This window comes from Peromyscus maniculatus, chromosome 8, assembly GCF_049852395.1.
Source record: "Peromyscus maniculatus bairdii isolate BWxNUB_F1_BW_parent chromosome 8, HU_Pman_BW_mat_3.1, whole genome shotgun sequence".
Classification (NCBI taxonomy): domain Eukaryota; kingdom Metazoa; phylum Chordata; class Mammalia; order Rodentia; family Cricetidae; genus Peromyscus; species Peromyscus maniculatus.
This window is the reverse complement of record NC_134859.1, coordinates 24819523-24963701: the sequence shown is the minus strand read 5'-3', so window position 1 is coordinate 24963701 and position 144179 is coordinate 24819523. Positions and strand designations below refer to the sequence as shown.

The 144179-nt window shown below is 40.8% G+C and overlaps 4 protein-coding genes across 10 annotated transcripts; 3 read left to right on the top strand and 1 right to left on the bottom strand.

Annotated features, from left to right (window-relative positions):
* The first annotated feature begins 13218 nt into the window (after positions 1-13218).
* Ccng1 (cyclin G1) lies at positions 13219-18295 on the top strand. Its single transcript, XM_076578179.1, has 6 exons — positions 13219-13491; positions 14463-14723; positions 16444-16697; positions 17233-17311; positions 17392-17490; positions 17673-18295. Exons 2-6 carry the CDS (start codon positions 14463-14465, stop codon positions 17862-17864), a joined length of 885 nt encoding a protein of 294 aa, XP_076434294.1. The 5' UTR covers positions 13219-13491; the 3' UTR covers positions 17865-18295.
* Positions 18296-28526: 10231 nt separating this feature from the next.
* On the bottom strand, positions 28527-35770 carry Nudcd2 (NudC domain containing 2). The gene is made up of 4 exons (XM_006971625.4): positions 35582-35770; positions 33983-34031; positions 33414-33565; positions 28527-29152 (listed from the first exon to the last, which is right to left on the bottom strand). The coding sequence occupies exons 1-4, from the start codon at positions 35768-35770 to the stop codon at positions 29069-29071; spliced, it is 474 nt and encodes a 157-aa protein (XP_006971687.1). The 3' UTR covers positions 28527-29068.
* A 263-nt stretch (positions 35771-36033) lies between these two features.
* On the top strand, positions 36034-68655 carry Hmmr (hyaluronan mediated motility receptor). Of its 5 annotated transcripts, none has more exons than XR_013053219.1 (19): positions 36034-36405; positions 40740-40838; positions 41496-41575; positions 44725-44772; positions 46039-46227; positions 47390-47476; positions 47566-47666; positions 52877-52951; positions 53717-53892; positions 54301-54449; positions 55550-55764; positions 60320-60436; positions 61918-62064; positions 62517-62669; positions 62766-62865; positions 65485-65661; positions 66642-66804; positions 67706-68315; positions 68461-68655. XR_013053219.1 is itself a non-coding variant. In XM_006971626.4 (18 exons), the coding sequence occupies exons 1-18, from the start codon at positions 36360-36362 to the stop codon at positions 67723-67725; spliced, it is 2142 nt and encodes a 713-aa protein (XP_006971688.1). In that variant the 5' UTR covers positions 36043-36359; the 3' UTR covers positions 67726-68655. The 5 variants fall into 5 exon arrangements, 2 of the variants coding, with proteins under 2 accessions (XP_006971688.1, XP_076434293.1); XR_013053220.1 differs by having other exon boundaries at positions 36043-36405; positions 67706-68213; positions 68478-68655; XM_006971626.4 differs by having other exon boundaries at positions 36043-36405; positions 67706-68655.
* Positions 68656-74306: 5651 nt separating this feature from the next.
* On the top strand, positions 74307-91155 carry Mat2b (methionine adenosyltransferase 2 non-catalytic beta subunit). Of its 3 annotated transcripts, none has more exons than XM_006971628.4 (7): positions 74307-74750; positions 82333-82527; positions 84209-84323; positions 85005-85157; positions 87656-87849; positions 89410-89523; positions 90258-91155. In XM_006971628.4, the coding sequence occupies exons 1-7, from the start codon at positions 74721-74723 to the stop codon at positions 90426-90428; spliced, it is 972 nt and encodes a 323-aa protein (XP_006971690.1). In that variant the 5' UTR covers positions 74307-74720; the 3' UTR covers positions 90429-91155. The 3 variants fall into 3 exon arrangements, with proteins under 3 accessions (XP_006971690.1, XP_006971689.1, XP_076434292.1); XM_006971627.3 differs by lacking the exon at positions 74307-74750 and adding an exon at positions 76816-77050; XM_076578177.1 differs by lacking the exons at positions 74307-74750; positions 85005-85157 and adding an exon at positions 76871-77050.
* Positions 91156-144179: the final 53024 nt, after the last annotated feature.

The following is a 144179-nucleotide window of genomic DNA, read 5'->3' as shown; positions in this document are numbered from 1 at the left end:
ACTAAGCTGTCTCACTGCCTCATGAGTAGAGAACAGAAGACCATATGTTATATCCCAGACTAGTTCATAAAACACACTGTCACTTCTGATTGGTTCCGTTCAACCCTCGTCACATCAGTCTGAATGCTGGACCTTGTGACCCAGCCACTATGCTGAGAGGAAAGCCAAATGGCCACACGGAAAGGACACAGGTAACTAAGTACTCCAGCCAGTGTGGAAGTTCCACAGAAAGGCCAGGATCAATGACACACAGTGAGTGAGTGAGCTTTCTGAGGACTGTAACAATAATAATTAAAGAGGTCATGAACTAGAGAGAGCCAATGGGGCAGACCTGGGAGGAGTTGGAAGGAGTCAGGAGAGGTGGAAACTAGGTAATCCCCTACTCGTGTATGAAATTCTCAAAAAACATTTAATTTTAATTTAAAAAAAAAAAAGAAGGAGAAACTACAATCAAAGCAAGAAGACATTGGTGTTGGTGTCGGTAGGATGCGGAGGAAAGATGATCTGTACGTACAGGTCTCGTGGTCATCATTCTTCCTGTTGAGGATAGAACAAAACCGAAGGGGAGGATGTGGTACGCTGTGGAACAGGATTTTAAGAGAATGAAATACTGATATATACTACAGCATGAAGGAACCCTGCAAATACTATGCTTAGTAAAACAATCCAATAATAAAGGACTTTATATTATATGATCCCATTTATAGAAAAGTTCAGAACAGACAAATACACAAAGTCACCAAGTAAAGTTGTTGATAGCCTCCATCTAAGTTCTAGGGGAAGGTAATGGAGAACCCATGACAACTCATAGATACTAGATTTCTTTGAATGGTGTGAGATGCTCCAAACTTGGGCTACGGCAAGAATTGCATAATTCTGAGAATATACTAAAATCCACTGAATTGGACGATTAGATAAGTGAATTTTATACTATGTCAAATGAGCTCTTCTTAAAAGATGATTTGAAAAGCTAAAGATCAGTGTGATCATGGAGAGGAGTGATATATATGGTATTTATGGGAAGAACATTTGAGTGAGGAAATGCAAAGTCAGAAAGACACACATGCCCACAGAGTCATTAAATCCCTTTGAGTTTTGAACTCAATCTCAAGAGAGCAGAAGACAGGCAACTCCGCACAGGGTATAAGTGTTTCTCCACCCTTACCTCCCTCCCTCCCTCCCTCCCCTTCCTTTCTTTTTTTGGTTGCTGTTGTTGATTTGGTATTGGGGTGGGGTTTAAAGATAGAATGGTGCCCAGACTAGCTATGTAATCCAAGCTAAATTCATTCTTGCAATCTCCTGCCTCAATCTCCACTCTGGGATTACAGTCTTGCGCCACTCCTCCTGGTGCATGTGTATATATCTTTCTATATATTATCTTTCTGTTTATATAATCTATGTAATATCTATAATGTTATCTATATATTATATTTCTATATATATTCTATGTATTATCTATCTGTATATCTTCTTGGGAGAAAGAAGACTAAAATAATACAGGCTATGTAAATATCTTCTGTTTTAAGGTATACAGTGAATCAGGCTTCAGATAAGGCTCAGTGGTAGAACACTTGCTGGTCTTGCAGAGAACCTGAGTTTAGTGCCCAACACCCACATCAGGTGACTCACAGCCACCGGTAACTCCAGTTCCAGGTAATCTGACATCTTCTTCCAGTCTCCATGGGCACCGGTACACACATGCACATACCCACACATCTACCCACACGTACACAAGTAATTAAAAGTAAACTATTTTTTAAAAAAACTACAAAATGCACAGTAAATCAGAGAGAAGCTGGCATTAAACATCTTTTCACTTATTCAGTGGATCAAGGTTAAGAATGTAAGACAGAGTATACTTAATACCAGATTAGAAAAATGTTTTGAGTTGAAATACTACCAAGTTCTATCACTTGATGCAATAAAAGGTGTTCATTTGGGGCAGACAAATTTTTGTGTAGTCATGCAGACTTATATAAACTTCATTTTCTTTACATAACTTACTATAGTCACCATATTGTACATTAGGTTCCCAGAATAGTAGAATGTGGTTGCCAGGGGCTAGAGTGTGTGGGAAATGGGAGATGCTGATCACAGATCCAAACTTTCAATTATAAAATGAAAACTCTGACATTTTTCTGTGTTGTGTGAGGCAGGAATCAGTGCAGCCTGCGCCTGCTGAACTGCAAGGTGGTGAGAGGCAGAACCGAGACGCTGTGTTCCAAAGTGAACTCTGTGTTTGTTTTGATACACACAAGATGTCCTCATGAATTTCCCCATTCAAAGGGAAATTTTAGAGCCGGGCGTGGTGGCGCACGCCTTTAATCCCAGCACTCGGGAGGCAGAGCCAGGCGGATCTCTGTGAGTTCGAGGCCAGCCTGGGCTACCAAGTGAGCTCCAGGAAAGGCGCAAAGCTACACAGAGAAACCCTGTCTCGAAAAAACCAAAAAAAAAAAAAAAAAAAAAAAAAAAAAAGGGAAATTTTAGAACAGCAGCCATAATCTGACCCCAAAGGAGCTCCTATCATCCTCCTCACCAGGAATTACATAATTAGGACTACTCCTTCTTTAAATGTTTCCTGTTAAGGAGCTGTGTGCTAGGGAGTATCTGAATCAACTAGTTCTTGATATCTTACTGTGAAATGGCCATCTAGAGATAGGGACAACTCAGAGAGTGCGTTTAGTTGAATAGAAAAAAAACATGACCGAGTCACGATTTTGAGTGTGGATTTCCTATGTGGATAAATGATGTTCTTTCTCATCCATAAAGTTGAAATTATCTTGTGAACACAAGTCCTGGAGGAAGCAATTCCAGAAGGGAGGAAATAGGACTGCTAAAGTTTTGAATATTAGTCCCAACTTGTAATTCAAGAGACACATGACCCTGAATAAATCAATTCACATCTCTAGTCTTACTGTCTTCTCCCCACTGAATATGAACTTCAATCTGTTATCATCAGAATTGTAGGCTTCAAAAAATTTATATATTGAAGGGGCTTATTCTCTAATGTGGGGGAATTTGTCCTTATAAATTGATGGAGTGCTTTTCTAGCATGCATGTGTGATTCCAAATCCACATAAACCAGGCATCTGGTGTATACCTATAAAACTGACCCAGTGGGGCTGGAGAGATGGCTCAGTGGTTAAGAGTACTGACTGCTCTTCCAGAGGACCCGGGTTCAATTCCCAGGACCTACATGGCAGCTCACAACTGTCTGTAATTTCAGCTCCAAGGGACCTGACACCCATGGCAAAACATCAATGCACATAAAATAAAATTTTTTTTTTAAAAATTGACCCAGTGGAGGTGGGAGGACCAGTGGCTAAAAGTCATTCTCAGCTATATAGGTAGTTGAAGGCAATTCTGAACCATGTGAAACCCTGCCTCAAAAAGAAGTGGGTGCTGGAGAGATGACTCAATAGTTAAGAGCACCATCTGCTCTTCCAAAGGACCTGGGTTTGATTCCCAGCACTCATGAGGAGGTTAACACAGACTGTAACTCTATTCCAGGAGACCTGACACTCTTTAGTCCTTTGCAGGGACTGCATGCACATGGTACACAGACATACATGCAAGGCAAGGCACCAATATGCATTAAATAAAAATAAATAAATAAATACATAAATAAATAAATGTTTGAAAGAAGAAGGAGGAGGAGGAAGAGGATGCACAGAGATCATTTATGAAGACATATGCCAGCTAAAGAGAGGTCTCGGAAGAACTAAGTTTATTAAACACTGTATCTCAACCTTTCAGCCTCCAGAAATAAACCTCTAATTAAGCCATTTGGTCTAAAGGACTTTAGATTTAGTTATGGCAGTCCCAGAAAATGAATAATACACTATCTTAGTCCTAAAATTGTGTCCAGTATTCTAGGAATTTTGGATGGAAAGACATATACGAATGGACTTTTCAAGCTTTAAATTAATGAAAACAGTAAAAGGTCTAGCCTATATGGTTTTCTCCCAGGGTCCGTGGAAGAGTCTAACAACCAGCTGTGGATTCTAATCTGAGGGATATTCAATGAATCTAAGAACACTGAGTTTGTTAGTTCATTCACTTTATTCTTCTAAGTCAATTCTATCTCCATGGCTTCTTTTCTGTTTTCATACTTAGTTCCTCTCAGTCCCTCCTGCTCTTTTCTGTTCTCTCATCATTCTGCCTAGTTCTTTCCATCTCTGTCCTCATCTTTGTTTTTCTAAATCAATTCTCCTCTGCTGTTCTCTCCTATCTATCTAGTTCTTTTTATCTTCCTCCTCCTTTTCTGTTCCCCCAAGCACATATCCATTCATTAACAACTTGTTTGTAAAACTACAAAGTAAACTCTCAGGGACAAGTATTCTGATAAGAGTCACACTTGGCAAAGACTTGGTCAGCTTAATTGGTGACTAACAACAGCTGTGGGTTGTAAAAACTTCTGGCTATCTCTTAAAGGGATAGCTACAAGGGTTAAAAGGGAAGAAATTAAACCAATGAGAGATTTAAGGAAAAGGCAAAGAATATGTGTACTATTTTATGTGATTAATAATATCCAGATATGGTTAGTCAGTTAACAGCCTTTTTCTGCTAGTCACTTGACTCTCAGGACCTATGTATAATTAGTCTGCTGAGCCTAAAATCTTGCATTAAAAACTGGTGTTGAAATAAATACAAAGTGTTAGTTGTTTTTGAGTCAGAGTTGGGAGGAGCTGGTGGAGGAAGCTTAAGGCAGCATAGGTGCTATTGATCTCTTGAAGGACTGAGATACACCAAGGCCAGACACCTGCACTATCACTTCTAGTTTGCTGTAATTCTTCTGAAGAGTTTTGATCCAACAAGGCCAGGCACCTACAACTTCGCTTTGTGAAAGTTCTACAAGGACACTCTGTCTCGCCAATATTTACCTTGTCAGCAGCTAAGGATGGAGAACAAGACCTCTAAGTGTCTACAGTCCACATGGAATAGATCTAGCATGAAGTATATTTTAGTATGTTTCTATTCATAAAAATTGTACAGTTAAATAAGAAACCATCTTCTAGAATATCCACAATTACGTGTGCCCATAAGATTGAGATGCAATCATGAGATTACATGTACACATAACATGAGAATGCACGATAAATGGGGAGAATCATAGCTGTTATTGCACAAGAAGTTTACAACAAGAAACAGCCAATTCATTCAAAAGGCAGTAATTCCATAACGCCTTGCTTCTTGATTTCCTCTGACAGAACCCTTAGTTCTGATAGGTTGACCTTCTGAATTCTAGTTGTCACCTGCTGTATACTCCCATGGTCTTTTGCTACCAGCAGCTCTCAATATTAAATGTTACCAAAAATAGAAGACACAATCCTTGGTGAGGGTCATCATTCACTTTCCAGTATAAGGGAAATCCCTCCGCCCCTTTAAACCACTATTCTACTCTCATGATCTGTAAGATTAACGTTTTTCAGAGTCCTCGTGTGAATGAGCTAGCTAGTACTCATTTTTCTGTGCCTGGTTATGTCACTTAGTATAATGACCTACATTTCCAATGTTGTTACAAATCACAGGATTTAAGCCTTTCGTGGATGGACTCTGTGTGTGTGTGTGTGTGTGTGTGTGTGTCTGTCTGTCTGTCTGTCTGTCTATGTGTCTGTCTGTCTATGTGTCTGTGTATCTGTGTATCTGTGTGTATCTGTGAGTGTCTGTCTGTGTAGTGTATGTGTCTCTGTGTGTTTCTGTGTGTCTGTGTTCTGTGTCTGTGTATCTGTGTATGCCTGTGTGTGTGGGTCTGTGTATCTGTGTGTATCTGTGTGTGTGTCTGTATGTCTGTGGTCTGTGTATCTGTGTCTGTGTGTGTGTGTGTGTGTGTGTGTGTGTGTGTGTGTGTGTATACACACCATGTTTCTTTATCTACTCATCCACTGGTGGACAGTTAGAGATTCCATTATAATACTGCAATGAACATGGGTATACAGATGTTTCTTTGACACACTCATTTCACTGATTTTGGCTATAATATCATGCCATAGTTTAGTTTTAATTTTTTAAGAACTCTCCATACTGCTTTCCAAAAGGGACGTGCTAGTTTGCATCTCCTAGTAAACATATGTAGTAAGGGATTTTTCTTCAAATGAGGTTTTAGGACTTATTTCTCTTTCTATTTAATTACGTGTACATGTACTGGTGGGAGGTGGGTGCAGGCAGAAGGGGAGGGCAGGTATGTGCACAAGAAAGTGCAGGTGCCCATGGTATCCAGGAGGGGGCGCTAGAGTAGAGTTATGGGTAGTTGTGAGCTACCTAACACTGGTATTAGACTGAACTTGGATCCTCTACAAGAAGAATACATATTCTTAACTGATGAGCCATCTCTTTAGCCCCGGGTATAAAGATTTTAAATCAAAAGGGGTACTTTGAATAATTTTAAGATGGAAATTATAAATATAAAATAATTACAAGAAACAACACTTAGAAAGCAATTAGTGGTATTTTTTTTTAGTGTCTATCTAAGTAAAATTATTTTAGTTTTTATTTTATGTGATGGAAGCTTTGCCTGCATGTATGTCTGTGCACCACTTGCTTGCTGGTACTCAGCAAGTCCCAGAACTGTTGCCAAAACGCTGAGTTAGAGTAGCATTCCACATCGCAGTGTGCCTTTAAAATGAAACCAATCAACTGGCCATAGTGACTATGCCCACAATTCTAGCACTTGAGAGACTAAGGCAGTGGGATTACTGTGAGTTTGAGGCCATCCTGGGACACATAGGGAGCCCAGATTTGAAAAGAAAGCAGCAATAAGCAATGATGAAAATACATATATGTCTGAAGTTCTCAAAAAAAGTAAATACATTTTTTTAACATCAAGAAAACAGACCATGTAGTAAATGCTATGCAGAGCTATCCACATTATACTAAAGGGAAATGTGAGAAGACTTAGAATAAATCAGGAGGGAAGAGTCTCAGAAAGGAATCAGCTTTTGGGATCCAGAAAAAAAAAAAGTGTTTCAAGAAGGAAATGAACACAATATCTACTTCTGTGGTGAAAATAAAATGTAAGAAAAAGAGTGAAACAAACCAATGAAAATATGAATCGCTCTGCAGGGAACTTGACTGTAAGGAATAAGGCAAGAGCCAGAGAGTGGACATAAAATGAGAGAGTTTTCTTTTGAAAGATTGTCGTAGAATATTATTTCAAGGTGTGTTACTTTTGCGCTCTGGAACGTTTGTCTAATGATGCAAAAATGTGTTTGATTAAATAAAATTCACCTGCAGTCAGGAGGCTGAGTCAGCAACTAGTTGACAGGAAGTGGTAGGGAGAAGCCAGGTGAGAAAGGGTCTATAAGGAGAGGTGAGGAGAAGCATGAGGGCTTTTTGGAGGAGGAGAGCAGTGAGAGGAGGTGGGCTACTTGCTATTCAGCCTCCGAAGAGCAGAATTCTGCTTTAACCTTTGAATCCCAAGTTCTTTAGAGGGAGAGAGGTTTAGTTAAGTTCCCTTTGTAGCTTTGTGAGAGTTGGAGCCTGAGGGAACAGATTTCCCTCCAGCTATGGCCCTTGCAGGCCCAGTTGCAGTTGCTGATTCAGACAGCTGTGGCTTAAAAGGCAGCAACCATTTAAAAAAAAAGGACAGCAAAAGATAAGCAAGACTTGTTTAAATAACGTCAAGAAAGTCATCAGGAAAATAAATGAAGCACATAACTGCCACATCAATACAAGACACCTAATACAAGACAATGAATGGACACAAGTCTGCTCATCGTGTAAGCAGTACTATGACAGAAGCTTCTGGTCAAAACGCACAAACTGAGGTCGAAGCAAGAGGCTCAAAGGAACATCTTAGCATCTGTAGAACTTGGAGGACTGGAGAGATGGCTCAGTGGTTAAGAGCACTAGCTGCTCTTGCAGAGGACCCAGGTTCGAGTCCCAGCACCCACATCACAGCTCACAGCTGTCTGTGACTCCAGTTCTAGTGAAAGGAAACAATCCTGGGATTTGCTGAGTGTTGGGAAATTGGTGTGTGGGGAGAGAAAAGCAGCAAAGACAAAATAAAACAACTCAAACCAGACATCAACAACCAAAACCAGAGACAGGAGGAAGAGGGAAAACACTAAGGAGATAATGAAAGTGGTAACCTAACTCCAAAAAGTCTTCACCAATTTACTATCAACCTAGGGTACAAAGGTTCGGACCAATCAGGGTCCTTATCTGAGTACAATGCAAAGCGATAAGACAGTTAGATAAAAGAAAAAAAAATTAAGGGAGCCTGTGCCAGCCAGCTATCTGCTAGTGAATAAAACAGAACAGATTGACTAGAGGAAAACTGGGGTGTACGGGAGACTACGTGAGCCAGGAAGTAGAGGGAGGGGGCTCTTCTTGACCCTCACTTCCTTAGCCTTCATGGGACATGGACAAGCTTATATCCAGAAGTTTGGGCATTTATAAGGTTGAATAGAGAATAAGGTACTGGCATGTTGCATGTACAGGAGGAAGGAAGAGCTCCCTCTAGGGTGGAGGCAGACAAAAGCAATTAGAGATTTCCCTAGGGCTCAGGGCAACATTTGGCATTCTGTCTTGGTTTCTTCTCTTTTCTCCTTTCTTTCTCCCTTTCTTCCTTTCTTCCTTTCTTCCTTTCTTCCTTCCTTCCTTCCTTCCTTCCTTCCTTCCTTCCTTCCTTCCTTCCTTCCTTCCTTCCTTTCTTTCTTTCTTTCTTCCTTCCTTTCTTTCTTCCTTCCTCTCTTCCTTTTCATTTCTTTTTTGCTGTTGTTGTTATTGTTGCAGTTATGAAAATGCTCTGAAAAGGCAACTTAATGGAAAAGGGTTCTTTTTGGCTGACAGATCAAGGTACATCCCAAGGCAGGGAAGACAAGCAGCAGGGACTGGAAGCAGCTGCTCACATGGCATCCACAGTCCAGAAGCAGAGAGCAATGAGTGTCTGCTGAGGCTCAGCTCCCTCTCTCCACAGGATCCCAGCAGGGAATGGTGCTACCCACAGTGTGTGTATCTTTACACTTCTATTAACTTAAGGTACTACCTTGTAGGCAAGCCCAGAGACCCATCTCCCAGGAAACTGTAGATTTGGGGGCAAGATGGCAGCTAACACTACCCATGGCAGGAACCATCCCCATCAGACCTACTTGTTATAATTCCTGTTGTTCAAGGGCAAGTCTCTAGACTATAATAGACAATGTGATTAAATCTTCCTCTTGGTGACTGGATTCTTACCCTCCATCACAGTTATTATACTGACTTGTATTCAACTATTAATTGAGAAGAAAGTAGGAATATGGGAATTAAATATACCATTGAGCCAGGTGTGGTGGTACACACCTTTAATGCCTGTATCCTGGGGTGGGGGTGGGGGTGGGGGGAGGAGCATAGAGGCAAGTAGAAGAGAAGTAGAGCCTATCTCAAGTGTGTGTGTGTGTGTGTGTGTGTGTGTGTGTGTGTGTGTGTGTGTGTGTGAGAGAGAGAGAGAGAGAGAGAGAGAGAGAGAGAGAGAGAGAGAGAGAAGATAACATTCTAGAAGTCGGTCATTTGAAAACTTCCTGATAGGAACTCATGATAAATATAATCTCAAAAATAAAATCTTAAATGAAGGACTTGTTTTCCTTCTACAAGAACAGATAAATTGCTTATTTTAAATTCTGTAATTCTTTTAAAGCACTCAAATCATGGCGTGGTAGTTTGAATGTAATTGGCCCTCATAATCTCATAAGGAATGGCAGTATTAGGCGCGATGACTTTGTTGGGAGTGGGTATGGCCTTGCTGCAGGAAGTGTGTCACTGTGGGGACAAGCTTTGAGGTTTCCTATGCTCAGGATACTGCCCAGTGTCTCAGTCAACTTTCTGCTGTCTGCAAAATGTGAGACTCTTAGCTATTAAGCCAGCACCTGTTCTGCCTGCACACCACCATGTCCCCTGTCATGATGATAATGGGCTGACACTGTAAGCAAGACACCCCAGTTAAATATTTTCCTTATAAAAATTGCTATAGTCATCGTGTTTCTTCACAGCAACAGAAACCTTAATTAAGACAGAAATTGGTACCAGGGACTATGGTATTGCAGTGACAGGCCTGACCATGTGTTTGTTTGGAGTAATATGGACCTTGAGAGTCTGGGTTAGAAGAAAAGCAGTAAAATGTTTGTTTGTTTGTTTGTTTTTTAATATTTTTTAATGTTTATTTTATTCATTATGTATACAATGTTCTGCCTGCATGTTTGCCTGCAGGCCAGAAGAAGGCACCAGATTTCATTAAGGATGGTTGTGAGCCACCATATGGTTGCTGGGAATTGAACTCAAGACCTCTGAAGAACCAGCCAGTGCTATTAACCACTGAGCCATCTCTCCAGCCCCAAAGCAATAAAATGTTTTAAGTGATGCTTAGTGGGCCATACTAATAGGAGCATGGAAGACAGTGGCATTGAATGTGACTTGGTAAACTGTGGGGGGGGGGGGGTTGCTCAGAAGGATATAAAGCAGAAGAATTTTAGTATCTTGCCTAGAGATCGTTCTTGTGATATTTTGGTGAAGTGGCTGCTTTTTGACCTTGTCTGGAAAGTCTACCTGAGGCTAAAGTGAAGAACTTAGGACTAATTATGTTGTCAGAGGAAATCTCAAAACAGTCTAGGATAGACTCTGTTGTGTGGTTATTAGTGTTAACTCTGATGAAGATTTATAATGAAAAGGAGCAAGCTGAGCAAGGAAAAATATTTGAGTAGAAAAAGAGCACCAGAACATGAAATGGAGCTGAGTCCTGTGTTCAAGGAGAGAAATGGATTAAGAAATTGAGTGAAGGGAGTGGTGACCTCAGGGCAAGATCCCATCCAGCTGAATTTCCAACTTGTAAAAAGGAACTAAAGAAGAGCTTAGAGCAGTTTGTGGCGATGCACACCTTAGATCCCAGCACTGGGAAGGCAGAGGCTGGTAGAGCTTGAGTTTGAGGCCAGCCTGGTCTACAGAGCAAGTTTCAGGACAGTGAAGAAGACTATGGAAAACAGAAAGCTGGTGAAGATGTCATTTGAACGAGGGGGCCACTTTCCAGCCCCAGCAAGCAGCAGAACTTGGCAGCTTCAGCCACGTGGTTCTGGCTTTAGAGTCAAGGATAGAAAAAACAGGTTATAGAATTTGCCTCTGTGCCACAAGGTAAGGCATGTGTCAGGGGTGTCCATGAATGAAGGCCTAGAGAGGCCATTTTGTGATGCTGTGATATACTATATGTATATGAATTTGTCAGAACAAAATATTAAGATTTAAAAATTGCAACAGAGATCTGGAAAGATGTCTGCAAAGTTAAGAGCATCCATGTTGGGTAGCTCACAATCACCTGAACTCCAACCACAGGGCATACAATACCCTTTCCCCACTTCCTAGGGCACTGTACAAACCCACACATACACACACCTATGTACATAATTAAAAATGAAAATAGTGAGTTTTTTAATTGAAATAGGAAAGAAAAATAAGCAAAGAATATCTATTAGATTTTATTTATATGTTTCTTTAATGTCAGTGAAATAATTTTTATGTGAACAATTGAGAGTTCAACAAAAAGAAAAAACAGGGTCCTGAGAGAAAATATTTTTCAACATATGATAATATATTGCCAATAGGTCTCAATGGAAAATTTAAATATAAGATGTAGAAAGTAACAGTTGCAGTTTAGAAATTCTAATACTCGGATCTTTCTTCTAGATTGAGGTGACTGACAACAGAATAAACAGGGCCAAGTATTTATGTATTTAAAAATAAATCTATGTTAAGAATAAAGGCTACCACTTACCACATGCTTTCCATTATTTATTCCTCCCAGTTATCTATGATTAAGATACTTTTTACTGTCTATTTTTGAGAAACCAAAATAAAGGGACTGGTGAGACAGCTCAGGGGTTAGAGCACTCACTGCTTTTGTAGATTTACAGAACCAGGAATCCAAGTGAATTAGGTTCCCAGCACCCACATTGGACAACTCACAACGTCCTGAAACTCCAAATCCATCACCTCTGTGAGTATCCACACTCATGCACACATGCCCACACAAAGACATACACATATAGACACAATCTTAAAAAACAAAATAAACCTTTTTACTTTTAATGAAAGAAAAAGGCCAGGTGTGATGGTGTACATCTTAATCCCAGTACCACAGGAGGCAGAGGCAGGTAGATCCGAGTTCAAGACCAGCCTCGTCTACATAGAGAGTTCCAGGACAGTTAGGACTATGTAGAGACCCTGTCTCAAAAAAACAAAACAAGACTGGTAACTCGTTTATGACCTTTATGGGCGGCCAGCTGGCTGAGCTCTTTTCATGAAAACCAGTGAAGTCTTGCACCCGGGACCATCTCTGAGAGTCGAGAACTGACTCCCTCAGAGCTGCTCCTGAGGGCCTGCCCTTCTCAACCCGGGAGAAGGGAGTCCTGCGAGAGTTATAATCACGAGTTAAAAATATAAACAGGCGGGATAATTGTTTTCCCGTTAACCTGGGAGAGAAGAGGCCCAGAAAGATTAAGTTCACAAGAATAAAGAGAGTAATATTCCTCCACACCCTACTCTGGAGTCTGAGAGCCCAGTCCCTGCAGTTGAGTTTTCCACGTACTGCTCCTGCTATAGTCTGCTTAACACTTTTCATTTTAAGCCACTGGAGGTTGTAGGAGGGCGCTCCATCAGGCTTGTAAGTTAAATTTGTTTTAAAAAACAAATCCTGAAAATTAGTAGAGGACCAAGAAACTACATAGTCCAACTTTACTGTTATGTATTTCACAAAAAAAAAAAAAAAAAAAAAAAAAAAAAAGCAGAATAAGAAAAAGATCAACTGACTTCCAAAACCCAAAGAGAACCCTCTGGAATGTAATAAACCACACTATAGGGAAATCTACCGCCTCTATAAAGAGAATGAAAGCACGCCTTTTTTCTTCTTCTTTTTAACTTGTCATTGTGTTTTTAGAAAGAGGGGGCTGAACCACTACACAACTGCTGAACTGCAGAGAACACACAAACGAAAACCCTCCCAGCACATTCGGGAAAGCTCCCCAGGTCACTCTGGCTACTAGCTGCCTGACCTGCCCGGGCAAGCCCTGGCACCGTGTGTTCAGTTCCGCAGCTCGGGGAAGAACGGAAATGCTCCAATGAGAGAGGCTGAGAGATCCGGGCGTGGCACCGAGGGGGCGGAGAATTGGAGTCTGGACAATGGCAAGTGTGCGCTGATTGGCCGAGCTTTCTCGGAAGCCATCCATCAAAAGGATCACACCAATCAGCGGCTAAGACGCGCCCCCGCGAGCCAGCCCGGTCCCCGGCCTGTCTCCCAGCTGCCAGGCACCGCTCTTTCGCTGCGCGCTGACCCCCCGGGAACGCCGCGCCACTTTAGGGCGCTGCGGGACCCGCTACCCGGGACGCCCGTCCCTCCCCGGGCCTCTGCTCGCTTGCCCGCCCGCGAGTCCGTTCCCCTCGTCGGCCTCTCGGATCGGGGACGTAGGGCGAGCTGAGAGCAGGCCCGGGGAGGGTGGTGACCACCGCGGAGGAGCTGTGGCTGTCAAGGTGAGAGGGGACTAGGGGTGGACCTCGGGGACCCCCTGCGCTCCGGAGCGCAAGCCCGGGCTAGTCTGCTCCTGGAAAGGCGCAACCGGAGCCGTCGTCCTGGGATGTTCCTGTGTCATGCCTCCCAGTCCCAACTTGCACCCCTGAACTGAGTTAGCGGTTCCTCGCCAGGACGACTTTCACCTCCTCTGTTGTGTCTTTAAATTGACAAGAGAAGGGGTATCCTCTGTATCCAGGACTTAGCTTGCGACCGGGACTTAGGGGAAGTGTTATGCATACTTACACCAATGCGATTCCCAGCTTCAGCTAACTTTTTCTTTGGGTCTTTAAATGACGTTAAGCTATTAAGAGCACTGTGTGCTAAGCACCGCGCCACATTGAGTCATATCGTGTGTTATTCGCGGCCGTTCCAAGAAACAGATGTTGTTATCCTCATTTCAGAGATGTAGAAATAAGCTCATTATCTGGCAATAATTAAGCACCAATCTATGTGCTAAGCGGTTTGTGTGATTCCGTTTAACCCACACAATCTATGAACTTAGGTAATAATCTTATTTCTACTTCACAGATAAGGAACTAAGAAGGTTCACATTGTTAATATATACTTCAGAGTATGTGTGTACTGTCATTTTGACTTTTTGGTTTGGTTTGGGTGTCTTGTGTGGCAGCAGTAACTGTTTGTGGCTATGTACTGGCAATGAATAAGTCGTCCCTGAAGCTGGGAAAAGGTTTTTTTTTTTTTGTTTTGTTTTGTTTTAAATGCCATAGTTTATGTCCTGTACAAACTCACAATTTAAAAATGTGACCAACTGGGAGAAGGTAAAAATTAACTTACAGCCCTTTGTAGTGTCTTTGACTTAGTGGATGGAGGTGGGGGAATCATGTTTTATAAAGCACGTCTTGGCACAATACAAAGATGGCCAGGCAGGAAGGGGCTCTTACACTCTTTTCTGGGTTTGTTCTATATTTAGATGATAGAGGTACTGACAACTGACTCTCAGAAACTGCTACACCAGCTGAACACCCTGTTGGAACAGGAGTCTAGATGTCAGCCAAAGGTCTGCGGCTTGAAACTAATTGAGTCGGCACATGATAATGGCCTTAGAATGACTGCAAGACTCAGGGACTTTGAAGTGAAAGACCTACTCAGTCTAACCCAGTTCTTTGGCTTCGACACGGAGACATTTTCCCTAGCTGTGAATTTACTGGACAGATTCTTGTCTAAAATGAAGGTATGTTTAAGCTACAATATCCCATTTCTTAATTTTGCTCAGCGTGTGTTTAAGAGATCAAATTGCAGAGGGCCGGAGATGGCTCAGGGGTTAGAAGTGCTTGCTGGTCTTCCAGAGGACCTGAGTTCAGTTCCAAGCACCCAGGTGGGCCCCTGGTATCTGATGCCTCGTTCTGGTGCAAACACCACCCATATACACATGGATGCACATTAAAATCAATACTAATAAAAAAAAAGCTGCCAAATTGCTGGTTTAGAACTGGTATTCAAAAGCCATGTTCAAATGTTGTGGTAATACTTCTTTCTCATAATCAAGAGTAGTAATACATCACTTACTAGGAAAGAGAAACATTGTTTAACATCAAACAATTAATTGTCGTACTCCAGCAGGAAATCTGGCTGTATTTAAAAACCTTCCTTGAGCCAGCAAAACGGTTCACCAGGTAAAAGCACCTGCTGCACACACCTCAGATAGTCAAATCTGAGTCCTATCCCTGGAACACTCGGTGAAAAGAGGGAACCAACTCCCAAAAGTTGTTCTCTGACCTCACACGTGTGCCATGGCACACGCCTGTCCTCACATCCACCCCACCCCACCCCACCCCTCTCTCTCTCTCTCTCTCTCTCTCACACACACACACACACACACACACACACACACACACACACACACACACACACAGTAATAATAGCAAAAAAATGAAAGCCCTGGCATAATGGTGCACACCATTAATCCTAGCACTTGGGAGCCAGAGACAGGTAGATCTTTTTTAGTTTGAGGCCAGCCTGGTCTACATAGTGAGTTATAGGCCAGCCAAGTCTACACAGTGAGACCATTTCAAAAAATAAAATTAAAAAAAAAATTAGAAATCTTTCTAAAAACTCCTTTACATATTTTATATATTTGCGTGTGTATGGGCACACTCATGCTACATCCTGTGTGGAGGTGAGGACCACTGCAGGCATTAGGTCCTGGGGATTGAACTCAGGTCAGGGTTGGTGACCAGCATCCTTACTCACTGAACCATCTCACTAGCCCTAATCAAAACCTTTCTTGATGGACTGAATATTTCCATTCATCTACACATGTTCATAGATTTAAAGATGTTTGTTAAAGTCAGAATGTTAGGTTGTGGTTAAGAATGAGGATGTATTTTTTTAATATTTTTATTTATCATGTATACAGTATTCTGTCTGCATGAATGCTTACAGGCCAGAAGAGGGCACCAGATCGTATTATGGATGGTTGTGAGCTACCATGTGGATGCTGGGAACTGAACTCAGGACCTCTGGAAGAGCAGACAGTGCTCTTAACCATTGAGCCATCTCTCCAGCCCCAGGATGTATTTCTTAATCACTACCCATATCTAAAATTCTAATTCCTTTAGCCAATTGACATTTGCAGCTTCAGTTTGCATGCAATAGGAAAGGAAGCATTGTCTGAAGGAGGATTCCCAATAACTGACGAAATACTTGTGTGGCTTTCAAAGTTAAACTGTTAAAACTGAAGCTCTCTACCCTATCTACTAAGTCACTGATTTCAAGTAGGGCATATAAGACTGACAGGCTCCTCTCCAAGTAGGGTAGATGTTAAATCCCTTGTAGCTAAGGTATGTGTTGCAGATACACTTTCATAATGGTGGCTCTGAGTCCTAGATTCTCCTTTGGGTTCTATTTATTGAGTCATGGTAAAGACACACTGCTGATGTTTGTGTTTGTAGGTACAGGCGAAGCATCTTGGGTGTGTTGGACTGAGCTGCTTTTATTTGGCTGTCAAATCGATAGAAGAGGAAAGGAATGTCCCATTGGCTACTGATTTGATCCGAATAAGTCAGTATAGGTTCACGGTTTCTGACTTGATGAGAATGGAAAAGATTGTGTTGGAGAAAGTATGTTGGAAAGTCAAAGCTACTACTGCCTTTCAATTTCTGCAACTCTATTACTCACTCATTCAAGAGAACTTGCCATTTGAAAGGTATGTGAACTTGGTTTTGAACAAAACAGGTTTGGAAATCAAAAGGGTACTGTTCGGCTGTTGCATACAGTTGGTATCCTCATAGAATTCTTATCAAAATTATCAAAATAAGTGTATGGCACCTGTGGTCCCTTGGACTTTGCTGCCTAACAGAAGTGAAAAGACAGCTGTCAATAGTTTATTAAAGGCCCTTTCTTAAGATTAAAGGACACTTCAACTTCATAGAACCAGGAAATAAACATCTCACACAAATTTTAGAGAGAGATTCAGAAGATGCAGAAATTTTTATTGAAATATATAATCATATTTGTGGTATACTACTGTTCCCTTAATGATTTTTTTTACCAGAATAATTTAAAACTCGTGCTTAAGAAGTTTCGTTCACTAATAGAAGAGAAATTCCTTTTCTGCAAATAATTTTCTATAAGTGTATATGAGTTTCATTTTTAAAACTGACTTTAATACATTTCTAAAACTGTCTGCCAACTAGATATAATATTGTCTACATAAAATCAATCCCATTTTCTTTTTAAAGGAGGAACGATCTTAATTTTGAAAGATTAGAAGCCCAACTTAAGGCATGCCACTGCAGGATCATATTTTCTAAGGCAAAGGTAAATATTTTATAAGATTAAGTATAGTTACAGAGACCTATTTTTATGGTTGACATTTACTTTATATTTATCTTTTTCAGCCTTCTGTGCTGGCATTGTCTATCATTGCTTTGGAGATCCAAGCACTAAAGTATGTAGAGTTAACAGAAGGAATCGAATGTATTCAGAAACATTCCAAGGTATGTCAAGGTTGTAGCATCAAGCCACTGTACTCTTAAAGCAAAGTAAGATGCCATGTATTGATGGGAAGCTTAAGTGGTCCTCCCCTGGTTCTCTTTGGATGAGAAAACATGTTAATGGGTTTACATCTATTACTATAAATACAGTGGGACTCTTAATAATTCTTTTTATTTATGTACAGATAAATGGCCGAGATTTGACCTTTTGGCAAGAGCTTGTATCCAAGTGTTTAACTGAGTATTCATCAAACAAGTGTTCCAAGCCAAACGTTCAGAAGTTGAAGTGGATCGTGTCTGGACGCACTGCCCGGCAACTGAGGCACAGTTACTACAGAATAACTCACCTCCCAACAATCCCGGAAACAGCTTCTTAGCTGGCAAATCTGGTTGTTATCCTCTCTATACAGAAAATTTTCCAGTGTGATAATTTTCTTCTACAACTGAAGAACTGAAATACTATCTTCAATATAAACAATATGGGATTAAAATAGTAAAGGGAAAAATGACTGTTGATCTAGTTAGTGAATATTGGAAGGCATTTACCATGTACAATGCACAGCAGTCTCAAGAGAAAGGACTTAGCAAACCTCTATATGTTAACACTTCCGTCAAATTATTAGCTTAGGAAAGAGAATCCTCCAAACCTGAATTTATAAAAGTAGTTAATGAAATAATATTTTTTAAATTACATATCACCTCACTGTAGCTTATTTAAAGTTACTTAAACCCAAGCAGAAGGATGAAACAAAAAGTTTGACCCACATATGAACAAATTCAAGTCCTTTTGTTGATTAAGAAAACATAGTATGCACTTGGGTGATGTACTTACAAAGTGATATAGGGCAGAGAGTCTCCACATTAGGTTTCTGGAAATTGCTGAGGTGTCTCAATTCTATATTTAGTATTTTATCTCTAAGCAGTTGGTCCATTACAGGTAATTATATGCTTAAAAAATATAAACTTAGTCCCCGATACATATACATTTTTGCCATCTAAATTTCTTAATCATAGCAAAGATTTATCTTTTTTATGATTAAAGCTAAATGTTGCCAGGCGTTGTGGTGCACACCTTTAATCCCAGCACTCAGGAGGCAGGGGTAGGTGGAAGGTGGATCTCCGTGAGTTTGAGGCCAGCATGATCTACACAGTGAGTTCCAGGACAACTAGAGACCTATATAATAGAGAGACCCTGTCTCAAAAAACACCAAAAAAAGAAAAAAAAAAAGTAAATGTTGCTGGAAAGATGGTTCAGCAGGTAACGGTGCTTGCCCCCAAGCCTAACAACCTGACTTCATTCCCTAGGATCCACATGATGGAAGGAGAGAGCAAATTTCCATAAGTTCTTCTCTGACATATGCACATGCTCCCCCCTCCCCCTGCAATCGCAACACAATACATATATGATCATGCATTTTAGATAACATCAGTTCACCTTTAGTAGCTCCAAGTACGTAGGCAGATTTCTGTTCAATTGGGTTTGTTGTTTGCTTAGGCAGTAGGATTGCGGTAGCAGCAACAACAACAACAAAAACTTTTTCCTGAAGTCTATCTCTGCCACTCTGACCATGAGTATCCTATGGTACAGAATTTAAGCTATGAAACATCAGCACATCAGCACGTTAGCAGAATGGTCTCAGTGTTGGGAAAACTGAATCCAGGTTTGGTAGAGCTATGCTTAGATTTGAATTCACCCATGAAACATTCAAATCAAGGCTAAAGATATAAATGTGAAGTAAAACTGTGAACCTTCATTTTAACATTGATCTAACTTCCTAGGTTGGATCAATATATACTTAGGTGGTATTGAAAATGGTAAACTACTTAATTTAAATCTCAAAATTTAAATTACGAGGTTTACATCAAAACCAACATTTCACAAATGCACTTTTAAGGTATTATAAAGGGTTAATTTAAGCAGTAAATGGTTTCTTGGCACCCATAACCAAGTAATAGCTAATTTAGAGGTGGGATTTTTATTGCTATATGAGAATTACATTTAAACTTGTGGGTGTTTTATATAAAGCAGATCTCACAAGTTTTGAAAATTTAATATTTCTTTTAGAGAATAGGTTGTTTGTATCCATGATAAAAGAATAATTCTAGAGAATTGCTGCTTCAATCTAGTCCCATTTGAAAAAAATTGTTTCTACTGTATTAATAACTGGATGAATGATCACTCTGAAAATGTATTTATTGCACTGAAATTAGTTCAGTCTTGATAAAGCACTCCAGAAGTTGTTGTTTTTTTTTAACCACAGACAGTTTTTATAAAACTGCCTCTGCTTCTAATGTATTTTGTTTTAAAAGAAAGAGTAATTTGCAAAACTTCTACTGTGTCTTAAGGGAAATAAGGAGGCACTCCATAAGACTGCCGAAGTTGTGCTCAGATTCTCAGTGCTGGCCTTGATTGTATCATCTCCACTGTTAAACTGTAGGCTGCTCCTCAGTGCACTATGCAGCCTGAGTCCACCCAGAGTGGCTGTAACCGTTTTGACATGTAATGGATAATGACTACTGAAAAATAAACCAAAGAACAGGAGTATTTCATCGTTAACCTTTGTGAACCATGTTTCATGGATAACTTTTCAGTTCTTTCTGAAGGCTGATGTGCCTCCATTTGAAAAACAATGTTGATTTTGAGTGGACTGAAGTAAACTAACCAACTACCATTATGTTTTGACTAAGGAATATACCTTTCAATAAAGTTGTTGAAATGCAGCCCTTCCCTAGGTGTTTGTTTCTTTTTTGAGTACTTTAGCAATATTATACAATAAGCTTTCTTTATATTGTTTATTAATTTTACTAAAGTAAGATGCACAGAAGCAGAAAGAAGGGGTTGGGGATTTAGCTCTGGTAGAGGGCTTGCCTAGCAAGTGCAAGGCCCTGGGTTCGGTCCTCAGCTCTGGAAAAAGAAGAAAAAAAAAAAGAAGAAGCAGAAAGAAAATTTATTTTAAGAGTGTAGCTATCAAGCTGGGCATGGTGGCACATGCCTTTAATTCCAGCACTGGGAAGGCTGAGACTGGTGGATCTCCAGAAGTTCACTGCCAGCCAAGGCTACATGGCGAGACCCTATCTCAAAAAATACAGTTCCACTATCACCTGGTTTCTTTTTCTTTCTTTTTTCTTTTTCTTCTTGGTTTTTCAAGACAGAGTTTCTCTATGTAGCCTTGGCTGTCCTGGAACTCTGTAGACAGGCTGGTCTTGAACTCACAGAGATCCACCTGCCCCTGCTTCCTGAGAGCTCGGATTAAAGGATTAAAGGCTTGTGCTACCACGCCTGTCTAATTACTTTCTAATTTAAACACACACACACACACACACACACACACACACACACACACACAATGTTTGTTAAATGTATACTAAAAAGCTGTATTTATGCATTATTATTAATCATTGTTTTTAATTTAGATACACCACTGCTATGGATATTATTCACCATAAAAATTTACCATTAGATCCCACCCACCTGAGGTTTTAAACAAACCATTTTACCTAATTAAATAATATTCAAGCACGGTGGGTACTGCTGATGCTATTATGTTAACCTGCTCGGATCAAGTGGTAATTATTATTGAAGAGAAACTTTAATTTTGAACTCCATATTTGAAAATGTTTTATTCTTTGACAGTCATACATGTAATATAATGAATTTCAGTCACTTTCACACCATTCCCATTACATTCTTTGCATCCCCTCTTCCTGGTAAAATCCCTCCTACTCCTTTCTCTGTGTGTGTGTGTGCGTGTGTGTGTGTGTGTGTGTGTGTGTGTATACACCCACGCGCATTGCTTACAAGAGCATGTCTGAGAAGAGCATGCCCTGACTCCCTTCTATGATGGACTGTGATGTGGAAGTGTAAGCAAAATAAACCCTTTCCTCCACAATTTGCCTTTGGTCATGGTGTTTATCACAGCAATAGAAACCGTAAGACACACCCCTCCTCCTTGTCACCACTGTCAACAGTCCCTTAGGGATGGGTGGGGCCTCATGAACCCTTTCCTTTTCCAAGATAAAAAGTTAATGGACCCAGCACTTAGAATTATAAAGTGGGCATTGTGAGGAAATCATATTAGCTCCCCTTTCCAAGTATCTGAACTTTGTGTATTCCCAAATATAAGATAGTGCGTCTTTGGTATTACTATAACTCACCTCATGTAAGTCCTGAACTGAATGAAGATAATAGTTAACAAATGCATAAGAAACACAAGAAGTCAAGTGATTTGTACCCAGTACATACATGTATGGTGATATTTTATTTGTACTGAGATGTGATTTTATTTGTATGTTAATAAATAAAGTTGCCTGTGGGTCAAAGCTAATAGCAAGCCATAGCAGAAGCCAGGTGGTGGTTGCACACACCTTTAATCCAGATCACATGACAGACAGATCTCTGTGTGTTCAAAGATAACAGCCAGCATGGAGACACACGGCTTTAATCTCAATACCAACAATAGAAGACCTGGAGGTCTGTGACCAGGCAGTGACGAGGTCATGTGGTTGGGTTTACAACCAATGAGAAGACAGAACAGGAAGTCAATAAAAAGACGATGGACAATAGCTGCAGCGAAGGGTAAGAAAGGCGGTTTTCAGTCTCAACTCTCAGCTACTGCTCTGACCTCTTGGGCTTTTAACTCTGTATTGGCTCTGTGTTTCTTATTTAATAAGACAGATACATCTACATACATGGTTTTAGGGGGTTACATTAAAATTCAGGAGCTTCTGACTCCAGAGCCTTTTGCTCTCAGGATTCTCATATTCTGTCCCAAAGTGAAGAATTAACTTTTGTGAAACTGTATAATCCCCATAATCCAAATCATATTCTGTGCACTACCATGATAGAATAAATTCCCTCTTTTATAATAACAAAATGGTTTTTTATCAAATGTGCCATTACAAAACAACCTAGCAAAAATGTGCCAAGTTTTATACAGCCTTAAATGTGAAACTTATAATTTTCCTAATCCAAAACCAGATGAGATTTTTTTTTCCCCTTTAGTTCAACAGACTTGGGAGCAATCAAAACTGCTGAAGGAAGATAATTCACAACCAAAGAATCACTAAATATATCAAAACTATATGAAACAAATGCCCAGCAATGAGAGGAGAAATCTTCAACTATAGTTGGAAAACTAGATATTAATCTTGGAAATCCATGGAACCACTAGAAAATTAGTGGTGATATAAAGCTGAATACTAGTAAATGACTAATTGACTAAGCACTACATCCTAAAACAGCATGTGAACCTTCTCAGGTGAGTAAGGAACATTCCTCAAGACAGACTAGACTTTGTGCTGCAGGCCACCAGAAGATGAAATAGAGATTCAGCTGTATATGATAAAGCTATACCTTGAAGGATCAAGGAATCCTTCTAGAGGAGAAGTCAAATATCAATGAATATTTGATGTTATTCAGCTTTTAATATATCAGCTGTTTCCTGCTATCAATATTCTTATGTGCTCATCTGAACTAGGTAAGACCCCTACAGAGACAATGCCTGTCTCCTGCGGACAGACAGATGTATAAATGCATAGCTTTGTTTCTTGTGCAAATGAAACTCACACCATCCCTTTCCTTCAGGCCTATGGCATTGCAGAGCTACTGACTCAGGACAAAAGGGGTTTTTGCACAACCAGGTGAAGACTGGGGCAGAATTCCTGACTTGGCTGGCCGAGGAAAGAGCAGCAAGGAAAAGATTTGCAGATTGTAGGTAGATTTGAGTCAAGAGAGGAGGAGAGGAAGGAAAGATGGCGGATGAAGAAATGGAGGACAAGGATGAGGTCGAGAGCATAAGACCTTAGTTATTACTAAGACTATGAGGGAGCAGCAAAAGAAGGGACAGAGAGGAGCTGTGTGTGAGTACAGAACTGAGGCTGTGTAGACAGAATTTTGTCTTAGAGAAATAGAGTGAACAGATGGAAGAGCATGGTGTACAGATTCTTTTCCCTCCGATTACCCCCACGTCAGCCATAGTCTCTTCCCCAGGACTCTGGAAGAAATCTTCTCAGGGCAGGCCCCTGGGAAAATTTCAATATCCTGGGGTCTTAAAGACTAAAAAAACTGAAAGCATACAAAGCATGTGTGCCGAAAAAAAGTAGAGTAACAGGCAAAATTCTAAGAACTTAAAAATGAAACTGCAGACTTCCAAACAATTCGTGGTTCTAAGGATAAGCCTCAAAATAGAAAGCATTTTAAACGGAGTGAAAATGAAGTAGCACCACGTGTGGAATGCGCTAAATCAGTACTTGAACAGCGAATTATAGTCACTGCACTATTGACTATGACGGTCTTGAGAGCCAATAAAGCTTCTACTTTAAGAAACCGCAGTGGGAGGCTGAGTGAAACCCAAGAGAGCAGAAAGAAGCAAGTTATGGAAAAGAAGGGGTGATAAAATTAAAAACAAATTAACATAGAGAAAAATCAAAACCCAAAACTGGTTCTTTGAAAAGAGCAATAGCTGGTACTCTAGATTAACCCCGGTATTAGAGAGAAGAGATACTACTACAGACCCTGGAAGACATTAAAAGGGATCGAGGGCTGGTGAGGTGGCTCGGAGAGCAAAGGTGCTTGCCGACAAGCATCATGACCTGAGTTTAAGCCTCAGGACCCACGCAGGTGGAAGAGAGAACAGATGTCCTCTGATGTCCACAAGTGCTGGGAAACATGTCTGAATGCACATCCAAAATAAATGAGTTAAAAAGGGGGGGGGGGCATAAAGAAGATACAATGAATAACCCTACCTACAGAGTTATATTAAATAAGTTGTTGTGGAATATTTGATGACACTGTATGAAGATGTCTGTTTTACCTCACCTACCTCAGGCACCTTTGGATTAGTTTAATAAAGAGCTAAACAGCCAATAGCTAGGCCAGAGAGGATAGGCGGATCTTCCAGGGAAAGGGAAGAACTCAGGGAAAGAATCTGAGAGCAGGGAAATACGCCATCCAGATGCAGAGGCGATATATGGTATGAAGGAGAGGTAACAAGCCACTTGGCAGAACATGGATTTATATAAACGGGTTAATTTAAGTTTCAAGAGCTAGTTGGGAACAAGCTAAGCTAAAGGCTGAGCTTTCACACTTACTAAGAAGTCTTTGTGTCATTATTCGGGAGCTGGCGGTCCGTCCAGTATGGCTACAGTCAGTTCAAATTACACATGTCAAAAGACACAGAAGCCACCTGGGCTGCCAAAATTTATGGGGCTGGAGACATGGCTGAGTGAGTGGTTATAAGAACTTGCTGCTCTTGCAGAAGACTTGGGCTCGCTTTCCAGCACCCACACGGCAGCTTACAACTGTCTACAACTCTAGTTCCAGAGCATCCAATACCCTGTTACGGCCTCTACATATGTGGTACTCTATGTAGAATATATGTAGAGCACTATACAGATGTGGTACACATACACACAGACAAAATACTCGTACACATAAAATGAAAAAAATTGTTTTAAAAAAAAAGAACTGCCAAAATTTAACTGAAGTGAATTACATAATTTGAATAATTTCTGATATTTTAAAAACCAACTTTTTAAAGACTTTAAGGGAAAACTCATTAAGATTTTAAAAGGTTCACAAGACTTTAATAAAAGCTCTCTTCTAGACAGAACTGTTTCACAGTTCAGTTTTATCAGGCCAGAATTAGCACATTAAGCCAAGAGGAAGATAATATACTAGATGAAGAAAAATGATCAGTATCCCAAATGAACACAAATCTGAAGTGAATGTAAATATATAAACTGGGTGATACTCATGACGCAGGGTGGGCATGCACGTTACATAGAGTGCAAGGAGGTCAGTTTTCTGTTTTCACCATGTAGGTCTCAGGGATCAAACCTGGGTCACCCCTCTTGGTGACAAGTTCTTTTACCACTTAGTTATCTCATAGCCTCTTTGTGTTTTGGGTTTGCTTTTCTGTGAAGGCAAGTTACAGCTAGAATTCTTGTGTTTATTGAGCATTTGTGTATCATCCTTAAAGATAAAGAAATGTTTTCTTGCTGAGTGGTGGTGCCATGTCTTTAGTCCCAGCACTTGTGAGGCAAAGGCAGGCGGTTCTCTGAGAGTTTGGGGCCAGTCTGGTCTATGCAGCAAGTTCCAAAAGAAATGTTTATTCAAATCTGTGTAACGTGAGTACCCCAACTCCCCACTCACTCATCCCCCACATACAATGGACAAATGTACAACATAAATAACTACATATATATGTATATATACCCACAAAGATACCAGTCACTTATCACTAGAATGATTAGCAAATGATCAAAAAGCCAGCTAAGAACAGCTAAGTGTAGGCACCAGTGTGGAGAAACTGGCAACCTAAACAACACAGGTAAATGTGCAGCTGCTTTGGAAAACAGCCTGGCAGTTCTTCAAATGATTAAATTAAGGCACATGTGGTAGTTTGAAAGAAAATGGCCCCCAAAGGGAAAGGAACGATTAGGAGAGGTGGCCTTATTGGAGTAGATGAGATCTTATTGGAGGAAGTAACACTGTGAAGATGGGCTTCGAGGTCTCATACAGGCTCAAGCCACACCCAGTGTCTCAGACCACTATCTGTTGCCTACAGGTCAAGATGTGGGAATCTCAGCTCCTTCTCTAGCACCACGTCTGCCTGCATGCAGCCATGTTCCTCCATGATGATGGACTGAACCTGGGAACTGTAAACCACCCAATTACATGTTTTTCTTTCTAAGAGTTGCCATGGTCATGGTGTCTCTTCACAGCAATAGAAACCCTAAGACTGCATATAACATAAATGTTCTACTATGTAAGTGTCTTACGATTAATACTGTAATGACAAAACACCATGACCAAAAGCAACCTGGAAAGGAAAGGCTTATTTGACTGACATAACCTGAATCACAGTTCACTGAGGGGAGCCAGGGTAGGAACTCAGATCCAGCCGGAACCTGGAGGCAGAAGTTGATGCAGAGGCCATGGACAATGTTGTTTACTGGCTTGCTCCCCATGGCTTGCTAAGCCTGCTTTCTTATACACCCAGGACCATGACCCCGGGGATGGCACCACTCACAATGGGCTGGGCCTTCGCCCATTAATCACTAATTTAAAAAAAGCCTTAATGGCTTGACTACAGCCAGATCTTAAGAAGGCTTTTTTTTTTTTTTTTTTTCAATTAAGGTTCCCTCTTACAAGATGTTTCTAGCTCAAGTCAAGTTAAAACAGAAGTGGCCAGAACAGTAAAAAAAACACCTTAAGCACATAAAAACCAGCAGCACAAACATTTATAGCAGCATTATTCAGCGGAACCAAAACAGGGAAATACCTAAACATACATCTTAAAAATAGACTAACAGTATGATAAGGCCATATAAGGGGATAGTATTCAGACATAAAACAAGCATGGGTGAATTTTCCAAAGACCACAAATTCTATGGTGCCGTGTATATGAAACGTCTTGGACAACGAGATCTGTGTATTTGGGATGACGAAACTGCTTGAAAATTCACTAAGCCGATGGCTGTGTACTCTGGGCATGTTTAATTATATACTTAGTAAAGGTGAGCCTATAATATGTAAATTGTCTCAGCAAACACCTTTAAAAAGGTTGCATATGATTTTGTTTACATTGTTTATTCTAAAAGAAACAAAATTATAGAGAAGAGCTATAAACAGAGACAGTGGTTTCTAGAGATGAACGCCAATAGTGTGACTACAAAGAATAAATTTCAGTACTACTCAGGTAACTGCACTATTTTAGGGTCAATGCGGAGGTGTTTTCAAATCTATACATGAGCTAAAATCCATCCAATTATACATTAAAAATTGATAATTTTACCTGTAAGTTTATTCAAAGTATTATTTAAAAGTATTATATCAAAGAGAACAAATTAAAGAAAGCCTCTTCCTCCCAAGGATTCCTTCTTAAAGATAGTAAGGAATGTAAGCAAAATGGAAGGCATCATACAGTAGGCCAGCTGCTGAAGTTCAGTGCTGGGGCTCGGTCACTGAAGACAACTCTGCTCAGCACAGCCTCACATGTGGAGGCACTCACGTGGAGATGGCCTCCAGCAGGTTGTCAAGTACAGAAAGAGTGATGGAAACCAGACTACCAAAGTAAGTTCTAAATATACCAAGAGAGAACTAAAATAAATTCCATGGGATATTGTGAACCCATGGGTTCCAACATGCATATGCAGGTTTGACGTGTGTGTGGTAAACACACTCCAGCACGCACACCTTGTTTTTAAAAACATTTATTCCCTAAAGGGAACTGGATTCTTTGATTCTTAGACTGGGGCAGGAAGTGCCTAAGTCTGGTGAGTAAGAAATTGCTCAAATAATGATGGAAACATGTCAAAGGACACAGAAGCCACCTAGACTGCTTTTCACTAGCCAAATTACACAATTTTTAAGCATGAAAGTAATGAGAATACTTTTTACCCACTGCATAAAACAGTAAATAAATTAAAAGTCTGGTTAGAACACAAGAGGTGTTTTAAAACTACTCTCCCACAAAACACCTAAAAATAAGTATTACAGTGAAGAAACCTAGCAAATACTCCCTTATTCGCTGACCAGCACTCATCATCAGCAATAGGGTGGAATTCTTAATTCATGACAGGAGACAGTATTGGGGACCGTTCCAGACAAGCCTCATTCTGAAGAATCAACAAAGTCCCTGTGATTTTCGAAAGCACAGAAGCTAAGGCAGGCAGAGGTGCACGCCCACAGTCATGGTAGCTGGGGGACCGAGGCCGAAAGATCCCCATGAGTTACAGGCCAGGCTGCCTAGCCAGCTTCTCTCGTGGAAAAATGGCAAAGCAGTAAAAGACAGGGAAAAATTGGGATCTTGTTTCAGACTGCAGTGAGCTCCAGAGCCAACTGCCGGGCTTTGGTACTTAAAGGATACTGCTGATCAGTTCAACACAGACGGCGTCAGGTCTGAGGACTAGACAGCAGTGCCACGTCCAGGCTGATTTTTTTAACTTGAATGACCGCATTGTTGAGAAAACATACTTCTGGGAATCAAAACAAAACAAACGACCACCACCAACAACAACGAAAAACTAGTAAAAGATTGAGGTGACAGCATCATGTCGATTTATTAAAAAATAGTACAAGATTTTTAAACTGTTAATACTTGTAAGCTTTCTACACATTAACCACAGCTCTTCTGTGTACTTTTGTCCTTCCTTAAACTTTCTCCAGCACTGTACTTCCCTGTATGGACTAGCATATTTAGACAAAGGGGCGCATAATTCTTACTCAGAAGTTTACTGAACATCATTCCTGCATCACACCAAAAAAAGGAAAAAAAAAAAATCCCTGAAGGCACTTTTTCATTTCATATGATTTAGAATCCAATGCTTTTGTAGTAAAAATACAATTAAATATGAAATTAGTAAAATGTAGCATATAAAACTTAACGCAGAACCAGAAAAGTTACCATCTAGCCACAGGACACCTATGTAAATCATCTCTCAATGGAATCTTTTAGAACCATACTGAAATACATTGTGCAATATGTTAACTGTAGACATCCGTATTTCATTCTTCATATCACCTGCTGCATTAAGTTGTCAGCACCTGCTGGGATCCACAAGATGGAACAAAACTAAGTCATTTCTCAAGGTTTGAGAAATCTGGTCCACCCTTTGTGTAGTTCCCTGAGATTTCTGCTCCACTGAAGTCAAAACCAGGATTCTGAAAGAAAGAAAATAATAATAAGTTGTTGAATTCACAATTGACACAAAAAAGAAAAGACACCGAACTTCACTGTAAGCACCTAAGGGGAAATGAAAGCTAAGACATGTCTTTCAGCGTTCAGATCAGTAAATATTGACAAGAGTGGTGTGGACGTGACAATACCAGTGGCTGCACAGTGAAACATGGATTTCAATTTGCTATCTGCATAAAAAGATTCCAAAAGCTTTTTTTTCAGGGGGACAGGAGGTATTACAGATACCTTGAACACAGGCCCAGGCCTCCTTCAAGCTAGGCAAGTACTCTACACGGAAGTATACCCATTTTAAATTTAATTTTTTTTCTTCTTCTGAAACATGGTATAGCTATGTTGCCCAGGCTGACCTTGAACTTGCAGTTCTCTAGCCTCATCCTCCTAAGCAGCTGGAATTAGGGTGAATGTCACCAAACACAGCTAATAGCCAGCAAGTTTTTGAAGCTTACCATAAGGCATGGAGAGTTCTAAGAGTTATATGTATATTAGCATACTGATGCATGTTATATATTATGAAGTACTTCTTCAAGCTTTAGACTTCTCTGGGAACATTTGTTTAATGGACATTTACTGAGCCCCTACTACTGGGAAAATACCATTAAACACATGCGGATTTCAAAGGTAAACAAATTAAAGACCTCTGTTCCAGAGGAGCTTACACTGTAGCAGGAAAACACAAACAGCAAACCATAAATAACAAACAGAGCTCAGCAAGCTTGACTTGTACAGAAACAGGCAGTGGTCACTTTACACTATGCAGACTACATGACTCCTGTCATAAACACTTGATTATAAGCAACTGCTGGGTTTGGGGATTTAGCTCAGTGGTAGAGTGCTTGCCTAGCAAGCGCAAGGCCCTGGGTTCGGTCCTCAGGTCCGGAAAAAAAAAAAAAAAAAGAAAAAAGAAAGAAAAAGAAACTGCTATACAGCACTATTCGTAATAGCCAGAACCTGGAAACATCCTAGATGCCCGTCAACTGAAGAATGGATTAAGAAAATGTGGTACATATACACAATGGAGTGCTACTCAGCAGAGGAAAACAATGACAGCATGAAATTTGCAGGCAAATGGATGGAACTAGAAAAATATCATCCTGAGTGAGGTAACCCAAACCCAGAAGGACAAACATGGTATGTACTCACTCATAAGTGGATACTAGATATAAAGCAAAGAACAATCAGACTGCAACCCATAGAACTAGGGAGGCTACATAGCAGGGGGGACCCTAGGATGACTGTGGCTTATAATAAGTTTTGGTTTTACCCAATCACTGGGCAAGCCTCAGTGAAACATTTCACTATTAGGATAAGAATTTGTACTGTATCAAACTAATAGGAAAAAAAATAGTTACTGTAGCTAGGTGGTGGCAGTCTACACTTTTAATCCCAGCAGTGGAGGCAGAGGCAGGCAGATCTCTATGAGTTCAAAGCCAGTGCTGTTCTACAGAGCAAGTTCTAGAACAGCCAGGGCTACACAGAGAAACACCACCTCAAAACAAAACAAAAAAACCAACCAACGAAACAACAAAAAAGTTACTGTGGCTGAAAAGATGGCTCAACGGTTAAAAGCACTGGCTGCTCTTGCAGAGGACCCAGGTTCAATTCCCAGCAACCACATGGTGTCTACAATGCCAGTTCCAGGGAATTTATCAGCCTCTTTTGGCCTCCTCAGGCACCAAGAAGACTCATGGTACACACACACACACACACACACACACACACACACACACACACACACACACACGGGCAAAACACTCATACATATATAAACTAAATAAATCTAAATTTTAAATATTTAAATGAATTTTTAAAGTATGCTTCTCCTGTTAACTTAGTGGCAGGGAGAGAAACCATCCTGAATATGTAAGCTGCTTAGACCAGGGCTGTTGAGGGTGTCAATTAAGGCAAGGGTCCTGGACAGATGAATAGAGTGATACAACTGAAGACATTTGAAAGTATTTGGTAACTTGCAAGTTTGGGGCAAAGGACAAGAAGCAACTTCTAGTAGATGAGAGGGATCTACCAGCAAGTGGAGTATCTAAAAGGGAACAAATAGGTTTGGAAAGCAATATGGCATACAATGATTTAGAAACAAAATGAACTCGATGTATCCCTCTCTGAAGAAAGAAGGACTTAGAAATACTGGTGTGTGCAGCTCTCAACGTGGACTCGGAGGACAAGGATGGCGAGGGTAGAGGACCAAAGGGAGAGCTCTTTGTAGTGGTCAGCCTTTTACTACACCGTTTCCCTCTACACACCTTGTATGCCATCATCCTAATAATTAAATCTGAACCCAATATATCACACCTGAAAGGGGATAAAGGCTTAGATTAAAAGAGAAAGAAAGGAAGGAAGGAAGGAAGGGCTATATATAACATATTACTAAGTGAACAAAGGTATGCCTCTGTAAAAACTTTACCTGCAGAGACATACAGCAGACTGAATTTCCCCAGGCTACATTTTGCCAACCCTTGGCTTAGTGTGTTAAAGCTTGTGCTATAAAAAAGGCAAACAGGAAGTACGGCAGCAGAAAGAGTTAGAGAGAAGATTATAGACTTAAATGGGATAGTTAAAATGTGATGAGCTGAAAGCTACAAGAGAATAAACATGCCAGTCAGAGTCAGCAGAGCCAGGCATGTTGGTACACACCTTCAATCCCAGTAGTGAGGCGGCAGACCTCTGTTCAAGGCCAGCCTGATGAATACATAAAGTTCCAGCCTAGCCAGACCTACACAGGTAGACAATGTCTCAAGAAAATGAAACAAAATTACAATGAGAGAGAGAGAGAGAGAGAGAGAGAGAGAGAGAGAGAGAGAGAAACAAAAAAAAAAAAACAAAACAAAGGAGGGGTGCGTGAGAAAGTAACCGACCAATTATCCATTAAGAAAAGGAAGAACTTGGAGAATTCTGAGAAGAAAAACGCACTGGTCTGACTTTTACTATTCAAAGACTTCTTTAATGGCTACTTTAAGATGACTACTTGGGTAAGAGTCTAGGAGGCTAGTTGGCAATTTCCTGAAGTAACCCAGACCAAGTACTAGCAGATCCAGCGGTGTGAAGTGGTAAAACTCTGAATGGAAGCAGAAGACAATGCTAATAAGATTCCTCGGAGTTGTCAGTAACCTGCCTGGTGGGCGGGAGGGCCTGTGTGATGCACCTATGTGTGTCTGCGTAGGACTAAAGTCGGTATCAGGTGTTTTCTTCAACGGCTTCCCAATTCTAGATAGTCTAGAGGGCCAGCTTGCCCCAGGGATCCTTTGTCTCTGCCTCACGAGTGTTGGATCAATGGCAGCCCCCACACCTGCCTACCTTTTGCATGGATTCTGGGGATCCTCCAGTAGGTCTCTGGTCCTCATGTTTGCATCTCAAGTGCCATATCCACTGGGCCATCTCCAAGTCCCCCACCCTCACTCCCGCACCCTTTTAATCTTAAACAACTAATTTGCATTAACTAATATGAAAAGTAGAATAAGTTTGGGAGGGAAATTAGTTTGTTCACTTTGGACACGGAGTCTGACAGATAGCTAAATGGAGATGTTCAATAAGTAACTGGAAATGCAGGTTGAAAGTTTACAGGCAAAGTCTAGGTTATAGACATATACTTGGAAATGAGCATGATATAGATAGAAATTATCCACTAAACTTTTAAAAGTCCAGTGGTTAAGTAATTAGAAGTTCAGTAGTTAAGTAATTCCTCTCCCAAAATCTATCTTGGAACATTTAAGCAGTTTCAGAGATGTATATACACGTTTGTTTAAAACAGAAAAACAAAGATACAGTATCAAAGGGAAAGAGATAGTTTTATACATGCAAATGAGAGAAATAAAGCAGTTAGAGGGGATGAGTTTTAGCAGTATGTACAATTGGGGGAAGAGGTCAAAGTTACACTACTAAAGAAAAAAGCACCATGAAAACAAGCAAGGTAGGAACCCCCACCTTTGTTACAACGCAGGGATCTCTCATCTTTTTATACTATGTATACTACAGTGGTCCAGTTATTTAGATTTATTATTCATGAATTACTGATGTGCATTCAGCAATCTTAAGTCTCACAGCAATGAATATATTTGTGAAATTTAAACCCCACACACTAGGCTGTTTTCTTACCATTCACTTTAAACTTCACCCAGGAGGTTTTTTTTAAGTACTCTGTATACTACGTTATGAATGAAAACCTGTCATTTTGGATCATGTAACTGTACGTACTCACACCTGCATCTGACTTACTTCTTTCTGGAACCGCTCTAATGTAAGTTTTCTCTGCATTTGGTCTTGCACCCAAGGATCAGCTGCATATTCAGATTCTAGAAGAGAAGTCCAACAGTTTGCAGCGTCTCTCTTGGTCTTTGTCAGGACAATGCGGACCATTTTTCTATCCTCTTAAGATAAAAATGAGAAACAAGTTACAGAGTCATTACAGAAAGAGTTAATACTTGTATTTTCTAAAGACTGTTAGGTAATTCTGATACACAGTTGTTACCAACACTTTTCTCCATCTTTCACAGCTACAAGGACAAGAAGATTTAAAAAAAGAAAAAACGTTATCACAATCTAAATTTTTTAAATGACTTTTTTTTAATTTTATGAGCATTGGTTTTTGCCTGCAGTTATGTCTGTATGAGGGTATCAAATCACTTTGAGTTGGATAACAGACAGTTGTGAGCTGTCATGTAGGTGCTGGGAATTGAACCCGGGGCCTCTGGAAGTAGAGCCAGTGCTCTTAACCACGGAGCCATCTCTCCAGCCCCCACAATCTACTTTTGAAAAGTTAATGAATCATAATAGATTATTCTTACCCAAAGTCCATGTTCCTTCATCGGCGATTGTAGAATCAAACAATTTTCCCTGGAAAATAAATATAAGGTACTAAAGATACAACATTAAATTTTATACATTCTTACAATGAAGATTTAGCTCATTTCAAGCTAAGCCACATCTTGGACTAGTTCAGCTTAATTATAGGTACTCAACCTTGAACTTCCTCCCATTGAATGAAAGGGACTCCAGTTTACAAAATTTGACATATTTAGCATGCAAAAGAACACAGGACCCTCTAAACCAAACGGATGAAGACATATTATTCATTGCTAATAGAATACATGTGAAATTAATATATAAAATGTTTTACGAATCAAAATGAACTCCTGCTGAAACTAGAAGAAATGTTCTATTTTTGTTTTCCTTGAGGCAGGGTCTCTATGTCAGTGGTTCTCAACCTATGGGTTGTGACCCCCATCGGATATTTACATTATGATTCATAACAGTAGCAAAAACAAAAAACAAAACCCTATTATTTATGAAGTGGCAACAAAAACAATTTTATACTGGGGGTTATCCCAACATGAGGAACTGTATTAAAGGGTTGCAGCCTTGGGGAAGTTCAAGAGCCACTGTTCTATGCAGTCCTGGAGCTCGCTATGTAGACCTGACTGGCCTCAAACTCGGAGAAATCCACCTGCCTCTGAATCTCAAATGCTGAGATTAAAGGTGTGTGTGCCCCAATGCCTGTCTGGAAAATGCTATCCTTTAAAGTGAATGCTATTAAAAGCCAGTTCAATCTCTTTTGAGAAGCTATTACTAGAAAATGCCAGTTTCTTAAGGAGATTTAATCACATATTGCAGATTTGATGTCGAATTAGCTGTGACTAATTTTTCAACTTTTTCTGTCAAGATTACAAACATAGCACGTCTCCCTTCACCACTACACTATATGGCCAGCCAACAGGCTAGGCATCTAATCAAGGGGCAAAATATAATCTCAAATTGCTATGTGAAAATTCTTTTTTTTTTCCCCAGAGGCAGAGTTTCTCCGTGAAACAGGCCTTGGCTATCCTGGAACTTGCTCTGTAGAAGAGACTGGCCTCCAACTCACAAAAATCTGCCTGCCTCAGCCTCTCAGAGTGTTGGGATTAAAGGCGTAGCCAGATTCAAAAATATATTGATGAACCAAATAGAAGAGGCACTATTTTCTTCACACACCTCTTCATTATTTTTTGCCTACACATCACGAAGAGTTTAGAAACCTTTTGTCTACACTCTCCGGGACTTAGGTCAGTCAGTACCTAGAAGATGCATATTTGTTCTTTTTATCTAGTCAGCCTCCTGTCAGCAGAGGAACCCCAGAGGATTTAGAAGTAGCACAAATCTATTTTAGACACAAAGATGGACACCAAATCTTTACATTATCGCCCACGCAAGGTCTGCCCTGGGAGTGGGTGCTGCGATTAGTCCCCCCACCCTGCCCCCGCTCTCGCCACATCAGTTTACTGCTTTCTTTCTGCCAGCCAGAAACTGACCTTTCCACCCAGCAGTCATCCCTCTGAAACCGTGAATTTTAGGACTCGGGGTGCGGGGAGGCCAGAAGAAGGAACTCGGGACAAGCCCTGGCTTGCTACCTTGAGGATCTCACGGCCACCCACGGCCAGAGCCACGTGCCGGCTCTGCAGGCGGCACTGGATGTCCTGCGCGCGAGTGCCCGGGGGCACCTGGACTTCAATGAACACCTCCTCCAGGGTCTGGTACCACTGGCCCCACGGCGTGACGCACGGAACCACCCCACTACGCTCCTCAAACGGGGCAGACATCCTCCGGACGCCACGCAGGGACAGGGACAACGCTCCGAGAGAGCACTGCACACACGGGATGCGACTCAGGAGGCTGCCCTCCGCGCCTTGGGGTCACTGCACATGCGCAAGAGCCCAAGCCGGCGTGTCCGAGCGTGCAAATTTTTCCCTCTCAGGGCCCATTTAGCACACTCGCGAGACCTGGTGTGGACGAACCGAAGCCCAGAGAGGTTGGCATCCCAAGAACGATGACAACGGAACAAAGGAGACCGGCGCTCGCGAACTATTAACCTGTCTGACGCCAGAATACGGACGCGCCTACCGGCACCGGCAAAGTGCGCTTGCGCGAACCGTGAGGAAACTGGAGCAACACCAAACGTGATTGGATAGAGCAGCGGCGGCGGCGAACAGAAACAGTCTCTCATTGGCTACCAGCTTACAGTCTTCCCAATTGGACGCGGTACAAATCTAGTGCGCATGCTCCTCGGCCTATTTAGGATTGGTCAGTTCGGTTTAGGTTTTTCGGGTTGGCTGACGCGGGGAGGATTTGAATTCAGCGAGCAGACAGTTGCAGAGGCGTTCGGTGGCCGTCGTGGATCCAGCTGTCAGGATGTCTTTTCCTAAGGCGCCCCTGAAAAGATTCAATGACCCCTCGGGTGCGTACGGGTGCAGGAGCAGGGTGGGAAGGGGACGCGCCCTCGACCCCTCCTCCCTCAGTCGACCCGGAGCCAGATTAAGGGCTGGGATGGTATTTGTTTTTCTCAAAATACATGCAGTAAACACTCAGCAAGTGCGGTCTAGGATGGTAGGGACGTGTCTCCGAGTGAAATAGGGTCCTCCCCCGACACGGCGAGCCTTCAAGCCGGAAATTATACCAATAAGCCATCAACGCCGTAGTGAAACTAAAATTGGTTCAAGGGGTTTAGAATTGGCAGGCATTACGTTCCTTTAAAAAAAAAAAAGTTACTTTCGTTTGAATTTTCTTTAATTTTTTTTGACGATGCATTCAGGCATAGAAGCATGGAGCTTGAGAAATCAGTTAAGTAATAACAGCTGCTCCAAATTTTTTTTTCCACTCTCGAAACAATCCTGAAGTAATAGTCAGAGTTTTAGTGATTAAACACTGGAACTTGGTGTGTCAATGGCACAGTAAATTGAGTGTAGATGGTGGTAGTGTCCAAAAAGTTAGGGTAAAGGAATTTTTAATGTTTTCATCATTAATAAATAGATGCTTCCAGGTCTAGTGGCCTGAGCTACATAGAAAGATTGTCAGTGACTCACCCCTCCCAACACATAAAGTTTTAGGTAAAAGAAGAGAAAAAATGAGACTGAAATCTGCTCAGTGTTATAAAACTAAACTGACAAAACTGGGATGTGAACCCAGGCTTTCATTGATACATCCTGTGCTCTTAACCACAATAACTAGAGAGCCTTGGGTATGATTTGACAGGTGCTAACGGTACAACTGTACTGTCCTAAGGTCTGGAACTTATTCCCTTAAGCAGCCAGATGAGCAAAGTACTAAAGCTGTACTCTTTACAAATAAGAAATTTGAGGGAGTTTCTGACTATATTGAAAAGCCAGTGAGTCAGTGATAGAGCCCACCATCAAAGGCCATATCCACTATAACATACTATAATAGTCAGTACTACATCTCTGATTTCTGTCAACCCCACTCTATTTACAAGGTCAAGTGAGTGGTCAGATTAATCCAGCTCATGGGCCACACCATTTCCAAGATACTCAAACAATTTAGGTTCTAAAGATCAGAGCAGATTTTTTTTTTTTTTTTTTTTTTTTTTTTTTTTGTCCTTCGAGACAGAGTTTCTCTGTGTAGTTTGGGAGCCTGACCCAAAGTTCAGGGTTTATCTCAAGTCCTTATTCAAGGAGTCTTTGAGACTGGATCATCTCAGCTAGTCATCTCAAAATTGCTCTGAGCACCTTGTAGTTCAAAGCTGATCTGTGGATGATGTTTGTCAGCTTAATGATATTATTATTGTCCACGTGGAATTGTTGTTGTTGTGGGTGTGGTGGCACACACAGGGCTCTGTAGACCCCTAGCTGTCCTTGAACTCACAGAGATCCACCTGGCTCTGCCTCCTGAGTGCTGGGATTAAAGTCATGTGCCACTGCCGCCCAGTGATTTGTTTGTTTTTGTTTTGAGATAGAGTTTCATGTATCCCAGGCTAGCCTTGAACTCCTGCTGCTGTCTCCCATCTGTTCTGAAACTTACAAACCCACACCACCACATATGGCTCAGCTGCTGTTTGGTTTTAAGGAGTAGTAGTTCAGCCTTTACAGTTTCAAGAATAACATTTACCCAATATTTAATAGTTGTGAGTCAGTGGTAGTTTCTTTTAACTCAGTAATCTTCAAAACCAGAAGGTTTTTTTGTTTCATTTTGTTTTTTCCACCTCAAGAAAAATCATCCTGGGGAAAAGGAGGGAATCTAATGTTTTTATTCAGTGTGTTCTCTGTATGTGCACAAAGTACCTGGCACAGTATTTTCTGTAGCTTGTCAGATAGAGCTGGATATGAATCATCCATCACCTGGCTGATTACAAAAGCCGAGTCCATTCCCACACCCCAAACCAGTATGTTTTACATACCGCTCAACACAACCATGAGCTAAATACTAGAGCAGTAGACGTGCTGGCTCTCCCTGATTGCAAGCAGTTTTGTCTGATGTGGAGATGGAGCAAATAAGTCCTCAGGAAAGCATGGAAGTTCGTTGGAGGAAAGATAGAAGAGGCTGTGAGGATTTTCTAGCCTAATTTGGGACTCTGCAAAAGCTAGAAGCAATATCCAGATTGACATCTGGAAGGTAAAGGAGGATGGGCTGAACAAAATTGACAGTGGACAATGAATTCTAAATGGCTAACTAGAAAATACAGAAGTTTGGAAGCTTGAAGGCATTACTGTAATAAAAACCCCATACAGAAACCCATTACTTCATTAGCTGATTTGATTGTTTTAAGTCAGAAGATACCAACATGGGTAAGAAATACATGAAAAATAATAATAATCAAACCAGCAATTGGAGCCACTTTGTGATTAATAAATAACAGGGTTTACAAATGAATTGTACCTATAACAGCAGAGAAGGTTAACTTTGTGGAAATCCTCTGTTGTCTCTGTGACTTTTCTAGTAATGGTCTCATAGTCCTAATTCAGAACACACATTCAGAATTTTAAATAGAATAGTAAATAAAAACTTCTAAAATAATCGAGACACATAAGAGGTCTGCATTATAAGAAAAGTTGATAGAATAATAGATACTTAGTATGAAGAAGAAAAAAATCCATGATAATGAAATAGACATCTCTAAATACTTGAAGTCCATAATAGATAAAAAGTGATTATTTGGTGAGATTCTAGAGAGTTAGTGAAAACGTGTATATTAATTACAAGCAGGTACATTTCTAAGAGTAAATATCTACTGCTGTAATAAGCCTGCTTGGGGCTTTACAGATTTTTGTGTCTTAAGAGATTCAGACACATGTGGGACCAAAATAAACATAGACACCAAAGAGATGAAATGGACCTGCTTCAAAGTCCCTTCCATTACAGTTGTCCACATTAGCTGCAGCTGTGTTGTAACATGGCGCATTTTCAGTGCTCAAGGCTAGATCTGCATGCATAAGGAAGCCATGAACTCTGTTTCTTTAAAGCTCGTAGTTTCTTGTATTTATAAAATTATGAGCCGGGCGGTGGTGGCGCACGCCTTTAATCCCAGCACTCGGGAGGCAGAGCCAGGTGGATCTCTGTGAGTTCGAGGCCAGCCTGGACTACCAAGTGAGTCCCAGGAAAGGCGCAAAGCTACACAGAGAAACCCTGTCTCGAAAAACCAAAAAAAAAAAAAAAAAAAAAAAAAAAAATGAAGTCCGAAATTATATTTCCTCTGATGCTTTCCTTGTGGCTGACATGAAATGGGAGAGACTGTCTTGTGTAGCTTGGCTCTACTGCACTGACAAGCTCTTATTGACACTACAGTTTTCCACTCCGCATACAGAAAACAGGGCTCTTCTCCTTTGCTCTCTGCTTCTGAGAGATGCCTCTGTGGAAAAGCTTTTGATTTGGCATGCAGCCAGTGGAGGGGGCGGGGTTAAAAAACTCTTCAAGCGCCGGGCGGTGGTGGCACATGCCTTTAATCCCAGCACTCGGGAGGCAGAGACAGGCGGATCTCTGTGAGTTCGAGGCCAGCCTGGGCTACCAAGTGAGTTCCAGGAAAGGCGCAAAGCTACACAGAGAAACCCTGTCTCGGGAAAAAAAAAAAAAAAAAAAAAAAAAACTCTTCAAGCATGTTGAGTCCTAGTACCATAGGCTACCACCTGGCCCATACTTTCAGAGAGGACAAAGAGCTAGGTAAAGGAAGGTACACTGAAGCGAGCCATCATGCCACATGCGATCTAAGCACCCTGGAAGCTAAATTGAGAGACTGATGGATTCAAAATGAGCCTAGAGTATAGTGAGTTCTGGGTGAGCCTGACTTAAATAGTGGAACACTGGAGAGATCAAGACCAGGGAAGAAAGACTATTAAGCAAAAACATCATAGTATATTGGTATATCTTAGGAAATACAAGTTTTCTGAAACCATTTATATTAATTCATCAACAGACTGAAAACATCAACTGACTGAAAACAACTCAGCTAGATAATGCGTGTATGTGTGGGGAGCAGAGTGGGAAGGGTTTATTTGGTTTCCAGGTTACAGTCTATCCTTGGCAAACCAAGGCAGGAAGTGAAGCACAGGGGGATGACTTCTGCTTATTGGCTTGCTTTCATGGCATGCTTTGTTAACCCAGGACCACTTACCTAGGGGTAGAATATCACAGGAACTTCTGATGAAGTCAGTTCCTCGATTGAGATCGCCTCTTCCTGTGTGTTTAACATAAGATCATAGATACTTATAGGTATTGCTAACATGCTAATAGTAGTAATCAAATAATAACTTTAAATGATACATTGCTATTTTTTGTTTTCTGTAGGTTGTGCTCCATCTCCAGGTGCTTATGATGTTAAAACTTCAGAAGTATCTAAAGGACCAGTGTCTTTTCAGAAATCACAAAGATTTAAAAACCAAAGAGGTAATGGGTCCTTAAACAAACAGTGGTTATACAGCCTTATAACCTAATGTAAGCAATACTATTGAAATTTTAAAATGCTTTTGCACTTCTAGAGTTTCATGATCAGAAGTGTATTTAAATATCATTATTTGGTATATTTATTAAAGAATCAAGTACAGAATGATATTTTTTATAGTTACACAGTATGTAACAAGAGAAATTATGCAAGATCTTTGCAGATAGGTAGTTTCCCTTTTGATAATTGGTTTTCTTTTCTGTCAAAATATTGGGACTGCCAATAAGGAGTTGGAGAGCTAGCTAAGTGATTAAAAAGCACATACTGCTCTTGCAGAGGACCTCAGTTGGGTTACAAGCACTCAAGTACATATAGCCCCACACAGACATGAACAAATTTATTTTAAAAAAAAATAAAACTTTTTTATATGGTTTATATTTTCATCTAAAAATGAAAAAAGGTTTATTTAAAAAAAAAAAGAATATCAAGAAGGTTTTAGGTCTATAACAAATAATTGTGCAAGTAACTATTTGAAATATACAACCCAAAGGAAAGCTTATCTTGCTTCAATTACTGTCTTCAGTAAGAAGTTTGGAAATTTTATTGTATATGGTTAAAACATGCAAACATCAACCATGGTCATATTAATTTATTTTTTCCAGAATCTCAACAAAATCTTAATGTTGACAAAGATACTACCTTGCTTGCTTCATCTAAAAAGGCAAAGACTTTGGTGTCAAAGGTGAGAAACAGTTATAAGATAATTGGTATATTAATTATGTCATTGACTACATACCTGCAAGATACTGTATTTGATTAAAATGGCTAAGTGTATAAATTAAATTTATATGTAAGTTGGTGCTAGAGAGTTAGCTCAATAAGAACACTTACTGTTCTTCAGAGGACCTGAGTTCAGGTCCCTGCCCCTGGAATTGGAGTTACAGGGGATCTGATAACTTCGTAGGCCTCCGAGGGCGCTCATAGTCACAAGGTATACACACATATAGACATATACATAAATAAGAGTAAATCTTTTTTTTTTTTTTAATCTATTTGTAATGTAAGTATCATTAGAACTCTAGCAGGTTTTACATTCTGCCTAATTTATTAGTAAGTCTCTTTGAATGGGCTCTTAGTTTATAATTACAAAGCCATTTCCTTATAGAGATAAATCTGATAATTACCTTGTAAGCCTTTACAAATGTGTCATGCTTTGATTTGTTAGTATCATCTGAGTTGCTTTATTCTATTTACTTGTTTGTTTGCTTGTCTTCTTTTTTTGTGGAGAAGGATATGTATTGCTGAAGAAAAGAGAAAAATAAAAATTTCGATGACCAAAAGGAGGTTGTTACTCAAATTGCTGAACAGTAAATTAAATTCTTCCTAATAGAGCTGGCTATATAACGTGTGCCTTTGATGCTGGCACTTGAGTAGCAGAGTCAGGAGAATTAGGAGTTTAAGACTTCAGGCCCAACCTTGGCTACACAGAGAGCTCAAAGCTAGCCTGGGTTACATGATACCCTGTCTTGGAAAGTTTAAAAACAAAAACAAAAAACCTAAATAAACTCGTAAGAACTTTATAATATTGTTTAAGCAAGACCCTACTGTTTTTCATTAGTTCCTAAGAATGTCACTTTGTTTAGGAGTTGTGCAGATTAACAGATATTATTATGTGACTGATACATTTGATTTATTTGGTAGTTACTAAGGCCTCTTATTCTGTAATATAGAGCTGTACTGTCCATTGTGGGAGTAAATAACATATATGGCTACTGAGTACTTGAAATGCAACTAGTGCTAATGAAAAACTAAGTTTTGTTTTAAAAAGTGTATGTGGGGGGTCAAACCACAACCCCCCCTCCAGCTGACTGTGTTTTATGTAGCTTGATACAATCTAGAGTCATCTGAGAGGAGACAACCTCCATAAGACTGGCCTTTATGAAGACTGTAGGGCATTCTCTTAGTGATTGATGTAAGAGAGCTCAGCCCATTGTAGATGGTACCATCATCCCTGAGCTCGTTGGCCTGGTGTTATATGAAAGCAGTCTAAGTAAGCCATGAGGAGCAAGCCAGTAAGCAGCACTCCTCCATGGCCTCTGCATCACTTCCTGCTTCCAGAGTTCCTACCCTGATTTCCTTCAGTGATGGACTGTGATGTGGAAGTGTAAGCAAAATAGACCCTTTCCTTGCTTTTGGTCATGGTGTCTTATCACAGCAATACTAACCATAAGACAGTGTGTGTGAGCACATATATATGTATGCGATGCCTATGGAGTCCAGAAGACAGTGTCCAGTCCCAGGAAGTTGGAATAACAGGTAGTTGTGAGCCACTCAACATAGATTCTAAGAACCAAACTGGATCCTCTAGAAGATCACCAAGTACTTTTAACTGCTGAGCCATCTCTCGAGGCCCAGGAACAAAATTTTTAATTCCTCATTTTTTGTGTTTGGTACTGGGAATGAAGCCCAGAGCTTATACTTGGTAGGCAACTGATTGACCACTAAAAGCAATCCTGTTATTAGAAAATTCTAAATTTTTTAGAAAAGCAGGTGTCTGAATTTTTATAAAATGTGCATAAATGTCTGATAATATTTTTACATTTAATTTGATAATGTGTTATGGCTATGAAATATGGATACATATAAGAGTTTTTGTACTTTCTCATAAATAATATACTAATATTAAAAAATTTAAAGTACATATTTGACTTTTTATTGGATAGTGGGCATGCAAATGTTCTTTGTGGAGATTGATATAAATGACATGACTTGAATTTCTTGGTGAAACAATTTTAAAATTTTAAATTATAGAACTCACAAATTCCCATGGAGACTATACATATGACTATGCATAGATTTTCAAATAATAGACTTTTTCTAGTTTAAAGTGCGATCAGTTTTGAAATGAATAGAGTTATTAGGCCTTTCTCCCAACCTAGAAACACCTATAACAAATATATATATATATATATATATATATATATATATATATATATATATACACACACACACACACACACACACACACACACGTATGTATGTATAAATGTCAGTAAGGATGTTTATATTTTCTTCCATTGTGTCAGAATGGCTGCTATATACAACATTATGTGAAGATTATGTCTTATGTAAATTAAATGCCATGAAGAAAACCATAGTCACAAGTTTTAGTTACAGACCTCTAATTTTATTGTCAAGGAAAGGAAAAGCTATTTTTCTAATGGGTTGAAATTTAGAAAAGTGAAATCTTTTCAGGTTTTAAGAATGTTTTTAGCCAGGTGGTGGTAGCACATGCATTTAATCTCAGCACACAGGAGCCAGAGGCAGGCAGATCTCTGTGAGTTTGAAACCAGCCTGGTCTGGGAGTATGTTCCCATGGAGAAACCCTGTCTTGGAAAAACGGGGGTTGGGGGTAGGGTGGGTGGTATTTTATTTATCAGAGAAATTGCCAATAAAATATTTAATAGCTCTCTACAGTGTTTAAGATACACATGAAGATAGGTGTATTAGTATGTGATTTCAGTCCCAGCATTTTAAAGTTGGATTGTGAATTCAAGGCCAATGTGTACTAACTACATAGTGAGTTGTTGACTCAGGGGCTAGAGAAATGGTTCAGTGGCTGCACTTTGAGAGGACCCAAGTTCAATTCCCAACACCCACTTGGCAATTCACAACAGTTTATAACTCCAGTTCCCAAGGATTCAGTGCCACTTTCTGGCCTCTGCAGGCACCAGGCACACACATAGTTCACAAACATTTATGCAGGCAAAACACCCATACACATTAATTGCTTTTACTTTGGAAAAGACCAAAAATAATTAATTGAATATCAGATTGGGCTGTGGTGTTTGTGGCACGTAAGTTCATAATTGTTTTTTGATTTTTATACAGAAGGAGTCTCAGAAGAATGATAAAGATTTGAAGAGATTAGAAAAAGAGGTAAACCATATTCTTTCAACTTACGGGGGAATAAATACTATATAATAGAAAGAGAATTACATAGATTTGCAGGCCGAGATCCTATAACATTTTGAGTAATTCTGCAGTGAGGTAAACATGTCATTCATATCAGAACCTCTAGGGAACAGTTCCTTGGCTTAGTCACTGTTCTCATTTAATTTAATATTAACTGCTTTATTGAGCATCCATGACAATGAGGAGGAGGTTGTGGTTGACACACATGTAATGATTGAGTTGGTGACATTGCTGATGAGGAAGTGGCACTGCCAAGATTAGGACTGATTATTTGCATCAGATTTTAGATTGGCAAGCTTTTACCCAGACTTTTTTTTTTTTTTTTTTTTTGCATGGGTGTGTGGTATGCATACTTTATGTAAAAATGTTCACCTGTGCCTAGATGTGGAAAACAGTGTCTTCTTAAATTGCTCTCCACCTTCAGTATTGAGGCAGAGTTTCACAGAACCTGAACTCTCCATTTCAGCTAGTCTGCCCAGCCAGCTCACTCTAGAGATCTGTTTCTATCCTAAGTACTGGGATTACAAATGGGCTACAACACCTTCCTGGTATACATGGATCCTGGGGCTCCAAACTCCAATCCTCATGTTTGAGCAGCAAACCCTTTACCTACTGAGTCATCTCCCTGGTCCTCCCTAGACATTTTCAGTGTGTTGTTTCTTTGTTTACTATTGACAAATACTAGCTTCTTTGTTTTGCTCTTGTTTAGTTCACCAGTAGAGACGACAAAACTGATGGCTCACTGCAGCCTGTTGAATTCTACTGAGGACTCTGATTTCTTCAAATAGCAAACATACAGCCCTTCAAACTAATTTAAATTTGTGAAATTAGGGCCAGAGAAAGCAAGAGTTTTTACAACCTTTAAGGGAATAAATAGCTAGCTATCTTACACTTGTAAGTTTATGGCAAGTAAAAATCATTGTGTTTTGTTGTGTATGTGTGTGTTTGAGACAGGGTCTCAGTATGTAGCTCTAACTTGCCTAGAACTCTATGTAGACCAGCCTGGCTGAAAAAAATCACAAATCTGTCTGCTTCTGCGTCTCAAAACTAATCATTCTGTATTTATAATGCATATCGTTAACATGTGTCATAAGGTAAATATGATTATTCAAATAGCAAGTAAAATAAGAATGCCTGAACACCATATCAAATTATAAGTTTCTTAGAACATTTGAGGTTTCTGGTACCAATCGGATCAATCATGCGTTTATTCTCTCATTTTTTTTCCAGATTCGTGTGCTTTTGCAGGAGCGAGGTACTCAGGACAAACGAATCCAGGATATGGAATCTGAGTTGGAGAAGACAGAAGCAAAGCTAAGTGCAGCCGTCAGAGAGAAAACGTCTCTTTCTGCAAGTAATGCTTCACTGGAAAAAAGGCTTATTGAACTAACCAGAGCCAACGAGCTGCTAAAATCTAAGGTAGTTGAACCTCCTGAGAGCACACAGTGGAATGGTCCTTACCTTTAATTCAAGTTGTTTGGCAGTTTAAGCTTATGAAACTTAGAAGTGGGGTTGAGGCTCTTTATACACTTACACTACAGGGTAGGAGTTCTTGCTTTCACTGGTCCTAATCACACAAACTAGAGTGATGGTGGACATGCTAAGTACTGGTCTATTTCAAGAAGGCAAGCAAGGGTCTGAATAGAATGTAGTAGACATTGGCAAGCTGTTAGTCTTGCTGTGACTATTAACTACTTTAATATTAGCCTACTTCTGTAGGATTATTTTTATCTTTTTTTTTTAATTAAAGAGCTTAGAAATAATTAATGGAGTGAATATACTCAATACATACATTGTGTTTGTAAGTAAATAATGTACTAGTAGATTCTAATGAATGTAATATGATTCCATTAACCAATGGCAGAAATAGATGGAAGAGGCAAGTCACTGTTCAGTTGAATTCATCATTTATTCAGGGCCTGTGATAGGCTCTACTCTTTATGTAGGGAGTAAAAGGTATATTAGAACCTAAGGGAGATCCTGACCTAGAAGGCCTGGACTAGGCCCCACATCCTGTATACTTCAGGTGTCCCAGGCAGCTGAGACTAGTTTAGCAAATGTAGTTCCACAAGTTTTTTCTGGAGTTTGTCTTAAACCCTACAGTGGCCTTTCTAGCATGTACCAGTAAGTGACCACGTAGACCAGTGGTTCTCAACCTGTGTGTTGCAAGTCATTTGCCAAACCTCTGTCTCTAAAAATATTTACATTATGATGATTCATAACAGTAGCAAAAGTACAGTTATGAAGGAACAACAAAAATAATTTTATGATTGGGAGTCAGCACAGCACAAGGAACTTCATTAAAGGGTCATAGCATTAGGAAGGTTAAGAACCACTGACTTAGACTGTTTCAAAGTACATTGCACACAGTTAATAGCTCCGGTGACAGGCCCAGTGATCAGTATCTCAGTAAGTTTTTTTTTGTTGTTGTTGAGACAAGGTCTTAGGAAGCCCAGGCTGACCTTGACCTCTCCATCACCTTGCCTGTCTCAAGTGCTGAGATAATGGGCATCTGATGCCATACCAGACTTAAGTGTACATGCGACTTGGCAGAAAATATTTCTGAATTTTTATGTTACAGTTTTCTGAAGATGGCAACCAAAAGAATATGAGAATTTTAAGCCTGGAGTTGATGAAACTTAGAAATAAAAGAGAAACGAAGATGAGGGTGAGTGCTGCCTTTGGTGTGTACACGGCTCTTGACTCTGGGGACCTAAGAATTTCTCATTTCCTAAAATAGTTATCTCTGTTGTGCAGAGTATGATGGCTAAACAGGAAGGCATGGAGCTGAAGCTGCAGGCCACACAGAAGGACCTTGAAGAATCTCAGGGGAAAATAGTCCAACTGGAGGGAAAACTGTAAGTGGTAAAAGGAAAAAGGTTAAGAGTGACAATTTTTAATTTTTTTCTTTCACTTTAACTGCTCTGTTAAACTATACATAACTATACATTACCAGAATTCTGAATGTTTTAATGTACATATACATTGTTTAGTGAGGAATCAAATTATACATAAGAATCTTCTCACTTCCTTATAGTGAAAAATACGACACATTTCCTCTTGACCAACCATTCCCATGCTGGCCTTCCCCTGTTTTCCCAAGTTTCAGTAACCGTGTTCTATCCTCAGCATCTATGATAACCAATTTTTAATTCCACTCTTTTGGGAAATGTGGTATTTGTCTCTGTGCCTCTCTTGTTTCACTTGATATAACGAACTCTAGTTCCGTCCATGATGTAACAAGTGTAAGGATTTTGCTTTCTTTATATGCTTAAGTCCTGTTCCGCTGTATGTCTTTGCTACATTTTCCTTACCCACTCATCTCTTGACTAGGTGTCCGTGGCTTCTGTGTCGTGGCTGTGTGTGTAGTGCTGAGGCTAGCGTGGGAGTGTAGCTATTACTTCCATATAGTGTGGTTTTGTTTCCTTTGGCTGTGTACCCACAAATAGGATTGTTGATTTGATGCTAGTTCATTTCAGTGTTTTGTTTGTTTGTTTATGAAAAACCTACATTCTGTTTTCCATGATAATTCATGGCAAATTGCTTTCCTACCACCTGTGTACAAGAATTCCTTTTCCTCAGTATCCTTAGCAGTATCCTTACTAACTTCAGACTTTTTAAAAAGATTTATTTATCTTTATGAGTACTTTGCCCATATGTTTGTATTGGCACCGTATGCATGCCTAGTGTATAGGTCAAGAGAGGATATTGGATCCCCTGGAACTGTATTTATAGACGGTTGTAAGCCACCATGTGGGTGCTGGGAATCGAACCTAGGTCTTCTGCAAGAGCTATAAGAGCTCTTAACTGCTGAACCATCTCTCCAGCCTCCAGAATCAATCTTTTTCTCTCCCGCTATCTCCTCCCAGGTACCCTCCTTCCAACCCTTCCTATGGCCCTCCACTTTTAAGTTGATAGCCTCTTTTTCTTCATTATTGTTACCGGTTTGTGTGTATGTGCACAAATGTAAATACAACCTGCTAAGTCTGTTCTGTTATTTAATGAACATTCTTCCTAGGGTGAAGTAATACTTCACATTGGTTTTTATTTTCATTTTCCTAGTGATTAATAATATTAAGCATTTTTGTATATCTGTTGGCCATTTATATATTTTTGAAAAATGTCCATTTATATCTATTGCCCATTGTTTAATTGGGTTGAGTTTTTTACTATTAAATTTTCAAAGTTTGTTATATAATCTAAACATCAAAACTTTATTAGAGATATACTTTGCAAATATTTCCTCCAATTCTGTAGGTGGTCTCATCATAGATATTTACTGTCCAGAATGTTTTTAGTTTGATGTGGTTACATTTATTTTTAATTTTGCTTTCTCTGTTTTGAGGGTTTTGCCATATACACACACAAGCCAGTTGCCCATGCCACTTCAGTGTCCTGAAGCATTTCCCCTGGGTGTGTGCTAGTAATATTATTGCTTTGAGTGTTAAGTTCTTAGTCCATTTTGAGTTGACTTTGGAAGCTGATGGGGTGCTAAGGACCTACTACCATCTTTCTGCATGTGGATACACAGTGTTCCTAGCACCATTTGTGAGAATTCTCTTGTCTCAAGTGTGTGCTGTGGGCCTGTTTGTTGCCCCCTTGGCTCTAGGCTGTTGATTTATCCAGTTGTCTTAGTTTTACACTAACACAGTGTTTTCATTATAATAACTGTGTAGTATATAAAAGCGTGTAGTGTAATCACTCTTGCATTGTCTTTTTTGCTCAAGGTGTCTTGGTTATGTGGTCTTTCACTATTTCATACAAATTGTAGATTTATTTCTCAGTTTGCTATCTTGTTAGAGATTGCACTGAATCTGTAGGTTCCTTTGAGTATGAACATTATAACAATATTGATTCTTCTATCTATAAATATGAAGAATTACTTATAGCCTTTACATTTTTATATCAATATTTTATAATTTTTATTATAGAAATAATATCTCTGTTGTGGTTTGAATGTCACATGTCCCATCCAAGCTCATATTTTGAACCAGATTCCAGTTGGTCATGCCGTTGGGAGGCTATGGAACCTTGAGGAGGTTTGGCAGAGCTAGGGGAAGTAGACCTCTAGGGATGGGTCCTTGGAAAGTTTAAAGCAAAAAAAAAAAAAAATTGCAAGGGGTCAATGAAAAGAGCCAGGTGCATTTTTGAGGTAGAGGCAGGAACATCAGAAGGTCAAAGCTACAGAGTAAGCCTTTTTCAGTCCCCATTTTATTTATTTCTGCTCTGATTTTTATTGTTTCCTTTTATTAACTTAAGGCTACAGTAAGTTGTTAACCGATGTTTTTATTTGCCCTTCTCTGAAAGCTGTATTTACTATAACTGTTTCCTTATTACTTTCTTCATTGCCTTCCTTAACCTCTTTTTTGGGGGTGGGGCAGGAGGCAGGGGTGGTTTTGAGACAGGGATTCTCTGCATAACAGCTCTGGCCATCCTGGAACTCTTTTTGTGATCAGGCTGGCCTCAAATTCACAGAGATCTGCCTGCCTCACCTTCCGAGTGCTGGGATTAAAGGCGTGCACCACCGCCTCTCCCTGGCTCTTCCTTAACCTCTTAAGTGACAATTAAATCCTAATCATTCTCCAACATTCTGACAGTTGTTACCTTCATCTGCTTTTGTGCATCTTCAGTTCTGATGAACAGGGAAGATCTTGAAATCTTTCTTCTAGCATCATTGTGTTGAGATAGTTGTCTAACCCAAACTGAAACACAGGTATAGGAAGATAGGATTAATGTCAAATTATAGCTTTTTAAAAACATCACTGAGCTATAACTACCATGTAATATAGTACTATGTAGAGATCACAATTTTTCATTTTGATGACCTCAGAGCCATATACACCTGTGACACCTTTAACAAAACTGAAAACATTTCCACCCCTCAGAATGCTGCCTCTCTAATCTTTTAATGTTCCTCATCCCCCATACTGTTTTCTCTCTTTTATAAATTTGTATTTAGGGAAAGTTTATCATTATTCTGTTATTGGTTGTTTTTACTCTTTTGGCTCTTTACTCTTTTGGGGGGTCCGCCACCCAGCTCCCAAAGAAATCATAAGCGAGACTTATGAATGCCTGGCCTTAGCTTGGCTTGTTGTGAGCCAGCTTTTCTTTTTGGTTTTTGGTTTGTGGTTTTTTTGAGACAGGGTTTCTCTGTGTAGTTTTGGTGCCTATCCTGGATCTTGCCCTGTATACCAGGTTGGCCTCGAACTCACAGAGATCCGCCTGAGCCAGCTTTTCTTAAATTATCCCATCTACCTTTTGCCTTTGGGCTTTTTCCTTTTCTTCTTCTGTAATCTTGCTTTTACTCTTACTCCATGCCTGGCTGGCTGTGTGGCTGAGTGGCTGGCCCCTTTCATCCTCCTCTTCTTGTTCTCTTGTTCCTTGATCCTCTCAGATTTCTCCTCCCATTTGTTCTCCACCTATCCTTTCTACTGCCAAGCTATTGGCTGTTCAGCTCCTAATTAGTTAGACCAATCGGGTGTTTTAGACAGGCAAAGTAACACGGCTTCACAGAGGTAAATAAATGCAACATAAAAGAATGCAGCACATCTTTGTATCATTAAACAAATGTTCCACAGCATAAACGAACATAACAGATCTTAAAATAGTATTCTACAATACTATTCAGAGTAAAAGACTTGTTCATCACAATTCATATATACTGTCATGTGTAGTATAATTTTTTTCATTTTCATTACTTAGTTTAATTTCACTAAATGACTATTTCTCAGTTTATTACTGTTCTTGATCATTATTTGAGCTGTTTTTTAGTTTTTTGACTACTGAATAAGACAGCTATGCACATGTGTATGTCTTCATGAATGTGTTTTTATTTCTCTTTAATAAGCATATAGGAGTGGGAATCTCAGACCAGAATAATGTGTATTAAACATCTTTTCTAGCTCAGAGTTAAGGGCTGGGAGATGGCTCAGTGAACAAAGTGCCTGCTGCACAAACCAGAGGACCTGAGTGCCCACATAGAATCCCTAGGACCTGCATAAAATGTTGGGCCTGGGGGTTTGTGTATCATTTCAGCACTGGTGAATAGAGACAGGCAGATGCTGCCTGCCTGCTCGTCAGCCAGCCTAGCCAAACCAATGAGCTCCACATTGAGAGACCCTGCTTCTGAAAAATGAAGTCAAGTATAACAGGAGGCCACCTGATGACTTCCCAGCCTCCACAAGTACACACATCGTGTGTACCTGCATACATAAACATATCTCACACATGTCACAGACTCCCACATGCACACACGAAGCTGTTTGTTCATGAATTACCCATGTACAGAAACACATCTACACACACACCACATGCATGCATAGCTGTGCTGTTTTACAACCCTGCAGCCAGGTGTGGTCCTGGAGTCGTTCTATAATCATAGTGTTTGATATTGCTGGTCTGTTTCAGCCTTTCTAATGATGCCATATGCTAATTTCTCATTTGTCTTTGTTCCTGTTTGAAGCAAGGTCGTGTGTCTCAAGTAGCCCAGGAAGTCTTCAGAATCCAGATCCTCCAGCCTCAGCCTCTCAGGTTGCTAGGATTTACAAGCCTGCACCATATGACCTGGCAGTAATTTATTATTTTAATGTCTTATTAATGTTGAGTGCTGTTATGTGTGTTTATAGACTTTATGTATCTTCTATTATGATGTGTCTGTTTAAATCTCATTCATCCCTCAAACTACATCATCTTGAAGAACTTAAATCATATAAGTAATCAAATACTGTACAGCCTGGCATGGCAGCCTCTTAGCACACAAAATGTGATTTGGGTTGGTAAGAAAACTAGGAAAGCTGCAAAATAAGACCATTTCTAATTTATACTGTGGTTCTCATCGTACCGCTTTCATCAGAGCATGTTTGGAAAGCTTTATCATGTAAATAAAGTCTAGTCACCTGTGTTGATCTAAGTTGTTAACCTGAAAAATCACATGAAATTATAGGTAAGAATTTGACCTCTGGAGTTACCTTACCTGACATAATAGTATTTAGCATCTAGTAACTACTATCTATGTATGATTATTAAATAAATGAACCATATGTATATACTTCCTTGTGTTTCTTTTCAGAGTTTCTGTAGAGAAAGAAAAGATTGATGAAAAATCTGAAACAGAAAAACTCTTAGAATACATCGAAGAAATTAGGTAATATAAATAGTAGCTTTAAAATTATCTTCCAAGCTGGAGAAGTTGCTCAGTGGTTAAGAGCACTGGCTGCTCTTCTGTGGCAGACCAGCCACCACTTTTACATCCCAGGGTGCTCTTGAGTAGTGAGAAATACTAGCTAGAAAGAGATACCTAGACGATGACGACGACAACGAGAGGAAAGACACAGGATAGCCTCGGGAGGGCCTGGGTCTTCATCCACCAGCCCAGAACTTTATTCCAAAGGGCTTTTATGACAATGCCAAGGGGAGGAGCAAAGGACCTCCCCCTGCTAGATAGAGCCAAGTGTAGACCCTTCCAAGCACCTGGTCCTCAGGTCTGTGGTCCAGTCATCCTCTTTATGCAGACCTGCTGGGCAAAGCTAACAGGAAGTCCAGATGGGCTACCACACTCTTCCAGAAGGCCCAGTTCAATTCCCAGCACCCATAACCATACATAAGTCTAGCCCCAGGGAAATCTTAGCTGGTGGCCTCTGGGCATTGCACACTGTGTGGTGCACAGACATTCAGGCAGGTAAAACCCTCATACATGTTGAATAAGAAAATAATTGAAAAGTTAATAAGTAAAATGGACCTTACTGGCTGGGGATATAACTTTGTTGGTAGAGCACTTGCCTGGCATTTGGGAAGTCCTGGATTCAGTATCAAAATTGTTTTGCTCATACAAAACAAGAGCACCTTATTTTGTTGAACATGTTTTTTCAGTACCTAAAGAGGTATTCTCATCATAATATTTTTAATGCAGTTGTGCATCTGATCAAGTGGAAAAGTACAAACTTGATATTGCCCAGTTAGAAGAAGATTTGAAAGAGAAGGACCACAAAATTGTATGTCTTCAGCGATCTCTTGAGGAAACCCTCACATTTTCTAAGCAAATAGAAGACCTGACTGTTAAATGTCAGCTGCTTGAAACGGAAAGAGGTATTATGCTATTCATATGATTTCACTTCAGTAAAGCTTAGGTACTGTCTATAAAAAATGCATGGCTGTATGACAACAACATTTTTCATAATTATGTGAATACCAAAAAGCCCATGTGCTGTATTTGGGAAGTTTTATAATGCTATAGTGTTTGTTTTTATTTCAACACATTATATTCTTTGATTGGAAGTAGTTATAGTAGCTGATGACTTCTGCTGTGGGTGGCCATTTCATAATCAGTGCAAACTCAACACTAACGTATCTGTGTAGCTTATGTGATAAGGTAATGACTATAATCTTCCCCCCTCTCTGTGTAGTGTGCTAAAGCAATGGGGTGAAATATTCGGTGAACTGAATCCCTTAGCATTAGTATTTGGTTCTGGAATGTCTCGTGCTTTCCTTTTATAGACGATCTTGTCAACAAAGACAGAGAAAGGGCTGAAAGTCTCAGTGCTGAGATCCAGATTGTAACAGAGAAGCTTGTTCTGGAAAAACAAGAATGTGAAAAGCTGCAACAAAAAGAATTGGAAATTGAGTCACTTCTACAACAAGAGAAGGTAGTTAACTACATTTAATTTTGTTTTGTTTTTTTAAAAAGCTACTTATTTAAATATCATTTTTCCTTTATGTCAGAAAACCTCTGTGGGTATACTTTGAACATTTAGCCACAGATACTGGTACACATTTCTTTCAAGTAGACAGGATAGGTATTTATAATTATCTTAAAAAGGATATCTAACAATAGGAAAAAAGGAAAACAATTTGAACATGCAAGTTACACAAAGAACATTTTACATATCAGTGAGGGGGGAAAAGCCCACTAGAAAATACCAACAAACAAAAAACATGGTCAGGGGATAGAAGTAGATGATTCTAACACAACATTCCGATAATTTGTAAACCTGAAAAGAGGATTTCTCTGTAGTAATCAGTGGAATAGAAATCTTCATTAACAAGGTGTCCAGAAACTAAACCATTTCACTGTTAGACTTTGGTGAAGGTTGACTCAGTAGGAATGGACATGGCACTAATGTGATACTGTATTTTGGGGCAACAGGCAATGAAAGGGGTTCAGTAGGTTAATATATACTGACCCAGAAAGATCTCAACTGCTTCTATGATTTTAAAAATATTTTTACATTTACAGAAAATATAGCATAGACTCCTCCCCAATGTATACATGTATGAAAATATATGGGCAATATGTACTCTAACCTGAAAGTTATCTCTGGAAAGGAAAAACAGATTGGGATAGGCACTAGTGAAAACTAATACTCACTTCACTTAAATCTAGATTTTTTTTCCCCTCAATGATAATGTTTTATAAAACTTTGAAATGTGTATTTTATGTAACAGTGAGATCATAATATACTTTTATCATTTGAATAGAGTAGATTGAAGTATACATATAAGCCAATTGTAAAGCAGGTATAAAGAAAGTGGTGTGATGGTTTACACTAAAAAAGCTAGAGACTGCATTTTCCACAGAGTTCAATTATAAAATATGGAGAACGTGAATATGGAATGTATGTTTTTGTGTGTCCTTTAAGCTTTCTAGTTTAGTTGCCATACTTCATTATCTGTCTTGCACTTTTTGTCTCCGAGAGAGGTCCTGAGGCCACGTCTAATCATCTTGTGCTTGCCTGTCTGAATGCAGGAATTGTCTGCTCGTCTTCAGCAGCAGCTCTGCTCTTTTCAAGAGGAAATGGCTTCCGAGAAGAACATCCTTAGAGAAGAGTTAAAGCTTGCCCTGGAGGAGCTGGATGCGGTGCAGCAGAAGGAGGACCAGAGTGAAAGGCTGGTTAAACAGCTGGAAGAGGAGGCAAGGTCAACCACTGAGCAGCTAAAACGGCTGGACGAACTGCTGAGAGAGTGCGTATTAATAGGGTCTTGTTACGTGGGACTTGAACTATAAACTGTTTTCTTAGAATTCTCTTGTCACCTATGTATGTGCATGGAGGCTGGAATTATCTTACAAGGTAAGGAAGGATACAGAGGAAGGCATGGTAAGAGTATACATATGCTCACACTTAACACCACACACATACATATGTAAGCAGGTATGGCAGTCAAAGTAAGTGTTGCCTAGCACACTTTTACTTCCCAGGACCCAAGAGGTTAAGGCAGGAGGATGATGAGTTTGAAGTTCATCTGAATTGCACATTGAGTTCATGGTATTGGGCCATAATAGTGAAACTTTGCCTCAAAAAAAAAAAAAAAAAAAAAAGAACAAAAGGGAGCCCTTAGTTTGCATGCTTCTTTGCTACTCCATCTTCCAAGAGTCTTTGTACACCAGCAGTAAAATAGTGTTTTAGATCTGGAAACATCTAAGCCTTTTAATTTTTAAATAGCTTTTTTTGAGAGACTATAAACACTTCATTGATTTATGCATGTGTACACACATGGGCAGGCACACATGACTGTATGCATGTGGATGTCAGAGGACAACTTTCAGGAGTTGCTTCTCTTCCACCAAGTGGGGGTCCACAGGCTATAACTCAGATCACTAAGGTTGAAAAGTGCTTTTACCTCCTCGGACAGTCTTGCCTCGTAGAACAATCAGAAAACAAAATGGGGCCAAGTCATAGTGGCTCATGAGTGTAATCCCAGCACTACTGAGGCTGAGGCAAGAAGACAGCCCTGAGCTTGAGGCCAGCCAATGTTGTAGAATGGACCGCTCTCAAAAAAAAAAAAAAAAAAAGAACAATTATAGTTTGCTGGTCAACGTTCAAAAACAACATTCTTATTAAAAGAAAAACTAATATCCTAATATCTCAGTTTTATATCATTTCATATTACTTCTTACAACTTTATTTTTCAACACATGCATTTGAATTAAAATTTAACAATTTTATTCTTTTATTTTTAATTTTTATTATTTACTTTAAAAATATTTTTTAAATGTATTACTGTGGGCAGGTCCATGTGGTGTGTGTATGTGTGAGTCAGGCATGGATAGAGATCAGAGGATAAATCTCAGGAGTCAGTCTTCTCTACCATGGCTTTCAGGGACAGACACAAGTCATAAGGCTGCACAGCAGATTCTTTATCTGGTCCTGGTAATTTGGTTCTTGAATTTAAACTACAATACGTCTTATCAATTAAGTTCCTGAAATCCCATCAAAGTAGCAAGCTGCTATGGATGGGATATGAACCTGTATCTCACGCCTGCCCCTGTTGAGTACTCAGTAATCTCTTCTGGGTTTTTTTGTAATTCATGACGAAGAGGCACCCCAGGGTTTTGTGTACCCTCTTTCGGGGAGCAGTACAAAGGTGTTGTGGGGATTGTTCTAAATTGCAGCTGGTTTTGGAGAATGGGAACCTGGAAAAGTTGAGTAGATAACCCATTTTCTAAAGGGGGTTCTGATTTCACAAGAGCTTTATTTGCTAGCTTGACTAGTTAGCTGTGTAATTCCAAGAAAAATGGCTTTTACGAACGCCTTCATATTCTCTTCATTAGGTGCCCTGTGAGCTGCTGTCCTCTAAGGTCCTTCTTAGACTACACATTTTAGGCTTACATTAAAAAAAAACAAAAACTGAAAGTCAGTCTTCCCAGGGAAAAGGAAAAATATTTTTATAACAAACCACTTAGTAGCATTTGGTTGTTTGTGCTGTGATCCTCCTCACTGTGCAGTGACCTGCTCTGTCTTGCTTGACTGTGGTCCTCACTGTGCAGTGACCTGCTCTGTCTTGCTTGACTGTGGTCCTCACTGTGCAGTGACCTGCTCTGTCTTACTTGACTGTGGTTCTCCTCACTGTACAGTGACCTGCTCTGTCTTACTTGACTGTGATCCTCCTCACTGTGCAGTGACCTGCTCTGTCTTAATTGACTGTGGTCCTCACTGTGCAGTGACCTGCTCTGTCTTACTTGACTGTGGTCTCCTCACTGTGCAGTGACCTGCTCTGTCTTAATTGACTGTGGTCCTCACTGTGCAGTGACCTGCTCTGTCTTAACTTGACTGTGGTCTCCTCACTGGGCAGTGACCTGCTATGTCTTAATTGACTGTGGTCTCCTCACTGTGCAGTGACCTGTCTTATTTGACTGTTCCACTTAGAATTGAGCAGTGCTTACTTTTCCTTCACTCTATTTTAGAGATCCTTCATAAACTCATATCCTATCCAAACATGGTAGAGCGTTTTTTTTATTTAACTTCTTTATTGACTCTGGGAGTTTCATATCATGCACCCCAATTCTGCTCACCTCCCAGTTCCCCCCACATCCTCTCCTCATCCTTGCCATGCCCCCACAAAAGAAAACAAAACAAAGCAAGCAAGCAAACAAAAGCAAAAGCAAAAACAACCACAGAAAAACCTCTTTGCTTTTTCTTTCCTGCCTCTCCAACACCTCTTCATTTGTCCTAGTGGCATTAGAGGCTTTGGTGTATCACATCAGCTATATTGGCAAATGTTCATTGTAATGAGTCATTGGCCTGGTTCAAGGCCTCTGGCTTCTGGCACACCATCATCACTGGATCCTCACTGAAACTCTTCTGGGATATCCTGTGTCCACCCCGAGTCTTAGAGGTCTTACTGGTATCACAGGACTGGTCCCCTTTATGAATTCCAACAGGTCCTACATAGGGTAGATGCTAGGGTGGGACAACCCAAGGCCCAGTTGTGGGCCTGCATGGTAGCCAAACTGGTCAGTCCAGGCCATTGGGACCACCCACCTCCAGTGAGGGGGTGGAGTCAACTCCCCTACGTGTATACCCTCAGGGTAGGTCTACCCTTACCTGTGTTGAGGGGTTGGGCCATCTCTCCCGAGTGCAGGGTCCAGCTCTCTTGCTGTAGTGTCCAGTAAGAGGCAAGGCCAACTCTCCCAGGGTCAGTGAAAGGCAGGGCTGGCTCAGCATGGCCCTCTAACTTCATCTCACATGGGGCCACAGACATCAACATATACCCCAGCTGCAGCTGGACCATGGACCCAGACATGGCCCTGTGCAGCAGCTCGGGCCCGGAGGACATCCTGCCTCTGGGTAGAAGGAATAGCCACAAAGGTTGTGATGGTTCTGGCGGCCACATGGCTGCTGGACACCACCAAGGCCTCAGGTTGTGGCCCCAGCTCTGGGTCTCTTTGTGTCCTTTGGTGGCAATCAGAACCCAGATTTCAGCACAGACCCAAGCCATGGTAGAACCATGGACCCAGTCATGGTCCTCGGCAGCAGTGTGGGTCTGGTTGTCCCCATGGCCCCATGTGATGACAAAGGTTACCCAGATCGGTTCAGCCCCAGCAGCAACGTGGTTTGTGGAGGCAAACAGCACCAGGAAGGCCCAGACCACTAGAATTAGCATGGCACTTGATGGCCAGTCGGAGCCATGGACAGCAAAACAGAGCCTGGCTACTGTAGGACCAGGGACCCAGACATGGCCCTCGGCAGCTGCTCAGCCTGGACATGACCATGGCCCTAGCTAGCAAGCAGGCCTCCAGCATCTGCCCACTCCTCACCATCTTCATTTCTTCTTTCTGCATCTTTCCACAGGGCATGAACCACTCCACTTTTACCTCTCTCATTTCTCCACCACGTGTTTCTTTATCATATATAATAAGGCCCAAATGCCCCTTGAGAACCCCGGCTGGCTCGACCTTACAGAACTTTAATAATATGCAATATTTGAAAAAGATACTTGAAATTTGTAGTATGCATTCAGAAAAATGACTTAAAACCTATTTTGCTACTGTACAAAACTGAAGATTTTGTTAGTGTTGGGCATGTTCTATCTTTCCACTTGGTGGGCTGAGAGGATTGTGAGCTCAAGGCCAGCTTGGGCTAAATATAGCAAGATCTTATCTCAAACAAAATTGAATAATAATGGCAGTTATGGATTAATCATATCATCAAAAATACACATTAGTACTATAATTACTTTTCAAAAGATTTTTTAATGTGAAGTGTCTTTAACTTTGTATAGTATTTATTATCTCAATACAGGGAATTAAACTTCATTAAGTCTAGGTGCTTTTAGCTGGCATTGCATTCAGTCTTTATTTATTTTTTTATTTTATTTTATTTATTTTAATGTGAATTGGTGGTTTTGCCATGGGTGTCGGGTCCCCTGAAACTGGCATTAAAGACAGCTGCCATGTGGGTGCTGGGAATTGAACCCATGTCCTCTGGAAGAGTAGTCAGTGCTCTTAACCTCTCAGCCATCTCTCCAGCCACACATTCAGCCTTTAGACCTGACTATTCTGTAACATTGGTTTTTTTGTTCTTTCCTCTAAATTGCCTGCACAATGCAGGAGATATGAAAGGAAATACAGTAGAAAGTATATATAGAAGAAGTCAGTAAATAAGTTAGTAAAACCATCATGCTATGAGATTAAGTCATAAATGTATGTCTTTAAATTACATACCAGCTATTGTGAAGAATTGTATGAGATATATGGTGCACAATTTCTGATCTTTTGTCATTTTTTTCGTGTTCTTAGGAAAGAAGTTGAGCTGGAGAAAAGTAATGCTGCTCACATCCATGACACCTTGACTTTACAGGAGAGGTATAATGATACAGTGCAAGATCTTAGAGACATTACTGCTCAATTGGAAAGGTATCTTTCTTTGTAGTGTTCACTATGGAATATGTGAGTGGGGAGGAGTGTTTACCTACAGAAATCTAAGAACAAAGCAATCCATAGAGATGATTGCCATTACTTTAAATTCCATGATGACTGGCTGTAAATGGGCACTTGGTGTCATCTGGTAATCTTCCTGTACTTATATAAATGTTTCTTTTCCTACCATCCTGTTCAAACTAAAGGCAACCGTTAGCACCACTATCTTACTTTCCTGATAGTATCTTTTGAAAAAAACATCAAAGGCTCTTCTAGCTTCATCTGACTTAGGAGCACGTAAACTTATCGTATCTCCCTGACTATTTAATAATTTCTTAAGTTTCTTGGTTGCTTTTCTTTCCCTCTGCCACACCCATTACCCCTCTTCCTTAGATACTCTTGCTATAATAGCATTGGTTAGCCTGGTACTACCTTTATAGCCCAGGCTGGCCTCAAACACAAGTCCTGCCTTAACCTTTGAGTGTTGGTATTGCAGGAATGCTCCTCTGTGGGTGGAAGCTAATATTTTAGTCTTTTTAGCCTTCAGTGACCATATAGTATCATTTCTTCCTTGTCTCTTAATTTTTGTTGGCTAGGGTTGGTGACTCACACCTGTACTCTTTCCCTTGAAAATTTTAAAGCAGAATTACAGTAAGTTTGAGGCCAGACCAAGCTACACAGTGATTTCTAGTCCAATATAGTGTGATCCTATGTTGGAATGAAAAAGAGAAAATTAGAAATGTTTTCAGTCAATATGAATATATTTTGATGTGCAGTCATTTTTAAATGCAGAAGTTAAAAAGAAAACAATTCCATTGACCGTCACCTTTACCTCCCCAAGAGCACTCATTCCCAGCGCTTTTGTAGCACAACATTCTATTCTTCTCACAGTCTATCTTCTCGGAATCATCTTGGGATAATGTAATTTTCATATAGTTATTTCATATTGTACTCCTACCGCATCCTTCCTATTTTCCTTTTTTGGGTGACTGGGGCAGACTCTCTCTGTATAGTTCTGACTGTCCTGGAATTATCTATGTAGACCAAACTAGCCTTCAACTCACAGAGATCCACCTGCCTCTGCCTCCCAAGTGCTGGGATTGAAGGTGTGTGCCACCACATCCTAGCCCTATTTTCCTTTTTCAAAAAGGTCAAGGGCGCTAGAGAGTTGGCTCAGTGGTTAAGGGCACCAAGTGCTCCTCCAAAGGACCCAGGTTCAATTCCCAACATCACGTGGTGTCTCAGTCATATGTGTAGTTTAAGGGTATCAGATGTCATATTCTGGATCTTTGGACACTGCACATATGTCGAACAGAAAATATTATGTAAACTTTTACCTCAGAGTACTGAATTCTTACCTGTGTCAGTACATGAATATATTATAAAGTTTTTTCTTCTGCTAAGAAGTATATCAAATCTACACTTCGTTACGTATACAGTAGGAAGAAAAAGTGTTAACTTTTTTTTTTTCTGATAAGCTATAAAGCATCAACACTTAAAGAAATAGAAGATCTTAAGCTGGAGAAACTGACTCTACAAGAAAAAGTAGCCATGGCTGAAAAAGGTGTAGAAGATGTTCAACACCAGCTGTTGACAGCTGAGAGCACAAATCAAGAATATGCAAGGTGAGTAACACAAATGTTCTGTTAAAGAAAAAACTTACAGCTTTTTGTTTTGTTTTGAGACGGGGTCTCACTATGTAGACTTGGCTGGAACCTGCCATATAGTGCAGGCTGGCCTCTGCCTGACTCTGCCTCCCAAGTGCTGCAATTAAAGGCAAAGCCTGCCACATCTAGTCAGGATTACAATTTTTTTTTTTTTTTTGGTTTTTCGAGACAGGGTTTCTCTGCGTAGCTTTGCGCCTTTCCTGGAGCTCACTTGGTAGCCCAGGCTGGCCTCGAACTCACAGAGATCCGCCTGGCTCTGCCTCCCGAGTGCTGGGATTATCGCCCGGCTCAGGATTACAATTTTTAAGAATTTCTTCTACTGCTTTGTATTTTTTTCCCCCCGAAAAGAAAGGGATAAAAATTGAAATGTCTATCAGATGTTTAGTGGATTCTTTTTTCTCAAATCTAAGGATGCTTCTAGATCTGCAGAACAGATCAACATTGAAAGAAGCAGAAATTAAAGAAATCACATCTTCGTCTCTTAAGAAAATAACTGATCTGCAAAATCAACTCAGACAACAGGATGAAGATTTTAAGAAGCAACTCGAAGAGGAGGAAGCGAGGTAATTCTGGCTTAGACCTTGAGTGCCATATAATGCATTGGTTTTTCTCTAATAAATTGAAAAACATGATTTTTTTAACTTAATTTCCCCATACAGAAAAGCAGAGAAAGAAACTGCATTGACAGAATTAACTGTGGAGAGTAACAAGTGGCGTCTCCTTTATGAAGAGCTGTATAATAAGACTAAACCTTTTCAGGTTTGTTGCTTATAATTAAACCTTTGTTTTTAGAAGCATAAATACTTATTTGTAACAAAGGAGTTTGTGTATGGTGTTGAAAATCTACAACTTCTTGTTAAATTCACATTTGCACTTCCCCTTTTTAAACAAGCATTTATAATCATTACTTTATACAGATATAGATATGTAAATACAACATTGAGGTGGAGAGGTCTGTTATTTAGTTTATCATAAAGAGCCCAAAGATATGCCACGAAAATACTGACTAGAATGGATCGTTAGTAGAAAATGCCTATTTTGAACAAGTTACATACATGTGTGAAAACTGAAGCCTCTATTTTGTAACTCATAGCAGTGGTTGTTTTTTTGGAGGCAGTGTTGAGACAGAGTTTTTCTGTGTAACATCCCTGACTGTCCTAGAATTCACTCTGTAGCCCAGGTTGGCCTCAAACTCACAGACATCCACCTGCCTCTGCCTCCCGAGTGCTGGGACTAACGGTGTGTGCACGACTGCTCCTGGCAGAAGTGTAAGCTAAAGTCATCTCTACGGAACAGATATGTTTTGAAATGTCTTTTTTAGTGTGTGTGTGTGTGTGTGTGTGTGTGTGTGTATACATGATTATTATATTTGTGGAGGTCAGGGGACAAATGGCAGGAATTCATTCTCTCTGTCTACACTGTGGGTCCCAGTAAAGGAACTTGGGTCATCAGACTTGACAGTGAGCCTTTACCTCCTGAGCCATTTCTCTGCCCAGCTTAAAGGTTATAACTCATATCAGATACAGGGCACCAAATTTAAAGCTCAGAGGAAGCTCTTCCCAGGAAATTAGAGATCTGTTTCACACTAACATCTCTCTTTTCCTTTTCAATTTATTTATTTATTGACATTACTGGGCTTTGAGTCCAGGTCCTCATAGATACTATGTTCTTCCACTGAGCTACTTCTCTGCTCCCAGCCTATTCTTTAATTTTCTTTTTAAGAAAGTATAATTAAACTTTTTGCAGGCTGGAGAGATGTCTCAGTGGTTAAGAGTACTACCTGCTCTTCCAGAGGACCCAGGTTCAATTTTTAGCACCCACGTGGTAGTTCCCAACTGGCTGTAACTCCAGTTACAGGGTATCCGACACCTTCTTCGGTCTCCATGGGCATGATGGTGCAGAGACATACAGCAGACAAAATCCACATATACATAAAATAAAGTAAAAATAAAGAAATAAGCTTACTTGGATCTATTTTAAGAATGTATTTCTCCCCTGTTAGTCTTGGCTGTGACTTGGTGCTTCTGCAGTATCTCTTCACTATGTAGTCATGCTTACACCTTAACTGCATATTAACAGTTTTCAAATTTTATCTGGTACCCAGCACTTGAGAGGCAGAGGCAGGCAGATCTCTGAGTTAAGAGGCCAACCTGGTCTACAGATTTAGTTCCAGGACAGCCAGGACTACACAGAAAAATCCTGTCTTGAAATTTTAAAAAAAAAAAAAAAAAAAAAATTATCTGGGGATGAACTCAAGTAGAGTGTGCTTGGCACGTACAAGGTCCAGAGTTCAATTTCCAGCACTACATAAAAAGAATGAAACCGAAAGTAACGAGCTAAATATTTTGATTTATAATTTCTCTAGCTTTATTGAAATACAATTGACAATTTTAGTAGACATTCAATTTTAATGTAGTTATAAGAAGTGCTTTCTAATAAACAACTTGAAATTAGTGGTCCTGAAGGCTCTCCTGGTAGGAACATCAATCATTCACTTGTTACTCTGTGGTGTGTATTTTGATATGCTCTATCTCAGTATTTCTCAAGTTACTCTCCTGATTTTTGTACTATAGTTCATCCTTTGGTTTTCAGATGAAGTCTTGCTCTATAACCCAAACTGACCTGGTACTCAATGTGCCACACAGCCTGGCCTGGGATCTGAAGTGCTCCTCCAGTACCAGGTTCTAGCATTATGAGTATCAGCCTCATGTCTGACTATCTTTGTTTCCTTTAGACCCTAGGCTGGCCTGGAACTTTCTGTGTAGCTGGACATGGCCTTGAATTCCCGATCCTCCTGCTTCTGCCTTCTGAATGCTGAATTTATAGCGATAGACAATCATATTGGCAATACCCTCATCTTTTTATAAAGAAAAGGTGGTGGGCATGTGCTTTTTTAATCCCAGCACCCAGGAGGCAGAGGCAGATAGATAAAGTTCAAGGCCACCCTGATAGTGTGTTCCAGGATAGTCAGGACTACATAGTGAGACCTTATCTCAAAAACAGTAACAAAAAAGCCTACAAACAAAAAAGGAGTGGAAGCAGATATCGGTTATAAAGTTGATACTTTGCTGATAGATTAAGAAAGCTGCTGACTCTATTGCTTTTCTTTTGATGATACTTAAGATAAAAAAATGCAAAGCTTAAAAGATTTTCTTGAGTTTATAGAGCCTTCAAGAAAAGTGGGAGTTCTGCTTGTTATATTATTTTTATTTATGCTTTATATGAACTTAATAAGATTTAAAAGTTTTAGGCCAGACATGATTGCAAATGCTTTTAATTTCTGGTGTTGGTGTAGAAGCAGAAGGATGCACAAGTTCAACAATTTTAAGTCTTAGTTTCATTAAAAAAAATAAATATATACATATATATCTTTTCCAGCAACAACTGGATGCATTTGAAGCAGAGAAGCAGGCGTTGTTGAATGAACATGGTGCAACTCAGGAACAGCTAAATAAAATAAGAGACTCATATGCAGAGCTGCTGGGTCACCAGAATCTAAAGCAAAAAATCAAGCATGTTGTGAAATTGAAAGATGAAAATAGCCAACTCAAATCGGTTTGTAAAATAACACTTATATTCAGATATACTAACAACCAGAAACTTTAACAATTTATCGGGGAAAATTCACCTGAGAATGAATGGACTTACTCAGTGTTGACCAGATGGATGTTCAGTTTTACTTAGCTTTATAATTGCTGCTAGAGTTGGAAGACTGTATGAAGTTTTACATGTTTCTTCCTTTGTTATTGTACTTTCAGGAGGACAATTTCTAGATGAAGAACATAACTGGTTGCTTTTTTATACTCTTTAGTTTTACTAGGAAGCCTACTACAGCCTGTTACTCTGCCAAGCCGAAAGTTGATTTGGAGGCAAATTATTTTCAGTTCACTCTTGATCAGAAAAGTATACTCATAACTGTAGAAGAAAAGAAAATTTAAAATGCTTTGTTTACTTTGTGTGGGCTGTTCCAGATCACTTTGGAATTCAATCTTACTGAATATGTAATAGTTATTTTTGCCATTAGCTATGATACATAAGCAACTTTTTGGAATATGTCTGTATGGTGATATAATGTGTACCTCCATAAAGCTTGCTTGAGAATCAGAGGACAGAACCAGCCACTAAATTAGACACAGAGGTCAGGCAGTGGTGGCACACACCTTTACTCCTGTCAGTCAGAAGGCAGAGATCCATTTGGATCTCTGTGAGTTCAAGGCCACACTGGGCTACATGAGAGAAACATCAAGGCAGTGCTGACACATGCCTTTAATCCCAGAAAGTAATATGGCATGGCAGAGAAAGGTATATATGGTGGGAGGAAACAGGAACTCATTCTCTTTAGACTGAGGATTTTGTAGAGGTAAGAACTAGTGGCTGGCTGTTCTGCTTCTCCGATCTTTCAGCTTTCACCCTGATAATCTAGCTCTGGGTTTTTTATTATAAGACCATCAAAGATTCGAACAACATGTCTGCAACAGTGATAACACATTTTACCACTGTGTGCTTTAGTGATTATTTATGTTTTTCTTACTTAGGAGGTGTCAAAACTCCGATCTCAGCTTGTTAAAAGGAAACAAAATGAGCTCAGACTTCAGGGAGAATTGAATAAAGCTCTGGGTATCAAACACTTCGACCCTTCCAAGGCTTTTCAGCATGAAAGTAAAGAGAATTTTGTCCCCAAAACCCCATTAAAAGAAGGTAAAATAATAATAAAATAAGATAGAGTATTTATGTACCTGTTAATTCTCGCTCTCTGTCTCTTTTGCTTTCACAGCAGTTGGTGATTTAACTTTTTTATAAACTGAAACTTTGTTATCTTCTAATAAAGAAGATGTATCAACACCACTTTCCTCCTTTCCTCTGCTTCTGTCTATCTAGATGCCCTGTCCTTCAAGCCCCATTCAGACTACATCTTCCTTGAAGTCTTTCTTTTATTGCTCCTACTAGCATCCCTCCTTAGCTCCTCTGGACTGCATGTGGCTTGCCAAAGGCCAATCCCTCTACACGGCTCACAGTGTAACCTAACTGAGTCATAGCTTCATAATAATTTTTTAAATTTCAGTTTTAGAGAAATAATTTTTCTCTTGACAGAATCTTTATATATTTCACAAATAAGCCTTAATTGCTTGCAATAGTGTATGTGTGTGTGTGTGTGTGTGTATTCATATAATACATGTATATGTATTATAGTATTGTACAGAATATAAACATTGATTCCTCTGTTTTCAAGAACATAGGTCTGGTTTTAGTTTGAATGACTTAGGAATTTGGTTTGGTTTAGTTTGGTTTTCAAGGATTTGAATCTTGGCCCTTCAACATGCTAGGCAAGTGTTGTACCTGAGCTACAGCCACAGCCTAGATCATTGGTTAGTAGTTTTTGTTTTGTTTGTTTGTTTGTATGTATGTTTTCGAGACAGGGTTTCTCTGTGTAGCTTTGCGCCTTTCCTGGAACTCACTTGGTAGTCCAGGCTGGCCTCGAACTCACAGAGATCCACCTGCCTCTGCCTCCCAAGTGCTGGGATTAAAGGCGTGTGCCACCACGCCTGGCTAAGTAGTTTTAATATAAAATTCTTATAGCTCTTTGTGATATTCTTTTCAGGCAACACAAACTGCTGCTGAATTCTGATGCAACATCAAGGATCATGGAAGTATACATCTGAAATACCTGTTGAAGATGATTTTCTTCATTGTTCCTGATATTATGTTTATAGTATATATTATATAATATATTCAATTTCTACTGCCTATTCTTAGGTATATGAAAGGACATTCAGCATTTGTTATGGAAATGTCGTTTGACATTTTATTTTCATTATGTGTCTCCTTAATCTTTACCTTTATCACCTCGTTCTGAGCCACCTTATTTGCTTTGCAGCTTACATTACACTACCATAAAAATCAACTTTTTTTTTTAAAGATCAGTATTAAAATTTTCCCCCTCTTCCCCCTATGTTTTTAGCTTGATTTTAGAGTTCTTTAAATTCTGATGAAGAGTGGAAAGGCTCAAGCACTTTGCCTTGCTCCTGCATCTGTTTTGATTGGCTCATCATGCTCGCTCTGGTCTCCTCATCACTTCCCATAGGAATAAGAGCACCTTGAACTCGACAGTAACCTTGTGTTTGTTTAATCAAAGTCACTGGGTTATTTAATCGTTTCCAGATTCCTTGACTCTATCCCAATTCTAGTTCTAAACTAAAACATGTATCTTGGCCTATAACCCTACATTTTTTTAAAGATTAGTCTGTTAATTTTTAGATAGACTGGAAATCTGGTTTTTTTTGGGGGGCCAGGGGGTTGTGAGACAGGATTTCTCTGTGTAGCTCTGGCTGTCCTGGAACTCCCTCTGTAGACCAGGCTGGCCTTGAACTCAGAGATCCACCTGCCTCTCTGCTTTCCAATTGCTGGGATTAAAGGCAAAGTACCCCATGCCCAGGCTCAAGGAAGTCTGAAAAACTGTACATACTAGATTTTTAAAGACTATGGCACCTGCATATTCTCTGAATATGTGTGTAATATAAAATAAAGTCATGGGAACTCATAACACCCAAACAGTGATTCAACTTTTATTTAATGAAGTTACAATATTGCTTCTATTTACGATGTATTTAATTGTGTTTACCTCCCCTCTGAATTTGTCCCCAGAATCATAAATGATACGTCTTATTTATTTCTTTCAAAGGTTTATTTATGCCAGGGTTAGTGACACACACCTTTAATCCTAGCACTCTGGTGAAGAGGCAGACAGATGAGTTAGTTCAAGACTAGCCTGGTCTAAACATTGAAAATTTATATTAGTCATCTTTTCTAGTATTCTGTGGATATTTATAACCTTTAATCATAGCAAATATGCACAAGGGGACCATCATAATAATCAGATCTTTGGTAGACTACTGGCTTTGTGCTGACACTATCTACAGAGTCGTTTGTGGGGCTCAGTGATGAAGAGTCCTTCCAGCACAATCATGAGGACCAGAGTTTGAGTCTCAGTTCCCATGTAACAAGCTAGGCATCTGATGCATGCCTGATACCTCAGGTCTGAGACAGGTGGAGACAGAATCACTAGGACTCAATGGTTCCTGGCCTAGTGATAGAGACAGCAAGCCCCAGCTTTAGGGACCCTACCTTAAAGGACCAGATGAAGAGTGATAGAAGACCACACCCAATTCCCCCACCCACATTGAGAGAGAGAGAGAGAGAGAGAGAGAGAGAGAGAGAGAGAGAGAGAGAGAGAGAATTAATTCTTAGGCTCATTTAGGTTAAGTGAAAATTTAGTAGGGTTCCTGTCTGATTCATGAGCAAGTTTTAACTACCTAAGCTCATGTGAGTTTACAGTCATACTATTTTGATTGTTTTTTGACTACATCTTGCCTTTAGCAGCTGATTTTATCCCTGGGCCCTGCCATCCTGGGATCTGTTATTCCCATTGCATTTAAGTTTCTAGGTTCACAGCTCTCCTTGTGAGGTCTGGCCTCCAGAGAAGATTCATTGGTTATGGATCTCTGAAAATGATTCTGGGTTACTGTTTTGATTTGGATCTTAGTGGCAAGTCTCTAAAAGACCATGTGAAGTTTGTGTTGTAGAGGGGAGATAGAATCCTTTGAAGTTGATCTCCTGGACAGAAATGAGGGCCCTGGGGTCATACCGTTTGTGGTAGTTTGAATGAGTCTTATGGGCTAATGTACTTGAATCTAACCAGTTGGTGGAACTGTTATGGAAGGTTTAAAAGGTGTGACTTTGTTGGAGGATCTTTGTCACTGGGTGAGGGGGGTGAGGGGGGTGAGGGGATGGTCTTTGAGGTTTCAAAAGCCCATGCAATTCCCAGTATTCTAAGCATTTCCTGGCTGACCTTCAGGGTAAAGCTGAATAGCTTGCTTACACATACAGCTAGAAGAAGGGATGTTCATGCCAACCAAGACACAGTTCTCATGCGCTGTTGTGATTGATTGCTGCCTCCATATTTAAGCTTAAGGTCCAGTAAGAGGCTTCTCTTGAATGGCACTTCCTTGCTACTTTTAAGCATTAGAGTGGACTGAGCTGGTAATAGAAAAGGAGAGGATGACGGCAAAGGCAGCAGTGACAGTGGCAATAGCATCAGGACAGCAGAAGAATCAGAGGACAGCCAAGACAGAAGGGACAGATCAGCAGTGATGAGAGAAGGAAGGGCTGGAGAGATGCCTCTGTGGTTAAGAACACCAGCTGCTCTTCTAGAGGACTGGATCCAATTCCCATCACCTGCACGGGAGCTAACAACTGTCTAGCTCGGTTCCGGGGGATCCCATGGCCACTTCTGGCTTCACAGGCACTGCACAAAGATGCTGGAAAACATCCATAAAATTAGAGTTGAGCAGACACTGGACTCTGATGGCCAGAAGAGTACCAGAGAGCAACCAAGGCTTAAGGGCTAAGAATCCAGCACTCTTGGTTCAAGGCTTATGACACTTCACTATAGGGCTAAGGATCTCAACACCTTGAACTCTGAAGGTTGTAACAACAGGAGGTGCCATGGCCTGTGCATTCTGCTGCCAGAAGCCATTTATAGAATCTGCCAAGGACCAGGGCTGCTGGTAGCTAAAGCACAGAATGATGAGCCTTCAAAATGAGATCCTAGCTCCCTAAGTCTCTGGTTAAGCTTCTGGGTTTATTAGTTTTCCCCTTGGACACTCACTTAAAATTGCCAGCAGCAGCATTCAGCATGATTCATATTCAAAGAGTGAAAACTTCTAGCCAGCATATTGGTGGTAAGATCGCTAAAGCAATATGTGCATGTACCATTGCACACTTTTGGAGACCAGTGGACAATTTGTAGGGGTGGTTCTCCAGGGATCTAACTTATGTTGTCACCTCGGTGGCAAATATCTTTACCCATTGAGCTCATCTTATTAACCCTTGTTTTGTTTTTCAGTGAGAGCTACTATATAGAGATTCAAAACAGGTTTTGTTAGATTTCACTCATTTCATTTGTACATATTTGTGGAGGCACAACAATTTTAAAAAGAAAGGAAAACATTGATTTTTGCCCCAAGAGTATCATAACAGCATAAAGATATTATTTAAACCTGCAAAATATACACGTACTCTTTATAGGAAAACAGATTTTTGACATTTTTTTCAGATCCAAATGAGTTTAGAAATTGGTTGTCTATTTTATCACTCGATTATCAACACAATGGCTCTTGCTACATCAAACTAATATCCCAGAAAATGTTGACTGAGTTTAAAGTTGTGACTTAAAGGATCCAAAATGTATTTGTACTATTGTTTTAAAATGCAAGTATAGCCACATATGGTTGTACATGCCTGTAATCCCAGCACTTTGGGAGGCTGAGGCAGGAAGATGTAAGTTCTGGCCAGCCTGGAATTCACAGGGAGGCCCTGCCTTATAAATAATTTGGATATAAGCTACATATAGCAATAGAGTGAAATAAACAGCTCTTATGTATTTTAACACAAGTTTGGGTAAACGTGTATACTCTTGGAATCAACACTCTGTTGATACAAAGAATAGGTTCATTCCCCAGAAAGTAGGCCTTCATGTCAATCCTTACTTTTCTACCAACACAAGATTATGTCTTCCACAAAGATGAAATTTTCACCTGTTTTAGAATTTCACATACATGGAATCATTCTCTGTGCCTAGTTTCATTTCCTCAGCGAAATGACAGATTCATTCTTGTAGTTTATTTCTTTATATTCCTAAATAATATTTCCCAGTATGGATGAGCCAGAATTTATATGTTCATCTGTTGACAGTTGTTTAGTTTATGTCAAGTTTCATGCCATTTTGAATTAAGCGATGGGGCTGGTGAGGTGGCTCAGTGGGTCAAAGTGCTTGGCACCTAGCCTAAGGACCCAGTCCAATCATCTAGTCCCCAACAGCAGGAGAAAACCAACTCCTACAAGTTAACCTTTGCCCCCGCCCCATAGCAACATGACCCTCCCCCACAGGAACATGCACAAAAAGAAGAAACATTTCAGCCGGGCAGTGGTGGCGGCGCATGCCTTTAATCCCAGCACTCAGGAGGCAGAGGCAGGCGGATCTCTGTGAGTTCGAGGCCAGCCTGGGCTACCAAGTGAGTTCCAGGAAAGGCACAAAGCTACACAAGAGAAACCCTGTCTCGGAAAACCAAAAGAAAAAAAAAAAAGAAGAAACATTTCTAAAAAGTGGAATTAAGTAGCTATGAATACTCATGTATAGCTCTTCATGGATGGGATACATGTTTTTATTCTTCATGAATACATGCCTGTACCTGGGATTACTCTTTGATGAGGCAGCGTACATTTAAGAATACCAACTGTTTTTTTTTTTTTTTTTCAAACGGTTCCATCATTTTTGGGCTCCCACTAGTATAGAGTGAGTATTCCAGCTGTTGAAATCTCAAGCGAAGGGGTTACAAAAGAGCCACGTTAACATATCCACTGTTTTGAGTTAAAGACACTTAAAAGAAAACAGGTGCAAAAAGATGACTGATCTTTCTGTTTCTTGAAGGTAGGAGATGAAGTTGCTATAGATGCACTGCTTTGCTAGAAGCAAAGCCACCCTCCTATTAACATGAAGGAGAGTTGAGCCCAAGAGAGTTGTGCAAACCGTACCAAAGTTACTCCCAACTGCTAATCTTACCATGTATTTTTTTTTTTGCTGCTCATAACTTATTATTCTTTGTCTAATTCAATGTATAATTGCTGAACTCTTGGATCCTTATTGTTTGGGTCTTTATTGCCTTATTAGGGCAGCTATGCCATGTAAAACATGTTTTTAATAAGCTTATTTGTCTTATGATAATTTAATTCTCAGCTCTAGCTGAAGAGCATTAAGAAGACAGAGGTGAACATTGCTTTTTAGCATTTAAAGTTTGGTAAATATGTTCAATTTTAGCCCATCAATGTAGGTGTACAGTGATATCTCAATGTGCTTTTAATTTGCATATCCCCATGCTCAATATGTTTCGTGCTTATTGGCCATTCCTGTGTTTTCCTTGGAGATGTCTAGTAAAATTTTTGTCCATGTAAAAAAATTCAGGGCTGGAAAGATGGCTCAGCAGTTAAGGGCACTGGCTGTTCTCCCTGAGAACCCCATTTCAATTGCCAGCACCCACATGGCAGCTCCCAACTGTCTGTAACTGCAAGATCTGACACCCTCACACACAGACACACATGCAGATAAAGCACCAATGAGCATAAAAATAAATAAATCATAAAAATGGCCTTTTCAAATCATTGAGTTATAGTTCTTTAAATATTCTGAGTATATCCTTCTGAGATATATGTATTGAAATTCTTTTTCCCAGTCTGTACTTTATTTTCATTTGTTTTATTAATAGTCTCTTTTACTAAGCAGGAGTTTTTCACCTTGAAGAATTTCAATTTATCAATTAGAAAAATTGGTTGGTTTTAACTTTACTGTTGTATCTGAGATGCCTGAAGATATCACCCTATTTTTAATTCCTTGATACTGTGGCTCATGAATTTTGACAGAGCTAATCTTTAAGATATATATTTAAATTCAACACCTCCCACTCCCCCACCCCTCCACTGATTTCTTGACCATTTGTGGATCCTCTGACTGCCTCCTACAGTTTGCCATGTGCCATATGCCCTCTGGGTAGACTATTCAGCTGAGAGATATTTCAAAGTTCAATTTCAATACCAGCTTCTGTTGATTTTAAAGTTAAAATACTGGGACGCCATAAACTCAAAGAGCGGCTCAAAGCTGAACTAAGCTTAAATCGCTCTTGAAACTTAAAAATAGCTGGCTGTACTTCACTCCTAGAAATTGGTTCTTACACTGTTGATGTTGTTAGGGGCAGGTCTGGGAAGTACTGATCAGTAGTATTTAATGCTTGGCTAAATATAAACAAAACACAGTTCATGGAAATGACCAGACGCACTCTACATTTGTGTGTTGCTACCACTAGGGTTATGAAATTGTCAAATTTAAAAAAGCACTGGGATGGGGCAGGAGAGATGGCTCCGTGGTTAAGATCATTTGTTTCTCTTTCAAAGCATTGGGCTTCGATTCCCAGCACCCACATAATGACTCCCAACCAAACCTTAACGCCAGTTCCAGGGAATCCAACAGGTACACATGGTGCACATACATGCATACGAACAAAATATTCATACGCACAAAATAAAATTTTTGAAAAGCACTGAGAAATTTTATTCAGGGTTGTTACTGTTGTGTGAAACGTGTGGAATATTTCACAACAGGAATCAATGGCAGCGTGCGTCCCACCATTGACTCATTCCCTCTACAAGAGCCATCAAAAAGTTCTACCGGGAAAATTGCAGGGCTTTTGTTTGTTTTTGTTTAATAGTTCTGCCATATGGGTTTTGGTAACGGATCCTCGCTTGACTTGCAATTAAACATGAAACTTCTCATTGGGTAGTTTCGAAACTAGCAGGAGGAATCAGCTGCCAGTTTACTGCACGGTGGAAAGCTGCACGAGATTCCTGGATTGGAATGGAAATGCTAATTTAAAAGGTCAAGCGGAGCTGCGCCTCACGTTTTTGGCGTCCGTGTGCTCTGTACGGGCGGAGCAAACAAAGACCCGGCAAGCGAAGCCAGACGCCTAGATTCCTCTCGCCGCTGTTTCCCCCAAAATAGTTCTGGAATCATGCCTGAAATGCCGGAGGACATGGAACAGGTAAGAGCTAGCAATTCAAGACCCAATCTCGCCTCAGCGTAGCCTTAAACGCGATTTGAAACGACTGGTAAGAGCAGAATGGGTATAAAGAAAACACTAGCCGGTGCCATTTATTTCCTTAAGAAACATACGCTAGAGACACAGAATAAACTATCTTGGGTTTCTGACCCAGGAAATCAAACTCAGTTCGACAGAAATAAAATGTGAAGCAAAACGGTGGTTTCACTCTCCACATTCAGTGGAGTGGTAGTGCTGTGTAGTATACTGTGTAGTATAAGATTTAATCCGTGGTGCATGCCCAGCTTTTGTCTTGTAGGGCTTGAATCTGCTAATGAGACTTTCAGTTCCAGTTTGCACTCTTAAGAAGTGACCCCCGTCGGAAGTCAGACATTGACTGTAAACATAGAACCTCTTCTTATTAAGCAAAATGACTAAAAATTGCACTTAAATATGTGCCCTCAGAGCTATGCCCAACTTTTGCCCGACAAGTGTCAAACCGTATTCTTAAACATAGGCAAGCAAACATTTCCTCACTCACTCACGGTAGCACCGGGAATCAAACTGCTAATTGCAGAAATGCTTGAATCTTCCTACTGAGTATAAACTCCCTTAGGAAGAGACTCCTTCACACACTCCAACTAGAAACTTGAAACGTTCTCACTTTTAAGGAGGATGAGGGGTCTTAAATCTTCTCTCCTTCGGACTTTTTCTTATTATTCTTGTAATTTAGTGTTAGGTGGCCCTTTCTTTTAGTAAAGACTTTCTTAAGCCTTTGCCTGGATTAGAAAAAAAATGGAAAAGTGGCGGGCCTCAGGCTGTCTTTGTTTTCTCTTACAAAGAATTACGTGAGTGGGGAATAAATTCTTTAGTGTTATGGGGAAGAAGCTGACGAAAACTTTTCCTAAAGGGCAGCTTAATCGTTAGTTTAAAAATAAAGCAGAATTGTGAAAATAAGGCCTTTGGGGGAAATCCAGGCAGTGGTCACGTTTTGGGGCGAGTTTTGAAATATCTTGTCTGGATGAGAGCAGACTGCTGGGTAGGTAGAAAGCGGGCCAATCCTTTCCTGGGTGCGGGCTTTTTCAGTGTAAGTTTCACAGGCTTGGCTGGCGCCGTACTTGGGAGTTTTTAACCTGCAGGTAATTCGGTTGAATGCTGAGTCAGACACTAGGGGCCGTTGTTCCTCATTAACTTTTAAACAGCCACACAGGTTTGGAAGAGTGCCCGGCATTGCGCCCTTCCTTGGCTCTATTTTAAGTTTTTGCAGCTCCTCCAAGACTTGGCTCGAGCAGCCCCTGGCAGCGTCCCCTAAGTGACTGTCCACTTAGGGCAGTCAGGACACCTGTTAACTCTACTTAAAAGTAGACCGGGCTCGTTAACAGTTCAGTTTCTCGTTCTGTAATTCTGAGAAAAAAACGAATCTGCCTTTTAAAAAGTACCCAGATAATATTCTCTCCCCCACCTTTTTATTTTTAATTAGCTAAAAATAAACTTTAAAAAAAAAACTTCCCAGCATTTTTTTTAGCATTCCAGAAAAACATAGGTTCCAGAGGTGTTAATGACTCAGAGGGCAGCACCTATTTTTATTCTTTCTCCTTGCCTTAAAACAATCGGACGACCACACCTTGCCTGGGTTGGTCGTCCACTCCTGTGAACCCAGCTCTTAGGAGGGGAAGCTGGAAGATCAGAAGTTCAAGATCATTCCCTGAGCTTGAGACTGCCTAAAACCTACCCAAACCAGCCTTATCGCTGTGTTGATGGGAACACCCTTAGCTGTTGCCACGCCTAACGTTACAGATGCTGGAATCTATTTTGTATAATACATGCACAGTTGACTCTTAGGCATTTCGCAGCCTGCAAACCTAGAACTCTAGGCCACTCGATTCTTGACACCTTTTCACTAAGAAGAAAGAAGCAGACGGAGTGATTAAAAGACATTACACCCTCAAACCCAAGGAAGCCTGCAGTCAATGCTTGGCGTCGCTGCCTGTGCTGGCTCTATCTCTTTAAGGACTGGCACGTGGGCTGAGAGCGTCCCTTGAGGTCCCGCCCCTTTTTGAGTGCGTGGCGGGAGGCGGCCAATCAACAGCCGCAGCCATGGCGGCGGAAGCCGGAAGCGGCGGCCCGGGTCGGCCCAGGGCCTAGGGGAGGAGGGCCAAGGGCGCGGGCGCTGTGGCCCCCGGCTGTGCTGCGCAGGAGGAGGCTGTGGTCGCGACTGCGGCGGCGCGAAGACGGCTGGCATGGTGGGCCGGGAGAAAGAGCTCTCCATCCACTTCGTTCCCGGCAGCTGCCGGCTGGTGGAGGTGAGGTGTGGGGCGTGGAGCCCTGGGCGGCGCCTCTGAGTTTGTTTACCTCGCTCCGGGCAAGGTCCCCGGCGCCGCTGCAGCCAGGAAGCTGGGGGGTGGAGGCCGCCGCCGTGGAGGGCTTGTTGCCCTTTGAGTTCTGGATTCATCGTCCTTGTTCTGTGTTCCTGGGTCTCTAAGGAGAGGGAGGGTGGCTTTTCATAAATGACGGCTGTTGGGGGCTGTCACCGTGGTGAATTCAGAGTTTGCACGGGGCACATTACTTCGGGCGCTTGTGTGGATGTCAGTATTTCCCGGTGTGCGATTACTGTTAACGCTCAGTCTCACGGGGGGAGAAAACAGGCATAAAGAAAGGGTCACTCGAGTTTATTTAGTAAGGTTTGAGCAGGAATTCCAATACAGATCTGTTTGGCCCTTGGCCCCCTAGGGTTTCAAGCCTTGCTTGTTGGAATTTCCCCTGCCTCCTCCCAAATCCGACCCAGCCTTCAGTTTCCAGCCCCTTGCATTCGCTGACCTACAGGCTGTATCCAGCACAGTTGATAAGACTGTTAGAATTCCCAAACCAATTTGTCTTGTAGATAGAAGAAAGGATAGGAGGTGGTCAGTTTTGTTAATGCCAAAAAATACTTATTTATTTGAAACAGGGTCTTTGCTGGCTAGTTTTATGTCAATTTGATACAAGATAGAGTCACTGCAGAGGAGGGTTCCTCAGTTGAGAAAATACCTCCATAGGATTGGGCTTCAGGCAAGCCTGTAGGACTTATTTTGGTTTGTTTTGTTTAGCGCCTTTCCTGGAATTCACTCTATAGCACAGGCTGGCCTTGAACTCATAGAGATCCGCCTGGCTCTGCCTCCCGGGTGCTGGGATTAAAGGCGTGTGCCACCAACGCCCGTGGCATTTTCTTAATTAGTGATTGATATGAGAGGGACCACCTCATTATGGGTAGGACCTTCCCTAGGAGGTGGCCCTGAGCTGTATTAGAAAGCAGGCTGAGCAGGCCAGCAATGGGGAGCAATCCAGTACGCAACACTTCTCCATAGCCTCTGTGGGCTCCTGCCCCCAGGTTCCTGTCCTGACTTTCTCCAGTGATGAGCAGTGATGTGAGAATGTAAGGCAAATAAACTCCTTCCTCCTCAGCTTGCTTTGGTTGTGTTTTCTCACAGAAATAGTAACCCTAACTAGAACAGGTTCTGTCTGTTTAACCCTTACCGTCCTGAAACTCACTATGTAGACTGGGCTGACCTTGGGCTCAACAGAGATTACCCTGCCTCTACATCCCAGAGTGCTGGGATTAAAGACAGGGGCCACCACGTCCAGCTGTTGATGCAAAATTGTTTATATTTGGGTGACAGTACATTCAGTATTGTCTCCAAATGACTGGGCCTTAGCTGACTTTCAAATTTATTTGCAGTTCCAGACTGCTGACAGCATGTGACCATTTCTGCATGTATACATGTATGTATACATGTAAGCTTAATGTGTTAAAAGCAAAGTGGAAAGTGGTATGCTGGGTGTAACTGACTGGACTGCCTATAATCTCAGCACTCAGGAAATTAGTAGTGATGGGTAGATCTGATTGCTTTTCAGCACGGTGGGGTATATGGGTGGCTTTTCATGTTATGTTTTGTTTTTGAAACGGGGTCTCACACTGTATTCATGACTGGCCTCAAACCAGTGGAGATCTGTCTGCCTCTGCCTCCACCTCTGGTGGACTGAGATTAATGGTGCTACCACACCCAGCAATGTTTTCCATTAAACAATAGTACAGTAGCTGGGCCTGATGGCTTATGCTTTAAGCCCAGCAGTCTGAAAGCTGAGGCTGGAGGATTTCCAGGTAAGCCAGGCTGCATAGTGAGACCCTGTCTCAAAGCAAAACAGCAACAAAACGGTACAGACAGCTATGGTTTGCACGCAGTTGGTGCTGTCTCAACCTGTACAATTGACATTTACTCTGGTCACTCTGAGGGTTGGCTTAGTTAATGCTAGAGAAGCAACCCTTATTAGTTCCTGTTAAGAATACTGCCTGTGAGTATAATGGGGAGACAGCAAATTGGCCTAGTCCCATCTGAATTCCTCCTTTCCCACTTAAGCAGTCTGGATATCTTTTCTTTTCTTTTTTTGGTTTTTGGTTTTCTGAGGCAGGGTGTCGCTGTGTGGCTTTGGAGCCTGTCCTGAAACTCACTTTGTAGACCAGGCTGGCCTCAAACTCACAGAGATACACCTGCCTCTGCCTCCCGAGTGCTGGAATTAAAGGGCCACCACTGCCCGACTGGACATCTTTTTTTAAATCTCAAGGATATTCAGGGATGTTACAGAGGTGGAAAGTGCGTGTGAAACTTTCAGGTTTTCTGTGGTTTTTTTTTTGTTTTTGTTTTTTTTTTGTTTTGTTTTTCTTTTGGAGGCCGGTCTTTGTATCTGGGCCTTGTCTTGAACTCAGGATCCTCCTGCCTGGAATGACCAGTACTAGTGCTAGATTACAGGAGCACACCACACATGTAGACTTCCCAGTTTTCTTTCTTTTTAAAACATTTGTATGTGTGTGCGCTAACCGTATAAATGTGTACTATGTGTGTCCAATACCTACTGAGGCCAAAAGAGGGTGTCCATTCCACTAGAGCTGGAGGTACAGAGGTACAAGCTGCCCAGTGTGGATGCTGAGAACCCAATTCTGATTCTCCGCAAGAGCAACATTTTTTTAGATTTATTTTTTTTATGTGTATGGTGTTTTGCCTGCATATATGTTTGCTCACCACATGCGTGCTGTACTCTTGGATGTCCAAAGAGGGTGCTAGTTTCCCAGGAACTAGAGTTACAGATAGTTGTTAGCCCCCATGTGAAATCAAGCCAGGGTCCCCCAGAGGAGTAGCCAGTGCTCTTAACCTCTGGGCCTCCTCCAGCCACATTTGTTTTCTTGTATGGTGTTTCCCCGGGCATCTTCATGGTATTTAGTACATGTACAGTGTTTTCTGGATCTGCTAGACTTGACATGTTTTGACCCCTTTCATTTCAGCTGTGTGTGTGTGTGTGTGTGTGTGTGTGTGTGTGTGTGTGTGTGTGTACACGTACGTACGTGTGTACAAATGTGTTTCTTGAGCCAGGGTCTTGCTATATGGTCCTGAATGGCCTGGAATTCCCTCTGTAGACCAGACTGTTCTTAGTTGGCTGATAGTCTCTGTCCCCTGGGTGCTGGGGTTAAAGATCATCTCCACACCTGTTTTATAGTTATTTTCTTGACAAAGTTCAAAGAAAATATTTTGCCAGCTTGAGGCTTCATTTTCACAAATTGCCTGCTTAAAGTGGTATTACAGCTGCCACATGAAATTTCTTTAACTTTTAAAAAAATGTTTTGAAATTGGTTGAATTAAAATCCTCGATATTTTTTATATACTGCCTTCCTACTCCCCGACCCCCGCCATCCCCTTTTGATTTCAGCTTTTATCAATGTTAGAAACACCTGGTTGTGGTGTCCTTAAGTAATGTATGTATATTTACTAAATCGTTTAGCATATGTAAAATTAGGGCTGAAAATGTCTTTGGCTGTTGCTTTTGTAAAAGGTTTTTTGCTAGTTGAGAATTGGGTGGCGTTAACAGAAATAAGTCCCCATGATAAACTTTAATGAAATTTCCAGCTGTGGAGCTCGCACTGGGCTTACAGGTGTGTGCCAGCTCCAAACACTATTTTTAAAAAAGGAAAGGTTGGCTTTACTTGAGAATTTGGCAGGAAAATGTTGCTTGATTTTGGAACTTTGCCTCGAACATACAGAATTTAAATTATTTCTTAAGCTTTTTAAAATTTCTTGGAACACGAATATTTTTCTCAATAGCAACACAGATCAATTTAAATTTTTTTTTTTTACTGTCTGTATATTAGTCATAAGGATTCTGTATAAGTAAATTTAGTACTGACTGGGGGACATACGTTAGTTTGTTCAAATTTAGAATATGTGCTTTAAGGGTCAAATCAATTTTAATTTAAATAAACTCTTGAAATGTTGACCGATTTCAAACCCATCAAAATGAGACATATCATCTGAGTCTTGTGCATTTTTATAATATCCTTGAAGATATGATTTCTTGTTGATTACTCATCAAGGTGATAGGATCACTTCATCAGTCATAAAAGCAAAATAACTCCCATTATTAACATGAAATCTAAATCAAATGGGGAAGTTACTTGTGATTATCTTAGGTTCTTTTTCTTGATTATTAACACTTTGTTCCTTTAATTTTTCTTGCTTTTTTTTACTAGTCTGGAAGATTTTAGTTTTTATTAACTTATTCATTTAAAAAAATTAAACTAATTTTACATTCATGAGTGTTTTATCTGTGTGTGTATGTCTGTGCACCGCATGCTTGCCTGGTGCCCACAGAAGCCAGAAGAGGGCATCGGATCCTCTGAATCAGGAGTTACAGATAATTTTTAGCTGCCATGTGGCTTCTGGGAATCGAGAAGAGCGCCCAGTGTTCTTAACCACAGAGCCATCTCTCCTGCCTCGTATTTTCTGTTTTTAATAGAGAGAAAGAGAGGGGTGGGGGGTGTCTACTTATGGGAATGCAGTTGTTCTCAGAGATCAGATCTGGAGCTTGAATTATAGGTAGTGGTAAGCCACTCAGTATCTCTCTTCTGCAAAAGCAGTGTGTGTTCTTAACCACTAAGCCACCTCTCTAGTCTCAATGAGACTGATTATTAAAACTTATCAAGTCGGGGCTGGAAAGATGGCTCTATGGCTAAGAGTACTTTGTTGATTTGCACCTACCTGTTAGCCCACTGCCTGTGCTCAAGTTCCAGGAGATTTTATACCCTCTTCTGAACTCCCCAGGCAGCGCAGGTGGTACACACACATGCGTGCAGGCAAAACACTCATACACATAAAATAAAATAATTAAAAAACAAAACTCATTAACTCATACAGTTGTTGATGCAGTTTGATTAATCTAGCTTTGAAACTGACTTTTTAGGTATATGACATTAATGTAAACAAAATAGATTTCAGGTATTTAGTACACAATAATGGCACCTCATTTTTTTTTTTTTTTTTAAGATTTATGTATTATGTATACAGTGTTCTGCCTGCATGTATCCCTGCAGGCCAGAAGAGGGCACCAGATCTTAGTATCTTACTACAGATGGCTATGCACCACCATGTGGTTGCTGGGAATTGAACTCAGGACCTTTGGAAGAGCGGCCAGTGCTTTTACCCTCTGAGCCATCTCTCCAGCCCAGCACTTCATTTCTTCAGGAGAATTGTTTTCAAACTCTGGCTACCCTTTCTACTTCTAGGAGGAAGTAAACATCCCTAGCCGGCGTGTTCTAGTTACTGGTGCCACGGGGCTTCTTGGCAGAGCGGTTTACAAAGAATTTCAGCAAAGTAACTGGCACACCATTGGCAGTGGCTTTCGAAGAGCCAGACCAAAATTTGAACAAGTGAACCTGTTGGATTCTGAAGCAGTTCATCACCTCATTCATGATTTTCAGGTATGACTTCGTATATTGAAGTTGTATATGCATTTTACTAAGAGTTCTCCGGATTATACAGAAAGTGTGCATGTTGACTGGAAGTTGTGCTTGAAACTGTAACCCGTTGAGCACCAACAGTATAACTCACACTTTTTTTTTTTTTTTTTTTTTTTTTTTACTTGTGGTGGTGCAGGTGTGGGGGTCAGGATCCCCAGCATGCTGGGCAGGTACTCTACCCCAGAGCCAGATCTTCCTCCCTGTCTGGTACAGCCTTGTAGAGCGGCACAGCTTGTATTTATGCAGTGCTTTCCTAATAATATCCCCTTATAAATGTTTGGGCGTTATCTGGGAACTGGAAAAAAAACTATTATTTTTGCTTTAGAGCCAAGAAAGTAACAGTCAGGGGGATTTCAGTAACCTGTTTGTCATGATCCAAGGAAAGTTAGAGGGAAATGGAGATACTGTTCTCCTTATCAAATTTTAGCTTTGGTTCTTTCTAAAGGTCTGGGCCCAAGAGCATGGGTACTAGAAATACCAAGGAAACCTGATTTTAGGCTGCATGCCCAAAGAGTGTACTGTATGAAGTCTGTGATGGGCCCAGGATGCTGCATTTGAAGCATCCCAGATTCTGCGCATTTAAGCTTCAAAACAGTTCTTAGATTATGCCTCCTGGAGCAGTTGTTGAGGAAATTGGGTGTGTGGGCATTCATTGTCTCTCACTCTCTTTCTTTTTTTAAGGTTATTTTTATTTATTTTCTATGTGTGAGTGTAGGCAGAGTTTTTCTGTGTCCTAGCAGTCACTCCCAAATAACCACACAGAGACATTATTAATTATAAATGCTCGGCCGATAGCTCAGGCTTTTTACTAGCCAACTCATACATTTTAAATTAACCCACATCTCTTACCTATGCTCTGCCACATGGCTTGGTACCTTTCCTCAGTACAGCAGGTTTATCTCTTTTTCTTCACATTTTGTGATTCTGAGGCTCCTCCCCTTCTTCGTGCTCTCCTTGTCTACAAGTCTTTTTGTCTGCCTAACCTCTACCTGTCCAGCTATTGGCCAGCCAGCTTCTTTATTAATCCAATCACAGTGAGACACATTCACATAGTATAAAGTAATATTTCACATACAGGTGTTTTGCGTGCATGTATGTCTGTGCAGTGCATGTGTGTGGTGCCTGCAGAGGGCAGAAAAGGGAGTCTGCCTGGTGAAACAGGAGTTACTTACAAATAGTTGTTAACCATCGTATGGGTTCCAGCCCCAGCACTTTCTGCATTTTTGTCTAGGGATTACTAAGTTGTTTCTTACCTTGGCTAGGGATGTGGCTCAGGGTTACATACCTGCCTAGTATGTGATGTGCAAATGTGCAAAGTGTACAAGGCTCTGGGTTCCCTAGCACTGCCCAAAACAACCCAAAAAACCAAATGCAACAAAATAAATTGTTCTATTCTTTGCAGACCGTGTGTGTGTGTGTGTGTGTGTGTGTGTGTGTGTGTGTGTTGTGTTGTTTTGTTTTTTTGAGGAAGAAAAAGGAAATACGAGAAAGCTATTAAAAATTAAATGACTTACTATTAATTGATTGAAGGAATGTTGACCTAAGAACCTTTTCTTTCTCTGAAGTTACTCTAAGGAAGTAGAGTAACTCTAGTTCTCTGTTGCTCTCCATTTTGAGTTAAAATTCAATGTTTATCTTTCAGCCTCATGTCATAGTACATTGTGCCGCAGAGAGAAGACCAGATGTTGTTGAGAGTCAGCCAGATGCTGCTTCTCAGCTGAATGTGGGTGCCTCTGAGAATTTAGCAAAGGAAGCAGGTAATGCCACATCATCACTGGATTTTTTGAGACAGGCCTATTTTATGTCTATGAATGTTTTGTCTGAATGTATGTCTGTGTGCCATATGTGTCCCTGCTTCAGACCCCTGGAACTGGAGTTACAGAGGGTTGTGAGCATCCATATGGGTGCTAGGAACTAAACCCAGATCCTCTACAAGAGCAGCCAGTGTTTTTGGTTTTTCAAGACAGGGTTTCTTTGTGTAGTTTTGGTGCCTGTCCTGGATCTTGCACTGTAGACCAGGCTGGCCTCGAACTCACAGAGATCCACCTGGCTCTGCCTCCTGAGGGCTGAGATTAAAGGCATGCACCACCACTGCCCAGGATACAACCAGTGTTCTTAGCTGCTAGGCCATCTCCCCAGCCTCCTTCACTGTGTTTTGTTTTGTTTTTTTTAAGACAGGGTTTTTCTCTGTTACCCTGGCTGTTCTGGAACTCACTTTGTAGATCAGGCTGGCCTCAAAAGAAATCCCTGCACTGCCTCCAGAGTGCTGGGATTAAAGGTGTGCCTCCACCATGCCCAGCTTCACTGGGGTTTTTAAGTTGAAAGTTTGTAGCTCTCTTACATGTGTTTAAGAAAAAAACAAAAAACAAAAACAAACCACAGAACAGAAAACATTCCAAACAAAAGTAATGAAATAGACTTACCTTTTCTTTTTGTAGCTGCGATTGGAGCATTTCTCATCTACATTAGCTCAGATTATGTGTTTGATGGCACAAATCCCCCTTACACAGAAGAAGATATACCAAGTCCTCTGAATCTTTATGGCAAAACAAAATTAGACGGAGAAAAGGCAGTCCTGGAGAATAATTTAGGTAAGGTCCAGTATCTTTGGCTCCTGATCATTTTTGAAGACTGTTGTGTTGTTTATGAAGAACGTATTCTTAATTTATAAAAATAGCCAGAATAGCGCGTGTGTGTGTGTGTGTGTGTGTGTGTGTGTGTGTGTGTGTGTGTGTGTGCGTGCGCGCGCACACACATGCCTGAACTCCTGGCACTTGGAAGTTGGGTCAGTGAGGTTCTGTCCTCCCCTCTTCTAATTAAAAAAGGGAAGAAAAAAAAAACAGAAAATGGGGACTATAGATTACTAGAAATTATAGAGTATGGGCTGGTGAGATACCTTGGTAGGTAAAAGTGCTTGCCACCAACTGATGTGTTCGATTTCTTAGACCTACATTGTGGACAGAGAGAACTGCTCCTGTAAGTTGTCCTCAGACCCTCACACTTGTGCGCCGCCGCCCCCCCCCCACACGCACATAAATAAATGTAATAAAATTTTTGAGGCATCCTATATACCATGATCTTTTTGTTTTTGACCATGTGCGTTCATGTGTACATACATAAAAATAACTTCTTTAAAAAGAAATTAAAAGAAAATATATTGGTGGGAATATAAATCTCTCCTGTGTGCTGATTCCTCAGGAAGACAAAATAAAATGTAATTTCTTAAGAGAGATATTTTTGTATAATTTTTTCAAGTGTTTGCATTTTGATCCATAATCTGACTTTCTTCCCACTTCTTTGCATCTCATTATATGTGGTGCCAGTTCTGAGGAGACCTCTTCCTGTCTGTGGGAGCATCATGCTCAACTTCATTTCTATCTGTTGTAGCACCATGCTCAACATAATGATTCCTGTGGGAACTGATGCCTTAGGTCGTAGTGTGCCCCTGAAAAACAGCCACCAGCTTGTAATGCCCTCATTTGCAGACATTTAATTTGTTGGGGTTTTTTTTTTTTTTAATATTTTAAGTTATTCTGTACTTATTCAGTGGTAGAATGCTTCCTAAGCATGCATGATGCCCAAGGTTAAATCTCCAGCACCAACAGATAAAGTAAATACATAAAGTAAATAAAATAAATATATAAATCAACCCTGCAAAAGTCTCCCTAGCATCAATCTTCCTTCTTGCTCTGCTTCATGTTGCTGCTACAGTACACAGAGTGGATCGCTTATAAAGAACTGGAATTTACTTATCACAGTTCTGGAGGCTGGGAAGTATAACATCCAAGAGCCAGCCTGTGGTAAAGGCCTCCTTCCTGCTTGTCCTCAAACAAACTGGACAACTCCCCATTAAGGTCTTTCAGAGTGATGTCTTCATGACCTAAACATCTTCTTGACACACCTCTCCCAAACCAACCACACACACACATATGCTCTGTTGGACTGGGAATTAAATTTGAATATATAATTTTGGAGTGGGTACAACATTCAAACCACAGCAAGACCTGTCTTTACTTGCTCAGTAATTATAAAAGAAAATATTTGTCTACTTTGTTAAAGTGCTAATAATCTAAAGGTATCAACCCCTCATCAGGTACCAGTATAAAATCTAATATTGAACATTTCTTCATCCATGGTCGTAAGTGACCACTCAGCCCTATCCCCCCACCCCCCAGATTGATCAGTTTTTGATTGGTATTTTTGTGTGTATATACTTGGCCAAATCCAGTGATGATTTGTAGCTAGAGTTTTTCTGCCTGGCCCATAGTCAGGACAAATCTCCGTCACCTACCAGTCCCACAGCTGCTCAGATCCAACCAAGTAAACACAGAGACTTATATTGCTTACAAACTGTATGGCCGTGGCAGGCTTCTTGCTAACTGTTCTTATAGCTTAAATTAATCCATTTCTATAAATCTATACCTTGCCACGTGGCTCGTGGCTTACCAGTGTCTTCACATGCTGCTCGTCATGGCGGCGACTGGCAGTGACTCCTTCCGCCTTCCTGTTCTTTCTTTTCTCCTCTCTGTTAGCCCCGCCTATACTTCCTGCCTAGCCACTGGCCAATCAGTGTTTTATTTATTGACCAATCAGAGCAATTTGACATACAGACCATCCCACAGCAATGATTAATTAATCAAACACTTGGTTGTGTATCTTCTAGGGACAAGAGTGTTGTTTACATAATCACAAGGTCTGGAGGAAACCTTAAGCTGATGTATTCCTGCTATCACATGTGTAGCTTGTGTAGATGGTTTCTCACTTGTCCCAAAATTGTTTTTCAGTGTTGTTGTCTTTCAGTTGACCTCCAGTCAGGAGTATTCATTTCATTTGGTTGTCCAGATAGGCTCTATTTTTAATGGGTGTAATGACCAATTAGATAAGAATTCTGTTCATGACAGTAGATACTTAAAACAATCATGACCACCTTTGAGTTTGTTCAGTTATGAGTTACAGCCCATTCTGGTATAATTTTATTAAAAGGCAAGGTTTCCACTTTGCTGTTGTTGAAATCCACACAATTTCTCTTTACATCCAAACTTGGGGAAGAGTCAGCCGTAAAGTACCTGTGTGTATTGTCTGTCCCTAGGGGCTGCTGTCTTGAGAATTCCTGTTCTGTATGGGGAAGTTGAAAAGCTTGAGGAAAGTGCTGTGACTGTTATGTTCGACAAGGTCCAGTTCAGCAACAAGTCAGCAAACATGGACCACTGGCAGCAGAGGTTCCCCACACATGTGAAGGACGTAGCCAGTGTGTGCCGGCAGCTGGCAGAAAAGAGGATGCTGGTGAGTCTTGGGAAGGATGGAGCCTGACTTCTGTCTTAGTGCAAGTTCTGCTTTTCTGTGTTGAACCTCCACGACTGAACATAGATTATCACAGACTGAAAGGTAAACATGTTTTTTAAAAGCAGGAAATGAGACAAAAGCTGTTCCTACAGAGGAGAGTCTGTATTCATGAGGTCTGTAGAATGCAAGCAACCTTGTCTGCCTTCCTAGTGCTGGGAGTAGAGGCCCAGTGCATTAACTACACCCAGTGAGAGTTAATTTTTTTTTAAATTTATTACACATGTGTGTGTTTTCATGAATTTATGTATACCACATGCATGTAAGTGTCCAAGGAAGCCAGAGGCCATTGGATCCCTGGAAACTGAACCCAGATCCTCTTTTAACCACTGAGCCATCGATCCAGCCCAGAGTGGGAATTCATTTTAAGCATTTGGTGAATTTGACATTAAATAGAATGTCCATAAGAAGACTGGGAACAGTTTAATTTGAAGTACAAATAATGCTGGTCACAGCATGACTATCTGCATTTTTGTATTATATGAAAATTATACTGGTGTATGCTGGGGGAAAGTAACCCTTCCTTCAAACAGGTGGAAGGCAAGTACTACCACTAGTTTGTCCTTTGACCTCCACACATGTGCTATGGCATGCACACCTGAGTTCACACACATGCAGTTAATCCTACTATATCATGAGCCTTTGGAAATCTGTAAAAGCAGGGGAGGAAGCCTCAGCAAGACTAAAAGTTAATGTCATAGCATGCATGGCATGGTTAAGAGTATTTAACTAGTTCATCTCCTTAGGTTTCTTGAGATGGCTTTCACTTGGTTACTCAGAGTGGCCTTGAACCCCTGTGTAGCTCAGGCCACCTCCGTGCATTCAAGGCTCTTTCTGCCTCATCTTCCCCGAATGCTAGGATTACTGGTGTGTGTCATTGTGCTTATCGGGTTCATTTAAAATGGTTTTATAACTGATCTTGGTGGTGCACACTTGCAATACCAGCATTTGTAAAAACAGCAGGGTCAAGAGGATTCCTATGAATTCTAGGCCCATTGTCTATACTGAGCCAAGGCTATGGAGCAAAACTGCTTAAAACCAACAAAAAGAGTGAGGCTGAAGATTGGTTCAGACAGTAGAGTGCTTGCCTAGCATGCACAAAGCCCTGTACTGAATCTCAGTACCTCCCTCATAAACCTGGCATGGTGGTGTGAGCCTGTAATCCCCAGGAGTCTCAGAAACTGGAGGTAGGCTGTATGAGATCGTGTCTCAAAACTATTGTTTTTATTTTAACTCAGACTAGTTTAAAATGTCAATTAAAATTAGTCACTATCTCTAAATTAGAGCCATTTGTATTTTTATTTCAAAAAGTTATTTCTATAAATTGCTTTTAGTGTTGAAATATTTGTAGACATTTGGTTTTAGGTATTTTGAAGAAAATTTTCCAAAAAAAAGGTAGGTTTGCATTTTGATTCTTGCACCTTTAAAATTAAATTTCTTGTCAATCCTTACCATTGACTTTCTTCTCTCTCTCTCCCCCTCGTCCCTTGTCTTTGTTGTCAGGATCCATCCATTAAAGGAACCTTTCACTGGTCTGGCAATGAGCAGATGACCAAGTACGAAATGGCATGCGCCATTGCCGATGCCTTCAACCTCCCGAGCAGTCACTTAAGACCTGTAAGTCTCCTGATTGACACCTCCCTCCTGACTTCCTAAGGCTGCTGTGTGTTATTGATAACATTTTTCTGTTTGGGGTAATGAATCAAAATGAACTTGGTTTAGATCTTGACAGTACCTGGTGGTAAATTATCCCTAAAGAAGTCAGAGTATTGAACTTTATAGAGAAGTATGGAGGAGGTGGGGGTGGATGGAAGGAGGGTACTTGCTGTAAAGCCCGACAGCCTGAGTCCATCCACACGACAGCAGAGAACTGACTCCCATTGTCTGTCTTCTGACCTCTACAAGAGCATATACTCCCTCCCTCCCTGCCTCCCTGCCTCCCTGCCTCCCTCCCTCCCTCCCTCCCTCCCTCCCTCCCTCCCTCCCCTTTCTCTCTCACCTACGCACACAGAATTAATTGATTTATTTAGTTTTAGTTTCTCAAGACAGGGTTTTAGTGTGTAACACTGGCTGTCCTGGAACTCACTCTGTATATGAGATTGGCCTTGAACTCACAGAGTTCACCTACCTCTAGGTCCTGAGTACAGGGATTAAAGGCATGTACCATCACCACCTGGCTGGTTTTTTTGTTTGTTTGTTTTTTTAAGTATTGTCTAGATGGCAGCATGTTTATTTTTTTAGCTCTAATAAGAGGGTTTTTTTTTGCATAAAGGAAAGCTAAAATAGAGTTATCAAGTCTTAACATACTACTTCCTTTACTCATGATTTTTTTGTTTGTTTTTTCTTTAAAGATCACTGACAGCCCTGTCATAGGCGCACAACGTCCCAAAAATGCTCAGCTTGACTGCTCCAAATTGGAGACTTTGGGCATTGGCCAACGGACGCCATTTCGGATTGGAATCAAAGAATCGCTCTGGCCTTTCCTCATCGACAAGAGATGGAGACAGACCGTCTTCCATTAGTTTATGTGTTGTGTATTTTTTTAAATGAAAAGGATAGTATGTGGCACTTTTTCAAGAATAAAGGAAATAGTTTTGTATGAGTACTCCTTAATTGTGACTCATGATCCTTCAGGTGAATGATGCTGTTGCACTAGGGGAGCGTCGGACAGACCGAGGGCAGTGATGCCCGGTTTGCAGTCGTGGCTTTCTGTTGATTGTTTTGTTCTCGCTTACTTACCTTGCTGTTCCAGTCATGTGAATTATGATTCTTAATGTCCGAGAGCTGGCATAAAGCAGACTGTTAGACTTTGGATGAAATGCATTGTCCATTCCTATAACTCCCTTTTTTGTTTTGTTTTGTTTTGTTTGTTGACTTTTGTATATTGATAGTTGCAGTGTGTGTAGAATCCTATAGAAATCATCGGTGTTCATCATTTGCTTTGCTTGAGCCCAGATCAAAATGCTTGAAGAAAAGAAAACTTTATTTTTGCAACTTTGAGTATGGTTTTTATGCTTGATTCTCTCCTGTGTTCTGTATATGAGAACTTGTATAGCCTGACACCTCACCTTCATAGCCCCATGTGACAAACACTGAGAGAGTGCGTGTGTGTGTATTTTTTTAATATAAATACATATCTGTCTCTTTCACTCTGTCACCAAGTGAAATTTCATACATGTGGTTATAATAATGAGCCTTGTATGTCTTTTGATCACTTATGAATAACAATAAATAACTGCTGGCATGTAACACTTTGGTTTCTTTTTTATGTAAAAATATATAAATTTTTAATTCTTTGAGAAATTCAGACAGTGTATCTTGATCATATTCACCCCTACGCCCTAGCTCCTATATCTACCCCCACCTCTAGTGTCCTTTTTTTTAAATAACTGAGTCCAGTCTGCTGTCCTTGTACTCATGGTTGGAGCTACCCACTTGAGCATGGTTGTTGAGCCACCAGGGACCACACTCTTTAACTGTCTTCCATTCTCAGAATTGGTTTCTCTTTCTTTCATTTTGCTTATTTTTAATTGTAATTACTGCTGGGTATGGTGGCACATGTCATTTGTCCCATAAGAAGCAGGTAGATCTCTTCCTGGGAGGCCAGTTTGGTCTAAATAGCAATTATCAGGCCAGCCAGGGCTACATAGTGAGACTTTGTCTCAAGAGAATGTAAGGACTGACTATACAATTATTCTTTTGTTTTAGTTTTGAAGTTACATACTTAAAATATCTGCTATGTAATAGTCATCATCCAGTGTGGTATAAGGTGACAGTTGAGATCTAGAAGCAGCTTCTTGTACCAACTGATTAGAATCAACTCCATAATCTTGTTACCTTTTCCACTTAGGATGCGCTGCCAGGAGGTTGTGCAGTGTCTGAGTGCCTGGTCTGAACTGTCATTTTCAGATGATCTTGGCCTCAACACTGCCTTCACTTTTTAAAGTTTACCTAGAATTTGGGGATTAGAGTGGATCTTGGTTTTGGTTACAGCAGCAATCCCCAGACTGCATTATGTTTTGGAATTTACTGCGTAATTTCTGATGCCGTTTTAACCATGGGCTGATGCACTGAAATGGAATATAAAAAAATTTAAGCCAGTCGGCAGTGGTGGCACATGCCTTTAGTCCCAGCACTCGGGAGGCAGAGCCAGGCGGATCTCTTGAGTTCAAGGCCAGCCTGGTCTATAGAGCGAGATCCAGGACAAGCACCAAAACTACACAGAAATCCTGTCTCAAAAACAAAAAAATTAAAGCCTGCCAGTTGGGCAAGATGGTACATTCCTGTATTCCCGGCATTAGGAGGCCAAGGCAGAAGGATTACTGGGAGTTCAAGGCCAGCCTGTGTTACATAGCAAAAACTAAGAAATGATACTGAGAATTTGGGAGTTTTCTTCATATTGCTGTATTTTCTGATTTTTTTAAAAAGGGGGGTGGGTACTGCTATGTTTTTACCTGCATATAAGTGCACTTCATGGGTGCCTGGTGCCAGATAAGGGCATCAGGTCCTTCAGAACTGAAGTTAAAGACTTGTGAGGCACCATGTAGGAAAGGGAATAGAACCTGGGTCCTCTGCAAGAGCAACCAGTGCTCTTAATCCTTGAGCCATCTCCCCAGGTCCATAATTGTTGCAATTCACACTGCAAAATGTAAGCTTATGGACTGCCATTTTCTCATTCTTTTAGAGCCAATAACTGTGTACCTAGGGCTTTGCATTTGAGGATATGCTAATAGGACAGGACCAGCTCACATTCTTGTCATCCTATATTTAACCAGCAGCACAGTACACATCTTCTGCAGTTCTTTTGACTTAGATTGTTGTAACAGTTATGCTGAATGTTAAGTCTGTTTTTAAGTTTTTGAGTTTGCCTTGCTGACCTCAAACTTAAGATCCTTCTGCCTCAGCCTCCTCCTCCCCCAGTGCTGGGATTTATAGGCATGTCACAGCAGCTGAGAAAGTGTCCTCCCAGTGACCAAGGACCTCCCACTATTTCCCTATTTCCTAGGGAGCCCACCACAGAATAGTGCCACCATCTGGACAGAGATACTTCGGCCATAGGTGTATTTGGGGGTGTATTTAACATCCTAACTACAACAGGAAGGTGTTCTTTTGGAGTTTCAAGCCCTTTGAGAGTTAAGTGAAGGAAATACCACCTGTTTCACAAGTCCTGCGGAAACTTCTGGAACATAAATTTGCAAATATCTTTGTTTATCAAATGCTTTGGGGGCCAGATGCCATGCTTGTTACCATCAATATTACCTTCATTTTATAATAAGACTGCCAGTGGGTTTTGTTTTCTTTCTCAGTTTTAAAACTATTTCCTAAATGGATGAGGCAGGAGAGATAGCTCAGCAATTAAGAGCACATTCTGCTCTTACAGGGGACCCAGAGTTGGTTGACAGCACCCATACTGGACAGCTTATAATTAACTAACTACCTGTAACTCCTGTTCCACAAGCTTGGATGCCCTCTTCTGGCTGGCCCAGCGGGAACCTGCACTCATGCACATATCCACACACATAAACACATGAACCCTTCTGGTTTCCTGGCTTTTCTGCCATGAACATACTTATATAGTTCTGGAAATCATTTAATTAGATTTTAAAGAAAGCTTGTTTCTGTATTTTAACCACATAAATGTCAACATAATTAGACTTAAGGTCCGATGGTTATCCCTGGAAACAATTCCATTCGAGTTTATGTATTTTTACAATGGGTAGTTTCAAAAGATGGCTATGCAGTTGTTCATCCCTCCCAACAGATGCTTTCCTCTCTGCCCTCTACTTGACTCTATTATAGCATATATGCATGCTGTAGATCACTGAGCAATTTCAATTCCCCCCAGGTTGTTAATAGATTGCTAAAGATGTCATTTTATTTATTTATTTATTTATTTATTTATTTATTTATTTATTTATTTAATTTACTTACTTATTTTTGTCTTTTCGAGGCAGGGTTTCTCTGTGTAGCTTTGGAGTCTGTCCTGGGACACGCTTTGTAGACCAAGCTAGCCTCAAACTCACAGAGATCCACCTGCCTCTGCCTCCTGAGTGCTGGGTTTAAAGGTGTATGCCCAGCCAAGATGTCATTTTTAAAATGTGAACTTGATTTAAAAAAAAAAAGTTTCAGAATGTTTTCATACAAGATGCTGAAGCTCAGTGATAAGTACTTTGTCGTGTTGGAGGACTAGGAATAATTGTCTACTTCTCCTTGTTCAATGCCACGTTTGGACTTTATATGTGTTTTATGTTGTTGTGAAGAGACTCTATTACCAAGGTAACTTATAAAAGAAAGCATTTAACTGGGAGCTTTTTTACCATTTCAGAGGGTGAGTCCATAGCCACAATGACAGAGAACATGGCAGTGGGCAGGCATTGTATTGGAGCAGTAGCTGAGAGCTTACATCTTATCCACATGTATGAGATATAGAGAACTAATTGGATTGGATTGGCTTTTTGAAATCTCCAAGCCCACCCCTGGTCACCTCCTACAACAAGGCCACACCTCATAATCCTTCCCAAACAGTTCAACCAATTGTGAACCAAGCATTCACACATAAGAGCCTATGGAGGCCAGTCTCATTCAAATCACTACAATATGCTTTAACAAAAGGGAATTTTCTTGCCTGGGGAAAGTCATTCTTTTGCTTCTACTCAAGTCTTCAACAGATTATATAAAATCCTCCCATATTATTAAGGGATACATGCTTGATTCTCAGTCCAGTGACATAACTTAGTATCTAAAACATGCACAGAGAAATACCCAGAATAATGCTTGACTAAATATCTAGGTGCCCCTTGGCCTAGCCAAGTTACAAAATATAATTAAGCATCACAGTGTCAACCTCCCCAGATGTTCACTATGCCCTCTTCCCCATTTTTTAAACTTTAAAAGAATTATGGTGGGGAGTATATGTAAAATAACCTTTATCATTTTAGCCTTTTTAAAGAGAACATTCTGGTACAGTTAACTATACTCACACTTGACACAATCTATTTCCAGAACTTGAACCTTTATACTCACAACAGCTCTCTGTTCACGCCGCTCCCCTACCCTGACGACAGCCATTCTTCAGTCTCTGAGTTTGACTCATATATAAGTAAAATCCTACAGCATTTGAATTTGACTGGTCTGTTTGAGTTAGCATCATAATGTCCTCAGTGGTCATCCATAGCATGTGTCAGTTTCTTCCCAAATGCTAAATGATACCCTGTTCTCTGTTTATCTCACATTCTATTAACCTGTTGATGGATGTTTGGGTTGCTTCTACCTCTTGGCTGCTGTTCATAATGTTGTAGCAAATGTGCAAGTCATATATTTCTCTGCAACTTTGCTATCAATTCATTTATGTAAATACCCAGAAGTTGAGTTGCTAGAGTGACTGTGTGATGATTCTATTTTTAATTTTGGGAAGACTATCAATTGCTTTCCATAGTAGTTACACCATTTTACATTCTCACTGGAAGAGTACTAAGTCCCAATTTCTCAACTTCCTTAACATCATTTTGCTACAAAAATGTAGCAAAATTTTTCTGACAGTGGACATCTTGGTGTGCAGGAGATGGTGTTCTGACTTTTTGTATCAGTATCTTTAGCATCTGTAGAATAATTTATAACCCATCTGTCTCTAACTATATAGTTTTAGTTTATTTAAAAATTGATTTTTTTTTAATGCTGAATGCTGTTTATTGAAGGAGGGAAGAGGTCTTAAATACAGGTTTACAGCACAATGGGAGAACCCTGGAGGGCAGAAGTTCGCTACCGATGTTTTACAATCTTGCATAAAGACTGATTTTTTAAATTATATGTCTGTGTGTTGGCACTTGTGTGTGTGAATGCTAGTGCCCCTCGGAGCCCGGAAGAGGCTGTTGGATCCCCTAAAGCTGGAGTAACAGGCTGTTTTAAGTTACTAGAGGTAGTTGCTGAGAACTGAACTTTTCAAGAGCAGTATACTTCCTTAACCACTAATCCTCTCCAACCCCTATTCTGTAGTTTTAATGTCTATAACAAGCACGTTGTACCCAGCGGGGAAGATGATATTCCTACTGCTGTGTGGCAGCCCCCAGCCGGTTAACTGAGTTCTCTAACTCCAGTTTCCTGAGAGTTTTCAGAGTTCCTTGGGACTCTGAAGGCAAGAACACCAACAAACCTGGGGAAAGTTGGCCCTTCTCCAAAATGACAGTACTTTTTGAAGGGACCAAGTGGCCAGAATGAATATTGTAAGGGGAACTAGTTTGTACTAGGTTGCTCAGAATTGTATGATTTTAAGATTGTTGCTGTTACCTCTACATTCTGAGTCTATTCTTAGGGTAAAATCAGGGTGCTTGTATGCTACCTATCACTGCATGAAAAATACGGTGGGAACAATTGTAAGCTGGGCTAAGTTCCTCTGACAGACTTAGGATAAAAAACTGGCCAGGACTCACTGGGTAAAAGTCCTTGTTGTTACTGCAGAGGACTCATGACTCCAGTTCCAGGGTATAGAACACCCAATTCTAACCTCTACAGGCATGAGGCACACACATGATGCACACACATATATTTTAGCAAAACACTCATACACATAAAATAAAATAATTAAATATAAAAATAATAAATAAAAACTAACCAAGCAAGAGCCAAAAAAAAAAAAATGTGGTACAATTACCAAAGCCTGCAACTTATTCTCCTTAGTCATTTAGCTCCAGTATGGACATGGAGCCTTACATTTCTAATCTCTCTTGACTGCCATCCTAAAGTTTCCCTTTCTAACCTATGTTGGGTCACTTATAACTCATATTTCATTTCTTGTATTGTACTATGCTTTCTAGATTTGGTTGCACCTCTTTTAGTAGCTTTCTGAGAAAGGATCCGTAGGAAAGCAGTGTTAAAGCTTGACTTGCAGACACTGTCAAGTCTACAAGCCCAGCTCTGCAAGAGTGCTGTCATAGTTAACTTCAGCTGTCAACTTGACATAGCCCAGAGTCGGTCGGCAAGAAGGAACCTTAATTAAAGATTTGCATCGATAAGGCTGGCCTGTGAGCGTGTCTGCATCTTCTTGATAGCTATTTGATGTAGGAAAGCACATCCCACTGTGGGTGGTACCATCACTGGGCATGTGGGCCTGGGCTGTGTAAGAGCACTAGAGAGGCAGGAGATAGAAGGACCAGAGGGGGCAGCAGCCTGAGGGCAGGGGAGGAGGGGCTTCTCTCAAGCCATCTTCTTCCTGTTCTTCCACTGATCACATCTTAGAGATTCCATAATTAGTAGAGAGCCCTTACTTGAACCAGACTTCCTTTTTATATGCTAGTCTGTATTTCTCAAGAGTCTGAGGTAAATCCAATGGAGGCCTAACCTCATAATGTAGGACAACCAATTTTGGTCTTCTTGCTAGAATATGTTGACATTCCACCTACACAATTTGAAGACACAGCAGATAACATGCAGGTCATTTTCCTAGTTTCATTGTGGTCCCTCCATCCTCAGCCTGTCTGTCTATAGCTTATCAGTCCAGAACTCATTTGTTAATCTGTCATAGAAGAAAGTCAAATAAGCTAGAAGTACTGGGGAGAATATTAATTTGCTTTTTTTTATATACCATCATTCCTTTTATCCAAGATTCAGACCTATGTTTTGAAGACGTTTTGGATTCAGTTAGTTTATTTCTCAGCTTTCACACTGCTGTCTAAAATTCAGCTTTTTCAGGAGCAGGGAGTGGGCAGATGTGGGAGAGTAAGCTAAGTCCTTAAACATTAGTCTATGTGCATTCTAGCATCTAAAATTTTGTTGTGGCTCTCTCTCCTTTCCTGTTCTTTCTGTCCTTATTATTTTATGTCTTATTTTTTTTCCAAGGAGGATTTTTTTTTTAAGTAAAGTTTGATCTGTGCTTCCAGTCTGCTTCTTAATATGGAGCAGTTGTATACCACTATTGATTTTTGTGGACTTGTATGCTGTGTGCCTCTGACCTGCCTTATGAGATTAAAGTCTGGGCTTTCTATAGCTCAATACCTTACAGAATAGTTTGTGAACCCTGGGCTCACTTGAATTGCACTTCTTTGCCAATATGCCTTTGGGAAAGTTAATTAACTTTGGAATATTCTGGATGTTAGATAAGGTCATCATTTAACTCAGATGAAGTACTAAACTAACCATTTTATTTTTACCCATTGATATTGACTGCCTTCACCTGGAAAATGGATGCTAATATTAGTCATGATTCCTAATATTTCTGAAGTATTTTTCATTGTAAAGACATGAATATTTTTGAACTTTGGTGGATTTCTTATTATAGAGTATCAAGGTTAAGCTTCACACTAGCAAACAACTAATTCTCTGATTCCTTCCAAGAGCAATTCTTGGAAGATAATTAAGGGTCAGCATCCATATTAACATTCTTGATTTGAAAGTTATTAATTTCTATTCTTTGCCCAATGTTCCAATAAGTTTCTTAATAATTACCACTTTCTGAAATGAGACTAGACTATCTTTTCAATTTATAAAAAATGGAATGATTTACTTGATTTTAGTAAGCAGTATTTGTATTCTGTATAGGATGGAACTATCTAATTGCTAAATGCATTAAAATTAATATAATAACTTCTATATTTTTGGGTGCTTCCAGGATAATCAAACTATGAAGACAGGATGTTATCAAACTGTTTGTAGCTTGTTTGTTTGTTTGTTTTTGTTTTTCAAGACAAGGTTTCTCTGTGTAACAGTAGTCCTGGCTGTCTTGGAATTTGCTCTGTAGATCAGGCTCTCCTCAAACTCACTGAGATCTGCCTGCCTCTGCCTCTCAAGCACTGGGATATAAGGCATGCATCACCACTGCCCAGTTGTTTGTAGCTTTTTGTGTGGCTTCAAAGAAATACCAGAAATGTAGCTGCTTGAATAATTCTAATTATAATTCTAATGTATTACCTTATGATTTTAGTAGGTTGGAAGTTCAGTACAGTCTTTCTGGGCTGACATCAAGGTGTGTGTGTGTGTGTGTGTGTGTGTGTGAGGAGAGAATATGATCCCAGCTCATCTGGGGTGATGATGGTGATCTTCAGTTTTATCTTGGTTGATGGTAGCCTTCAATTCTTTGTATCTGTGGGAGTGATATTTCTGTTTTATTGCTAGTTTTACACTGAGTGCTAATGCCAACTGCTAGAAGCCACTAGATTTCTTGGTTTGTGACTCCCTTCTTTACAAGCTAGCACTAGCAAGTTGAGTCTTGATGTTAGCTCTCTCCAATAGCACCATCTGACCTCCCTTGAGCACAGTCAGGAAAGGGTTATTTCAAGGATCTTTGTGGTTAGATTTGGAACTTATAAGAACCCAGCATCATCTTCCCATCTCAGGGAGGGTCAGTAAAGTAAATTACACCTACAAAGCCTATTTTGCCACATCAGATGATGGCAATGAAGGTGTGAATATAGCTTAATCTGTAACTTAAAAATAAATAAATAAAATTGGCAGCTCTAAAACTCAAGGTAGGGGGCTGGAGAGATAGCTCAGTGGTTAAGAACACTGGCTGCTCTTCCAGAGATCTTGAGTTGAATTTCTAGCAACCACATGGTGGTTTACAACCATCTGTAGTGAGATCTGGTGCCCTCTTCTGGCATGAAGGCATAACAAATCAATAAATAAATCTTTAAAAACAAGAAAAGCTCAAGGTAAAATTTTCTCCTAAAGTGAATGAATACACTATTGTTTGCTTAAATATGGTAAATGAAGATTGTATAAACACAACCAACGTTAAGTATATGTTTTTTTAATTGACATACTGATTATGCATGTTTATGGAACATGGTATGCATTTCAATATGTCAGAAGCAGTTCTTAATGTTTTTCCTTTTCTTCCTTAATTTGATTATTTTACTTTCAGTTTACTCTCTGGTTAAAATTCTGTAGAATAACAATGATAATACTTAAAACAAGCAAACAAACAAAAACAAGACCAGGCGTGGTGACACACACCTTTAATTCCAGCACTTAGGAGGCAGAAGCAGGTAGACCTCTGTGAGTTCAAGACCAGCATGGTCTACAGAGTGAGTTCCAGACAGCCAGGACTGCATAGTGAGACTCTATCTCAAAAAAAAAAAAAAGATTAAAAGAAAAAATGTATTGGTAATATCTATCCTGAAATTGATAGTCATTTCTGTGGGGCAGACAAAAATGGGGCAACTTCTTTATTTCATTTTTGCACATGACAAAGCTGTTTAACTCGAAAGGAAATTAAAATAGAAATATTAAATAGTACAAGAACCAAACCGCCATTTTTTTTTCCATCTCTTACCCCCAAAACTTCAGCGCATGATCCTGAGACAGACTGGCAATATCATTACTGTCTTTTATCATGCTCCAAAAAGCAGTGATTATCTTGGAAGGGTTTCAAAAGCAATTAAGAAAATCCCTTATGTCAAGTTACATTTCAGACAGGACAAATTAGATGTATGGGGAAATGTCCTGATAAAGTGCTCAAGAAATAATGAATCTGTATACAATTTGTAATTGCTCCTGCAAAAAAACCCTCACAACATAAAAGGGCCTGTTAACCTGCGACTCGAAACTCAGTCATGGATTTTTTTTTCTTCTTTCATTACAAATGCAAATGTCTTATGAAATGGAGCCCAGAGAATTTTTTTAAATGTCCAAAATGTAATTCAAACATTGTTTATTACATTTCTGTCTGGGCTCTTCACGGCATCACACACTGGCTTGTAAATGCTGATCGTTCAGCCAGAGGGTCTGCAGTGAAAAATGGCTGATTTGGCTGGTGAAGCCAGAGCATGTCCTGAAGGGCTGCTCCAGGCCAGAATGCAGGGTCAGAGTTAACACAACTGCCACAAAAAGATGGCCATGAATGGCAATTCGAGGCGCGTTTTAGTAGTTAGGTGTCCCTGAGATGGCTGTATTGGGTCCTCTCCTGGATGCATTAAAGATAGACATGTGCTCTTCAGTCTGTGGAACCCTATTTTGGTAACTACAGAGTAATGCAGGCTCCATGGATTGTGGCTAATGAGCCCGTGGGGGCAGGAATCCTGGTGGGTATTGGAGGCTGGGGTTGCCTCTGAAGAGCTGTCATCTTTAAAGAGTTCTTTGATCACAATGCTGGGACTTTCGAATGTGATATCCTTCCCTTACAGGATGCTATTTTCCCTCTGAGTAAAATGGTAATTACAACTCTCCCAGACAACTTGGATTCTAAGAAGTTGATTTTCTAACTTTTGAAACATGGGTATACCCATTGCTAATTTTCACCCCCATGATGAACATTAGCAAGTAGGGAGTTACTACAGGGTTATTACACAGTATTTATAGATCGCTTTTTATGTGTGGTGTTTGAAAGTCTCTTAAATACGAACTGCTTCCAAATAACCTTGGGTTCATTTTTCATCTTGATCCAAATCCCATGGAAACAAACCAATCATGGAGCTCTCTGAAAAGTCATTGGGAGCCCCAGGCTCAGAGCCCAGCTGTGCGGCACGAACTATTAGGCCCCGTGCTGCTGGAAGCTTTGAGTAACTGAGCCACAGGGACCAATGCTCATTTAGGAATCAAAGTCAGTGTTTTGCTTCCTGAAGCCTTTGCCTGAGCCGAGCAAGTGCAATAAATCCCACTCAGGAGTTCAGATTGTGTAGACTTTATTGTTTACACAATTCCTTTTGAAACGATTTGACAAAGCCGTGTCTTTCTTCTTTAAAGACGGGGAGACAGCCACTGCAGAGCCAATAAGAACAAACTTCTTGGTATGTGGAGACCCACAGAGGTTTCCTAGTGAGAACTTACTCAGGGTCCAAGAATCTGAGCTTGTTTTAGGGCTGCACAAGGGGATGATTCGACCAGGGGCGGGGTTACCAGGTGTTTGGAAGGGTCCGCACTTGGGCTGTGTGGTATGCTTTGCTCTAGCAAGGGGGAGGTCTTTTGTCCCACCCCTTGACATTGTTATAAAAAGCCCCTTTGAAGAGATAGAAGGGGCTGGTGGATTTTAATCCAGGTTCTCCCGAAGCCATCCTGTGTTTCTGTCTGTCTCCTCTCTGCTATCTTTCTACCTGAAAGTTCCTTCTTCCTCTCTCCTCCTCACAGGAACCTGTAAAAGGTGGGAGCTGGCCTCCCACATTGGTAGTCATTTTTACAGAACAAACGATGTCTACGTTTGTCTTCATCGTGGTTCTCTTCCACATTCATTGGCCCATATTCTTTCATGACAAGCTTTTCTTCGCCCTGTTCCCTGGTGTACATATACTGAAACCCTGACCCCCCCACCCCATTTCTCTTTGATCCCAGAGCTGTCTTTTGACACAATACTCTTGCTTACAAAATACCTTTCTAAGTATTTTACCTGTATAATTCAAATTTACTTAATGTAGCCTATGAGGTAGTTACTATTATTGTGCCCATTTTATAGGTCGAGGAACCTGAGAGACAAGGAGCCTGAGGGCTGGTCAAGGCCTGCAGCTGGTAAGTGGTGGAGTATGAGTCCATCCTATGTGACCCTGCTGCACCATGCCTACTGTGGAGCTCTCTAGTGAGGAGATCACCAGTTTTTGTTTTTAAATTTAATTGAATTCAGTTGTTTGTGGGTGCGTATGCACCAGTGCATGGGTGTGCAGTGAGGGTGGCACATCGCTCATGTGTAGGTCAGAGGACAACTTGTGGGAGTTGGTCCTCTCCTTCCACTGTGTGGAAGATGCGTCTCAGACTCAGGTGGCTGGGGTTGGCAGCGAGTGCCTTTTACCCGCTGATCCATCTCACTGGCCTGAATACTAGTTTTGGGGTCAGGGGGACTTGGTTTTGGAGGCAGGTGCTGAGACATAAGCAGCAAAAGTATCTGATCTTGGTTAAGATGAGCAATTTCTCAGTGATTTCATTTCCTCAGTTATGAACCAGTGATACATCTTCGAAGAAATAAAAAAAAGGTCATAAACATTGCTGCTGTTTAGATAGCCAACGTCCTTTAAACACTGTTTGTCGATGATTTGCTTTCCAGTCTGTGGTATGAGCTTTTAAGAGGGGAGGCTTAGAAATTAACCCCCACATTGGGGGTGTGGTGGTCAGTTTTGATTGTGAACTTGATAAGGTTTACAACCATTTAGGAAACAAACATTTGGGCATTTCTATTGGGAGTGATTCTAGGGAAGTTCGCCTTGGAGGGAAGACCCACCTTTAATGTGGGTGGCATCATTTGTTATTGTAACAGAAAACCAACAAATGTGGTCTATAGTAGATTTTAGATGAAGTTTAAGGTATTAGCCACCAAGAACTCATCTTCAGTGTTCTCCCTAACTCTGTAATTTGTAATGAAATCGATGGTTTCTATGTTGGCAAGAAAAATAGTTTATTATGTTGCCTCATCCAAAGTTCACTTTAAGAATCTTGACTTCTAGGGATGGTGGACTGAAAAGTGCTCTAAGCTATGCAGGATGTATGTTTTCTGAAACTTCACAAAAGCACACTTTCTTGGCAATACACATTTTTGACCAGAACTTTTATACTTTTATTCTTTTTCTTTTATTGCTTCTTCTTTTTCTTCTCTTTTCTCCTTCTCCTTCTTCTTCATTTCTATTTTTTGAGACAGGGTTTCTCTCTATAACAGTCCTAGCTGTCCTGAAACTCGATTTGTAGATCAGGTTGGCCTCAAACTTCCTCTGCCTCCCAAGTGCTGGGATTAAAGGCATGCGCCATCACTGCCCAGCAGACCAGAGCTTTTCTGTTTCCCATTCATGAACTCATTAATGTGAGCTGCTTCAGAAACGGTTTGAATAAACAAGTGCAGCAGCAACCACTTGCTGTGAGTTCCTGTCACCCCAGGAAGAGTGGGTGGGCTGGATTGGTGCTTCAAGATGGGCAATGACACACAGCAAATGCTTCTGAAGCAGTCCAACTCCCTCCCTGCCCCCTGGACCAGTTGTTTCTAACTGCGCACCGTGTGGTGGGAAGTTCCCTTTCCAAGCCGGTTCTTTTCTGGGACCCACACGGTCTATTAATTTTACAGTGGCAAATATAACAGCAGATGGCACTGTGAAGGACTGGGTTTCAGGGTAGAGTGACATGATGAGTTACATATTTCTAGAGGTATAAGGGAGAGTGTGGTCTCTTTGGTTACAGGTACCACAGTAGCAATTAGAATGGCAAGCACTCATCAGATTTCAGCTGAGCTGAAAAGCTTCTCTAGGTGTGAGGAGAAGGATGTGAAGTTTGTCGAGTTGGACACTCACATTATATTCATGACCAGTTTAGATGACTCTTTCTTTATACCCATATTACTTCAACACCTATGCATCTGGGGGAGTCAATTCACAGACATCTAATGAGTATTTACTATATGCAATTCTCTGTGAACATAGGCATATCAGGGAAAACAAAGCATGTCTGTTGTCTTCAGTATCTTGAATCTAATACAAGATAAATATTGAAAATGTACAAATGCTTTGAACAATAAACTACTATCATTTAGGTAATTGTGTATAAGTTAAATATCTATATCTATATATATCTTTTTAAAATAAGGGTAGAAAGGATAATGCATATATTTTGCATTCTTTGACTTATTTCATGGGACACTATGGTATTTATTTCATTTCATAGTTATACATATACATTGTTCTGGTATGTTTTAGTAGGTTTCTGGTATCTTATTAAATAGAAACTAGTTATTTTCTTTTTTATTGCCATATTGTTGTTTTTTGAGACAGGATCTCACATAGCTCAGCCTTCTTCTTCCTCTACCTTGTGAGTGTCGGGATTGCAGAAAAGCCCCTTCTCCTTGATTTGCCTTATTTTAGCTCTACTCTAGCACATCAAACTTGGTTACCTCACCGGTCTAAAATTTCAATTAGCTTTAATTGATTGAAAACTGCTCTCAACTCTGGCAGTGGTGGCACACGCGTTTAACCCCAGCACTGGGGAGGCAGAGGCAGGCAGATCTCTGAGTTCAAGGCCAGCCTGGTCTACAAAACAAAACAACTGCTCTTGAGCCAGGGAGATGGCTTAGTGGGTAAAGGGCGTGCTGTGCATGCACAATGATCTGAGTTTTATCTCCCAGAACTCAGATAAAACCGTGTACAGCATCCCAGTGCTCCTTCAGGGAGGTGGGAGGCAGAGATGGGAGGCTTGCGCAGGTGCAGACCAACCAGGGACCCGCAATGATGGGAGAGGGGGAAGTGGACACAAAGTTCCACCTCTCACCAAGAAGTTATTGGCAGTTGAAACCTGATAGCAAAGGAAGGGAAAATCAGCTATTTTCCAATGGAGTGTTACTGGGTATATCAACCACATTCCAGGTCAGGCCCTGTACCCAGGAGCAGTTGGCCAACACAACATGAATTCCATAATTTATTTTTGTGTGGGCTTTTTGTTTAATTTTGGCTTTCTTTTTGTTTTACTGTTTTTGTTTTCAAGTTTTTTTTTGAGACAGGGTTTCTCTGTGTAACCTTGGCTGTCCTGGAACTTGCTCTGTAGACCAGGCTGACTGACTCACAGAGATCCACCTGCCTCTGCCTGGGAGGTGCTGGGATTAGAGGTGTGCGCCACCACGCCCAGCCCTTTTGTCTGTTTTGATTTTCATTTTTGTGGATTTTTTTTTTAAGAGAGAGAGAAGGTTTGGTGGGTAGGAATGATCTGCGAAGAGTCAGGGAAAGGGAAAAACATGATCAAAATGTAATATATAAACTTTTTAAATAAATAGAAACAGAATGAGAAAGATTCTAACACTTAGTGATGTCCCTTGAACTCTTTGAATTGGTTGTGCTTAGAAGCCAGCTCTGCTGCCTTGAACTTTCAATGACACCAATTTCCTTAGGGAAATGGCTTATTCTGGGGATATAAATACCAAATGAGCATAGACTAGAGAAAACAAAGATATGCTCAGAAAATATAATGTTATATCAAAAGGACTCAGGAACTAAAAGTTAAAAATCTCCCAATGGCCAAACCTGAGGGCAATTTTAATACAAAATAATGAGACAGTAATAAATTAGCTTATAGAATTATAAGTGAATCGTGAAGTCACAGAGATGGGACGGATCCTCCTTACACTAGAATGCCAGGACATAAATGTCAGTTGCAGAGTAGGAACAGGAACTTGCTGTTAGTTTGTGCAAACCATAGTAACATTTGCCGCAGGTAATCATCCTTGGAGATAATAGGAATTAGTGGATGAAAGCATGAGGAGAAATCACATATTTATATCATCTGTACTCATCACTCCACGAGAATAATTAATGATTTAATGAGGAAAAATGGTAACCCCACAGTGAAGAAGACTTACTGTGCCATTCTGGTTAAGTGGATCAAAGTTACCATAGCCAGCAATGAGACATACTAACAAGTGCCTCTTGAAATGATACAGTAAGAAGGAGACATAGTTTATGTAGCATTCTTTTTTTGTTTGTTTGTTTTTGTTTTTTGAGACAAGGTTTCTCTGTGTAACAGCCCTGGCTGTCCTGGAACTCTGTAGACCAGGCTGGTCTTGAACGCACAGAGATCCCCTGCCTCTGCCTCCCGAGTGCTGAGATCAAAGGCATGAGCCACCACACCTGGCTTCTGTAGCATTCTTAACAATAACATACCCTATTAACCTGTATCATGAGGAAATCCAAGACAAACTCAAATTAACATCTGTTGCTAAAAGCTCCTTCTTAACAGGTGATCATCAACATTGACTACAGCTCCACCTTGTAAGGTCCCAACAACAAAATGAGGCACGATTTTTCCTTAAAGAGCACCGGTGGAGGGTTACTTATAGGACTGTGGGTGCCACACGCGTCCCCCAAAAGGCTACACCAAAAATCTCTAGGCAGCAGGGATGATGTCTTTCTCATAGCTACATAGATGGAGCCCCTCCTTAGTCATTCCCCATACATATACTACACCCCTCAGCTAGGCCACTTGCAATTAGTATAGAATTGTAAATTACTGGTTGGGAGGGGTGGCTGGTGCTCAGGAGAAGGTCCCATGACCCTCTTCACCCCCTCTTTCTATGAAGGAAGGTAATGAACTTTCATGCGCAGGCCTAGCGGAACTCCTGAAGATAGTAGCCATTTGGCCTGGAGGATAGTCTTGTACAGCAAGGTCTTCCTACAAAATAACTGTCCAGTTGTCTGCCGGTTACCATGCTCCCTGCCATGGTGGTTATGGACTCTAACCCTCTGGAACTGGGAGCCCTGAATTAAAAGCGTTCTTTTATAAGTGGCCTTGGGTGCGGTGTTTTGTCAAGGCAATGGGAAAGGAAGGGAGATGGGTCATCATCTTTGTGAATCCATGAGAGGACTTGAAGCAGAAGTACCTTGGGCCCTGACCCACAGGAACTATGTAATGATGCTGGTATGCTGGTCATTGTTTCAAAAGAAAGAGAAAAAACTCCAGAATTGTCCAACATTAGAGGAAACTAAGGGAATATGAAGCCCAAAGTCAAGGTAGTATCTAGACTAGAAGGCAGACTTGCTAGGACAGCTGCAGAATTTCAAGTCAAGTCTTCACATTGATTTGCTTCATCTTGGCTTTCCTAATCGTATGCAGTTACCGAGGAGTTTATGTTTGGAGCATTTGAAAACTCCATTTTATATTTTTGCATTTTTTTGAAATCTAAAATTATTTTAACTAAAAAATATTATTCCCCAATATTATTATGAATGATTTGAAGTGGAGTTTCTTTCATCTGAAACTCAAAAATGTCTTCATTAAGGAAATACACTTCTCTAGAATTTTTAACCATAAGCCTATTGTATAAGGCTTATTATCCTCAATTACTAATCAAGAAATTAAGTCTTAGGATGTTTAAATAACTTAAGTAAGACCACATAATAAATAATGGAGTAGGGATTTGATTCCATGCCTGTCTGCCTTCAAAGTTTATTAATAAGATAGAAACAATCAGGCAACTGGATAAGTAATCCCTCTTACTTTGAAATTAATCATACTTTAAACAAATTTTTAAATTAAAATTGTTTTATTTATTTAGAGTGTTATGTGTATGTGTGTGTTTGTATTTGTATGTATATGTTTATTAGAGTGTATGTGTATATGTATATACATGTGTGTATATATGTGTTTGTGTGTATGTGTATGCCACAACGTATTTGTGAGATCAGAGGACAAGCTGTAGGAATTGGTTCTGTCCTTCTACCACATGAGTCTTGGAGATAGAACTCAGGTTCTCAGGCTTGGTAGCAAGTCCCTTTACCTGCTGAACCAACTGTGATTCTGAAATTAACCATATTTTAAAACAACTTTAAAAACTTTATTTTTTGCCTTCATGTATGTCTGTCTGTTCACCATGTGGATGGCTGGTGCCAGAGATCCAAGGCCAGGAGAGGGCATTGGATCCCTTGGGACTGGAGTTATAGATGGCTGTGAATATGGGTCTTCTGGATTCACATCTTTCCAGCCTCTTAATCATATTTTTAAAAACTCTACCTGAATCCATAAAGGACTCGAAGCAGAGCACTCAGAAGTGGGCTGTAGGTAAGGTGAAAAGATGGCAAAGAATTAGAAACCATGTCAGTGTTTATGTCTTGTAAGCATACAGAAAAACTCTATAATTCTACGGTGCAGGAGGCCATGCCAATTAGCCTCAATTTGGACTTTTAGAAATAATTAACACTTGACAGACAGTATGATCAAATAAACTGGATAACAGGCATTTTTCCAATGGGATATATACTGGGCTTAAGCCTTTGATGAACCGTTTTTCTATAGTGAAATGGTTTAAGGGAAAGCAAACAGTAGGTCATGCTAAAATATCCATTAACTAAACATCCTGAAAGGGTGTAAAATGCCTCCAGCTGCCAAGAAACAATTAGGCTGCAAATATGCCTTCAGTTACCTAGCCACACATTCCCTAAACATTTAGTTCTAATTAATTTTCTTCATTACACAACAATGCCTCTCCTAATTACACTAGAGAAATTCTATAAACCTACTAGCTATTCAAAGTCTTTATTGCACAAATTATTCTGGAAGGTCCCGATTATGAACAAATCCTCACTCTCTAATTTATACATACCTCATCTCAGTGGACGTGAGCTACTTAGTAAACCCTTGACAGCCGGGCAAACTAATCTGTTATGTGACCATATTTCAAATTAGTAATTTTAGTGAGATGGAACATCAAGGATGAATAATTTAAGACACATCAAGGTAAAGGTGGAAAGTACAACTCAGGAAGCATGTAGCATCTAAATTCCTACATGTGTCACCAAGGCTTGTGATCTTCGAGTCAGCAACAGAAGCTGACTCCAAGGAGCAGAGCTCTGGAGCTTTCACTAACTCATAAATGCAAAGGGCAGGGGTGGCTGTCTGCAGGCACCAGATGCAACTCCAAAAGCGTGTGCACACCAAGGACTCAACAGAATGGAAGGCCAAGACTTTTAAGAGCAGGCGAACACTATCATTCAGTCCGTGAGGAAATCAGAGCCCCAGTGAAATGGTGTAACGTGTTGTGGTCACAGTCAATACTCCAGTCGGCAGCATTGGGAGTAGAATTAAGACTCCCTGAGTCCCAGACTAGGGTTGTGCAGGAGACATATTGTCTTTATAGACAGATTTGGTCAATTTATCAGAGGTCTTCAGCCAAGTAGTATTCTGTTTCTTTGTACTGGGCGAAAAGACAAAGTTTGATCCCTGTGGAGCCATTTTTGGTTCTCTCCCCAGGCACATAAAAGTTTATGGTCTTAGATATTAGGGATTTGAAGGATGGCGTGAAGATCAGATAAAGCAAACACATCCTTAATTTTTTTTTAAACATGACTTTTTATTGATTCCTTGGGAATTTCTCATCATGGATCCCAATCTCACTCATTTCCCAGTTCCTCTGTATCTGCTCTTCACTCTTGTAGCATCCCCCCAAAAGGAGAACTTAAGAAGAAACAATAAAATAAGATAAAAAAATAAATAAAAATACTGACAAGAATATTAATTAAAAACAAACAATTGAAAAAATAAAACAAAAACAAGAACAAACAAGCAAACAACAACAGAATACACATCTCTCCTCTGTCTTTCCCTCCTCTCCATTGCCTATTCATTAGTCTCAGTGGCATGGGGAGCTTCTGTGTGTCACACAGTAGACCCTTCTGTCCAAACAGCTTTAATTGCAAATGTTCATTGTGTAATGTGTTGTTGGTCTGGTTCAAGGCCTCTGGCTTCTGGTCCACCATCAGTGCTGGACCCTTGCTGAAACTCCTCTCAGATATCCTCCTGTTGACCCGAGTCATGGAGATCCTGTGGCTATGGTTTTGGAAGACCAGTCCCTTCAGGTGCTCCAGCGGATATTGAGGAGTGCCAATTCAAAGCCATGCATGTGGGCCTAGGTGGTAGCTGAGTTGGTCTGAGTGGCTTCTGGGACTGGCTCCTTAAGTGTGAGGGTGTGTGGGTGTGGGTGTCTGTGTATTTGTGTGGGGAGCTCTCTTCAGAGAGGCAGAGCCAACTCTCCTGTGCCAGGATCATTGGGGTCAGTTATCCCAGGGCCAGTGAGGGGAAGGGTCAACTCTCCAGTGGGGAGGGGGGTGGCTCTCCCTGGTCTAGTGAGGGGTGGGGCCAGCTAGACATGGCCCTCATACTTCAACACATGGTTCAGCACATGGTTCACATGGGCACCTGTGGTTATGTGGGCAATGAACATCAACACAGAACCCAGCTGCAGCAGGACCACATATCCAGATATGCCCCCTGGGCCACAGCTCAGGCCTGGATGTCATCATACCTCCGGGTAGTAGTACAGGCCACTCCAATCTGTATGACCCCAGGAGCAGCATGATCCTTGGGGAACAACGTGGCCTCAGACCCTGGGTATCTGCTCAGACTTCGGTGGTAACAGGAGCCATGGACATAGATGCAGACACTGGCTTTGGTAAGGCCATGAATCCAGACATGGCCCTGGGCAGCAGCTCAGGCCCAGATGACACCATGGTCCCAGGGTGGCAACATAGGCCACTCAGATGGGCATGGCCCCAGTAGTGGCATGTCCCTTGGACCCCAACATGACCACAGGTGGTGGCCTAGAACACAGGCATCTGTGTGGCCTTTGGTGGGCCATGGGCATCAGCACAGACCCTGGTTGCAGTAGGACTATAAACCCAGACACAGAAGCCCAGCCCATACATCCTCAGTTCTTAAAACTCAAAGCCAACTGATGGGGGCTGGGGAAATAGGCCAGTCAGTAAAGTGCTTGCTTTCTAAGTATGAGAACTGGAGTTCAGATAGCCAGCATCCATGTTAAATGCTGAGCATGGTAGCAGGGATCTATAATCCCAGCACTGGGAAGGTAGAGATGGGGGGATCCCTGGGGCTTGCTGGTCAGCCAGTCTAGCCAGTTAGCAAGCTCTAGGTTCAATGAGCAACTCTGCTTTGGAAAATAAAAGGAGGAGGAACAATTGAAGAAGACATGTGCCAATGTCAACCTCTGGCCTCTCTATACAAACATGTACACCCCTACACACACACACACACACACACACACACACACACACACACTGATGGTATATTACCAACCTCACTTTCTCTGTCTATATCCTTCTCTCCTACTGGCTAATCAACCATTTCAGTCCAAGTGCATTAGTTATTTTTTTTTTTTTTTTTTTGCCTAGCTCTGACCAAAGGTTTGTTTTGGCTTACAGTTTGAGAAGATATAGTTCACCATGACAGGGAAAGTGTGGTAGTAGGAGCGGGAGGCAGCTGGTCCCATGATACCTGCAGTTGGGAAGTAGAGAGTGATGGATGCTCATGCCGCTTTTATTCACCATGGAACCTCAGTCCCTTGAATGCTGCTGCTGCCCGCATGCAGGGTCTGGTGAGCCTTCCCCTGTGGTTAAATCTTCCTAGACACATCAAGGTATGTGCCTTTCCACGTGATTCTAAAGCCGTTTACGTTGACAATAAAGACTGAACGTCACACCAGGCTTCTGAGCCCCTTCTGACTCTTTTTTATTTTAATTGTTATTTTCAGACCCTCATGCCCGAGGACTTTATTTACATTATTTCTACCCCTCCTCCACCTTCCCCAATTCCTCCTGCATTCCTCACAGCTCCATCTCAAATTTATGATCTCTTTTTCTTTAATTGTTGTTACATTCATCCCCTCCTCAATTTCTTTTTTTGCTCTTTTGTGGTGTGTGTGTGTGTGTTGGGGGCAGGTGTGGGTGTGCATGCTCGTGCAAGAGCATGTACAGGCCAGTGGAGGATGTAAGAAGTCTTCTTCTATTACTATTCACATTAGTTTTCGAGACAGGGCTCATCACTGACCCTGGATCTTATCATTTGGATTAGATTGGTAGGCCAATGAGCTCCTTGGACCTGCCTGTCTCTGCCTGCCAATGCTGAAAATACAGGTACATAAAAGCATTCTCAGATTTTCATTTGAATGCTGGAGATTTGAACTCAGGTCTTCTGACTTTCACAGTGAATGCTCTTACCCACTGAGCCAACTCCCCACACTCATTTCCAAGTATAAGATTTTTGTCCACGATGTTAGATAAAAAGACAAGATGCAGGGATTTGCCACTCAAACCATGGTCTACAAATCAGCAGCATCCATATGACTTGGGGCACCACAGTTCCTAAATTTACATTTTACAGTTTTATGAGCACCTCACAAAATTCAAATTCTCAGTGAAGTTTGAGCAGCAGGAGTCTGAAGCAGTGGTCCTTGAGTTTCAGCGTGCATCAGACTCCTGGGGTAAGCACCTGCCTCTGGAGTCTCTGAGTGAGGCTGAGAATTTGCATTCCAAAGAAGTGTTTCAGGAGTCTTCTGAGACAAAACCTCTCTCGACTTCTGACATCAACTCTAGGATTTTATAGTTTTGGAGATTTGATTGATGATAACCAAAGATGTTACTAGACTTGTTTCAGAAAGTACGGGCTCATGCAGTTTTTTAAAGGTGAGTTCAGAAATCCCTCATATTAAAGGATAGCAAGTCAATAGTTCAATTTTAGAGGAAGACTGTTAGATACTGTGAAGCTGTGGCCCCAGGAGAATGCCGGAATCTTCCAAGAGTGGGTCTTGGAAGAGATTAAGCAATCTGAATTTTTAATAAACACCAAGATGTTTCTCAGACAGGCGACTGATGGATGGATCCGGAGCAACATTGCTTTAAATGAACATTCTAGAGAAAGAGCAGAGTGTGCGTCCTGTCAGCAATGAATGCAACATCAGTGCTCTGCCAATGAAGCAGGAGCAAATGCGTGCCACAACTTAGCAAGTGAAGCATTTTTAGGACATTGGTCAGCTAGGCCCCATCACTGATGCCCCATCAGACCCCGCAAACTCCCGCTTTCTTAATTATGTCTGGCCAGCAGTGAGCTCTCCAGCCACCGCACTCTTTAATCTGTTTCTGCATCTTACAGCTTCAAATAACCAGGTGCAGCCATCCATCTGGATAATATGAGGACAAGCTGTTAATTGGTGAGCGAAGAAAAGGGTCTATAGACACTATACACTAGCAAGGGGCTCTTGTGAGGTAACACCAGCTGAGTGAGGCAAACAGCGGGGTTAATCTGTTTTCATCAAAGAAGGCAATGCTCTTTGGTGGTGGGAAGAGAACACAGAATGAAGGCTACTCTTGGTACCGATGTGAATTCCCAGGCCAGCTCTGATCTCAGTATCTCCAGCTATTAAACAGAAAGATGGAATGCTTCCTCCTCATCCAAGGGAACTGAGAAGATTTTGTGAGATGAATGAGACCAAGCATTTTAGAAATGCATTTTAGGTAGCTTTTCTTTATTTTATATAAATATATGAAGGATTGTTCACAGTTAATGCATGCCTGATATTTTACAATTAGTGGTTTTTATTTTTCCTTTTAGCAAGAAGAATATACATGTTGGTTATATGGTAGCTTTGTTATTTTTAAAAAGTTTATTTATTTTATGTGTTTTGCTTGCATGTATGTATGTATACTATATGCATCACCGGGACCCTCAGAGTTCAGAAGAGGGCATTAAATCCTCTGGAATAGAGTTACAAATGGTTGTGAGTCACCATGTGCATGTTGGGAATCAAACCTTGTCCTCTGCAAGCTCTTAACCATTGAGCCTTTCCTGGAACTCACTGTGTAGCTCAGGCTGGCCTCAAACTCAAAGAGATCTGCCTGCCTCTGCCTCCTGAGTGCTGGGATTAAAGGCTTGTGACACCACCATTCGGCCTAAACTGTTTTCTTTTTTTTTCTTTCATTTTTCTTTATTAAGAAATTTTCTACTCACTCCACATACCACAGATGCCACCTCCTCCCTCCTCCCACCCCCAGCCCTCTTTCCCAAGCCACCCCACATCCCCACATCCCCCAAATCAAGGTCTCCCATGGGGAGTCAGCAGAGGCCAGCTCACTGAGCCTAGGCAGGTCCAAGCCCCTGCCCACTGCACCAAGGCTGTGCAAGGTGTCACACCACAGGCACTGGGTTCCAGAAGCCTGCCCATGTACCAAGGACAGATCCCGATCCCCCTGCCTGGGTGCCCCCCAAACAGTTCGAGCCAAACAACCATCTTCCATATCCAGAGGGCCTAGTCCAGTCCCATGGGGGCTTCACAGCCACCAGTCCACAGTTCATGGGCTTCCACTAGTGTGGCTGGTCATCTCTGCACATCCTCCCATCATGATCTCGACGTCCCTCGCCTGCAGTATCTCTCCTCTCTCTCATCAATTGGATTCCTGGAGCTCAGCCTGGTGCCTGGCTGTGGATCTCTGTATCTGCCTCCATCAGTCACTGGACAAAGGCTCTATGATGACAGCTAGATAACCTGTTTTCTTAAAAGGAAAAAAGAAGTTAATATCTTCTGATTAAAATTCCTACTGGTGGTGACAATTTCAGGGCTTGTTCTCCAGATTAGAGCTGGGTGAGGTAGCAGAAAGCATCCACCCATGACCTTGAATGCAGTTCTGTAAACAACTGTGTTGGCTGGTCTTATGTCAGCTTGACACATAAACTAGAGGTATCTGAAAGAAGGGAAACTTAATTGAGAAAATGCCTTCGTAAGATCCAGCTGTAAGGCATTTTCATAATTAGTTGATGATGCAGAAGTACCCAGTCCATCATGGGTGGTTCTTTCTCTTGGCTGGTGGTCCTGGGTTCTACAAGAAAGCAGACTGAGCAAGCTATGAGGAGCAAGTCAGTAAGCAGCACCCTTCCATGGCCTCCGCATCAGCTCCTGCTTCAGGTTCTTTTCCTGCTTGAGTTCCTGTCCTGACTTCCTCCAACGATGAATAGCAATATGGAAGTGTAAGCCAAATAAACCCTTTCCTCTCCAACTTTCTTTTTGGTCATGGTGTTTCTTCACAGCAATAGAAAACCTAACTAAAAGCACCAACATTGTGCTGAGGAAAATTTCTCTCCATGTTCCTTTAATTTGCAAAAGCTTTCTAACTACCTCAGAAGTTTAAGATCAAGCTGGGGAGACCAATAGACCCTATAAAGCACTTCGTGGCTAATTACTGAGCAAAACAAACTGTAAATGTAAAATAGCACTGTCTGAAGTTCCCAGGTGAGATCCAAGTCATATCCCTAAAAGGAGAAATGGGGATTTGAATCCCAAATGCTGCGAGAAACCACGTTATCACTTCAACTCTTTTACAACCAGCGGGAGCCAACCCTCCCGACTTCAGTTTCAGCACAGATGGAGTAAAACATACACCTCAGTGTCGTCACTCTGTAATTATATAAACTTAGACCTTACCATCGGCTTTGTGTAGTTACATACACTTTGAAAGTACTGCCTCAGAGTGTGTGCAGTGCACCATTTGTAGAGAATTACCTTAGAAAGCTGTTCAGTGTGCATGTTAATAATGACCTTAATTTTTCTGAGTGCCAGGGAAGCATTCTAGGATGCTGTAGCTGTTTTGACTTGCCTGGACAGCAAAGCTATTCCAGGACACAAAGGAAGTGGGGGATGACTCACCAAAATGTGTGTGTGTGTGTGTGTGTGTGTGTGTGTGTGTGTGTGTGTGTGTGTGTGTGAGAGAGAGAGAGAGAGAGAGAGAGAGAGAGAGAGAGAGAGAGAGAGAGAGAGAGAGAGAGAGGTGAGGGGAGTATGTATCCATACGTGGGTGAGTACATACTCCCCTTGCCCCAAGTTGAGTATCTTCCTCTATTTCTCTCCACCTTAGTTTTTGAGGTAGGATCTCTCACTGGACCTGGAGCTCACTGATAGTTTATACTGGCTGGACAGTGAGTCCCTGCGAATTGCCTGTCTATATTCCCCAAGCACTGGAGTTATGGGTGTGTGCCACCACACCCAGCTTTTAATATGGGGATCTGAATTCAGGTCCCCGTGTCTTTAAAGCTTCACCCACTGAGCCATCTACCTAGCCTCTGGAAAAAAAATACTCTATTTTGTTAGTGTAATATCATTGTACTACTACTGGGTTCCATAAGAAACTTTCCATGCAAGCACATAATGTACAGCTTCCCACTATGTTGATGTTATAGCTCACAAATAAAATCATTGATGACATGGTGTCCTTATATGATTTCCAACAAGATTTCTGAATAGCTTTTCCTGGGTCTTGCCTAATAACTGAGAAATGGCACTCCCAGTATAGCACTTGTCCTATTTCCCTTCCTTCGGGTCACTCCTGTCTGCATTTCATAGGCCAGATGAAAGCAAGTGCAACTATCTCAACGCTTGCAATTCACTGATCATTAATGTATCTGTGCATATGAAGATTAAGGTGGTGACTGAGTCCCAAGTACTGTTTTCCATGGCATTTACCCTGTAGAAGCTCCTGGGGAATAGACAGGTAGAAAGACATAAGCATATAATACTAAATAAAGATGAGACTCGCTTACATAGATCTAGACTTATGATTCTTAGTGTCAGGGACAGCTGTCATATTAAAAACATAAGGTTAAAAAAAAAAGCCCATAAGGCAGCAGCTGGATGAAGTTACATGTAACACGAATTGCTAAATGGTCTTATTAATGAAAAAACAAAACAAAACCTGGAGCCAGATATTGGGGTGAAAACTGAAAGATCAGAGAGACAGAACAAGCCACAGCCAACCTCACCTTGCCAATTCCTCAGTGGATTCTGTTTCCTCAGACTGAATGCCTCTGAGTCCTCACCCAGAAGGAATATCAGCTGAACTGAGATCAAAGCCTCTAGTTCCTGGTCCTCCCGCCTTATATACCTTTCTGCTTTCTGCCATCATTTCCTGGGATTGAAGGCATGTGTTCTTCTCAAGCAAAGACATGAGATCTCAAGTGCTGGGATTAAAGGTGTGTGCCACCATGCCTGGCTCTGTTCTCAGTGTGGCCTTGAATTCACAGAGATCCAGATGGATTTCTGCCTCCTGAGTGGCTGGGGGGAAGGGGAGGGGGACGGGAGGGGGGAGAACAAGGGGATCCGTGGCTGATATGTAGAACTGAATTGTATTGTAAAATAAAGTAAAATTAAATTTAAAAAAACCATTAAAAAAAGTGTGTGCCACCACTGCCTGGCCTCTATGTCTAATTTAGTGGCTGGCCCTGTTCTCTGATCCCCAGATAAATTTATTAGGGTTCACAATATATTGGGGGACACAATATATCACCACAGTCACACATGGTAGTCTACGCAGGCTGGTTCAAGGCTCCCTGGGCTCCAACACATGTTAGTTACCTAGTGTTCAGTTGTCAATGACCTACCATATAAAGAGACCAATGACAGCCTGATGCATGACAGTTTTTAAATTCATCAGTGAGCACTGTGCCTATTTCTGAAGCCCATCATTTTGTTTACTCTGGCTTTGATTTGGTGCTTATTGTTTTCACATTACCTCGTCTCTCCTTTGTTTTTAAATCAATGAAGAGTTCATGTTGGTACGGGCAGTGTTCACAGTCTAGTTTCTCTTTTCAAGTTGACCAGAGTGCTATTTACTGTGTGCTCCTCGGGTCAAGCAAATCAATAAAAGAGGCCAACAATAGCCTGCCCTTGAGCAGGCTCAGGTTCACTGTGTGCACATTGTGGCAGAAGCTGTTGACCTTAATGTCTCAAGGGAAAGAGACAGACTCCAATAATATCTGCTCTGCGGATAACAGGCAAAGAGAAACTTGACTAAAAAGTAACTGTAGGTCCTTGCTAGGCTTTCCCATGCCACTTCACAGATGAGCATCAAATTAGCCAGAAATCTGACTTAGGTTAGGTCAGTGAAACTCTGATGTTTTCGCAGAAGTAAATTTTAGAGTGACTTTGGGTCATTTTAGAGAACACTGAAGCATCTTTCCTTTCTAATGGAAATTCTTTTCTGTTACTGCTAGAGACAAAATCTTTGTGATCCTATTATATGTCTTTAAGTATTACGAATAAATGTTGTAGTGTCTTTTCTCCTCATTTTTCTGTGCTTGAAACTTATGCAAGCATAAAGGGAAGAAGAGGAATATTTAGGATTGACTCAAGTACTCATGTAGTCACAGAATATTTTGGATCTTTTCTTTTAAAATATTTTAAATTTTTAACAATGTCATACACATACAAAATGTATCCTGACCATACCCACTGCCAGTTCTACTTTCTCATGCCCTGCAGGGCTTTCCTAACAACTCCCCTCTCACCTTCACAACCTCTTCTTTTTCTTTAACTCAGAGTCCAATCAGTGTTGTCTGCATGAACTTAAGCAATGGACCAGCAGCCACATTCTCAAAGAAATATGACTCCACCCAGCAGTCATCAAGGAGCCAAAGGTGGGCTCTCCTGAGCCCCTCCCATCCATGCTAGGATTATCGACTGCTCTGATTTTGTTGAGGTCTTGTGCAGGTAACCACAGCCTCTGTGGGCTCCTGAGCTCAGCGGCCATGTCATGTCAAGAAGACAGCATTTCACAATGCTCCTCCCATCCTCTAGTGCTTTACATTGTTTTTGTTTGTTTGTTTGTTTATTTGACAGGGTTTTTTTGTGTAACAGTCCTGGCTGTCCTGGAGCTCACTTTGTAGACCAGCCTGGCCTCAAACTTACAGAGATCCGCTTCTTACATTCTCTTTACCCCCTAGTCTGCAATGTGCCCTGTGTTTTGTGGGATTCATACAGATGTGCTTTTACATATTTTTATATGCAAACGATCTACATCTATTTGCTAGTAAAAATAAGTTATTTCTCAATTTAATTTCATGTCAGTCTCTTACTTGCATGCAGGGTTGCAATAGAGGCACTCTGAAACATTGGGTCATCTGAGCCATCTGTTCTATTCCTATTTAAGATAGTATGTATTTTGATACAAATGCAAAAATGTATTTGTCATATTATACATATGTTCCTACTCCTGTTTGAAATATTTTGTATATGAATACAAATGTAAAATTATATTTGTCATACTGTATATATGTTCTAGGATAATTTGTATGTTGATACATATTAAGGATATTGTCGTCATATTGCGCTATACATTTCTACCTCTGATTAAGACATTTTTATATATTGCCACAACTTTAAGGTCGTTGTTTCTGTACTATACATCTGTTTACAGATTGTTATTTTTATAATGTGAAGCTTTAGTCTTTAGACTTTTTAGGTTGATAATAATTATAGGTTAATAGTCACCCATGCTTGTCATACTTACACTTATGTAATTAGGTTTCCTAGAAATATAGAAATAAAGGTCAGATGGATAGGTGATCTTCAAACACTTGATATACCTGGAGAATATGGCATTTAAATGTTTTAATAACTTTGAATTCTGTTGATGTGAGACATGATTGCTCCTGGCAACACTGATCTACTCCCAAGAGGATGTTGGGCATCGAAGACACTCCATATGGAGTTTGTCTTCTTCTTGGCAAAAAATGGCCTGTTGGGCAAAGAACTGCCCTTGCCTTGGCTGCTGACAGTATGCACACTGTTCTTTCTGGACGAGCTGGATACAAGGAAAAGTGACTGCTGAACCTTGCCAAGACAGGGTAAAATAGTCCTTCAAATTTCCTGCTTCACCAAAAAGCATGCCAGAGACTCTAGGCCTGTCTGTAGGTTGAAGATAGATGACCCAATGTTACAGAGGAACTTTGGGTGACTGTCCAGGAAGCTAGATGTCTCTGCCACTTCTAGAATTTTGGAAGTTGCTTACAATGCACTTCCTTTTTACTTAGATAATAGTATATCCTTCTGGGTCATTGATGGAGTTAAAGACTAGATAATTATAATTATAGTTTTCCTTAGTTATGATAAAAAGTAAAATAGATATAAAACCTTAGACTCACAAATATAGGATAGATGATAGAATATTTTCTTTAATTTTGCCAAATACAAACAGACTATGTATTGTAACTATAATTCTTGCTTGATAACTGTTTTATGATATGTAATTTACTCTGTTAAAATGAAAATGTTCTTTTTTGATTAAACAGAAAAGGGGAAGTGCTGTGGGATGGTCTTTCTGTACACTGTTAATATGTGTTGCTACCATTAGTTAATAAAAAAGCTGCTATGGTCTATGGCAAGGTAGAATAGAGCCAGGTGGGGAATCCAAGCAGAGAGATGGGGAGAAGGCAGAGTAAGAGGAGATGCTGAGCACTGCTGGGGGAGCAAGATGTAATGGAATACAGGTAACTCCACGAAGCCATGTGGCAAAACATAGATTAATAGAAATGGTTTGAATTAAGTTGTAAGAGCTAGGTAACAATAAGCCTGAGCCATAGACCAAACAGGTTGTAATTAATATAAACCTCTGTGTGTTTACTTGGGACTGAGCAGCTGCTGGACACAGGAAAACTTCAGGTTACACAAGGTACTATGATTATATTCCCCACACCCATTACCTCCAGCTATCCCCTCTCCCACTCCTGTTGACTCTTTCTTATTCCCAACCAGTTCCCCCTCTACTTTCAAGTCCTTACATCTTTTTTAAAGTGTGTGCCAGTCTTGTGCAAGTGGTCACAGCTGCTGCGTGTTTGTGATTGCAATGGTCGTGTCATATTGAGAAGACAGCATTTTGCAGAGGTCTTCCCTATACTGGAGCACTTACAGCTTTCTGAGACATCACTTTGGCTCCAGAGTGGGGGACATGGGTGTCCCATTTGGGGCTGAGCACTCTGTCTGCTTTGATGTCACCCACTGCCGAAAGGCCGGAAGAGTTATTCAGATTGCTATATAACTGTCTCTCAGGCAGGGTAAAGCCAGAAAAAGGCGAGAAAAATTAGAATATCCTCATACTTGAGGACAGCATCTTTTCAGCCTTATCCATGGCACGAGTGTGAGGAAGTACCAGGTGTCCAAACTTGATTATGGGACCACTCTGTTTCACAAAAATTGTTGGCTAAGTTCTGAGAAATTTTGTGTGGAATTTCTCTAGAAGAAATTGTCTCAGATACAAAACATTTTCTAGTCTCTATCCTTTCAACATATAGGGAAGGAAATTACAGGCAGAAACCAACCTTCTGGAAGCTTGCCTTTCAGACCTTCAGTGCTGACACAGAACTGCTTGGGAGCTGGTTGGTGCTTTTTCAGTTCAGGAGGTGAGGTGGACAGACTTGAGCCTATGGGGTTCCACAACCAGTGCAATCCTGAAGGATTCCAAAGCTTTCTTCAGTGTTTAAATAACTGTACCTCTTTTCTTTGTGCTAATTTCCAATCAAGGTAAACATGTTTCTGAACTAAGGATTTAGTACATATCTTCTGATTGACTTCTGCAAGGTTTCAAGCTGCCTTTCTTATGCTCTTTTAGAAATTTTAGCATATATATGTAGGTGTGTATACACAACTACATATAAATATACAAATGTATATAAACAAGCATATGTTTTTTCCACTCTATATATACATTTGCTCCTCTTAAAATTTGCTTGTGTTCCTGAGACAGTGTTTCATGTAGCCTGTGCTGGCCTTGAACTCCCTCTCCTGGGTTTGTTAAGAAGGTTCAGAAGTTAATAGCATGTACTCCTCTTCTTGAACTTCTGATCCTTCTGCCTTCACCTCCAAAGTGGTAGGACTACAGGCATTGCCACTGTGCCTGGCTCATTTTGCTTTCTACTTAGTGGGCTTTTTCACCTTGCAGGGTTTGTCTGTCTGTCATGTATGAATGTATGTATGTATGTATGTATGTATCTATTTATCTATCTATCTTTCTTTCTTTCTTTCTACTGGTTTTTCAAGACAGGGTTTCTCTATGTAGTTCTGGTTCTGTAGACCAGGCTGGCCCCAAACTCACAAAGTTTCACCTGCCTCTGCCTCCCAAATGCCGGGATTAAAGGTGTGTGCTACCACCACCCAGCTAAAAACTTGTTTATTCTTTGAAAAGTTTTATTCATTTATACAGGGTATATTGATCATTTTCATCCACTACCACCTCCTCCAACTTCCAAGTGCCCTCCACTCCAACTTCTCCCAGATTTACATCCAGTTAGTATTGCCTATATGAGGGTGGGGCTTCAGGTGACTAACAACAGTTATGTGATGATCAGAAGTTAGCATTTCACAACTCTCCTCCCCATCCACTAGCTCTTATGTTCTTTCTGCTTCCTCTTCTGCACATTTCCCTGTACCTTGAATAGTTGGAGTTGGCATAGATGACCCATCCACTCCATTATTTATACTTGATGTTTTGACCAGTCTCTGCGTTAACCATTACATTCTGCAAAAAGAGGCTTTTCTGAGAACAGCTTAAATGTTATAAACATTTAGAATTTGGTTATAAATATTTAGAATATGGTTTGATGGTATGACCATTTAGAAAAACAACATTAGAGTCTACCTTTTGGGCCTGTGACCTCCCTAGTCATGGGTCTTTGACCAGGTTTTCAGTACTAGATATGAGTTCCTGTCTATGGAGCAGGCCTTATATCCAACCAGAAAATAATTGGCTATCCCCATAATTTTCATGCCACCGTTGCACCAGTGAGCCCGTCTTGCTAGTGGCTCTGTGTTGTAGAATGAATCATCATGCACTGGGTAAGACCCCTGAATCTTCTCTCCTCCAGCAGCCTGCACCGAACCTTCCAGCACAATGTATGCTAGACTGCAGGGAGAGTTTCCTAGTCAGTTCAGGGTTGATTTTCTGTCCTTTACCCAGACTAAGTTAATAGATACCACCTTAGCTATACCTATTACCTGAAGCAATAGGATATTACCATCTCCTTAATAGAAGACAACTAGGGGTACTGACATAGTCTGTGTTGTTTGGGGTACCTCTGGGACCTTCCTGACCAGTAACTTGTAGGGAGTTCATTTGTATCTAGTACTGATATTTTCATTTAAGAACCCATGTATTCTGGGGCAGCATTATCTACCCATGAAGGGTGCCATAAAGCTTTTTCATGAATCTTTAGCTTTGGCTAACCCACCCTCTGCCTTCCCCTTTTCTGACACCACCATTCCCACTCTTAACCACGGAGCCATCTCTCCAGCCCCTTCATTCCCTCTCTTAATCTTTAACCTGAGCACATCCTATCTCTCTTGTCATGTCACCTGTATTCTTTTGTTTTCTTACTAAATTTTATTCATGAATTCATAGAAAAGGATCAATGAGATTTAATCCTCATCATCATCCTGGTTAATATGGAAGTAATGTATTTAATAAGTCTCTTTGCTGTTAGTGACTGTGCATAACCAATCATGTACCTTATTCTTCAAATATTGTTTTTGTCTCTCTCTCTCTCTCTCTGTGGGTATATTCCAATACCTTTTGTAAAAAGATATCTTGGGTGTTACAATGATCTTGCTCCTGGTCATTTTGATGGTCGCAACCCCTCCAATCAGGATTCCCATCTTGCCTGTTCATTTTCATTCAGTCCTGAAGGAACCACTTGAACTTGGCAGCATATGTGATTTCATCTTCTGCAGAGTGAGTGTTGTCAAGGATGAACTTCAAACCTGTTTCTTTTCCTCCTCCTCCTTCTCTTTCTTCTTCTCCCCCACTCTTTTTTTTGCCTTTCCCCCTTCCCCAAAGTGTTGTCACCAGCACCGAGACAGCAACAGAGGCAGAAAAACAACAATAGCAGCAGCAACAGCCACAACAAACCCGAACTCACCTGTGTTCTCCTGTCTGATCTGATTGACTTCTTTTCTTGGGCTGGAAGATGATAGGTTTCCAAATAGCTTTGTCATACACACACCCTTGTAGTTAAGCCTTCCACCAACGCTGGATCCCCCATTCCCCCACTTCTATGCCTGAGCCCTGCTGCCTCCACAACCCCCTTTCTCTGCTTTCATTTTACCTGTGTTTTATTCTCCCTACCCCTAGTGACCTGTGTTTCCTGGTTTCTATGTGGACTCCATCACTTAGAAACATATCTTTTGGTTTTGAAGAATAACTCACAAACAAATGTTTGTTTTCTTTTGGACAAGCCTTCTAATTCTTCTATTTGCACTTTGTTTTACATTTCTCTGCCCCCCTTTGTTTATTTTAAAATGTTTCCTTAATTTTAAGATTTTAGAATATCCTATGTAAGTATTATATTTATGTCATTTCAGTCCTACCTTTCCCTGAATTTTATCTTCAAATTCATCTGTTTAGATTTTTTTTTATTTCTGCCACCACATTTTAAACTAGCTCCATTTGTGCATTTTAAATTAAAATAATAGTGTTTTTGTCTCATAGATTATCAGTTCCTTTTTTTTCCCCCCTGAGACAGGGGTTCTTCTTATAGAGCCTGTCCTGAACTCACTCTGTAGCCCAGGCTGGCCTCAAACTCACAGAGATCTGCCTGCCTCTGCCTCTTAAGTGCTGAGATTAAAGGCGTGTGCCACCACCACCCAGCTATGATCATTTCTTAGCTTCCTGGATATAGGAATGAAAACATTTCATCTGAAACTTCTAGTTTCCCTTATTCTTTCTGTGTGGTGTGTAGTTTGTCTATGGGCATGTGAACACATTTTGTTTGTTTGCTTCTGTTCCTCTTCTATAGAAAATATTCTTATTTGCCTGATCATTGTTAATTACTCATTTGAAAAATTAGATATTGTTTCTTTAGGACAGTTTTAGGTCCATGTCACACTTGAGCATAAAGTACAGAGATTACCCAAATCTGAATCCATTATCATCATGGTGGGACATAGTGGCATTCCGGCAGACATGGTGTTGGAGAAGGAGCTGAGATTGGAGAAGGAGCTACATCTTGATCCTGCAGGCAACAGGAAGTAGTCTGAGACACTAGGTGTGGCTTGAACATATATGAGACCTCAAAGCCCACCCCCACAATGACACATTTTCTCCAAGAAGGCCATACCTATTGCAACAAAGCCACACCTAATAGTGTCACTCCCTATGAGCTTATAAGGGCCAATTACATTCAAACCACCATAGAACTGCAGTTACATGTAGTTGTGAGTAACCAAGTAGGTGCTGGGATCCAAACTTGGGTCCTCTGCAACAGCAATAAGTGATAACCCATCTCTCCAGCCCCAAGTCATTTTAATTTTTAAGAACATAAGACAAAAAAGTCTTAGAACACATAGAAGATGGAGATTGTCAACTGTGAGTTATTCAAGGTGACTTTATTGGTTGCCTCAATTGTCTACCCCAAATAATAGTACCACGAGGCTTTTCCTTTGACCAGTTAGAATCCCATGGAAAGTCTTTGGCCATGTTTTTCCTAGAATGTAATTAAGGTGCCAAGAATCTGGGTTCTCCCATTTTTGATAGAGGATTCCTGCTTCGGATACTGTGTTGCTCTCAATGGCTCTCTGTGTGGAGGGAGTGAGGCTGAGTATCTAAGTAACTATGAAACAGATTCTGACAATTTCATTTTTGTTTCTTTCTTACTCTATGCTACCTAAGGTATTTATTGCTATAGACTGTATGCATTTGGGCTCTGATACATAAGTGGTTGCTACTTGGATGTTTCTATTGCATCTTTAGGGTTTTGTTTTCTCAGGTTTGCTAGATAACTACTGCTGAATTTTTTTTTGTTCATTCATTTTTAATTTTTAAGTTAAATTTGTTCATTTTACATTTTTATGTGTGAGTATTTTGCCTGCATGTACATTTGTGCACCCCATTCATGCTTGGTGCCCATGAAAGTTGGAAGAAGGCACTGGATCTCCTGTAACTAGATGATTATGAACCACCATGTAGGTATTGGCAATCAAACCCAGGTCTTTTATAAAAGCAATAATTACTTTTAACCACTGAGCAATCTCTTTTGTGCCTGGCATGTTTTTATTTTGTCTTGTTTTTTTTTATTTTTGACAAGGTCTTATGTAGCTTATGTTGGCCTCAAGCTCCTTATGAAACAAAGATGACTTTGAATCTTGGATTTTCCTGCCTTTACTAACAAAGAGTATTGGGGCCCAGCCCCTCGATAGCCTTCTCCCACGGTCTGTGGAAGAATCTACAACCAGCTGATAATCTAATCTTAGATGATATGAAGTGAATCAATGGCCATGAAACTCTTTAATCCATCCACTTTATTCTTCTGAGTCAGTTCTCTCTCTACACAGCTTTTATTCTGCTCTCTTATTTAGCTCCTTTCTTGTCTGATTTCTCTCTCCCTTTTTCTGCTGTTCCCTCTAAGTGCTATCTTAATTCCTTCATCTAGTTCTGCCCCATCTAGGTTCTCATCCATCTAGTTCTTTCCCATCTTAGCTCCTCTCTTATCTCCTTCTTTCTCATCTTGTTCTTTCCCACCTGGCTTTTCCTCATCTTCCATTTTGTTCTTCTAGTTCTCTCTTCTAGTCCTCCAATCTAGTCCTCTTCAAGCCTATGGGGCTTACGGTTATATATACACATGTAATCACAATGCTCTGGCTAAGGCAAGGTTACCAGGCTTGAATTCCCTCAGGGTCAAAAGGAGGAGCAATATGATGCCCACAAAGAGCAGTAATTGTCAGCTATCATTTACAATCCAAAAGGGAAGTGACTAATGGGGAATAGAATCAACTGAGGGCTATATTTGGCTAGAAGGGAAATCAAACTAAAACTAAAACTAAAACTAAAACTAAAACTAAAACTAAAACTGCTCAAACTGTATTCTTAGAAGTGATTAGGTAAAGTCTTAGGAGTCGATCAATGATGAGTGAAAATAAACTGCCTTATTTTCCTTTGGCTCCTATCTGTCCAAGCTATCTTGGCTGCTGCTGTTTTGTGTCAGGGCAGGGGAGTGCACTCAGTGGCTAGGCACCCTGAGTCACAGCTAGATGCACCTAGTAATTGTTAAAGGGAGATCTAGAACTAGAGATAGGATTTGGAAAAGGAGAAAGTTAAGCTTAATTAGTACATCCACCTGGCCTGGGAAGTTGTCAGTGTAAATCTTTACCTACTTTGACAGATGGTCTGTTCTTAAAAAGTCTGGGAAGTTTTGCAGATAAGATACTTTTGTCCAGAGATGGTTCTGTCCGGATGTTGCTAATGACAATAACTACAGGGAGGCTTGAAACTGGGCTTCTGGCTGTGTTATTACTGTCAGCACAGAGGTTGTCTAAATATTCCATTAGTAATGGGGAAATTGTGCCCAATGAATGATCAACACGCTGTTTTAGAAACGGAGAAGCTACAACAGCACACAAGAAATTCATTGCAGGTAAACAGCTAATATTCAAGAGCTGGTATCACCAAGACTTCCTTGGGTCTTGGCTTTATCCTCTGGAAATGCTTCTTCCAGGTATTAGCTTAGATGGCTATTCTACTTCACATTTCTGTGGCTCCTAGCACTTTACCTCCTAGTTGATGAGAATACATTTTTTTTTATTTTGTTTTGTTTTTTGCATACCTGGTTTATGCATGTTGGGGATTGAACCCAGGACTTTATGCCTGCTAGGCCTGTACTCTACTAACTTAGCTATATCCCTAGACCTCAATTACTAGTTTATTGGTTTTCCAGATCCCAAAATTTCATTTTTATTTTCTTTCAAAATCTCTTTACTATTGACAAAATTAGGTTTTGTGAGGGAAAGGGTATATGTGCTCTGTGTGATTAATTTCCTGGTGATATGGTCTTATTATATGTTAAGAATTTCTTCCACCCCCACCTTCCATCTATATTTCTGCAAGGTTCTTTCAAGTTTAAAAGAGAGATAGATTTGTATTCCAGTAATGATCTGTCCACACTGTCACCGTGCTCTCTCCAATCTACACTTTCTTCACCTGTGAAATGGGGATTTCATATGAATGTTTCAGGATTGGCTGAGATGTATGGGTTATTGGCTATTTGTGGTGTTGGCCACATAATAGGTGGTCAGAAAATGGCTGCTTTTAGCCTTATGCTCTTCATGGTTCCAAATGAAGATGTTGACTCAAATGGTCAACAGGGCTGTGACACTGTAGGAATTAAGACTCCTTGGGAGCTGTGGCTTTCCATAAAAGGGGATCTTTAGGTCTCACCTGAATATGGTCATTTGATATCCAGAGCAGGATGTGACAATCTACAGGTGAGGGACACCACAGCTATTATTTCTTCCTCCATACAATGTCTTAGTTGTCATTATATTGCTGTGGAGAGACACCGTGAGCAAGGTAACTTATAAAAGAAGCATTTAATTGGGGGCTTGCTCACAGTCTCAGAGTGTGAATCTATAATTATTGTGGTAGAAAGCATGGCATGGTGCTGGAGCTTAGCTAAGAGCTTACATGATTTGCAAGTTTCAAACAGACAGACAGACACACACACATACATACACACACAGAGATAGATAGATAGATAGATAGATAGATAGATAGATAGATAGATAGATAGAAAGAAAGACAGAGAGAGCCTGATTTGGGCTTTCAAAGCTCAACGCCCATCCCCAGTGACACACCTCCTCCAACAAGGCCACACCTACTAATCCTTCCTAAACAGTCTACCAACTGAGAACCAAACATTCATATATGTGAGCCTATATGGGCTATTCTTATTTAAACCACTAAAAATGCCTACTGTAGGAAGCATTTTAAAACTAATAATACATGACCTATCAACACATGACAAAATACTTGAGAATCTCCTATGCACATTCAAATTGTTTTGATTATAATTTGTTAAATCTAAACAATGGTCTTTTTATTTACCTTGATTTCTAAATCTTGTCTGATTATTATTTTTTAGTAAGTTACTTTATTGTAACAAACTCAAGTTCAATCATCACTTATTTTTTTGAGGACACTCCAAACTGATGCTCATAATGGGTGTGTTAATTTGCACTCCTACCAACAACGGATAAGTGTTCCTCTTTCCCCACACCCTTTCCAACCTTTAATGTCAGATTTTTTTAAAAAACTATTTTGTTTTGTTTTGTTTTTCAAGACAGGGTTTCTCTGTGTAGTTTTGGCTGTCCTGGAACTTGCTGTAGACCAGGATGGCCTCAAACTCAGAAATATGCCTGCCTCTGCTTCCCAAATGCTGGGATTAAAGGCCTGCGCCACCACCTCCCGGCTTTTTAAAATTTTTGTAATTATATTTATGTACAGAAAACGCAGCAGTATACATTTAACCCAGTTCAGTGGTGAGCTCTTTGTCCTTTGCCTTTTGCAGCTTGGCAACATGAGTCACAGATTTAGGAAGCAGGATATTGCCTCCCCAGTGTTGGCAATTCTCATCGTATCTCTCATTGTAATTGGTCCTACTAGCTTCCACCAGCTTAGCCAGAGTAACCTTGTCTTCCCTGTGTGGAGGCAAGAGTAGTGCACATCTTCCTGTGGACCAATTACCCCAGCCTGGCTTTTCCTTGATGATGCAGTAGGGGACTCCCATCTTGTGACACAGAGCAGGCAGGAAGACCACTAGTTCACTGGGATCTACATCTCAGGCAACCACCACCAGCTGAGGCTTCTTGTTCTCCACCAAGGTGGTGACTGTATTGACCCTGCTCTAAGGACAGGTGGTCTCTTAGTTGGGACACCCCCTTTGCCGGCAGCTGTCTTCTCAGCACAGGCCAACAGCCTTTGTTTCCTCTCTTACTTTGTCTCTGACCTATACTTGCAGGCGAGCTTAAGCAGCTGGGTAGTTGTTTCTGGTCCAGGGCCAGGGTGACCTGGTTAATGGTAGGCGATGCTTTGAGCAGCTTATAGAGGGTGACCCTTTGCCACTGCAACCTGATGTAGTGGGGTCATTTGAAGCGTGTGAGATCTCTTTTGGGTTGGATGTACTGCCCAATGCCGAAAATCTTTTCTCAAAGGATCCAACACCTTTTTGGCTTGCTGTTTCTTCACGATGGCCGGGGGGGGGGGGGGGGGGGGGGGGGGAGACAGGGCAACCTTCTTTCTCTTGGCCCTCTTCCCTTTGGGCACCTTGTTCAGCTGGAGGAGAGGGAGCTTATGTCAGATTTCTGATGATAATGATAATGACTAGGGTGAGGTGGTATCTCAAAGTAGTTTTGATTTGCATTTCATTGATGACTAGGGATGCTGAACATGTTTAAAAATGTTATGGGATATTTGTGTTTCTTCTTTTGAGAACTGCCTGTTCATTTCTTTAGCCTATTTGTTGATTGGCAGTTTAGTTTCTTTGGTATTTATTTAATTCCCACTGTTCTTTGTAAATTCTGGATATTAGCTTGCCTGTCTAAAATATAGCTTGTGAAAACTTTTTCCCACTCTGTGGCACCTCTGCTTTGCTAGTAGTTCTCTCTCTCTCTCTCTCTCCCTCTCTCTCTTCTGTACAGGAATCTTTTTATTTTCATGTTCTATCTGTTGATTCTTGGGGCTAGTTCCTGTGATGTTGGAGATCTGTTCAGAAAGTTGAATTTACTAAGTAGGTTTAGTGGTCATCCTGTAATAGCAGCACCCGGGCAGTCTAGGCAGGAAGATGTTGAGTTCTAAGCCATCTTGGGCTGCATAGTGAGCAACTGTTAACAATTACAACTGTATTAGTTCATTTCCTGTTGCTGTACTAAAAATTCATCACCAAGGCAGCTTACAGAAGGAAGAGTTTATTTAGGCTCCTGACTCCATAAGAATCCATTATGTCAGGGGAGTATGGCAGCTGGAGCAGTAAGCTGAGTTCACATCTTGAACTGTAGGCAGGAAGCAAAGAGACTGAATTGGAAATAGGATGAGGCTTTAAGCCCCGCCCCCAGTGATGTATTTCCTCTAGCAAGGCTGCACCTCCTAAACCTCCCCAAACAGTGCCACCAAATGGGGACCAAGCATTCAAATACCTGAGCCTTGGGGGTGGGGGTAGGGGTAAGGGGTTGGGGTGGAGGTGGGTGTGGGTGTGGGGAGCATTCTCATTCAAATCACCACAATGAGAAACCAAAACAAACAGAAGGACAAGTATGTGTCATAGAAAGTTCCATGCTCTGGATTTGCACATTTGTTCCCTATGGTACAAGCTGACCTGTCTGTAGAAGTCAGAATATATCATTAAGGGCCCTTTTGTGGTGGTATTGTGCTCCCCAAAATATTGTGTACCCTAATAAACTTATCTGGGGTCAGAGAACAGAAAAGCCACTAGATACTTAGGATAGGCAGTGGTAGCACATGCCTTTAATCCTAGCATTCCAGAGGCAGAAATCCATCTGTTCAAGGATACAGCCAAGCATGGTGACTCACGCCTTTAATCCCAGAAAGCAAGCCTTTAATCCCAGGGAGTGGTGGTAGAAAGCAGAAAGATATATAAGGCCTGAAGACCAGAAACTAAAAGCATTTGGTTGGTTAAGCATTTGGCTAGTTAAGCTTTTAGGTTTTGAGCAGCACAGTTCAGCTGATAGCCATTCGGATATGAGGACACAGAGGCTTCCAGTGTGAAGAAACAAGATCAGCTGAGAAGTTGGCCAGGTGAGGTTAGCTGTGGCTGGTTCTGTCTCTCTGACCTTCTAGCATTGACCCCAATAACTGGCTTCAGGTTTGATTTTTATTAATAAGAACTTCTAAGATTCCTGCTACACCCTTTGGTTTCCATACCATTAGATTATTATTTGCTTTTGAAGAATGTGCTATACTGCTGTCATGCAGTTTGCACAGGTAAGGACTAGTTATCTAGCTCTCAGTGATATTAGCATTCATCGGGGTTCAGATGTGGTAATCTTATCCTTCCACTATAAAATATTCCACCAGCATCTTGTTAGTATTTTTTAAAATTATCTATTAAAGAATGCTCTGAGTTGAATTGTAGCCTTCCAAAAACATATGTTGAGATTCTAAATCCTGGTGTCTATGAATGCAGTCTTACTTGGAAGTAAGGTCTTAATCCATACGATGAAGTTCAAGTGAGGTCAGTCAGGTGGACCTACATGCAGTATGACTTCATCTTGACAACAGGAAAATGTCATGTGAAATCTAGAGACACACAGGGGGAACAACAACCAGCTGATGTGAGGGGCAAATGTTGGAAGGATATACAGCAGAAATACCAAATAATGGATGGATGGTCCGTTCAGCCAGAAGGGAGAAAGATGCAAAGAAAGATTCCATTGAGAGTTGCAGAAGAAATGTAGCTCTGGGGTCACCTGGACCCTGAGACACTTATTTCCAGATTTGTCAGAAAATAGACTTCTGGTATTTTAAGATATCCAAGTTTGAGGTAATTTGTAACATCAGTACCAGGAAACTAAAAGCCTATTGCCCGTATTGGTTACCTCTTTGAAGGCTGAAAGTTGGTGGTTTCAGAATTATATTTATTTTTCTACATTTACCAGCTGGGGTTCTTTGAACAGAACTTTTTCTTTCTCGCTCAGGCTATTTGCCTTGCATTGAGATTTATTTACCTAGAAAGTCATAATACATGCTGACCTTCCTCCCCCTTCTTTTTCATTATCAAATTTCAGAGTAATGAGTTGGTGCTCTTCAGTGATGACCAATGAGTTTATTTAATTCCCAACTTCCCTTTTCCCCCTTTTGAATATATTATGGGCTTATGAAGAGAACTTATTTAAAGAAAATGTCCTTAATAAATTGTTCTGGGCCTCTGGGCTTCTCCCATTTGTAAATGAAATGTAGGATTGGTATCTCACCCTTGAGTAAAATGTTCACCAAGAAAAATGACCTTGTTAGGATGTCTAAGAAAATGTCTTCTGGAGCCCCAGTGGAAGTCTATTGATGTTGCAATAGAGTCAAAGTTGAATCCAGTTTAGATAATTCTTTGAATACTAGTATAATCTTGGGTATAATTTTATTACTATTTGTTTTCCAGCTTGATAAATCTTTTATCTTCTTAGAACCGTGACCATCCTACTTGGAAACAATTAAATTCAGATGTGCTCTCAGGATTTCTTCCTCTCTCAAAATCATTATTGGGCTATGATTAGAAGCCCTGTTTTTCTGGTGCAGATAAGAGAGGCATTAAAAAAGGAATATGAGGTCTGTGTTTACTGTGACTTTGACCTCAGAAGCAAAACCTTGAGCCCGAGACCTACTGCAGGGAAAGGTCAGGCTACTTGAGACTGGAAAGGTCTAGGAAAATCAAGTTGCACAGTCTTACTTTGTTCTGTATCTTTACTAAATTGCAGCTCTTTCAGTGAAAGGCTGAGTCTACCCTATTGCATTCCTCAAACTTCCAGTACAATGTTTTTAAAGACCATGCACTCAATAAATGAATGACTCCAATTAGAATCCAGACAATAAAAGTTTCTCAGAAGATCAGTATTCTTTAGACAAATTTAGAGCAACATACACCATTATGTAAGAAGCTGGAATGGATCCAATTACCATAAAAAGCATATATTGGTTGTGTACAAAATAATGTGGAAGTATACTGAAAAAGATGTCCATAATATAAAACAGGTTATGTTATGACACAATATGTCATTGTATTAAGAAAAATAGTGGATAATTTACCATATGAGCTATAGAATGTTAAAAGACTATAATATATCGATGGGTTTTATTAGACTGCAATTAAGGAAAAAGAAACAAAATATTTCAGTATAGGGAATTTAGCCTGGGAATGTGCTTACAAGGTTAGATGGCAAGGAAAAGAAGGCACAGCTGAGGTGTCAAGAGGGACATTCACTGTGGAAAGTAGATCTCTTGCTGCAGAATGAAGCAAAAGATTTGGTTAGAGTTTATCCATTTATTTTATGTATGAGTGCTCTATCTGCATGTACGCCTTTATGCCAGAAGAGGGTATCAGACCCCAGAAGAGATGGTTGTGAGTCACCATGTAGTTGCTGGGAACTGAACTCAGGACCTCTGGAACAGCAGCCAGTGCTCTCAGTGTCTCAGAGGAGGGCAGGCCTCTTGGGGAGGTAGAGCTGTCCTTTCCAAAGAAATACTACAAGAATGGTTAGGGAGTGCTAAAAAGCTGAGACTGAGGGAGGGTAAAGCCAACTGCAGACCTCGGGCCTAGGGCCATTGTTACTTTGAGGCTGACAAGAAAAGCATGCAAGTAAGACAGAAAAAGATAGGAGGCGGTATATGCTTCCTGCCTTCCAGTCCTTCTCCAGTGAGGTGTGAACTCGCATTAGGAGCACTGCAAAGCAGACTTGGGATGTAGGCTTGCAGTTAGAAGGTTACCGGCAAGGGCTGCACATACCACAGCTCTGCATTGTTTCAATTGAACCCCGGAGCCAAGCTTGCCTCGAAATACTGCTCGTATGCCTGTTTGAGGCACCTTGCAGAGTTGTTCAACTGAGCCTGTCTAACCAGAGTATTTTCACCAGACCTAGAAGAAATCCTATACCCTTTAGCACTCACCTTCAATCTCCTCACCTGCCATAGCTCCTTCTCTAGGCCACCAGTAACCTCTCTTCTATGTCTGCGAGTTTCTCTCTCTTTAGACATTTCACACAAATTAAATCTTCCTTGCTTGTTTTCTATTATGTTATAAAATTTCTTCAGGGTTCATCCATCTTGTGGCATTTCTTAATACTTCATTTGGTCTTATGGATTGACTAATATCAAATTGTAGAAACATATGGCATTTTGTTTATTCATTAATTAAATGAAAAACTAGATATATTAGACTTCATCAAAATTGTTTAAAATTCCTTTTCCCTCATTGGATGTCTAAAGACAAGATGGGTAACAGCAGCATATGGGGTCACCCTTGAAATTTTAGTCATGGTTTATTCTCTTGGAGTATCTATTCAAACTGTCATGGCTTGAGCCAGAAACAATGTATGTTGTTTCTGAATGTATGTATGCATTTGGGCTATTCTACTTAAAAGCTGCTATGAAGCTCGGGAGGCAGAGGCAGGCGGATCTCTGTGAGTTCGAGGCCAGCCTGGGCTACCAAGTGAGTCCCAGGAAAGGCGCAAAGCTACACAGAGAAACCCTGTCTCGAAAAAACCAAAAAAAAAAAAAAAAAAAAAAAGCTGCTATGAAGACACATGTATGGTTTTTGTATGGCCATATGTTTTCAATTCTATTTGCCCTATACCATGCAGTAGTACTGCTGGGTTATATGGTAAGTTTGTGTTCAATATTTAAGTCTACTAAATTGTCCACAGTTACTAGCTCCATTTTGCATCCCTGTCAGCACTACATGGAGGTTCTAATTTTGTACATCTTTGACAAGCCTGGTTCTGCATTTCTCATTATAACCACCCAACAGGAATGAAGTAAAAATTTATGAATATTCATATAAAATGAAATGGTATATTGTTAATATGGATGGCACCTTTTCATCTTCTTGTTGATCGTTTGTATATATTTTTGTGAAATGTCTATTCAGTCTTAAGACCATTTTTTTTAGCATGGGTAATTTTTTTTGCAGTTGTGTTTTAAGAGTTCTTTATTTATTCTGTATACTAGCCCTTTATCAGATATCTGGCATTTAACTATAGTCTCCTATTCTATGGTCTATTTTTTTGGGGGGGGGTTTTTGGGATAGGATTTTCTGAGTAGTCTTGGCTATCCCTGAACTTGCTCTGTAGACTAGGTTGGTTTCAGACTCACATAGATCTACCTGTCTCTGCTTCCTGAGTGCTGGGATTAAAGGTGTGCACCACCACCACCTGACATATAGTCTGTTTTTCTACTTTTTGATGAGTAGAAACTTTGGTATACAAAAATTTTAAATAATTCAGAAAGTTTTGCATTTTTAAATTTTTATGTACAATCTTTCTCTTGGGTTGAAGGTCTTGGTCTCTTAGTACAATTTAATGAAGCTTTTTGTCTTTCAAGTCATGACAGAAACACTGCCAGCATACATTCAGCTGTGTTTCTGGGTCAGACCATTGCAGTTTGAGTAGATACTATCCCAGAGAATAAACTATGGCTAAATTTTCAAGGGTGACTCCCATGTGCTGCTGATACCCATCTTGTCTTCAGACATCCAATGATTTAAATGATTTTTATGAAGTTGAATTTATCTAGTTTTTCATTTAAAAATATATTATTTGTTTATGTGTATGGGTATCTTGTCTGCGTGCATGTATGTCTGCATACCAGAGGAGGGCATTGGATCCTATGGGACTATAGTTATAGATGGTTGTGAGCTGTCATGTGGGTGCTGGGAATTGAACTTAGGACTTCTGGAAAAACAGTCAGTGCTACTAATTGATGAGCCATCTCTCTAGACCAATATAGATTTTTTAGTTGCTTTTATTTTTGGTTTTATATTTTTGTGGACTACAGAGTCCAGGGTCACATACATGTTAGGCAACTGTTATACTACTGAGTCTCATGATACATGTGCACACTCACACACACAAATACATTTCATGTTTGTGTTTTTTTCTTCATGTCACATCTCAGCATTCATTGCTTAATGCAGTGTGACAAAGATTTACATGTTTTCCAGCTTTATTTTTTCACTTAGGTCTTTGATTCAGATTGAGTTAATTTTTTTGTGTAAAGATATCTGGTTGTCTCAGAATTTTTTGTTAAAAAGATTGTTTCCAAATGGAATTAGCTTGGTGAACTTATTAAAAAGTACTTGACTTCTAGACTCTAAATTCTCTGCCATTGGTTTATACTTCTAACTCTGTGGTAAACCACACAGTCTTCACTGGTAGAGCTATGTAGTAAATTTTTAAATTGCAAAGTATGCGTTCTACCCTACAACTTCACTCTTTTCAAAATTATTTTTGCTGATTGTCTGAATTCTGGGATAGCATCTTAACTTTTCCAACAAGGCCACTTGGGATTTTGATAAGAATTGTACTGCATACCATAATTCCTTACTTTTAGGAAACATAATGTCATTATTATTTTGACCAGAAAGTCTACTCTTTTAAAATGCTATCAAATCAGTAATAGACAAATATAAACAGTCTCAGATTAATATCAAGGTTCTTTTTCTCTGGACATGAAAAGATTTATTTATTTATTGCTGTGTATGTATACACTGTGTGCATGGATGGGTGCATGGGTGCATTGGTGCATTGGTGCATGGGTGAATGCACACAGAAGAGGTTGGCAGGCAGAATATGGTGATGCTGAGTGTTCTCCTCTACCACTCTCTATCTACTCTTTTGAAGCAGAATCTTTCCCTGAACTTGGGGTCCACACTTTCTCAGCTATGCTGCAAGCCAGCAAACCCTAGCGACTCTTCTGTTTCTGAGGGTTATAGGCATGTAGAGGAGGCCCAGCGTGCTATGGGGATGCTGGAGCCCAAACTCTAGTCTTTGGACATGCACAGCAAGCTATGTCAACCTCTGAGTCATTGCTCTAGCTCCTGCACCTTTTTTAAGATAGTGTCATCCTTTACGGTCTAGGCTGGGCCTCAAACTCACAATCCTCCTCCTTATGTCTTTTGAATATTGAGATGATAGGCAGGTACCAACATGACTGGCTTGCTTCTCTTGAGTAGAACATACCACTTTGTTAAGTCTAAATTTCCTTGGGTAAACTAAATATCTGTGACACTATGAGGACAGGTACTGTGTTGATTTTTGCTGAACACTGTATCTTTAGGCTAAGCCCAACATCTTTCCAGTGGAGAGTGTGAAGTTCCTGGGAAGGCAGATGTTTTCCTGGAGAGCTGGGGAAGCAAGGGAGGAAGAATAAGTGGTCCTGACCTTTCTGGCCAGTGTGATGTCTAGGGTGCTAGATTAGGTAAACACAACTTGGCTTGATGTGTTACATGTGAACACAGTTATGAGTCCACTTACATGAAGTGCTCAAAATTCAGGAGCTGGGAATATGAAGCTCTCAAGAGGTGGGTCATTTTTTTAGGATGATAGAAATCTTTTAAAGTTAGACCGTGGTGATAATTGTATCCTAAATGTTAAATAATATATTTATATGTGTGCATTTATAGACAGAAACTTATTGCTGTTATTTACTGACTAAGTCCCTGTATAGTCTGGGGGAAGTGGTTTATGTAGTTTCAGATATTATGTTTCCTCATTCTGACTGGCTCGCCTTGCTGGAGAAGTTCTCCTTCCCATTCTCGGTCTAGGCTGTGAGTTCCTATTATTCTGCTGAAGGATGCTTATCCAGGAATACCCTCTGGTATTATCTTGCCATCTTGTGCTTAAATGATGTAGCCAAAGGTGGCAATACAAGTGAATTGTGGAGAGCTGGTAAATGAAGTCAGGAAATGAAAGGATGCTTACCTGTCCCCTTGCAGGAACCAGCAGGAAGTCAGTGAGGCGGGAAGCCAGGTAAGGGCACTATAGCAGAGGAGTGACTGATACCGTCATTAGCTTCATGAGCTGTGCCTCCTTGCAATCCAGCTGCTTCTAATGACATTTTATTTTCCTCTTGATTTCCTTTCCCTTCCATAAGGAAACTCAATGTGAGATGAAGCTGAGTACAAGGTCTGATTTGAATAGAGATTTTATTATAAATAATACTCATACTATTTAAAATGGAAGTTTCTACACATATTGCTCTATTTATAAATGATTGATATTTGTGAAAAGTACATTTTTAGGTATAATCTTTAAAACCTCATTGGAAAACAGATGCACTATTTTCTTTAACCACAAGAGGGCAATTGTGTCACATGTAAAAAAAATGCCTGTCTACTACTTTCTGAACAGATGGCACATTTGTTAGACTTCATTGGATGTATTTTCCCTTTATTGAAGCACAGGGGAATTTCACATTTGCAGGTAGGATGGGCAAAGATAGTTAAAATTTTATACCGTATTTTTATCTCTTTGTCTATGCTGATAAAGGTAGCAAAGGCAGTTGATTTATCCTCCTTTTTTGCTGTTTTGAGGGATTAGTGTGTGAACAAGCTTAGGTGAGCGTTCTCCGTCACTACAAACCCGCAGAAGATGTTCTGTTGACTTTACATTTAATTGGAAATGTCACAAAGATAATGCAAAACTCATCCTCAGCCCAGCCTTCCAGTACCTCTCAGATCCTGTGGTTCCCAGGACGTCCTTGTGTTTTATTTGCTTCTGCACCTTTAAGTAGCTACAATCCAGCAAGCTTTCTCTGCGGATGGTGTTGTGTGACCTTTCTTAACCCCATGATCATAGAAACTCTGAAGTGTCCCTTTCACAGATGGGCTGAATCCTGCTGGGTTCCTAATGTCCTTGCCCCCCTCTGGGTTCTGCAGCTCTTAACTCAAAGCTAATCAGCTCCCTCTTCCCAAGGTGGGATGAAGCCGAGAGTCATGCGTTGTTGTAAAGGTAGACAGTTTTAGGATTCTTGCCTTGGGCATATGTGGTCTGTCATGCGGTATTGGCCCGTGCAGGCTTTTCAAATTAGCTGTCAACACTTAAATGCAAACGGTTCTCATTAAAGATCCAGATTTCTTGCATTTCTGGCAACATTGGACAGTGTAGTAGTGCTAGCCTGAACAGTTTGCCTGTGACTACCAGGGGCAGCCACCTTCTTTTGTGGTACTGTTAGTCACTACACACATAGCCGCCCCCCTCTCTCCCCGCCCCTCTCCTTTGTTTTAGAAACAAAGAGAAATGCCTTAGTAATCACATTTGAAGTTTTTATCAAACAAAGGAAAATGGTAATTTAGTACCCACGTCTGTTTTTAAGCAGGGAGAGATTCATGTCTCCCTGCTTAAAAAAAAAAAAAAAAGTCAAGGCTAGGAGAAATAATCTGACCTCTCCCGGTTGGAATTTCAGCACCTGGGAGAGCTCCGTCTGGGGCCTGGCGGGCTTCAAGCTGGACCTTGGATACAAAGTTTTTCTCTCAACCAGTTCTAGGATGTGTCCACTTTGTTGTCCCTGTGCCGGGCTTAGCAGGATGCGCCCCCCGGGGGGGAGGGGCGGGTAGTCGGGGGAGCACTCATTGGGAGGTCGGCCACGCCCTAGTTTTTTTTTTTTTTTTTCTTACTTTACTTTTGGGAGTGGTGGCCCACAGAACCTCTAACTAGCATGCTGGAGAGTCACTGCCTGCCTGGGCTGGGAGGAAAAGCAGGTTCGAGAAGAGCAGCTGGAGAAGAGAGCTGAGAGGCTCCTGGGCTTCTGACATGGATGCCTCTCCACGCCAGCTCTCCAGCTTCGGTGGCAGCTGAGCCAAGAAGAGCCAGCAGTGGCTGGAGGGGCAGACAGGAAATCCATTCCCGGCTGCACGTGCCTCGGCAAAACGCCCAAAGCAAACTGCTTGGCAAGTTTGCTTTTGTGGAGACAAACTCACAACTTTGCTCCTTCAAAGCCCGTGTTTACAAGTCAAAGCCGAGTTTCACTGTGGCTTTCTCAGCACCTTCACTTCCGCAGGCAGAGCCTCTAGCCCTTTGTTACTGGAGACACTTGCTCTAGCTGCTGGCTTCAGACTGTAGCCCCTGGGATGGAGAAGAGACTCTACCCTAGGTTCTGCAGGATGCTCACTCCAAGCTTTCGTGGGGCGGAGAGGGGAGAGCGGGGAGGGGGAATTTAGGGAAAAGGAAAGAAAAACAAAACACAGACACCCTAAGATCTGGTGAGTCCAGAATGTACTATAATATTTTACTGCAGAGTAAGGAGACTGGAAAAAGAAATGGAGCCTCATGTAGAGACGGAGACAGAAGGATTGCCATGAATTTATGGTCAGTCTGAGCCACATAGTGAGACTCTTGTTTTCAAAAACAAACCCAAGCCAATGAATACATACACAGGGAAATCGAGCACACACAGATGTTAAAAGCAGGCCTCTCAAAGTGCAGAAGCCATTTAAGATTTGTATCTTCAAGAGATGCTATTGATGTCACCTGCACAATGTCCAATATTATACTTAAAAGAGTGCATCTGTTAGCTTGAAATGAAAGACCTATAGTAATTGCTAATTGCTAGTATTTGGAATAGAAAATAATGTTGCTTAAAGGTAGAATTTGGATAATTAAAAAAATAATAGCACAGATGTTCTGTTACTCTCTGTTCAGCAAACACTTTCCTGTGTGGGAAGTGAGGCAAAGGAGATTTTTTTTTAACACAACAGAGAACTCCATGCCAGAGGGCACCAAGGGGATTAGGTAAATGACCAGTTTTGTTGAAGGAGGACTTGAACTCAAAGGGTCAGGACCCACTCCTCTGGGGGAAGATCCACCTGCTGCCGAGTCCTGGCTAGGATGCTTTCTCACAGTACAATGCTGGGTGTGCTAGCTGCTTCTTTAAAACTTAGTTTTCCCTCCTGCTAGAAATGGGTCGAGGAGAGGGCCAAGTCCTTGCCTATAGTAACACAGGAAGTAAATTTTAGGGCTGACATTAAAGCAGACATGACCTGCATGAAATGGATTTCGAAGCCCTACCACTTTCCAGCATATGCAGTGAAAACACAGCCCACATCCCCAAGACCCCTCTCCCACCCTCCCCAACATCGTGTTCTGGTGCAGGTTTGAGTTAGTAAACCAGGGTTTTCCTTCTTGGCTGCTTGGGACATGCTTCTTTCTTCAGAAAATGCCCTCCCTCCATTCAGGTTTTCCAGTTTTGTGATCTGGACCCAATTCTTTCAAACTGAATTGTCAGCTCTTCTTGACTGCAATTCCACCAACCTTTGCTTTTCTTCCAGCCTTTTGTTCTCAGGCTGTCTACATCTTCTGCAGTTCTCTTCATTGTCCTCCAAAATGTAGCACAGTTCTCTCTCCCTGCATTCCTCTCAAACTGTACTTTCCTAGAATGTACCCTGTGGGGTTCAGCAGTCAAAGAAACCTGGAAAATGATTGCTTGTTTAAATTGAGTTTATGCTAATGAACACCATAACTTTCTCAAAGGATATGACTTCATGCCAGGTTTCTCCAGCGTTTGACCTCGGAAACTGAGCATGAGTATGCATATGTACACGTGTGGGTGCACTTGCCTGTGTGGGCATACAGAGAAGTCAAAGGTCAACACCGGAATGTCTTTCTGTGATCACTTCTTTACCTTATTTTTGAGACAGGGTCTCTCTCTTCTCCTTAAATTTTTTTATTTGCAATTTTTAAAAATTAAAATATAATTACATCATTTCTCCCTTCCTCTCCTCCCTCCAACCCTTCTCATGTCCCCCACCCTTCTCTTCCTCTCAAATTTATGATCTCTTTTTCAGGTCTTGTTTAGGTAGCCATATTGTTGAGTTTCCATGGGTGTAGCTTCCTGGAGACAGGGTCTTTTACTGAACCTGAAGCTTGTTGTTTGGCTAGACTGCATCAGGATCTGTCTGCAACTAACTTTAGTTATAACCTTATGCTGTTTTCAGGATGCTACAGATCAAACTCACATCTTTATGCTTGCAGAGCAAGCATTGCCCACTGAGCCACCCTCCCTACGCCTGGATAAAGAAATCCCTTCCCTCTGGTCGCTCCCTTTCCTTATATCCTTTCTCCCTTTCACTTTATTTCTCCTCACTTTTTTCTTGACATGTTTCCCTTATTTTTCTTTTCTTTTAAATACACTTTATTGTAAAACAAAACACCTCCTAATAAATAAAAAGATTACATGCCCAAATTAGTCATACCCAAAGTCTATATAACTTAATGAACTTATATACAGTTAGAATGCCCTTACTTAAAAAAAAAGAAACAAAAAGCCAAAGAACAAAATAAAAAGCCTTATTCCCATCAGGCTTCAATATCTTAGTGGGTGTTTTCTGGTGGATACAGCTCTGACCATTATGGCTAAGGTTACTGAATTCCTAAGTAGGATTTGCTGAAGGCCGGCCTCTGGGGCTAATTGTATTCCTCATCTGGCTGTGATGAGGGCAACAGTCAGCCCAGCTACTGCTCTGCAAAACTCACATTTTGCATTTAGATTCATGTTGTGGCTATCTTGCCTCCTCCCCAAGACCTTGCTTTAGGAGGCAGTCCAGTGAGTGCATCCCTGCGTCCTCATCCTCTTGTGCAGTACCCTCATTTCCTTGATCTGATGTGTCACTGCAAGGTCTGGCACCCGACCCTGTTCCCAAACTGAACTTCATATTACTTGTCTTCACCCTGGACATCACTTACACCTCCCTCAGTCTTTTTCTCAATGTAGCCTTTCTTGATAGGCCAATCTGGGTGTTCTGGTCCTCATTTTTGGTTCAATGCCTTGCTGACCTAACTTAACCCTGTCAAATATTTGGTGTAGCTTAGTTATCAAATATTTCAGGCTTCAGGGCCAGACAAACTGAATTTAAATCCTAGTTTCACCCTTTTATAATTGTACACCTGGCAAGCACCTCTGCCCCCTCTGTCCATCTCACTGGCCCTCTCCTGTTAACTCTAATAGGTGGCACAGCATTGGCCCCGACAGTATGATTTCCTCCCTATGTGTAGAGATTCATATAAAGAGGTATCTGCTCTGCCTTTCTTGGAGGGTGGAAGCACAGAAGCCCCACTCCATGTCCCCTCCAAGGAATGGGAGATGCCAACCCAGCACTACATTTTACTGCTCTCTGGAGAACTTACTTCATTTTCCAGAGCTCCTCCCCTCCATATTCCCTTGGTAGTTCTTCAGGAGATTGCACTGCGTTTAATCATTTTGTACCCCAACCTCTAACGGAGACTATCTAAGACTGTTGGAATGAACATCTCTCCATTTTGTGTTATTAGAACTGCTTTCTAGTATTAGATCTGAGTCCTCTTTCAAGAACTTTGAGGCATAAAACTAAAAACAGAAGAAGACAGATCTGAGAGCTAAACACCCCTCTTCCCTCCCTCTCGACTGGATGATTGACACCCGGGGACACAGCATGTGACTTCTCTTAGGATGCCGAACAAAATAAACACTGTTTGTAGGAGGAAACACGATTCTACATTTATTTATGGAGACTCAGACACCGTCTCAGGAAACAGATGTTTTGTGCCACAATTCCTCTTGATGGCACTGGAGCCTTAAATATTGCTGCAAGTCCAGTTTTTCACGTTCTAAATCCTATTATCTAGGTTAGCTCATCTGTATTCAAAAGATCAATGTTGCATTATTACAAAGATCCTTTCAAGTGTGAAAAGGATGGCACTTCATTACAGAAAGTAAAAGAAACTAATCAAACTTTCTTGGTGAAATCATTGACTTTTTTAAGTAAAGGGCAAATTTAAGATTTTTGAAAGTCCGAGATTCGAGAGAATTCAGTGGTTTGGGCTCAAGCCGGCATGCATCCGGTTGTATCGTGTGGTCTTGGATAACCCAAAGAAGAAAGAAGCTTTCTTGAAAGAGTCTCAGTGCTCCCAGCTGTTCTCATTTCTTCTGTCACAGCTTGGTTGTGTAGCTTGGAAAAGAAATGAGATGCTGGTAGGGAAGTCAGAGAGAGAGAGAGAGAGAGAGAATCCA

Coding starts and splice junctions, on each gene's coding strand:
- Ccng1 (XM_076578179.1), top strand. CDS start 14,463: ATGATAGAGGTACTGACAACTGACTCTCAGAAACTGCTACACCAGCTG. Junction 17,312..17,391: donor TCATATTTTCTAAGGCAAAG/GTAAATATTTTA, acceptor TATCTTTTTCAG/CCTTCTGTGCTGGCATTGTC. Junction 17,491..17,672: donor GTATTCAGAAACATTCCAAG/GTATGTCAAGGT, acceptor ATTTATGTACAG/ATAAATGGCCGAGATTTGAC.
- Nudcd2 (XM_006971625.4), bottom strand. CDS start 35,770: ATGTCTGCCCCGTTTGAGGAGCGTAGTGGGGTGGTTCCGTGCGTCACG. Junction 33,566..33,982: donor TGAAGGAACATGGACTTTGG/GTAAGAATAATC, acceptor TTTTATCTTAAG/AGGATAGAAAAATGGTCCGC. Junction 29,153..33,413: donor TAGAGCGGTTCCAGAAAGAA/GTAAGTCAGATG, acceptor TCTTTCTTTCAG/AATCCTGGTTTTGACTTCAG.
- Hmmr (XM_006971626.4), top strand. CDS start 36,360: ATGTCTTTTCCTAAGGCGCCCCTGAAAAGATTCAATGACCCCTCGG. Junction 55,765..60,319: donor CTGGACGAACTGCTGAGAGA/GTGCGTATTAAT, acceptor TCGTGTTCTTAG/GAAAGAAGTTGAGCTGGAGA. Junction 60,437..61,917: donor ATTACTGCTCAATTGGAAAG/GTATCTTTCTTT, acceptor TTTTCTGATAAG/CTATAAAGCATCAACACTTA.
- Mat2b (XM_006971627.3), top strand. CDS start 76,988: ATGGTGGGCCGGGAGAAAGAGCTCTCCATCCACTTCGTTCCCGGCAGC. Junction 82,528..84,208: donor ACCTCATTCATGATTTTCAG/GTATGACTTCGT, acceptor TTTATCTTTCAG/CCTCATGTCATAGTACATTG. Junction 84,324..85,004: donor GAATTTAGCAAAGGAAGCAG/GTAATGCCACAT, acceptor TTCTTTTTGTAG/CTGCGATTGGAGCATTTCTC.